This window comes from Heptranchias perlo, chromosome 19 (assembly GCF_035084215.1).
Source record: "Heptranchias perlo isolate sHepPer1 chromosome 19, sHepPer1.hap1, whole genome shotgun sequence".
Classification (NCBI taxonomy): domain Eukaryota; kingdom Metazoa; phylum Chordata; class Chondrichthyes; order Hexanchiformes; family Hexanchidae; genus Heptranchias; species Heptranchias perlo.
The window spans coordinates 6,662,901-6,807,079 of record NC_090343.1 but is presented as its reverse complement, the minus strand read 5'-3'; the positions used below and the strand labels follow the sequence as shown (position 1 = coordinate 6,807,079).

At 44.1% G+C, this 144,179-nt stretch overlaps 1 protein-coding gene and 1 long non-coding RNA gene across 3 annotated transcripts; one reads left to right on the top strand and one right to left on the bottom strand.

Annotated features, from left to right (window-relative positions):
- Nucleotides 1-58,473: 58,473 nt before the first annotated feature.
- On the bottom strand, nucleotides 58,474-77,167 carry LOC137335405 (uncharacterized). 2 transcript variants are annotated; one of them, XR_010966399.1, is made up of 3 exons: nucleotides 76,953-77,167; nucleotides 58,824-59,072; nucleotides 58,474-58,730 (listed from the first exon to the last, which is right to left on the bottom strand). It is a non-coding gene; the product is annotated as an uncharacterized lncRNA (long non-coding RNA). The 2 variants fall into 2 exon arrangements; XR_010966400.1 differs by lacking the exon at nucleotides 76,953-77,167 and adding an exon at nucleotides 76,066-76,375.
- A 540-nt stretch (nucleotides 77,168-77,707) lies between these two features.
- oser1 (oxidative stress responsive serine-rich 1) lies at nucleotides 77,708-119,968 on the top strand. Its single transcript, XM_068000231.1, has 5 exons — nucleotides 77,708-78,079; nucleotides 95,959-96,077; nucleotides 107,979-108,088; nucleotides 112,875-112,994; nucleotides 115,315-119,968. Exons 1-5 carry the CDS (start codon nucleotides 77,968-77,970, stop codon nucleotides 116,036-116,038), a joined length of 1,185 nt encoding a protein of 394 aa, XP_067856332.1. The 5' UTR covers nucleotides 77,708-77,967; the 3' UTR covers nucleotides 116,039-119,968.
- The last annotated feature ends 24,211 nt before the right edge of the window (nucleotides 119,969-144,179 follow it).

Below are 144,179 nucleotides of genomic sequence, written 5' to 3'. Positions count from 1 at the left end.
ATAAAGGAGTATTTCTAGGGCAACAGCCATTCTTCAGTTGTGATCCTCGACAATGAGTATTGGCAGACTATTTGGCCCCAATTTTAATTGCCGCCACCAGGCGGAAACTGGGCGGGGACCAGTTAAAATAACGGGAGTCATTTACCCCCTCCGATTCCGCTTCCTTCCCACCCTGTCCCCATATTAACCTGCTCATTTGAGCAGGCGAGCAGGACATTCGCAGGAAGGAAGCGGGGTCCTGTTTTAAATATGCAGATCGAGTCCGACGATAATCTGCAATTTCAAGCTGAGGCCCGAGCAGGGAGGAGTGGGGGTGGGGGGGGGGTGAGGCTGGAGTTCCAGCAGGTTATTGAAATGAGGCCCTTGCTGTTAAGGTCGTCAAGGCCTCCACGTCCCCGGCCTTGCTGGGTTTTCCCCGTGCTACCGTGACCCCCCCCCACCGCACCGCCTCCCCATTAATATCGGGGCCCTTGGTATCACAGAAGAGCCTATTTTCAACTGATGGTCAGAATCATGCACTTTCCAGCAATCACTGGATAGCAATCAGGAACAGGAACCCTGGCTGATTTTTCTCCTCCCTATCTCAGGCACTTTGAGACTAATTGCAGCTACTCCTAATAACCTGGCTGAGGTCACCTGACTCAGAGTAGACCAGGGATTGAGCCTGACCTGTACCACAATTACAAGTTGTGAAAAATCAAAGATTTTTTTAAAACATGAAACCAAATATGTTACAACTTCATTTTGGTAAATTTTGTTCTCACCAAAGTGAGAATTACCAATGCTGGAAATGAACATTTTCCAACCTCAGCAAGAGGCATTCCTAGATTGTGCGTAGCAGAGATTAGATGTGGAGCTCCCTCTATTCTGTCCCAAATGCACGCCTTGACTCTTAAACTTGGAAGCGTATACCCTACTGCACCAGTGTGACGCTTCCTCTTTCGATACCAATCATTCCATCTGGCCTCTTGGAATGGAATTGACGATCTCAACAACAACAACTTGCATTTAACGTAGTAAAACATCTCAAGGCACTTCACAGGAGCGTAATCTGGTAAAAATTGACACCGAGCCAAAGAAGGAGATATCAGAATGGGTGACTAAAAGCTTGGTCAAAGAGGTAGGTTTTAAGAAGCTTTTTAAAGGAGCAGAGTGAGGTCGAAAGGCGGAGAGGTTTAGGGAGGGAATTTCAGAGCTTAGGGTCTAGGCGGCTGAAGTCACGGCCACCAATGGTGGGGTGAAGGAAGTGGAGGATGCACAAGAGGTCAAAGTTGGAGGAATGCAGAGCATTCTCCTGCTAACATGTGCCAAATTATGACTAGATTTGGACTCACGTTTTCTACTAACTGGATGGAGATTGATGCAAACTCATTTTACACTGTATTCCTACAGCCATCAGAGAAAGGAGACATTCAGGCTGGAATGTTCTGAACCAGTGCTCTTGACACGTACTGGGAGTGCATATTGGGAAATTCGGCATTCCCTCTACATGACTGTCTGACCATTAGCAGTGAGGGCTTGGAGTTTCCCAATACATATGGCTGGAACAGAAAATCCCAATCTAATGACTACAGTCTCAGCTCCAATTCAAACCCAGGTTTCAGAGATGAAAGTGCAGTGTGCTTTCTTGCTATCCTATCCAATCCCTCGTTATCAAATTTTGTTTAATAATCCTCCTGTGAAGCACCTTGGGATGTTGTACCACATTAAAGGTGCTATATAAATGCAAGTTGTTGTTGTTATTGTCAGTGGTGAATATAAACTGAGTTTGGAGTTCAGCTTTTAGTGGCTTTTCCCATACATAGATCGCCAACTTTAGTTTATATTTCCATTCAATAGCTGCAAAGTTCGTCACTTTTGAATCAGTATCTGCACTGTGATCTTGTGAAAGCAACTGAGGCACCCGTGTTTGAGAAATGTCTGTTCAGCCTATTCAGCACTGCCAGCATCCCCTGCAAATTACAGGACTCCTGATCGATACACGAGTGTTGGCAATGTTCCCATTTAAAGGCACACACAGAACAGAAGGTGCTCTCTTAGCCTCTTACAGTTGAAATGTCACATAATGCTGTGGGCTCCCCTCTGGGATCTGAGCACTCTGACCTTGTAGATACACTTTCTGCTGCAAATTAAGGGAGTTAATTCTGCAATTTGCAGAATTTTTTTTTTAACGTCCTTGATTCAATAAATCTAAACAGGTAGAAGATCAGGTTTAAATCTCCTTGTCAGTCGCAAGCCTTAAAAAAAAACTTTCCAAATTGTGGGGCCCCTGTGTGATTCACAAACATTGCCCATGTTCATTATTTTGGGATCTGTCCTATAGTTAAAAGAAATCAGTATTCCATATATTTAGGGAGATTGTTGAGAATATCAGACATGACTGTCTAGTGGCCTCTCACACCACCTCTCTCAGCCACCTCTCTTGCCTCTGAATTGTCTTGGATGATCTGAAATTTCCTCCAGCTGGACATTGGGAAGACCAAAGCCGTCGTCTTTGGTCCCCGCCACGAACTCCGTAACTTGGGCACTGACTCAAACCCCACCCCAGTCACTGTATCATGCTGAACAAGACTGTTCACAACTTCACTGTCCTAATTGACCCCGAGCTGAGCTTCCAACCCCATATCCTCTCCATCACAAAGACTGTCTACTGCTACCTCCGGAACACTGCCCACCACTACTCCTACCTCTGCACATCAGCTGCTGAAACCCTCAACCATGCCTTTATCACCTCTGTTGCTCTCCAGTGCTATCCTAATGCCCTCTTGGACCTCATCCTCCATAAATTTCAGCTCATCCAAACTTCTGCCTGAATCCTATCCCACACCAAGTCCCGCTAACTTTGCTGACCTAAATTGGCTCCCGGTTCTCCCACAGCCTGATTTAAAATTCTCATCCTTATGTTTAAATTCTACCATGGCCTCAACCCTCCCTATTTCTCTAACCTTCTCCAGCATTACAACCCTCTCCAAACTCTCTGTTCCTTTGACTCTGGTCTTTTATGCTTCCCCCTCTCTCTTTGCTCCACCGTTGGCGGCCAGACCTTTGGCTGTTTGGGTCCTGCGCACTGGAATTCCCTCCCAAAACCCCGCCACTTCTCTCTCCTTCGAGACCCTCCTTAAAACCTAGCTCTTTCACCAAGTTTTTGGACGACACTTCCCAAAATCTCCTTCTTTGGCTCTAAGCCCATTTTTCTTTTTCCTTATACCTCTGCAAAGGGCCTTGGGACATCTTTCTATGTTGAAAGTGCTATCTAAATGCAAGTTGTTGTATTATTCTCATGGGAGAACAACTAAAAATGAGCTCCTGCAAATTGCATTGGCTGTAAGTGAGATTTGTTTCAGACAACTAGAAGACTCTCATTAAAAAGGAAGAGGATTTGCTGCAGTATTGTCCTGGCAGTTTCCTAGAGAAGTGCCAGTATCAGCCAATTAAATAAACCCAGTAGAATTACTGGAATAGGAGGTTCATATGGGGCGCCATTACTGAAAGACGCTTTACAAGACTCTGGGAGGCAAGGAATTTGTAAAAGGAAATATCTTGTATTGGTAAATATTTCCTTGAATGGGAAACCTCAAATATTTTCAATGCTGTCCCCTGAATGTGATGTGAAAACAGGTCTATGGCTGTAAGTCAGTTTCCTGAACAGACTGCCTTATAATGTGAAGTTGTGTGGTCATAGTTAATTTGTTCTTTTTCAGAAAGGTATTCAAATTGGCATAGGGTAAATAAGATCAGAGAGATGAATGCGTGGCTCAAAGATTGGTGTGGGAGAAGTGGGTCTCGATTTGTGGGGCACTGGCACCAGGACTGGGGAAAGAGAGAGGTGTTCCGTTAGGACGGACTACACTGAACCATGCTGGGACCAGAGTTCCAGCGAATCGAATAACTAGGGAGGTAGATAGGACTTTAAACTAAATAAGGGGGGGGGGGTAGGGGAGGTTCCCGGTGGAGAGAAATCTAGAATGCTAAAGAGAAAAGACAAAGAAGCAGTGCAAGAAAGTGATTGGAGTAAGGATAACCAGATTGTGTCAGAGAGGGACAGAGCGTACAAACAAAAGAGTGCACTAACAAATAGGGTCTGGGTAAGAAAAAATGATAATAAGACAAATAGGGCCATAGAACAAAAAAATGTTAAGACGTCTAAAAATATTAAAAAGACAAATCTAAAGGCACTGTATCTGCGCAAATAGATGTAAACGGATATGATATAATAGCAATTACAGACATGGCTGCAGGGTGACCAAGGCTGGGCGCTGAATATCCAAGGGTATCCGATATTTAGGAAGAACGGTCAAAAAGGGAAAGGAGGTGGGCTGGCGTTGTTAGTAAAGAAGGAAATCAGAGCAATAGTGAGAGAGAATATTGGCTCAGAAAATCAAAATGTAGAATCAATCTGGGCAGAGTTAAGAAGCACCAAGGGGCAGAAAACACTGGTGGGAGTTGTCTTTAGGCCTCCAAACAGTAGTGGTAATGTAGGGGATGACATCAAACAGGGAATTAGAGGTGCATGTAACAAGGGTAGTACAGTAATCATGGGTGACTTTAATCTACATGTAGACTGGCCAAACCAAATTAGCAATAATACTGTGGAGGATGAATTCCTGGAGTGTGTAAGAGATGGTTTTTAAGCCAGTACATTGAGGAGCCAACCAGGGATCAGGCTATCCTAGATTGGGTATTGTGCAATGAGAAAGGATTTATTAATAATCATGTTGTGCGGGGTCCTTTAGGGAAGAGTGACCATAACATGATAGAATTCTTCATTAAGATGGAAAGCGAAGTAGTCCAATCCGAAACTAGGGTCCTAAATCTAAACAAAGGAAATTACGAAGGTATGAGGAGTGAGTTGGCTATGATAGATTGGGAAGCTTCATTAAAAAGGATGATGGTGGATAGGCAATGGCTAACATTTAAGGAATGAATGCATAAATTGCAACAATTATACATTCCTTTCTGGCGCAAAAACACAAAAGGAAAAGTGGCCCAACCATGGCTAACAAAAGAAATTAAGGATAGTATTAGATCCAAAGAGGAGTCATATAAAGTTGCCAGAAAAAGTAGCAAGCCTGAGGATTGGGAGCAGTTTAGAATTCAGCAAAAAAGGACCAAGAGATTGATTAAGAGGGGAAAATAGAGTATGAGAGTAAACTTGCAAGGAACATAAAAGTCCGCTGTAAAAGCTTCTACAAGTATGTAAAAAGCAAAAGATTAGTGAAGACAAATGTAGGTCCCTTACAGTCAAACGGGAGAATTTATAATGGGGAACATGGAAATGGCAGAGCAATTAAACAAATACCTTGGTTCTGTCTTCACGGAAGAGGACACAAATAACTTCCCTCAAATGCTAGGGAATCAAGGGACTAGTGAGAAGGAGGAATTAAAGGAAATTAGTATTAGTAAAAAAATAGTGCTGGAGAAATTAATGGGACTGAAAGCCGATAAATCCCCAGGGCCTGATAATCTGTATCCCAGAGTACTAACAGAGATAGCCATGGAAATAGTGGATGCATTAGTTGTCATTTTCCAAAATTCTATAGATTATGGAACAGTTCCTGCAGATTGGAGGGTGGCAAATGTAACCCCACTATTTAAAAAAGGAGAGAGAGAGGAAACCGTGAACTACAGACCGGTTAGCCTAACATCAGTAGTAGGGAAAATACTAGAGTCCATTATAAAGGATGTGATAACAGGACACTTAGAAAATATCAACGAGATTAGACAAAGTCAACATGGATTTATGAAAGGGAAATAACCTACTGGAGTTTTTTGAGGATGTAACTGGTAGAATAGATAAGGGATAACCAGTGGATGTGGTTTATTTGGATTTTCAGAAGGTCTTTGATAAAGTCCCACATAAGAGATTAGTGTGCAAAATTAAAGCTCATGGGATTGGGGCTAATATACTGGCATGGATTGACAGACAGGAAACAGAGAGTATGAATAAATGGGTCTTTTTCGGGGTGGCAGGCAGTGACTAGTGGGGTACCGCAGGGATCAGTGCTTGGGCCCCAGCTATTCACAATATATATCAATGATTTGGATGAGGGAACCAAAATTAATATTTCCAAATTTGCTGATGACACAAAATTAGGTGGGATCGTGAGTTGTGAGGAGGATGCAAAGTGGCTTCAAGGCAATTTAGACGAGTTGAGTGAGTGGGCAAATACATGGCAGATGCAGTATAATGTGGATAAATGTGAAGTTATCCACTTCGGAAGGAAAAACAGAAAGGCAGAGTATTATTTAAATGGTGATAGATTGGGGAATGTTGATGTACAAAGGGACCTGGGTGTCCTTGTACACCAGTCACTGAAAGCAAACATGCAGGTGCAGCAAGCAGTTAGGAAGGCAAATGGTATGTTGGCCTTCATTGCAAGAGGATTTGAATACAGGTGCAAGGATGTCTTACTGCAGTTATACAGGGCCTTGGTGAGACCACACCTGGAGTATTGTGTGCAGTTTTGGTCTCCTTACCTAAGAAAGGATATACTTGCCATAGAGGGAGTGCAGCGAAGGTTCACCAGACTGATTCCTGGGATGGAAGAACTGTCGTATGAGGAGGGATTGGGTCGACTCGGCCTGTATTCACTCGAGTTTAGAAGAATCAGAGGGGATCTCATTGAAACATATAAAATTTTGACAGGGCTAGACAGACTGGATGCAGGGAGCATGTTTCCCCTGGCTGGGAGGTCCAGAATGAGGGGTCACAGTCTCAGGACACTGGGTAGGACATTTAGGACTGAGATGAGGAAAAATTTCTTCACTCAGAGGGTGGTGAACCTGTGGAATTCTCTACCACAGAAGGCTGTGGAGGCCAAGTCACTGAATATATTTAAGAAGGAGCAAATGACATGAAGGGGTACGGGGAGAGAGCGGGAATATGGTATTGAGATAGAGGATCAGCCATGATCATATTGAATGGCGAAGCAGGCTCGGAGGGCTGAATGGCCTACTCCTGCTCCTATTTTCTATGTAATCTTGGCAACTTAAAAAAAAACAAGAGTAAAGCCTTTGCTTTTCTGCTCTTATTGGAACTGACCCTATGGCTCCTATATAGGAATTGCTAGTCAAATAAAGAACAAGGTCCATCTAGTTCACACCCTACTGTTACTTTGTCAGCTGTGGTTCAGTTGGTTGCACTCTCTCCTCTAAATCAGAATATCTAGGCTGAAACTCCAGTGCAGTATTGAGGGAGTACTGCACTGTTGGAGGTGCTGTCTTTCAGAATAGATGTTAAACTGAGGCCCCTTCTGCCTTCTCAGATGGATGTAAAAGATCCCATGGTGCTATTTCAAAGAAAAGCAGGGGAGTTTGCTCCAGTGTCCTGGCCAATATTTATCCCTAAAACAGATTATCTGTTTTTTTATCTCATTATTGTTTGTGGGAGCTTGCTGTGTGCAAATTGGCTGCCGTGTTTCTTACATTTCAACAGTGACTACACTTGAAAAGAACTTCATTGGCTGTAAAGTGCTTTGTGATATCCTGAGGTTGTGAAAGACATTATTGAAATGCAAGTTCTTTCTTTCTTTCCTCAATGAAGTACAGTCTCCACATTTATAAGAAGCCCTCGGTCAGGATTGTACTGTTTGGTTGAATGGATTGGACAATTGCTGTAAGCTTTGGGATGTGTCCCCATAAACCAGAATCAATGCCGATGCTTAGGGCCAATGACTTGTACAGTAAGCAATGTTATTAATCACTCAGACCCACCTAACAATCAGCGTTTTCACTGTTGTATACAACTCTTATACTTGAGCAGCAAATCGTACTACACGCAGTAAATATAGAAATTCGTGCAATGTATTACGGATGACGTTGCATGTTCAATCACTTGACCCACCCTTTCAGTACATTTTATGTTCCCTCAGGAGACTAATGGGTAGGATCCAAGTTAGCGTTGCTCGCAACGGGCCTGTGGGAGCAATGTGCTCCTTCCAAAGTCCATCTTCCAGGCTTTATCATGTTCTACCAAATCCATCAAGTTAACATCCTCCAGTGTGCTGATTGGTTCAGGAAGGGAGGGAATCATACAAGGAAGTATAGATAAGGAAAGAACATTTGGCCCATTAAGGTGGTCATGGAAAAGGACAGGGAGGGGCCGGAAATAAAGGTTCTAAATTGGGGGAAGGCCGATTTTAATAGGATAAGGCAGGATCTGGCCAAAATGGACTGGGATCAGCTGCTTGTAGGAAAATCCGCATCGGAGCAATGGGAGTCTTTCAGAAGGGAGATTGAGACCATACAATGGCAACATGTTCCCGTAAAGGTCAAGGGTGGTTCCAAGAACTCCAGGGAACCTTGGATGTCAGGGGATATACGAGAATGGATTAGGAAAAAAAGGAGGGCTTTTGGCAGATACAAAAGGCTAAAGACGGAGGAAGCCCTAGAGGAGTACAAAAAGTGCAGGGGGATACTTAAAAAAGAAATTAGGAGATCAAGGAGGGGCCATGAAATAACACTGGCGAGCAAAATAAAGGAAAATCCTAAGATGTTTTATAAGTATATTAAGGGTAAGAGGATGACTAGGGAAAAAATAGGGCCCATTAGGGACAAAAATGGCAATCTGTGTGTGGAGCCGGCAGATGTAGGAGGGGTTCTAAATGAATTTTTTGCATCTGTTTTCACTATGGAGAAGGACGACGTAGACATAGAAATACGGCAGGGGGACTGTGATATACTCGAACATATTAACATCGAGCGGGAGGAGGTATTGGCGGTTTTAGCAGGCCTAAAAATGGATAAATCCCCAGGCCCGGACGAAATGTATCCCAGGCTACTGTGTGAGGCAAAGGAGGAGATTGCAGGGGCTCTAACACATATATTCAGAACCTCTCTGGCCACAGGGGATGTGCCAGAGGACTGGAGAACTGCTAATGTAGTACCATTATTCAAGAAGGGGAGTAGGGAAAAACCGGGGAACTACAGGCCAGTGAGCCTAACATCAGTGGTAGGAAAATTATTGGAAAAAATTCTGAAGGACAAAATTAGTCTCCACTTGGAGAAGCAAGGATTAATCAGGGATAGTCAACATGGCTTTGTCAAGGGAAGATCATGTCTGACTAATTTGATTGAATTTTTTGAGGGGGTGACTAGGCGTGTGGATGAGGGTAACGCAGTGGATGTGGTATACATGGATTTCAGTAAGGCCTTCGATAAAGTCCCGCACAGGAGACTGGTCAAGAAGGTACGAGCCCATGGAATCCAGGGTGCCTTGGCACTTTGGATACAAAACTGGCTTAGTGGCAGAAGGCAGAGGGTGATGGTCGAAGGTTGTTTTTGTGACTGGAAGCCTGTGGCCAGTGGGGTACCACAGGGATCGGTGCTGGGTCCCTTGCTGTTTGTGGTCTACATTAACGACTTGGATATGAATGTAAAAGGTATGATCAGTAAGTTCGCTGATGATACAAAGATTGGTAGGGTGGTAAATAGCGAGGAGGATAGCCTCAGTCTGCAGGACGATATAGATGGGTTGGTCAGATGGGCGGAACAGTGGCAAATGGAATTTAACCCGGAAAAGTGCGAGGTGATGCACTTTGGAGGGACTAACAAGGCAAGGGAATACACAATGAATGGGAGGACCCTAGGCAAGACAGAGGGTCAGAGGGATCTTGGTGTGCAAGTTCACAGATCCCTGAAGGCGGCGGAACAGGTAGATAAGGTGGTAAAGAAGGCATATGGGATACTTGCCTTTATTAGCCGAGGCATAGAATATAAGAGCAAGGAGGTTATGATGGAGCTGTATAAAACACTGGTTAGGCCACAGCTGGAGTACTGTGTGCAGTTCTGGTCGCCACACTACAGGAAGGATGTGATCGCTTTGGAGAGGGTGCAGAGGAGATTCACCAGGATGTTACCAGGGCTGGAGCGCTTCAGCTATGATGAGAGACTGGGAAGATTGGGTTTGTTTTCCTTGGAGCAGAGGAGGCTGAGGGGGGACATGATTGAGGTGTACAAAATTATGAGGGGCACAGATAGGATGAATACTAAGGAGCTTTTTCCCTTCGTTGAGGGTTCTATAACAAGGGGGCATAGATTCAAGGTAAAAGGCGGGAGGTTTAGAGGGGATTTGAGAAAGAACTTTTTCACCCAGAGGGTGGTTGAAGTCTGGAACTCACTGCCTGAAAGGGTTGTGGAGGCAGGAACCCTCACAACATTCAAGAAGCATTTGGATGAGCACGTGAAATGCCATAGCATACAAGGCTACGGACCAAATGCTGGAATATGGGATTAGATTAGACAGGGCTTGATGGCCGGCGCGGACACGATGGGCCGAAGGGCCTCTATCCGTGCTGTAATACTCTATGACTCTAAATTCTGCTGTCTCCATAAACCACGTACAATCTGTACCATCATGGATTCTGCCCCACTCATTTAATCTCCCGAAGGAAAGTTTAACAAAAAAGGTGCACAATTCCCATCTAAGTCCCCAGCTCCTGGCCACATGTGGAATTTCCATGTGAAGAACAGTATGAAACCATCGTGTACCAATGGACCGTTTAGCTATTTTTATCTATACTTATCCCTAACTTTCAGTCTCATTCCTAGTCAAATATTTCTCCAGCTAATTTTTTTCCGCTGCTTTTGCTGGGGATTGAATTCCACATACCAACTGTCATGGGGGGGGGGGGGGAAGTTATTATCCTAATTGTAGTGTTACTTGCGGCTTGTTAATTTTGTACTTTTGTGCCCTAGCCTACATCCCACATTTCTAATTGAAAGTCCACAGGCAACCACGTGGTGTGGTGGTGTAGTGGCTATGGTACTAGCCTAACAACCTAAAGGTGATGAGTTCAAATCCAACTTTAACATGTTGTGAAACTGAATTCAATAAATCTGGTAACTTATGGACTGATATAGCACACAGGTATAGATATGTTCAGCTCAAACATGCATTGCACAATATGAATTAATGTCTACACAAACATGTGAAAGTAAACATCAGTCATGCATATACCATATGTGAATTTGCATAAGATGCAACCCATGTGTAAGATGACTCCCTACTTTCAAGTAAAAAAGAATCTATGATTCACATGTAAGATACCCTCTGTAAGTCATGCAGCTCCCCAAGGAGCAGAACATTTGATTTTAATGCGGTAAAAAGAAAATAACTGCAAATGCTGGAATTCTGAAATAGAAACAGAAAATCCTGGAAGTACATAACTGGTCAGTCATTATCTGAAAGAGAAAAGACAGGCTACTGTTTGAGGCTGAACCAGACTATTCGCAACTTCAGTGTCCTATTTGACCCAGAGAGGAGCTTCTGACCCCATATCCTCTCCACCACCAAGACTGCCTACTTCCACCTCTGTTACATTGCCCATCTCCGCCACTGCCTCAGCTTATCGGCTGCTGAAACAATCATCCATGCCTTTGTTACTTCTAGACTCAACTATTACAATACTATCCTGGCCAGCCTCCCACTGTGCACCCTCCATAAATTTGAGCTCATCCAAAAACCTGCTGCCTGTATCCTAACTCGTACCAAGTCCCGTTCACCCATTACCCCTGTGCTCACTGACCTACATTGGCTCCCGGTCAAGCAACGCCTCGATTTCAAAATTCTAATCCTTGTTTTCAAATCCCTCCATGGCCTCGCCCCTCCCTATCTCTGTAATCTCGTCCAGCCCTACATCCCTCCAAGATCTCTGAGCTACTTCAATTCTGGCTTCTTGCGCATCCCCGATTTTCATCGCTCCACTATTGGCGGCCGTGCCTTCAGCTACCTCGGCCCTAAGCTCTGGAATTCCCTCCCTAAACCTCTCCACCTCTCTCTTCTCCTTTAAGACACTCCTTAAAATTTACCTCTTTAGCCAAGTTTTTGGTTACCTGCCCTAATATCTCCTTATGTGGCTCGGTGTTAAATTTTGTTTGACTACGCTCGTGTGAAGCGCCTTAGGACGTTTTACTATGTTAAAGGCGCTATGTAAATGCAAATTGTTGTTGTTGTTTCTCTCACCCACCTTCCACTTCACTTTCTCCATTCTTGACCTTTCTTGTGCCTTTTTCACTGAGCTATTTTCACATCCCTGTTGTTCTTTAATGCTTTAACTCTTACAGACGGAAATGATCTTTGCTTATGTCCAGCAGCTGTTCGAGTTAACAAAACTGAACCGATGCAAAGAAAATTCTGATAAAAAAAAAATGAAAAGTTGCTTGTCCAAACGTTCAGCTTTGTGTTAATAAAATTCCAACTTGGAGTACAGTAACGCAAGGCATGGTTTAACTCCAAACACCAGACATCTTTTAGCAACCTCATTAAATAAAATGATAGAGGTTGTTTTACTGTAGCCAAACCAAATTATTTGTGCTTGAGGGCACTGTACATGCCTTCAATGAGGGTACTTATTATGTGGATTAACCATGTTGGTATTTTGGCAGCTGAGAGGCTGGGAATACTTATCCTTGGTAAACTGGCTCCCAGAGAGGGGCACTCAAGGCAAGCACTGTTCCTGGCTTCCTGCAAGGACAGAGGTATGAACGCCTTCTTGCAAATCAGATATAGATATGCCTCAACACACAAGCTCTATTATAATCTCCCCATGAATGTCCAGGTCAGTGTGGCAACGTGTTCCAACCCCCACTGCGGTACAGTGACAGTGGAGAGAAAGGAGCTTTTGGGCCATTCAGGTGTAATTTGCAGACTGCAAGCCTGCCGATGTGTGTTGGAAGTTGTGATCGGGGAATACTGTCTGGAGCCTAAACTCTGCCCAGCAAATTGTGGAAATAAAGGTTTAATTTATGGAGTGTTGAAGCAAACAGTATGGATTTAACTTTTCAACATAGTTAGTTCCATTATTTTCAGTGCATTAACTGCTGCACCGCTTATTCTTTTTCCTATTGCTGCATACGGATGAGGGAGGCCATTTGGCCCATCTAGCTCATCCTTCCATAGAAACCCATGCCCCCTTCCCCGCCTCAGCATTTAACTGCCTCCTGAATGACTCCAGAGCTTTTATCTCTGCTACCCTGCCCAGGCACTGTCTGGGTTTTGATCATTCTGTGTGAAAAAGGGGTTCTTGACTTTATCATTATCGTCGTCAATAATACCATCAGCATCATTACATGGAACTTACAGTACAGAAACATGCCATTCAGCCCAACTGGTCTATGCCAGTATTTATGCTCCACACGAGCCTCCTCCCACCCGACTTCATCTAACCCTATCAGCATATCCTTCTATTCCTTTCTCCCTCATGTGTTTATCTAGCTGCCCCTTAAATGCATCCATGCTATTCGCCTCAACCATTCCTTGTGGTAGCAAGTTCCACATTCTAACCACACTCTGGATAAAGAAGTTTCTCCTGAATTCCCTATTGGATTTATTAGTGACTATCTCATATTTATGGCCCCTAGTTTTGGTCTCCCCCACAAGTGGAAACATCTTCTCAACGTCTACCCTATCAAACCATTTCATAATCTTAAATATCTCTATCAGGAAAAGAGCCCCAGCCTGTTCAATCTTTCCTGTTTCAATTTTTCAATCATCATCGTCACTAATAATAACAACAACTTGTATTTTTATAGCGCCTTTAACTTTTTTAAATGTCCCAAGGCGCTTCACAGATATGTAATCAAACAAGAGTGGACACCAAGCCGAAGGAGGAGATTTTTTTTTATTCGTTCATGGGATGTGGGCGTCACTGGCTAGGCCAGCATTTATTGCCCATCCCTAATTGCCCTTGAGAAGGTGGTGGTGAGCTGCCTTCTTGAACCGCTGCAGTCCGTGTGGTGAAGGTTCTCCCACAGTGCTGTTAGGAAGGGAGTTCCAGGATTTTGACCCAGCGACGATGAAGGAACGGCGATATATTTCCAAGTCGGGATGGTGTGTGACTTGGAGGGGAACGTGCAGGTGGTGTTGTCCCATGTGCCTGCTGCTCTTGTCCTTCTAGGTGGTAGAGGTCGTGGGTTTGGGAGGTGCTGTCGAAGAAGCCTTGGCGAGTTGCTGCAGCCATGGTGCGCTGGTGGTGAAGGGAGTGAATGTTTAGGGTGGTGGATGGGGTGGCAATCAAGCGGGCTGCTTTGTCCTGAATGGTGTCGAGCTTCTTGAGTGTTGTTGGAGCTGCACTCATCCAGGCAAGTGGAGAGTATTCCATCACACTCCTGACTTGTGCCTTGTAGATGGTGGAAAGGCTTTGGGGAGTCAGGAGGGGAGTCACTCGCCGCAGAATACCCAGCCTCTGACCTGCTCTTGTAGCCACAGTATTTATATGGCTGGTCCAGTTAAGTTTCTGGTCAATGGTGAGCCCCAGGATGTTGATGGTGGGGGATTTGGCGATGGTAATGCTGTTTAATGTCAAGGGGAGGTGGTTAGACTCTCTCTTGTTGGATAGTCATTGCCTGGCGCGAATGTTACTTGCCACTTATGAGCCCAAGCCTAGATGTTGTCCAGGTCTTGCTGCATGCGGGCACGGACTGCTTCATTATCTGAGGGGTTGCGAATGGAACTGAACACTGTGCAATCATCAGCGAACATCCCCATTTCTGACCTTATGATGGCGGGAAGGTCATTGATGAAGCAGCTGAAGATGGTTGGGCCAAGAACTCTGCCCTGAGGAACTCCTGCAGCAATGTCCTGGGGCTGAGATGATTGGCCTCCAACAACCACTACCATCTTCCTTTGTGCTAGGTATGACTCCAGCCACTGGAGAGTTTTCCCCCTGATTCCCATGGACTTCAATTTTACTAGGGCTCCTTGGTGCCACACTCGGTCAAATGCTGCCTTGATGTCAAGGGCAGTCACTCTCACCTCACCTTTGGAATTCAGCTCTTTTGTCCGTTTGGACCAAGGCTGTAATGAGGTTTGGAGCCGAGTGGTCCTGGCGGAACCCAAACTGAGCATTGGTGAGCAGGTTATTGGTGAGTAAGTGCCACTTGATAGCACTGTTGAAGACACCTTCCATCACTTTGCTGATGATTGAGAGTAGACTGATGGGGCGGTAATTGGCCGGATTGGATTTGTCCTGCTTTTTGTGGACAGGACATACCTGGGCAATTTTCCACATTTTCGGGTAGATGCCAGTGTTGTAGCTGTACTGGAACAGCTTGGCTAGAGGCGCAGCTAGTTCTGGAGCACAAGTCTTCAGCACTACAGCCGGGATGTTGTCGGGGCCCATAGCCTTTGCTGTATCCAGTGCACTCCAGATTTCAGGAGGGGTGAAGAGATGAGTTTTAAGGGGGGTTTTAAAGGAGGAGAGAGAGGAATTCCAAAGACATCAATCCTGAACTTGCCTTCTCCCAGTTTGTACCATGTGACCTTGTCCTACAGTTCTAATTTAACTTGCAATAATTCTCCAGATTAACCGTTCCTATTCCACTTAGTATCTTGCATACCTCTATGTGGTCCCCTCTCACTTGCCTCCTTTCAAGGCTGAAGAGTCCAAGTTATTGGAACATTCCCTCATGTTTCAGTATTTTGACAGTAGCAGTTCCAAGACTTGCATGTTTCCCTTGTGCTTTGATGATCGGACCTAACCCCAATATTCAGGATGCAGCTGGCCGGAGCACGATACAACTACTGATATGGCAAAGCAGCTCAGCATTGAAATCATTCTGATCCTTTAGTAATGTCAGAGAGCATGATGGGCTGATTTTCTGCCATGTGCAGAAGCTTGTGAGAAAAAGCTGAGACTTCAAAGCAAAATTGGTGTCAAAGCCACACACAACACAATGGCCCAGATGATTTTCGGAAGGAAGTGTGTCAACAAACCCAGCCTATGGTGGAGCGTCTTGATTGACACCACTCGAATAGATTGGACAAACCAATGACTACAGAAGATTTTAATCTATCCCTTTCTTGAACCAGACCTTCTTAAACAGACCAGCTACGAGATACCGCCAAACAGACGAGGCAACAGAACTACGCTGCCTACATGAAAACCAAGAGCAGGAAGCTTGAGAAACTCGGCATCACAACCAGCATCAACCAAGCCTCCCCCGGTACCACGGTTACAACCACAGGGAAGTCTATCGTCAATTTGTCCGACCACACCCTTCAACCAGACGAAATCGAAGTTCTCAGTCGAGGGCTCAATTTCTGCCCCACTACCAAAATGGACCCCATTAGTCTCGCGGCGGACACAGAGGAATTCATCAGGAGAATGAGGCTCCAGGAATTCTTCCACAAACCCCAAGATTTCAGCAGCGAACCCAATGAGACAATCAACGATCCGGAACAGCAGACAGAGGGATCCGCGGTACAGCAACCGAAGAGGAAAGAGTCAAACTGGACTCCTCCGGAGGGTCGCTGCCCTCAGCTTGACATGTATGCTCAATCTGTCAGGAAATGCGTCAATGCCAGATTCATCAGCCGCATTCACAAGACAGTCCAGAATGTCACCCGAGCTCAACGCAACGCCATCAACGCTCTCAAGACCAACCGCAACATCGTCATCAAACCAGCGGACAAAGGAGGAGCCATCGTCATACAGAACACAACGGACTATTGCAAAGAAGCATACCGGCAACTGGACAACCAGGAACACTACAGACGGTTACCCGCAGATCCGACCAAAGAACACACCCACCAGCTCAACAAACTGATCAAGACCTTCGATCCAGACCTTCAAAGCATCCTACGCACTCTCATCCCACGTACTCCCCGCGTGGGAGACTTCTACTGCCTCCCAAAGATACACAAAGCCAACACACCCGGACGTCCTATCGTATCAGGCAACGGAACCCTGTGTGAGAACCTCTCTGGATACATCGAGGGCATCCTGAAACCCATCGTACAGGGAACCCCCAGCTTCTGTCGCGACACTACAGACTTCCTACAAAAACTCAGTACCCACGGACCAGTTGAACCAGGAACACTTCTCCCCACGATGGACGTCTCAGCACTCTACACCAGTATCCCCCACGATGACGGCATCGCTGCGACAGCATCAATACTCAACACCAACAACAGCCAATCTCCAGACGCCATCCTACAACTCATCCGCTTCATCCTGGATCACAATGTCTTCACCTTCGATAACCAGTTCTTTACCCAAACACACGGAACAGCCATGGGGACCAAATTCGCACCCCAATACGCCAACATTTTCATGCACAAGTTCGAGCAGGACTTCTTCACTGCACAGGACCTCCAACCAACGCTATACACCAGATACATCGACGACATTTTCTTTCTATGGACCCACGGCGAAGAATCACTGAAGAGACTACGCGATAACATCAACAAGTTCCATCCCACCATCAAGCTCACCATGGACTACTCCTCAGAATCAGTTTCTTTCTTGGACACACGAATCTCCATCAAAGACGGGCACCTCAGCACCTCACTCTACCGCAAGCCCACAGACAACCTCACGATGCTCCACTTTTCCAGCTTCCACCCCAACCACGTCAAAGAGGCCATCCCCCATGGACAGGCCCTGCGAATACACAGGGTCTGCTCAGACGAGGAGGAACGCGATGGACACCTACAGACGCTGAAAGATGCCCTAGTAAGAACGGGATATGACGCTCGACTCATCGATCGACAGTTCCGACGGGCCACAGCAAAAAATCGCGTAGACCTCCTCAGAAGACTAACACGGGACGCAACCAACAGAGTACCCTTCGTCGTCCAGTACTTCCCCGGAGCGGAGAAACAACGCCATGTTCTCCGCAGCCTTCAACATGTCATCAATGACGACGAACACCTCGCTATGGCCATCCCCACACCTCCACTACTCGCCTTCAAACAGCCACCCAACCTCAAACAGACCATCGTTCGCAGCAAATTACCCAGCTTTCAGGAGAACAGCGTCCACGACACCACACAACCCTGCCACGGTAACCTCTGCAAGACATGCCAGATCATCGACACAGATACCACCATCACACGAGAGGACACCACCCACCAGGTGCATGGTTCATACTCCTGTGACTCGGCCAACGTTGTCTACCTCATACGTTGCAGGAAAGGATGCCCCAGAGCATGGTACATTGGCGAGACCATGCAGACGCTGCGACAACGGATGAACGGACACTGCGCAACAATCGCCAGACAGGAGGGTTCCCTCCCAGTCGGGGAACACTTCAGCAGTCAAGGACATTCAGCCACCGACCTTCGGGTAAGCGTACTCCAAGGCGGCCTTCGAAACACACGACAATGCAAAATCGTCGAGCAGAAATTGATAGCCAAGTTCCGCACCCATGAGGACGGCCTCAACCGGGATCTTGGGTTCATGTCACGCTACATGTAACCCCACCAGCGAACAAAAGTTATCTGTTTTTAATATAACGGGTCATTTGCTGTCTTTCTCTTCCTTCCGGATGTTTCTATGTTTCTGCCTCTCTCGCTCTGTTTTTTTTTGGTTGTTTGTATATTCGGTGGTCCTGTAGGTAACAACTCTCTGTCTGAACACTTTGATTGCCTTGGCAACGGGCAGTTGGAAAGATTATCTGTAATCACCAGGTATTGTTCTGTGATTTATAAATGCAAAAGGTTCAAGGATTTCTTGACATTCACCTGAGGAAGGAGGAAGCCTCCGAAAGCTTGTGATTTTCAAATAAAATTGTTGGATGATAACTTGGTGTTGTAAAATTGTTTACAATTCTTAAACTGAAAGCAGAGATAAGGTATAAAGATGGCATGACACCTAAGCTAAGGTGTGCACCCAGAATCAAGGGATTCTGAAGAAGAGGAGACGTCAGGGGACGTCTAGAAAACACCAACACCGGTAAAGAAGGAACGGAAGACGACGTGTCAGGCCAGCTCCCAAGACTGAGGATCTGATCGACCCGAGGTCTTGAGAATTACTCTCCAGATTAAGGTTGTGTTACTGTCATTCTTTCCGTGTATAACCAGTGTCAGCTTCGTCAATAAAGTTAATCTTGATTTGACAAAGTAACGTATGTTTATCTCTCCATAATCGGTGGTCTCTACAGGTTGAACTTATGACAAGGAATGGATAGAAGTGATCTTTTATCTTACAGCATTCTGTTTACTCTGTTGATTGCTGCAGTGCAATGACCTCTCTCAATCTCCAGCCTAGCCAGTTCAACACCCTTCACTGAATAAGTATGTGCTCCATTATTTTCCCCCCAATGTGTAATTAATGAATCAATCCAGATTTTACTGTCAATTTTACATATTCTCATTGCTCCTAGGTACCTAATAATTTCAATTTAATATATTTGTACAATGCCTTAATCCAGTTCGCCTCTATCCACCCAGAAGATGTCGCTTGAAGTGTCACATGTCCAAAGTGTCACATGTCTGTAGAGCAACAAATTGTGATTGGCTCAAATAACCACATATCTGTTAAGTTACCAATCCAACATCTGACTGACTAAATGAGAATGAACCAAAAGCAGTAAAAGGTACCAATGAGAAACAAATATCGGCAGAAAACTAAATGTTCAAATTGCTCAATTTCTTTTTTCAAAGCTAATATTCAAAAATTAGTAAAAGCTAACCAATCAAATTGCTTGACTTTGATCGCTTTTCCCCGATTTTAATCGCTCCACCATTGGCGGCCGTGCCTTCAGATGCCTGGGCCCTAAGCTCTGAAATTCCCTCCCTAAACCTCTCCACCTCTCTATACCACACTCCTCCTTTAAGACGCTCCTTAAAACCTAACTCTTTGACCAAGCTTTTGGTCACCTTATATCTCCTGTCAACTGTTGTCTGATTACACTCCTGTGAAGTGCCTACATTAAAGGCGCTGTATAAGTGCAAGTTATTATTGTTGACTAATTTCGTCACAAAGTTTTTAGTAACAGTTTTCCTTCTTCACTCAGGCCAGTCCATACAATGAGATGTAACGGGGTGGAATCTCTGTGGGGTTTCTCCCAATCTCTTGCCATATTTTCAGTGAAAGAATGGTGGAAAATCTGCAGGAATGACATAAAACTCCCCACAGAAATTCTAGGCGAACATTTCTAAACTAATAAGCGCGTTAAAAAACACACAATTTTGGAAAACAAAATGACTAAATTTCACTTATAATTTGTCATTTATGTTAAGAATGCCTGAAAGAAGTTCCCACACATAAGCCTGGCCTTCCGCCCGAAGCCTGGGACACATTTTATGCATATGTGAGAGGAGATGCATTATAGGAATTGTAGTTCTCACCCTGCCCTTGTGAAACTACAATATCTATGGGCAATATAGGTGGCATTAAAAGCATCGCCCACACCACAACCCAAGAATAAATAGAAAAAAAATGATGCAAGTTAAAATCCAACTTCTGCACAGTGACAAAGGCAGCACTGTTTGTTCATCAGCAAGCCTCCGTGAACTTTTCAAAGGCTTTGGACATGGTACAAGATCCCGACTAAGTCGAATCTCCAAGGGCTAAAGTTACAAAGCTTCTTTTAATACCTCGTTTTAAAAATAACTAATGTGGACAAAGGTTGCGTATCTAACACCATGAGCCTGTTGATAAAAACAATGCAGAGCATTGTGAGAATCTGAAAGCCCAGATAAAAGAGGCCCTTGTTGAAGGACTTGAAACCAAGTTATGCCAAGTCGCTCATGTTACCTACAATGTCAAACATCAACTACAAGTTGGCTCTTGTGCCCGACTTAAATGCGGTTTTCTTTGCTTTCTTTGTGACTGTTCTCTATCAGGTATTTTGATCTTGCTTTCATATTGACATTAGGCTCCGCCAAACTGCTTATGTTCTGGACTAACAGTTAATCCCACTTAAGTAGCTAACTACAGTACCTGATCAATGAATGCCTCTCTATGGCCAAAAATGTTTGAACCTGGGTTTGTTCAAAGTCTCAGTGGCATGCGATGATTCCATGTTTTCACAGGCGCAGATACAAGTGTCTCAACACTTATAAACACACAATCCTTACACATAGGCACTTACCCATATAATGCCCCATACCTTTCGTGAGACGGGCAATATTACAAGGGTCCGTTATTTTTCCCTGTTCATCCACGCATGGAAATTGCACAGAATAGGATATTGCACAGTTATTGACGTTGTGTGGGTGTTAGGGTGTTGTACTGCGCAGTTGGGAGGTCTTGCATGACCTAGGGGTATCGTATTAATATGACAATCACACAGTTATGGCTGTTTTCTGGTTATGCACCAATAATTTCCGTTTTTAAAAGTCCTCCTTCTACTTCAAAAGTGAACAATTTCCTCGAATTAACTTCATGAATTCCTTTCATAATACTGAAAACTTCAATTAGGCCACTTGAAATCCTCCTTTCCAAAGAAAACAAGCCCAGTTCCCTAAACCTTTGCCCGTTACTTAAGTCTGAGATACTCTGAACCATTTTGGTTTACTGTCCTCTTCAAAATCAATAATATCCCTTCCTATTACTGGGTGACCAGGACCGCATCTTCTATAATAACACAACCTCATTTGATTTTTTACTGTAATGAAGATTGTTGGTTTATCCCCCAATTTTTCTGTTTTATTTGCACTGTGCTGAAACATAATTGCAGTAATTGATTCCTGGAATTCTGCCAACTGAGAATGATTCCCCACTGCCTCAAGGAGAGTAAGTTTCAGTGAATTTATTCCAAGCTCCATTGCTCGGTCAGTGAGCCTCTTAGTCGTTTTTGTGAGAATCAGTGATCTGTGTAATTCTACTGATTTTGGATGAACAAGCATCTGGTGAGCAGACTGATTAGTAGCTTGAAGAATCAAGTGATCTGGGGCCCCTCAAAGGAGTAACACGTGATTCTCCAAGGGGCAGTTTCACAAAATTGCAAATACTATGGGGATCAAACACTTCCTCGCAAGGGGAAAAGTAAAATTGTCCAGGCTTCCTCGATTGGCTACATGTTGTGGTACTAAGCCATGCAGACTTAAAGATCCCTGTTTGGCCTCCTGGTCTATACTGAGTTAGCTGATCTCTGACAGTGAAGCAATTGGGCACTACAATTGATACATTTAAGGGGAAGCTAGATAAGCACATGAGGGAGAAAGGAATAGAAGGATATGTAGATAGGGTTAGATGAAGAGGGGTGTTCCAGTGTTTTTTTTCCCCTTATTGGACCTGGATTTTTCTCTTTTTTTGCCTCTCTCAGGCTGCAAGGGAGGGGGGGGGGGAAAGGGGAGAAATGTCTCGTCAGGATACTCCAGGCATCATGAGTGTTGGGCAGGCTTGACAGACCAGCCGGTCTTTACCTGCCCGTCACTTTCATATGTTCGTAATCAACCAGTATCTTGCCCAAGTAACCATTCATCATGTGTGGGTTCGGACAGTAAGTTTTGACAGGACTGTGGGGGGCATCACAGCCCCATCTGATCCAACCCTCGCCCAATGCGCACACATGGAATTTCAGCGGTTAGCTCAGGAAGGAATCTGGGACCTCCTTCTACGTATGGCTTAACGATGGACCACCGGGCTAACGGAAGGGTTATAGTCCATCCTAAAGGAAAGGCAGCAGAGCAGAGAATTCTTTAGTCCAGGCCCGTCCTGGGCGATGTATGGTGTTTGAAAGCCTGCAGCTGGCCAATAAAAAAAGTAATAAAATTTTATTAGCTCTTGATAGACCTTTAAAATCTAAAATAAATACAGTTTGATAGACCAGGTCTGCTTTCCCAAATATAGCACTCCAACTGAAGTAATCGCTCGCCATTAAAGACAGATACTCCTTTGTATTAAGTGCAGGATCAGTGCCAAAGAGGGGGCACCAAGCTAATTTCTGATTAATATCATGGGTGGTAGCGGAGGGTGCTACTGGGGTAAAGCTCCGGATGGATTACTTACTGACTGTAGAGATGCAGATATAGCAGTGTGAATTCTGACAGCTGCAGGTAGCGATATTGACTTCCACCCACTACCCGCTGCCAGCTCACAGGCTTTATTGTCTTTGGCGATCCACGCTTCATGGTTCTGCTCGAGCCGTAAACCGCGGCAGAGTGCGATGAGAATGTCCTTCTCTGTTCCGCGTGCTTTAAATCAAACGCAGGACACCTCTGTTCAGATAAAACGTTTAGTGTTTGACTTAAAGAGAAAGCCTCTCTCTTTTCTTTTTCGCCGACCTCCTATCTAGAAATAATATCAGAAAATACATTTGAAAAGCCAACCATTCATAAAAGTCACCTTTCATAACACGTAGGTTTGGGGAAGTCCTCAAGTTCATTGACGAGAGAGATTCCATGGTGGTTTCTGCCATGTTGAGAATCGGAAAAAAAATTGCTACGCTGCTTTCTAACAGTGTTTTCATGTCTTTTATAAATGCAAGTTGTTGTCCTGTTTTAGTTATTTGAACACAGTACCCCTTTCTATAACGTTGCAATGCATTGGTCCCAGGTGGTGGCATAGTTAAAAGCCTCCAAATCAATTATTGTATGTATGCTTCATATATTCGTATAGAGTTCCTTTGTTTGCTGTTTTAAGGAAGGCATTAAGGTGCTAATTTAACCAGATTAATGCCTCTTGTCAAAATTGCAGACCCCGGTATTTGATTTGAATGCATTAAGCATATAATCGCATAGCATAATTTATGTTTTGGATGGTTTCTGTGATAGGTAGGACCCTGAGAAAACGTGGCTGCTTTATATGATTTCCCTGTTAATATATTTAATGAAAACAAATCTCATATTATATTGGGGACTGTGTGCCTGAGAATGAACTGGTTTCTGCTTTAGTCATGTTTTTAGTGAAACACGGGGAATCTTCCAGGAAGTTTTGACTCAGTGTTCTGAATCTTGCCATTTGATCGTCTCACTTCACATTAGGAAATAAATATATATAGGTGCATTTATATAGTGCCTTTGATGACCTTAGGACATCCCAAATTGTTTCACAGACAATGAAGTACTTTTGAAGTATAGTCACTGTTGTAATGTAGGAAACACGGCAGCCAAGTAATCCATAGCAAGCTCCCACAAACAGCAATGAGGTATATGACTACATAATCTATTCTTTTTATTAGTGATGTTGGTTGGGGGAATAAATGTTAGCCAGGATACCAGGAGAACTTCCCTGCTCTTTGTAAAATGGTGGGATTTATTACATCCACCTGAGAGGGTGAACAGGACCTCGGTTTAATGTCTCATCCAAAGGAATCAGCACCTTCAATCGTGCAGCTTCTGACCCAGAGGCAAGAGTGCTACCAACTGAGCCAAGCTGACAAGCACTCAAACAGTGTCAAAGTACACTCCTAAACGTTAGAAGGTGAAAGCATGTCAGCAACAGTGACCCACGCACAGACAGGCAAAGATAATGAGCCTAGCCAGTGGGCAAGAGGCACTCGTTCTTGATACACCTGAACTCGAATGTGAGAACAAATAAGTTCCTTCAACCCTTAAAACCGTATTGCTCTCAGCAAAAATACTATCATGTCGAGAAACCCTAATGTATCAATGTACTCCTCTCACAAGCACTGTATAATCAAAATGTAGTCTTCCCAGCGTGGACACGATGGGCCGATTGGCCTCCTTCTGTGCCGTAAATTTTCTATGATTCTAAATTTTCTTCTATGATTCATAAATACATATGTGAATCTAAACACTTGACAACTCAAAAAAAAAATTATACGAACAACGATGGGTAGGAAAAGACCCCCTGGTCCTTCCAACCTGTCCCAGACATAACTGTGATGCCTTGTGCATCACAATATAAAACATTTATTATAAAACACTTTTTGGATTTGGAAGGTGGTCAAAAATGGCTTTTTTGGCCTCAGGTTGAAAAATACAACTGGGGATTATCTTTGCTGAAGTGCATAATTCAGGGGAGGGGGAATGCCTACTCTAAGAATAACACAGCATGCTCAGCTACTTCTGTCCGACTGAAAAGAAGCTTTTGTAGAATGCCTGTGTCGGGAGGTCGGTCCAGTCAAAAGCCTTTTCAGCTACCCGTTAAGTGTGGATTTTTTTTTCTTTTCCATCCCTCCCCCAGCAACACGTGGTGCAGGATCTTTATAAGACGTAACAAACAGGGGAAGCCCGAGCCCTGGCACGTTAACTGTTCACAAGCAGACTCTCCACATTCGGAGTCCTTTGATGTGCAATTTGTTTCCTGCGGTGCCGTTATGTTGCAGGCAACAGTGTGACGTGGGTTCTTCTCTCAGAGCACTGAATTATACTGTCAGCTCCACCTCGTCCTCTGGAGAGGTAAGCAGGAGTGCTGCACCTGCACACTTACATATGCGCACGCAGCCATCTGCTGCCCAGCGATCTTTATCATTGGAAAAAGGCTGATGTGCAGTCTGTTTCTTTGACAATATTTGAAAGTTTAAAAGAAAGAAAGACTTGCATTTATATGGCGCCTTTCACGGCCTCAGGACACTTGGTTTGATGACCCATTTGGAAAATGTGAAATGTTAGGACCTCTTTGTGTGGCCCAAGTTCTAAGGCGGGGTGGGTAGTGAGATGAACAGTTTGCAAGAATGGTTGGGAATAAACAAGTGGAGAGATGGGGACAGGCAGCAGTGTAGTCTGAGGAGGACGAGGAGGGTGAGTACTGGTGAGATTTATACTGATGTGGATGTGTCTTCCCAAAAGTAGCAGTTCCACAATATATATGAAGCTGTTTATGTTCTGAATTCTTCCCATTCACATTCTAGGTTGGATTGTGAGCAACAACAGCTGTACAGGCACAGTTGTCAAAAGTCAGGATTCTGAGTTTAACATTTGTGATCACGGACCTTCTTTGGTTTTGTGTCTAAAGAAAGAAAAGACTTGTATTTATACAGTGCCTTTCACGACATCCCAAAGCGCTTTACAATCAATGAAGTACTTTTGAAGCGTAGTCATTGTAGTAATGTACGAAACGTGACAGCCAATTTGTGCACAAGGTCCCACAAACAGTAATGTAGTAATGACTGGATCATCTGTTTTTACTGATTTGGTTGAGAGATAAGTATTGGCAGAACTCCCCTGCTCTTCTTTGATTTGTGCCATGGGATCTTTTACATCCACAAGATAGGGCAAGTGGAGCCTTGGTTTAACAGCACGGCACTCCCTCACTGGAGTGTCAACCTTGATTTTGTGCTCAAGTCTCTGGAGTGGGGATTGAAACTACAACTGTCTGACTCAGAGGCGAGTGTGCTACCAACTCAGCCATGGCTGACACAAAGTAACATTTGAAAAGTTTTTTAAGCATTCATACTACTGGACAGATGGTCTGAGAAAGCAGGGCAAAGACCAAGGGAAGTCTAGATTAAACTGCATTTATTTCAATGCAAGAAGTCTGATGGGCAAGGCAGATGAACTCAGGGCATGGATGGGTACATGGGACTGGGATGTTATAGCTATTACTGAAACATGGATAAGGGAGGGGCAGGACTGGCAGCTCAATGTTCCAGGGTACAGATACTATAGGAAAGATAGAGCAGGAGGTAAGAGAGGAGGGGGAGTTGCGTTCTTGATTAGGGAAAACATCACGGCAGTAGTGAGAGGGGATATATCCAAGGGTTCGCCCACTGAGTCTATATGGGTAGAACTGAAAAATAAGAAGGGAGAGATCACTTTGATAGGATTATACTACAGACCCCCAAATAGTCAACGGGAAATTGAGGAGCAAATATGTAAGGAGATTACAGACAGCTGCAAGAAAAATAGGGTGGTAATAGTAGGGGACTTTAACTTTCCCAACATTGACTGGGACAGCCATAGCATTAGGGGCTTGGATGGAGAGAAATTTGTTGAGTATATTCAGGAGGAATTTCTCATTCAGTATGTGGATGGCCCGACTAGAGAGGGGGCAAAACTTGACCTCCTCTTGGGAAATAAGGAAGGGCAGGTGACACAAGTGTTGGTGAGGGATCACTTTGGGACCAGTGATCATAATTCCATTAGTTTTAAGATAGCTATGGAGAATGATAGGTCTGGCCCAAAAGTTAAAATTCTAAATTGGGGAAAGGCCAATTTTGATGGTATTAGACAGGAACTTTCAGAAGTTGATTGGGAGAGTCTGTTGGCAGGCAAAGGGACGTCTGGTAAGTGGGAGGCTTTCAAAATGTGTGTTAACCAGGGTTCAGGGTAAGCACATTCCTTATAAAGTGAAGGGCAAGGCTAGTAGAAGTAGGGAACCTTGGATGACTCGGGAGATTGTGGCCCTAGTCAAAAAGAAGAAGGAGGCATGTGACATGCATAGACAGCTGGGATCAAGTGGATCCCTTGAAGAGTATAGAGATTGCCGGAGTAGAGTTAAGAGGGAAATCAGGAGGGCAAAAAGGGGACATGAGATTGCTTTGGCAGATAAGGCAAAGGAGAATCCAAAGAGCTTCTACAAATACATAAAGGGCAAAAGAGTAACTAGGGAGAGAGTAGGGCCTCTTAAGGATCAACAAGGTCATCTATGTGCGGAACCACAAGAGATGGGTGAGATCCTGAATGAATATTTCACATCAGTATTTACGGTTGAGAAAGGCATGGATGTTAAGGGAACTTGGGGAAATAAATAGTGATGTCTTGAGGAGTGTACATATTACAGAGAGGGAGGTGCTGGAAGTCTTAACGCGCATCAAGGTAGATAAATCTCCGGGACCTGATGAAATGTATCCCAGGACGTTATGGGAGGTTAGGGAGGAAATTGCGGGTCCCCTAGCAGAGATATTTGAATCATCGACAGCTACAGGTGAGGTGCCTGAAGATTGGAGGGTAGCAAATGTTGTGCCTTTGTTTAAGAAGGGTGGCAGGGAAAAGCCTGGGAACTACAGACCGGTGAGCCTGACATCTGTAGTGGGTAAGTTGTTAGAGGGTATTCTGAGAGACAGGATCTACAGGCATTTGGAGAGGCAGGGACTGATTAGGAACAGTCAGCATGGTTTTGTGAGAGGAAAATCATGTCTCACAAATTTGATTGAGTTTTTTGAAGGGGTAACCAAGAAGATAGATGAGGGCTGTGCAGTAGACGTGGTCTACATGGACTTCAGCAAAACCTTTGACAAGGTACCGCATGGTAGGTTGTTACATAAGGTTAAATCTCACGGGATCCAAGGTGAGGTAGCCAATTGGATACAAAATTGGATTGACGACAGAAGACAGAGGGTGGTTGTAGAGGGTTGTGTTTCAGACTGGAGGCCTGTGACCAGCGGTGTGCCTCAGGGATCGGTGCTGGGTCCGCTGTTATTTGTTATTTATATTAATGATTTGGATGAGAATTTAGGAGGCATGGTTAGTAAGTTTGCAGATGACACCAAGATTGGTGGCATTGTGGACAGTGAAGAAGGTTATCTAGGATTGCAACGGGATCTTGATAAATTGGGCCAGTGGGCCGATGAATGGCAGATGGAGTTTAATTTAGATAAATGTGAGGTGATGCATTTTGGTAGATCGAATCGGGCCAGGACCTACTCCGTTAATGGTAGGGCATTGGGGAGAGTTATAGAACAAAGAGATCTAGGAGTACAGGTTCATAGCTCCTTGAAAGTGGAGTCACAGGTGGATAGGGTGGTGAAGAAGGCATTCGGCATGCTTGGTTTCATTGGTCAGAACATTGAATGCAGGAGTTGGGATGTCTTGTTGAAGTTGTACAGGGCATTGGTGAGGCCACACTTGGAGTACTGTGTATAGTTCTGGTCACCCTATTATAGAAAGGATATTATTAAACTAGAAAGAGTGCAGAAAAGATTTACTAGGATGCTACCGGGACTTGATGGTTTGACTTATAGGGAGAGGTTGGATAGACTGAGACTTTTTTCCCTGGAGAGTAGGAGGTTTAGGGGTGATCTTATAGAAGTCTATAAAATAATGAGGGGCATAGATAAGGTAGATAGTCAAAATCTTTTCCCAAAGGTAGGGGAGTCTATAACGAGGGGGCATAGATTTAAGGTGAGAGGGGAGAGATACAAAAGGTTCCAGAGGGGCAATTTTTTCACTCAAAGGGTGGTGAGTGTCTGGAACAAGCTGCCAGAGGCAGTAGTAGAGGCGGGTACAATTTTGTCTTTTAAAAAGCATTTGGACAGTTACATGGGTAAGATGGGTATAGAGGGATATGGGCCAAGTGCAGGCAATTGGGACTAGCTTAGTGGTATAAACTGGGCGACATGGACATGTTGGGCCGAAGGGCCTGTTTCCATGTTGTAAACGTCTATGATTCTATGATTCTATGGTTATGAACCCAAAGTGGTGTGAGACTACGGCCAAGATTTGAACTCCCAGCACCGGTGGAAGTTAAAATAGAGCAGGGCACTTAACCACTCCTTTTCCATCACGATCTGACCGACTGCAATTTTAAATTGCTGGTGGCAAGGACGTTCGCCCCTAAGCCGGCGGAGTCCTCTTTAAATATGCATGTCGGGCTCTGGTGTCATCATCGTGGCCCGATCTGCGATTTCAACCTGAGGCCTGAGTGAGGGGACCAGTGAGGGCTGCCCCACCAGGTCAAACCTGCCGGGAGGGTGAATGTGGGCCAGAAGAGACCCAGCAAGGTAAGTTTTTTTTCACATTTCCTTGTGGGCCAAGAGAAGCAGATACCCACTGAGCCATTTGGGGAGGGGGGGGGGGCGGGGGAGAGCTGGAGTGTGTTTTTAGCCAATTAAAACCCATCTTTTAGAATTTTGCTCCTACCTCCAAAATGAGGCAGTTAGATAGTATCTTACAGAAGTGAAACAGAGAAAAGATCAGATGTAAAGTAACATTAACATTTCTACGTGTTTACCTTTAGTAGATCAGGTTCATATTCCAGTATTAAGAATACACTGGATCTTTGAGGAGATCTCTTACCGTAAAATTAGTGTTTGCTTCAGCTTCAATAATAAAATAGCTAAGAATACACAAATTCAGTTAGCCCAGGGTTAAAGGAAAAGGGCTATCTGTATCAAAAAGATTATCAATGATTCTACTTTAAACAGAAACTCTGGTCACTATATCAAAATATTTTATCTAATTGCTAGCCGTTGACCAACATTACACAGACTGAAGGAGACTAAGTAACGCGTTAGTCTTAATCACCAGCACTTCAATAATGTAGGGGAGTGCAGCCCAACAATGAGCTGATAAGATGAAAAAATGTAATCATAACATCCCAACAAGGTACTGATAACACACCAACAATGTACTCACAACATCCCAATAATGCAGTGATAACACACCCAACAATGAGCTGATAACAACACAACAATGTACTGATAACACACCCAACAATGTACTGATAACACCCCAACAATATACTGATAAGACCCAAACAATGTGCTGGTAACATCCCAACAATGTGCTGATAACATCCCAAAAATGTACTAAGACTACAAGAATGTACTGATAACATCTCAACAATGTACGGCTAACACCCTAACAATGTACGGCTAACACCCTAACAATGTACTGATAACACCCCAATAACGTACTGATAACACCTCAACAATGTGCTATAACACCCGACAAAGTGCTGATAACACCCCGACAATGTACTGACAACATCCCAACAATGTACTGAAAACGCCCCAACAATGTACTGATAACACCTCAACAATGTACTGACAACATCCCAACAATGTACTGAAAACGCCCCAACAATGTACTGATAACACCTCAACAATGTGCTGATAACATCCTAACACTGAACCTCTTAACAGTCCATCAATGTGTTGACAACAGCCCAACAATGTACTGATAACAGCCCAACAATGTACTGATAACATCCCAACAATGTACAGATAACACCCCGTCAATATGTTGATAACACCCCATAAATGTATTGACAACACCTCGACAATGTACTCATAACACCATTACATTGAGCTGATAACATCGCAACAATGTACTGATAACATCCCAACATAATGCTGTTAACACCACAACAATGAACTGATAACATGCCTACAATGTTCTGATAACATCCCAACAATATACTGATAACACCACATAAATGTACTGATAACACCCCACCAATGTTCTGATAACATTCCAACTATGTACGGATAACACCCCAACAATATACTGATAACACACCAACAATGTTCTGCTAACATTCTAACTATGTACGGATAACACCCCAACAATGTGATGATAACACCTCAACAATGTTCTGATAACACCCGAACAATATGCTGAAAACACACCGACAATATACTGATAAATACCAACAATGTGCTAATAACACCCCAACAATATGCTGATAACATCCAAACAATATGCTATTAACAACGCAACAATGTACAGATAACACCCCAACAATGTGCTGACAACAACCCAACAATGTGCGGAAAACACCCCAACAATGTGCTGATAACACCTCAAGAATGTTCTGACAAGCCCCCAACAATGTGCTGATAACACCCCAACAATGTGCTGATAACATCTCAAGAATGTAATCATAATCCCGAAAAACATTCTGATAAGACCTCAACAATGTGCTGATAACACACCAACAATGTGCTGAGATCACCCCAACAATGTGCTGATAACATCCCAACAATGTGCTGATAACACCCCAACAATGTGCTGAAAACACCCCAACAAAGTTCTGATAACATCCCAACAATGTGCTGATAACACCCCAACAATGCGCTGATAACATCTCAAGAATGTAATCATAATCCCGAAAAACATTCTGATAAGACCTCAACAATGTGCTGATAACACACCAACAATGTGCTGATAACACACCAACAATGTGCTGAGATCACCCCAACAATGTGCTGATAACAGCCCAACAATTTTCTGATAACATCCCAACAATGTGGTGAAAACACCCCAGCAACGTGCTGATAACCCAACAATACACTGATAACACACCACAATCTGTTGATAACATCACAACAATGTGGTGATAACAAGCCGACAATATTCTGATAACTTCCCAACAATGCGCAGATAACATCCCAATAATAGACTGAAAATATCCCAACAATGTGCTGAAAACACCAAAACAATGTGCTGAAAACACCAAAACAATGTGCTAATAACACCCCAACAATGTGCTGAAAATACCCCAACAATATACTGATATCATCCCAACAATATACTGATAACATCCCAACAATGTGCTGATAACATCCCAACAATGTGCTGATAACACCCCAACAATGTGCTGATAACATTCCAACAATATACTGACAACACAACAATTTACTGGTAAGACCCAACAGTATGCTGATAACACCTCTAGAATGCAGTGATAACATCCCAACAATGTGCTGATAACAGCCCAACAATGTGCTGAAAATGATGAACTGGATTCTTTTACCCTCAGTCTGGTTCAGCAAACACTGAGTCGAATACACCTTTAAAGTTCAACACAACTTTAATAGCAGGACTTAGTCTGCAGCTTCGATTCTGACTCCCGATGGAGTCTTGTCGATTCTGACAGAGTAAGATAAAAACATACAGAAGTTCATACCTTTATGCAGATCAATAGGGGTTGGAACATCGTTAACACAAGGGTCAACACCAATCATAAGCTGAGCATAGGTTGGCCATGCGGGGTTACATGGTTGCCGGCCAATCATAGATAGTCCATGTGCTGATCATGCTGCAATTAGACAGCAGAGGGGATACATCCTTATCTTCTAACTTGGAATGTCTTTTGGCCTTGCTAAGCTCGTTACTGCTATTGATTAGCCCGTTGCATGGAGACACCCAGACCAGACACCTTGAATCATATCAAAGACTCCTACATTGATGAGACAATGCAGGCCTGCTGACTACGCAAACATGTGGCCTAGAAGGGGGGCCCACTGTTCCAACCTCAGCTACCAATTAATTAACCCTTGCCTAACCATATTGCATTCTGCTCCTTTGCCACGTAGGCATTTTCATTAAAGGGGCACTACGTAGGCATTCTCATCACTACGTAGGCATTCTCAAAAACACCCCAACAATGTGCTGGAAACACCCCAACAATGTGCTGGAAACACCCCAACAATATGCTGATAACAACCCAACAAAATGCTGATTACATCCCAACAATGTGGTGAAAACACCCCAACAACATGCTGATAACAACCCAACAAAGTGGTGATAACATTCCAACAATTTACTGATAACACACCAACAATGTACTGATAACATGCCAACAATCTACTGGCAACAAACCAACAATGTGCTGATAACAACCCAACAATCTACCGATAACATCCCAACAATGTGCTGAAAGCACCACAACAATACAGTGATAACACCTGAACAATGTGCTGACAACATCCCAATAACATACTGATTACACCCCATCGGTGTGCTGATAACTTCCCAAAAATATACTGATAAAACCCAAACAATGTGTTGATAACAACCCATCAATACACTGATTAAAAACCAACAATGTTCTGATAACATCCCAACAATATGCTGAAAACAACCCAACAAATTGCTGATAACATCCCAACAATGTGCTGATAATAATCCAACAACCTGCTGATAACACACCAACAATGTGCTGATAACATCCCAACAATGTGCTGATAACATCTCAACAATACACTGATAACACACCAACAATGTGCTGATAACATCACAACAATGTGGTGATAACAAGCCAACAATGTTCTGATAACCTCCCAACAATGCGCAGATAACATCCCAATAATAGACTGAAAATATCACAACAATGTACTGATAAGACCCAACAATGTGCTGAAAACAACCCAACAATATGCTGGTAACACAACAACAATATACTGATAACACCGCAACAATATGCTGACAACACACCAATAATTTACTGGTAAGACCCAACAGTGAGCTGATAACACCTCTAGAATGTACTGATAATATCCCAACAATGTGCTGATAACAGCCCAATAATGTGCTGATAACACCCAACAGTGTTCTGATAACATCCTAACAACGTGCTGAAAACATTCCAACAATGTAATGATAACACCCCAACAATGTACTGATAACATGCCAACAATCTACTGACAATAAACCAACAATGTGCTGATAACAACCCAACAATCTACCGATAACATCCCAACAATGTGCTGAAAGCACCACAACAATACAGTGATAACACCTGAACAATGTGCTGACAACATCCCAATAACATACTGATTACACCCCATCAATGTGCTGATAACTTACCAAAAATAAATTGATAAAACCAAAACAATGTGCTGATAACATCCAAACAATATACTGATAACACCCCAACAATGTGCTGATAACATCCCAGCAATATACTGATAACACCCCAACAATGTGCTGATAACAACCCAACAATATACTGAAACACACCAACAATGAGCTGATAACACCCCAACAATATGCCGGTAACAACCCAACAATACACTGATAAAGCACCTATAAAGTGCTGATAACACCCCAACAATATGCTGTCAACACATCAACAATTTACTGGTAAGACCCAACAGTGTGCTGATAACACCTCTAGAATGTACTAATAACTTCCCAACAATGTACCGATAACATCCCAACAATATACCGATAACATCCCAACAATATACCGATAACATCCCAACAATGTGCTGATAACAACCCAACAATGTGCTGATAACATCCCAACAATGTGCTGATAACATCCCAAGAATGTGCTGATAACATCCCAACAAAGTGCTGATAACATTCCAACAATGTACCGATAACATCCCAACAATATACCGATAACATCCCAAGAATGTGCTGATAACAACCCAACAATGTACCGATAACATCCCAACAATATACCGATAACATCCCAAGAATGTGCTGATAACAACCCAACAATGTGCTGATAACATCCCAACAATGTACCGATAACATCCCAACAATATACCAATAACATCCCAAGAATGTGCTGATAACAACCCAACAAAGTGCTGATAACATTCCAACAATGTGCTGAAAAAACCCCAACAATGTGCTGATAACACCCCATGAATGTACTGGTAACACAACAATGTGCGTAGAACACCCAAACAATGTACTGATAATATCCCAACAACGTGCTGAAAACATCCCAACAATGTTCTGATAACACATTGAAGAAGGAGGCATATGACATGTATAGACAGCTGGGATCAAGTGGATCCCTTGAAGAGTATAGAGATTGCCGGAGTAGAGTTAAGAGAGAAATCAGGAGGGCAAAAAGGGGACATGAGATTGCTTTGGCAGATAAGGCAAAGGAGAATCCAAAGAGCTTCTACAAATACATAAAGGGCAAAAGAGTAACTAGGAAGAGAGTAGGGCCTCTTAAGGATCAACAAGGTCATCTATGTGCGGAACCACAAGAGATGGGTGAGATCCTGAATGAATATTTCACATCGGTATTTACGGTTGAGAAAGGCATGGATGTTAGGGAACTTGGGGAAATAAATAGTGATGTCTTGAGGAGTGTACATATTACAGAGAGGGAGGTGCTGGAAGTCTTAATGCGCATCAAGGTAGATAAATCTCCGGGACCTGATGAAATGTATCCCAGGACTGATAACAACCCAAAAATATACTGATAACACAACAACAATGTGCTGATAACATCACAACAATGTGCTGATAACAACCTAACAATATACTGATAAAACACCTACAATGTGCTGATAACACCCCAACAATATGCTGACAACACACCGACAATTTACTGGTAAGACCCAACAGTGTGCTGATAACACCTCTTGAATGTACTGATAACATCGCAACAATGTGCTGATAACAACCCAACAATGTGCTGATAACACCCAACAACGTTCTGAAAACATCCCAACAATGTGCTGAAAACATCCCAACAATGTGCTGAAAACACCCCAACAATATGCTGATAACAACCCAACAATGCACTGATAACACCCCAACAATATGCTGAAAACATCCCAACAATGTGCTGAAAACACCCCAACAATATGCTGAAAACATCCCAACAATGCACTGATAACACCCCAACAATATGCTGATAACAACCCAACAATGTGCTGCTAAAATCCCAATAACCTACTGATAACACACAAACAAGGTGCTGAGATCATCCCAACAATGTGCTGATAACACCCAACAATTTTCTGTTAACATCGCAACAATGTGGTGAAAACACCCCAACAACCTGCTGATAACACCCAACAATGTGCTGATAAGAACCCAACAATGTGGTGAAAACACCCCAACAACATGCTGATAACAACCCAACAATGCACTGATAACACCCCAACAATGTGCTGATAACACCCAACAATGCACTGATAACACCTGAACAATGTGATGATAACATCCCAACAATGTTCAGATAACATCCCAACAATGTGCTGTTAACACCCCAACAATGGACTGATAACACCCCACGAATGTACTGATAACACAACAATGTGCTTATAACATCCCAACAATGTGCTGATAACATCCCAACAATGTGCTGAAAACACAACAACAATGTGCTGATAACATCCCAACAATACACTGATAACACCTGAATAATGTGCTGATGAGGCCTCGATAATGTGCTGATAACACCACAACAATGTACTGATAACATCCCAACAATGTTCTGAAAGCACCCCAACAATGCACTGATAACATCCCAATAATCTACTGATAGCACACCAATAATGTGCTGATAACATCCCAACAATGTGCCGATAACAACCCAACAATCTCCTGATAACATTGCAACAATGAAGTGATAACAACCCAACAATCTCCTGATAACATCGCAACAATCTCCTGATAACATCGCAACAATGTACTGATAACATCCCAACAATGTACTGATAACATCCCAACAATGCACTGATAACACCCCAACAATGCACTGATAACATCCCAACAATGCACTGATAACACCCCAACAATGTTCTGATAACATCCCAACAATGAACTGATAACACCCCAACAATGCACTGATAACATCCCAACAATTTACTGCTAACTCCCCAACAATATGCTGAAAACACCCCAACAATATGCAGGTAGGAGGTGCCTGTGACCAGCAGTGTGCCTCAGGGATCGGTGCTGGGTCCGCTGTTGTTTGTTATTTATATTAATGATTTGGATGAGAATTTAGGAGGCATGGTTAGTAAGTTTGCAGATGACACCAAGATTGGTGGCACTGTGGACAGTGAAGAAGGTTATCTAGGATTGCAACGGGATCTTGATAAATTGGGCCAGTGGGCCGATGAATGGCAGATGGAGTTTAATTTAGATAAATGTAAGGTGATGCATTTTGGTAGATCGAATCGGGCCAGGACCTACTCCGTTAATGGGGAGAGTTATAGAACAAAGAGATCTAGGAGTACAGGTTCATAGCTCCTTGAAAGTGGAGTCACAGGTGGATAGGGTGGTGAAGAAGGCATTCGGCATGCTTGGTTTCATTGGTCAGAACATTGAATACAGGAGTTGGGATGTCTTGTTGAAGTTGTACAAGACATTAGTAAGGCCACACTTGGAATACTGTGTACAGTTCTGGTCACCCTATTATAGAAAGGATATTATTAAACTAGAAAGAATGCAGAAAAGATTTACTAGGATGCTACCGGGACTTGATGGTTTGACTTATAGGGAGAGGTTAGACAGACTGGGACTTTTTTCCCTGGAGAGTAGGAGGTTAAGGGGTGATCTTATAGAAGTCTATAAAATAATGAGGGGCATAGATAAGGTCGATAGTCAAAATCTTTTCCCAAAGGTAGGGGAGTCTATAACGAGGGGACATAGATTTAAGGTGAGAGAGGAGAGATACAAAAGGGTCCAGAGGGGCAATTTTTTCACTCAAAGGGTGGTGAGTGTCTGGAACGAGCTGCCAGAGGTAGTAGTAGAGGCGGGTACAATTTTGTCTTTTAAAAAGCATTTGGACAGTTACATGGGTAAGATGGGTATAGAGGGATATGGGCCAAGTGCAGGCAATTGGGACTAGCTTATTGGTATAAACTGGGCGACATGGACATGTTGGGCCGAAGGGCCTGATTCCATGTTGTAACTTCTATGATTCTATGATAACATCCCAATAATCTACTGATAGCACACCAATAATGTGCTGATAACATCCCAACAATGTGCCGATAACAACCCAACAATCTCCTGATAACATTGCAACAATGAAGTGATAACAACCCAACAATCTCCTGATAACATCGCAACAATCTCCTGATAACATCGCAACAATGTACTGATAACATCCCAACAATGTACTGATAACATCCCAACAATGCACTGATAACACCCCAACAATGCACTGATAACATCCCAACAATGCACTGATAACACCCCAACAATGTTCTGATAACATCCCAACAATGAACTGATAACACCCCAACAATGCACTGATAACATCCCAACAATTTACTGCTAACTCCCCAACAATATGCTGAAAACACCCCAACAATATGCAGGTAGGAGGTGCCTGTGACCAGCAGTGTGCCTCAGGGATCGGTGCTGGGTCCGCTGTTGTTTGTTATTTATATTAATGATTTGGATGAGAATTTAGGAGGCATGGTTAGTAAGTTTGCAGATGACACCAAGATTGGTGGCACTGTGGACAGTGAAGAAGGTTATCTAGGATTGCAACGGGATCTTGATAAATTGGGCCAGTGGGCCGATGAATGGCAGATGGAGTTTAATTTAGATAAATGTAAGGTGATGCATTTTGGTAGATCGAATCGGGCCAGGACCTACTCCGTTAATGGGGAGAGTTATAGAACAAAGAGATCTAGGAGTACAGGTTCATAGCTCCTTGAAAGTGGAGTCACAGGTGGATAGGGTGGTGAAGAAGGCATTCGGCATGCTTGGTTTCATTGGTCAGAACATTGAATACAGGAGTTGGGATGTCTTGTTGAAGTTGTACAAGACATTAGTAAGGCCACACTTGGAATACTGTGTACAGTTCTGGTCACCCTATTATAGAAAGGATATTATTAAACTAGAAAGAATGCAGAAAAGATTTACTAGGATGCTACCGGGACTTGATGGTTTGACTTATAGGGAGAGGTTAGACAGACTGGGACTTTTTTCCCTGGAGAGTAGGAGGTTAAGGGGTGATCTTATAGAAGTCTATAAAATAATGAGGGGCATAGATAAGGTCGATAGTCAAAATCTTTTCCCAAAGGTAGGGGAGTCTATAACGAGGGGACATAGATTTAAGGTGAGAGAGGAGAGATACAAAAGGGTCCAGAGGGGCAATTTTTTCACTCAAAGGGTGGTGAGTGTCTGGAACGAGCTGCCAGAGGTAGTAGTAGAGGCGGGTACAATTTTGTCTTTTAAAAAGCATTTGGACAGTTACATGGGTAAGATGGGTATAGAGGGATATGGGCCAAGTGCAGGCAATTGGGACTAGCTTATTGGTATAAACTGGGCGACATGGACATGTTGGGCCGAAGGGCCTGATTCCATGTTGTAACTTCTATGATTCTATGATAACATCCCAATAATCTACTGATAGCACACCAATAATGTGCTGATAACATCCCAACAATGTGCCGATAACAACCCAACAATCTCCTGATAACATTGCAACAATGAACTGATAACACACCAACAATGAACTGATAACATCCCAACAATGTGCTGATAACATCGCAACAATGAACTGATAACATCCCAACAATGAACTGATAACATCCCAACAATGTACTGATAACATCCCAACAATGTTCTGATAACACCCCAACAATGTGCTTGTTACATCCCAACAATGTATTGATAACATCCCAACTGTGTTCTGATAACATCCCAACAATGTACTGATAACAACCCAACAATTTACTGCTAACTCCCCAACAATATGCTGATAACACCCCAATGTGTTCATAGGAGTATACAGTACAGAAGGTAGCAATCTCGCCTCTGGATCAGAAGGTTGTGGGCTCATGTCCCAGTCCGAAGACTCGTGCCCATATTCTTGGCTGACACTCCCAGTGCAGTACTGAGGGAGATGCCGCCTTTCGGATGAGACGTTAAACGTCTGCCCTCTCAGTTGGACGTAATTGTAATCTGGCACTATTCAAAGAAGAGCACGGGAATTCTCCCCGTGTCCTGGTCAACATTTATCCCTCAAGGAACATCACTAATAAACACATTATCTGGTCATTATCTCATTGCTATTTGTTGGACCTTCATGTTTGCAAATTGGCTGCCACATTTCCTCAACAGTGATTACACTTCAAAAGTACTTCATTGGCTGTAAAGCGCTTTGGGACATCCTGAGGTTGTGAAAGGTGTTATATAAATGCAAGTCTTGTCACATTTTCACAAGTACCATTCTCCCCTTTAAACTCCTCTAATTGGTTATACGCCTATTCTTTGAGGTTGTAGTCTGCTGGGAAATTAAATTACCAAACTAGTACAAATAATGATTTTGGTAAATTAATCATGAGTTAGGATAGTCGGCGCAAGTGCTAATGCAAATTTCAAAGCCTCACGCTTTATATTGAATTTGCTCAAATCTAATTTAATTAAAGTATATGCAGCCCTCGTCTGTTCTATTACCATTAAATAACTCAAGTAATAACCAGGTTCAAAAGATCAGATCTGTATTATGCCAGACTGTGCTATAAAACTGATTAGCATGGACCTCACACAATGTTCTAGGCACAGTCTCGTTTCTTGATCAAATTTGCGAGGTCAAAAAAAGGTTATAACAGAAATGCTCCCTTGAGGGCTCAGTGTGTAAATGCCCCTAAGAATCATAGGGGCACGTCACTATCACCCCATTTTTCAACATGAATGGGATGATACTCAGATGAAAATATAAAATAGTCCAACCGCTCGCTTGCTGCCCGAGGCTCACCCGATTCAGGTTTGGAGCCGGCCTCGAGTTAGGTGATCATTGTTCTCACCTGTTTCGGGCGGGAGCCTTAGTAAAATATTTACACCGGGTCCTAAGATGCATTTAGGACCCTGACGCAATGGCGGTCTTCCACTGGGTTGAGGAAGGTAGAAGAACTGAACGTCCAGCAGCCAAACCAGAGGTCCTTAAAAGGCCACTGCAGGCTACTCCAAACAACGGCCAAGAGAGGCATGAATGCTTTTCCAGGCCGCAAGAAAATCTTACATTGGATTTTACAGCACCCTACTTCATCTAACCCTATCAGCATATCCTTCTATTCCTTTCTTCCTCATGTACTTATCTATCTTCCCCTTAAATGCATCTATGCTATTCGCCTCAACTACTCCTTGTGCTGGCAAATTCCACATTTTAACCACTCTCTGGGTAAAGAAGTTTCTCCTGAATTCTTTATTGGTTTTATTAGTGACTGTCTTATATTTACGACCCCTAGTTCTGGTCTCCCCCACAAGTGGAAACATCTTTTTTCCATCTACCCTATCAAACCCCCTCATAATTTTGAAGACTTCTATTTAGTTGCCTGTTCGCTCTTTCCCGATAGTTATAACCTTTCAGTTCTGGTGTCATCTTTGTGAATCTTTTTTGCAGCGTCTCCAGTGCCTTTTTATAATTTGGAGACAAGAACTGTGCACAGTACTCCAAGTGTGGTCTGACCAAGGTTCTATACAAGTTTAATATAACTTCTCTGCTTTTCAATTCTATTCCCCATGGTACCAAAATCACCCCTGTAGAATCAATGAAGTTTACATCAAAGAGCTTTACCTTTCTGAAATATTTATCCACTTCCTTTTTAAAAGCTATTATAAATTCTGCTTCCACCTCTGTTTCTGGTCGAGCATTACATGTTCTAACATCCCTCTGCATAAAAAAAACAAATTCTCTTAAGTTCTCCCTTAGTCCTTTTGATGATAATCTGAAATTTTTTGCCCTCTAGCTACCAATCGCTAACTGATGAAATGTTACTTTTCCCCCTTTTAAATTTAATAAAATCCCTTGCGGTGTCATTGAAAAAAAGGCTGGCATCTGCAAAAGTGACCATGAAGCTGACAGATTGTCAATAAAAACCCAACTGGTTCACAAATGCCATTTAGGGAAGGAAACCAGTCCTTACCCGGTCTGGCCTATATGTGCCTCCAGCCCGACACCAACGTGGTTGACTCTTAACTGCGCTCTGAAATGGCCTAGCAAGCCACACAGTTGTAAGAAAACTATGCTGCAGCGGTTCAAGAAGACCACCTACCATTACCTTCTCAGGGCAATGAGGGATGGGCAATAAATGCCAGTCTTGCCAGTGATGCCCACTCTCTGAGAATGAGTTTTAAAAAAAGCAGGGGTCACTGGATAATCACCAGGAACCTTGGATTCCCCCTCACTCCTCTCCCTAGCCTGAGGTCCTCTTCTGTTCAATTCCGAGTGAAGAAATGGTTTTGTTGAATTTCAAGAAGGCGGCCCACTTCCACCTTCTCAGGACAACCAGGCATAGGCAATAAATGTCGGTCTTGCCGGCAACACCCACATAGAATCATAGAAAGGTTACAACACGGAAGGAGGCCATTTGGCCCATCGAATCCGTGCCGGCTCTATGCAAGAGCAATCCAGCTAGTCCCACTCCCCCACCCTATCCCCGTAGCCCTTCAATTTTTTTCTTTTCAAGTATTTAGCCAGTTCCCTTTTGAAAACCACGATTGAATCTGCCTCCACCACCCCCTCAGGCAGTGCATTCCAGATCCTAACCACTCGCTATGTAAAAAAGTTTTTCCTTATGTCACATTTGGCTCTTTTCCATCCCGAGAATGAATTTTTAAAAACTAAGCCACATAGAGCAGGAAGATCCCAGGTTCCATTCCTGGTCTCTGTTTACTTTGCTGATTTCAGCTGGAGCAGTAGTACATAGGAACAGAAGAATTAATGGACGAAGAAAGACCAAGGTCCATCTCGTTTGCCTTCCACCATCCTGGTAGTCGCATGATACAACGATAATGGAGTTGTTGACGAATCATAGCAATCAATCTCTATCAGTCTGCAACCGACTCAGTAGGGCATTACAAATTGCCTCAGTGCCACATACTAGGAAGAGGATAAAATCAGCCAGGGGCCCGTCTGATCACTGCATATTGACTTCCTGCTGGGAAATGCATCTGTATGGACATTGGGTTAGTGCAGGATCAGACTTGGCTGTGATGCCTGCAACTGATCAAATAGCCTTCTACCACTGATTATTCAGCCTGTACCTGTTATTCCTCCCCTCCCTCTTTGGTCAGTCCCTATGAAAGGGGGTTTCTCCAGCCTGATTGATTGCAAGGGCATTTGGCAGTATTGGAATATTTTGCAAAATCCATTTTTGCCTTTTCGACAAAGGTGTAACGTCTGCTGGGAGACTGCAGGTATGGCGAGCGGGGAGCGCACACATCTGGTGATACTGAGTGACAGCCTTTGAGCAGAAGCAGACAGAGAAATATTTCATTTGTGGATTTTTTTTTGGAGCAACAAGTGTGAAGATGTGTTTTGGAAGCCCCTTTCGTCAAGGCTGGTAGCAGCTTGCACCTGCTGTTGTGTTTGATGCCTGTCTCAGGGCACATTAAAGCCGCATTGATATTGAAAGGAAGATTGTGATGTCTTCAGTCATCATACACAACGCAGCAGACTCATGTAAAAGGTTCCAGAGACACAAGGATTAATGATGATGATAGAAAGGCGCTTGCTGGATGGATTCACTCTACTCCACATCATGCACTAGCTTGTCAGTCTAACATACTGGACTGTTGGGCAATATCATGGAATAATACAGTACAGGAGGCCGTTTGGCCCATCGGCTCTTTGTAAGAGCTATCCTATTAGTCCCACTCCCTTGCTCTTTCTCCGTAGCCATGCAGATTTTTCCCCTTCACGTATTTATCCAATTCCCTTTTGAAAGTTATTATCGAATCTGCTTCCACCGCCCTGTCAGGCAGTGCACTCCAGATCACAACAACTTGCTACGGTAAAATAAATATGGACACACCCTGCTCATGTTAGGGATCAGGTCCATTTGCACTGGATCGCTAAAAAAATTTAACAAAATGCTGCAGGTGCCGGAAACACTCAACAGGTCAGGCAACGTCTGTGGGGAGAGGAAGGTAGGGATAACGTTTCAGGTCGATGATCTTTCCAGATGAACGGCTTATAAGGAGGAACAGAGCCAGGGAAAAGGTTGGGGGACGGGGGGAGGGGAGGGGGGGGGGGGAGGAGAAAAAGAAAAGGGAATGTGATTCGGTGGAGGACAGGAGGTGATTAAATGATTGAAGTGATAATGGCGTGGCAAAAGGAGGCAATAAAAATTTTAACTCCCCCCACCCAAGACACCAAAGAGACTTCAAACATAAGAGATGATGACCACACTTCTAGTTTCAATCTCAGAAACTCTCTGATCGATAGGAACGTAGGAACAGGAGTTGGCTATTCAGCCCCTCGAGCCTGTTCCACCTTTCAATTAGATTGTAGCTGATCTGTACCTTAATTCCATCTACCCGCCTTGGTTCTGTAACCCTTAATACCCTCGCCGAACAAAAATCTGTCAATCTCAGTTTTGACATTTTCAATTGACCCCCAGCCTCTACAGCTTTTTGGGGGAGAGAGTTCTAGATTTCCACTCCCCTTTGTGTGACGAAGTGCTTCCTGACATCACCCCTGAATGGCGTAGCTCTAATTTTAAGGTTATGCCCCCTTGTTCTGGACTCCCCCCACCAGAGGAAATAGTTTTTCTCTATCAAATCCTTTAATCATCTTAAACACCTCAATTAAATCACCCCTTAATCTTCTATACTCAAGGGAATACAAGCCTAGCCTACGCAACCTGTCCTCATAATTTAACCCTTTTAGCCCCGGTATCACAAGATCCACAAGAAATCTGGGCTGAGGGAAAACTTGCAGCAGAATCAAGTTTACAGATGTAAGGGCCGATTTTCCTCTGCTTTGCCCAAGGGCAATACTTATTTGCTAGGATGCAAAACAGGGGAAAAGAGGACGGAGACCCACGATACCAGACTTCTGCCCCCTTTGCATGGCGCGGAGATTTCTTCGGGATCACCTGGGTGTTGGGGGCAGAGCACTTTCACCTACAGCAGGTGCAAGCATTGAGATCGAGCGGTAATGAGGTAACAGCACCTGCCACCTCATTTCCCTCCACCTACTTGGCGCGAGCACCCATTAGAAGGGGTGTCTAGAAGACAATGGTCTTAAGCCTTGTGCTTATTTCCGCTCAGACTGGAGGAATTGGGGGTAGGGGGGAGGTGCAGGCAGTAAGGACATGGAGGACCCCAAAAGGTAAACGCCCCCTTTTTTTTCTATGCAGGAGCGGCTAAGGGATTTCGGGGCCTTAGGCCTTGTGGCTGGTGATTTTTGGACCCTGTGGTCAGCGGCCATTACCGCTCCCAGGTTTGCAGATGTGGCTGGGTTCATATTTTACATGGATTAGGGCCCGTTTCTATGATTGGCTTCTCTCCAAGGCATATTAGAAGATGCTGAAGATTCTGCATGACCCAGTAGTTGAGTTTCTCTGTCGCGGAGGCAGCTTGGAAACCACCGCATGCCGTCTACTTTCATTTTCTTTCTCGTTTGTTGTGATTTCACTGCTGATATTAGGGCTCCGGCAGCTCAATTCATTGTAACTTAACTATTATCACTAGGGCTGCCAACGCTACCAGATCACTGATGTCAACAAAGCCTAAGGGATTAAAGTGACTGTGACTGATTTTAACATCTAACCGCAATGAAAGAAATTATTTATTTCTTTGAATGAGGTAAGAGTTTAAAGAAACATATGAATTGAAAGTCCTATAAGATGAAAAAAAGAGCACTGCAAGGAAAGAGGCCACTGCAGGCGATGGGTGTTCCTTCTGTTGTTTGTTGAAATGGTCTCATTGGTTGCAAGAAAGAATGGAATCTTTCTAAGGATTTCGGTGATGCAGCATTTTTGTCGAACTCTGCCAAAATAAATGATCAGGTAACAGGAACATTTTAATCTTGGCTGCTTTGAATGTTTTGCTTCTTTCATCAGCTTAATCATTACCAAATTAGACTGGAATTACTATGCGCTAAGATTATTTCCTGTCGAGCAGTCATTTCAAACAAATGGTGTTGATGGATGTATTATATAACATTCCAGCTGACAGCTTTGTTTTTCTCGTCCCATGTTATGCCTTCCCTCTGTAGTTAGATAGAAGGGTTTAGGAAGAGAATTCAAGAGGGTCAGCTGTGGTGCCTGAAGTGGAAGGAGGCCGGAGTCAGAAGAAGAGGATTACAAGCTGGGGTGTAACGCTGGAGGAGGCTGCTACTTCCCCAGTGACTCTGTCTATTGATAGTTGCAGTAGCATTCATGATATGGTGCAATGCCCCTTCACCTGTGGCTCCTAGTAGACTTGCTTCTTCAGGTGCCTCTGGACCTCCCTTCTAAGCCCATCAAGCTGTGGAATGTTGACTGGGAGTCAGCACTTTCCCCTCTTCTTTTCTTACTCTCAGGCAAAAGATGACAAGTGGAGACTTTTACAGAGGCCGAGCTGACCAAACATCCAAATGAAAGGATCCTATTAAAACCAAACTTCTTAATAAAAGTACAATCTGGAATGCACTACCTGAAAATGTGGTGGAAGCAGATTCAATAGTAACTTTCAAAAGGGAATTGGATAAATACTTGAAGGGGGAAAAAAATTGCAGGGCTATGGGGAAAGAGCAGGGGAGTGGGATGAATTGGATAGCTCTTTCAAAGAGGTGGCACAGGCACGATGGGCTGAATGGCCTCCTTCTGTGCTGTATGATTCTATTAGTTTTGATTTTTTTTTTACTGTGGAGTATTGGGAAGTGCCCAACTCTTTTAATATATAAAACTCAGCCACACCCTTTCAAAAGAAGAGAAAAAAACAAGTTTATGCGGATGATACCGTTAATGTTGCTTTCCTGAAATATTTTCCAAATGGGCGCAGAATTTTGTCAACGCATATTTCACCAAAGAAAACACACAGATGGGCTGAGGAGATGGAAAGAGTTCCAAAACAGGAAAGAGATTAGGTTTGGAGGGGAAGAGGGACTGAACAATTGGCAATGTAAAATGTTATGATATTCAATCTTTTTAAAAGTTCTGAATCAGCGTTTAGCATGGTTTCAATATATTTATATTAGCCGGGTTCGTAGAACACAGCCATGGTTTGAACTCCGAAAGGAATTTGAAAAATAACTTGGTTCTTTCTGGCAGATGGCTTGGAAAAGCTGGCTACAGGCTTAGCCACTACTTAACTCTCTCTGATCCCTGGAAACGATTTCTTCACCTTTAAGGAGATGTGACTTTGGAGTGGCAGCAGATCAATGGTCAGAGGCCATTTCCCTCTCCGGCAAAATACGACAAAGGGAGACTTTCACAGAGGCCAGGCTGTCCAAAAATCCAAGTAAAAGTACCTACCATGATTCAATGATAAAAGGACCCTCTTAAAACAAAACTTCTTAATAAAGCTACAATCTGGAATGCACTGCCTGAAAGGGTGGTGGAAGCAGATTCCATAGTAACTTTCAAAAGGGAATTGGATAAATACTTGAAGGGGAAATCATTTTCAGGACTATGGGGAAAGAGCTGGGGTGAGCGGGACTATTTAGATAGCTCTTAGATAGCCTGCCCAGATGGCCATGGTGCAGTAGGATTTGCCATTTCCTTTGGTGAGTAGAATGGTCTCTAGCACTGGAGCCCCAGTGTTGGTCAGTGTTTTCATCAGAGCTGAGGAGAGAAACTGGGGGATATTAATGCAGTGGGCTGGGTTTCCCTCCAGGGCACTTTTGTGTATAGTATAACATTATTGCACTTATATACAGATACCGAGATAAACCATCTACTAAACCGACCTTTAACACTCCAATGTGATGGAACATTTATCATAAAATGAGCTGACGTTACGGGTGGATTCACGGCCTGGAACTTCCTCCATGAGCGCAACCTGGAAGTTAGACCCAAAAATGCGTCCATTTCAAGTTACGCTCAAATTTTCTGCGAATCTCATTAGAATCTGCCTGAATGTAACATGGGAGTAAATCAGCGTAAACAATCGGGGCCCAAGGAAAGTGCCAAACCCACACTAGTATATTCCTTCCTTAAGTATTAGAATTAAAGTTTCAACTCATTCAACCATCGTTCATGCACAGCAGGCACTGCATGTTTAGGAACCTGCAATTGGGGAATCTTATCAATCTTTAAATTGGCCTATACAGATATCATAAAAATTCATTCAAAGGAACAGAAAATACAGAGCAGGTCTCAGTGTGGATAAATTGAAAACAATTTCAATAAAACACCAGGAAAATGACTGTTTCCTGCTGCGCCTGAAAATATGGTGGTAATTTGAAGAGAGCCTCTGAGCAAGTGCAATTGGAGGAAATACGCGTATATGAGGCTCTGTAACTTGTGGGCGCGGCCAGTATGGTGGAGAGATTGATGGCTGATCGTAAAAGGAGATTTGGGCTTATTGTACTTACTCGCTTACATAAGAACATAGGAACAGGAGGAGGCCATTCAAACCCTGGAGCCTGTTCCGCCATTCAGTTAGATCATGGCTGATCTGTATCTTAACTCCATCTATCCGCCTTGGTAACCTTTAACACCCTTACCTAACAAAAATCTATCAATCTCAGTTTTGAAATTTTCAATTGACCCCCAGCCTCAACAGCTTTTTGGGGGAGAGAATTCCAGATTTCCACTCCCCTTTGTGTGAAGAAGTGCTTCCTGACATCACCCCAGAAAGGCCTAGTTTTAAGGTTATGCCCCCTTGTTCAGGACTCCCCCACCAGAGGAAATAGTTTCTCTCTATCTACCCTTTCAAATCCTTTAATCATCTTAAACACCTTAATTAGATCACCCCTTAATCTTCTTTCCTCAAAGGAATATGAGCCTAGTCTATGCAACATAAGAACATAAGAAATAGGAGCAGGAGTAGGCCAATCGGCCCCTCGAGCCTGCTCCGCCATTCAATAAGATCATGGCTGATCTGATCCTAACCTCAAATCTAAATTCATGTCCAATTTCCTGCCCGCTCCCCGTAACCCCTAATTCCCTTTACTTCTAGGAAACTGTCTATTTCTGTTTTAAATTTATTTAATGATGTAGCTTCCACAGCTTCCTGGGGCAGCAAATTCCACAGACCTACTACCCTCTGAGTGAAGAAGTTTCTCCTCATCTCAGTTTTGAAAGAGCAGCCCCTTATTCTAAGATTATGCCCCCTCGTTCTAGTTTCACCCATCCTTGGGAACATCCTTACCGCATCCACCCGATCAAGCCCCTTCACAATCTTATATGTTTCAATAAGATCGCCTCTCATTCTTCTGAACTTCAATGAGTAGAGTCCCAATCTACTCAACCTCTCCTCATATGTCCACCCCCTCATCCCCGGGATTAACCGAGTGAACCTTCTTTGTACTGCCTCGAGAGCAAGTATGTCTTTTCTTAAGTATGGAGACCAAAACTGCATGCAGTATTCCAGGTGCGGTCTCACAAATACCTTATATAACTACAGCAATACCTCCCTGTTTTTATATTCTATCCCCCTAGCAATAAAAGCCAACATTCCGTTGGCCTTCTTGATCACCTGCTGCACCTGCAAACTAACTTTTTGATTTTCTTGCACTAAGACCCCCAGATCCCTTTGTACTGCAGTACTTTCCAGTTTCTCGCCATTAAGATAATAACTTGCTCTCTGATTTTTCCTGCCAAAGTGCACAACCTCACATTTTCCAATATTGTATTGCATCTGCCAAATCTCCGCCCACTCACCCAGCCTGTCTATATCCCCTTGTAGGTTTTTTATGTCCTCCTCACTCTCTACTTTCCCTCCCATCTTTGTATTATCTGCAAACTTTGATATGTTACACTCGGTCCCCTCCTCCAAATCGTTAATATAGATTGTAAGGAGTTGGGGACCCAGCACCGACCTCTGCGGAACACCACTGGCTACAGGTTGCCAGTCCGAGAATGTACCATTTATCCCAACTCTCTGTTAGATAACCAATCCTCCACCCATGCCAGAATATTACCCCCAATCCAGTGATTCTTTATCTTGAGCAATAATCTTTTATGTGGCACCTTGTCGAATGCCTTCTGGAAGTCCAAATACACTACGTCCACTGGTTCCCCTTTATCCACCCTGTACGTTATATCCTCAAAGAACTCAAGCAAATTTGTCAGACATGGCTTCCCCTTCGTAAAGCCATGCTGACTTTGTCCTATTAAATTATGTTTATCCAAATGTTCCGCTACTGTCTCCTTAATAATAGACTCCAAAATTTTACCCACCACAGATGTTAGGCTAACTGGTCTATAATTTCCAGCCTTCTGCCTACTACCCTTTTTAAATAAGGGTGTTACATTAGCAGTTTTCCAATCTGCCGGGACCTTTGCCGAGTCCAGAGAATTTTGGAAAATTATTACCAAAGCATCCACAATCCCTACTGCCACTTCCCTCAAGACCCTAGGATGTAAGCCATCAGGTCCAGGGGATTTATCCGCCTTGAGTCCCATTAATTTACTGAGTACCAATTCCTTAGTGATTTTAATCGTATTTAGCTCCTCCCCCCCTAGAGCCCCCTGTTTGTCCAGTGTTGGGATATTCTTAGTGTCCTCTACCGTAAAGACTGAAACAAAATATTTGTTCAGCATTTTTGCCATCTCCATGTTTCCCACCATTAATTTCCCGGTCTCATCCTCTAAAGGACCTACGTTTGCCTTAGCCACCCTTTTTCTTTTTATATAACTGTAGAAACTCTTGCTATCTGTTTTTATATTTTTTGCTAATTTATTTTCATAATCTATCTTCCCTTTCTTAATCAATCCTTTTGTTACTTTTTGCTGTCTTTTGAAGATTTCCCAATCTACCTTATATGTCCTTGTTTTTAGTCGGATACTATCCTTAATTTCTTTACTTAGCCATGGATGGCTGTCATTTCTTTTACACCCATTTTTCCTCAGTGGAATATATATTTTTTGAAAGTTGTAAAATAACTCCTTAAATGAACACCACTGTTCATGTACCGTCTTACCCTTTAAACTATTTTCCCAGTCCACTTTAATCAATTCCGCTCTCATACCATCATAGTCTCCTTTATTCAAGCTCAGTACGCTTGTTTGAGAACCAACCTTCTCACCCTCTACTTGGATATGGAATGTAACCATGTTATGGTCACTCATTCCAAGGGGATCCTTAACTAGGACATTATTAATTAATCCTGGCTCATTACACAGGACCAGGTCCAAGGTTGCTTGCCCCCTTGTTGGTTCAGTTACATACTGCTCAAGAAATCCATCCCTAATACTCAATAAACTCTTCCTCAAGGCTACCCTGCCCAATTTGATTTGTCCAGTTAATATGATAGTTAAAATCCCCCATAATTATAGCTGTTCCCTTATTACATGCCCCGACTATTTCCTGATTAATACTTCTTCCAGCAGAGTTGCAACTATTAGGAGGCCTATATACTACGCCCACGAGTGTTTTTTGCCCCTTATTATTCCTTATCTCTACCCAAACTGTTTCATTATCCTGATCCTTTGTCCCAATATCTTTTCTCTGTATTACAGTGATTCCTTCCCTTATTAATATAGCCACCCCACCTCCCCTTCCTTCCTGCCTGTCCTTCCTGATTGTTAAATACCCTGGCATATTTAATTCCCAGTCGTTGTCACCCTGCAGCCATGTTTCTGTAATGGCCACAAGATCATACCCATACGTCGTTATTTGTGCCGTTAACTCGTCCATTTTGTTACGAATGCTACGTGCATTCAGATAAAGAACTTTCAAATATGTTTTGTGACACTTAGTTCCTGCTTTTTCCTTTTTTAACACTTTACCTTTTACTCCATACCTTCTGTCCCTTCCGGATACGCTTTCCTCTGTCTCCCTGCTCAGGTTCCCAACCCCCTGCCACAGCTTTGATGCTGGGTTAATCGCCTTACGCCTTCTAGTTTTTAAAGTACACTTTCTTTCCGCTGCTCTATGCTTTTCCCTTTCACTTGTTCTTGAACAACTGTTTGTACTATTTGTATTGTAGATTTCCCCTGGGTCTTCCCCTCTCTTGCTGCTCTCAACTTTATTCCCTTCTGACTCCCCGCTCAGGTACCCATCCCCCTGCCACTCTAGTTTAAACCTTCCCCAACAGCACTAGCAAACACCCCCGCGAGGACATTTGTCCCGGTCCTGCTCGGGTGTAACCCGTCACGCTTGTACAGGTCCCACCTTCCCCAGAACCGGTCCCAATGTCCCAGGAATCTAAATCCCTCCCTCCTACACCATTCCTGCAGCCACGCATTCATCCTGTCGATTCTCCTGTTCCTATACTCACTAGCACGTGGCACCGGTAGTAATCCTGAGATCACTACCTTTGAAGTCTTGCTTTTTAATTTATCTCCTAACTCCTTAAATTCACCTTGCAGGACCTCATCCCTTTTTTTTACCTATGTTGTTGGTACCAATATGGACCACGACTACTGGCTGTTCACCCTCCCCCTCCAGAATGCCCTGTAGCCGCTCCGTGACATCCTTGACCCTAGCACCAGGGAGGCAACATACCATCCTGGAGTCACGTTTGCGGCCGCAGAAACGCCTATCTGTTCCCCTTACAATTGAATCCCCTATCACTATAGCCCTGCCACTCTTCTTCCTCCCCTCCTGTGCAGCAGAGCCACCCGTGGTGCCCCGAACCTGGCTCTTGCTGCTTTCCCCTGATAAGCCATCTCCCCCAACAGTATCCAAAGCAGAATATCTGTTTGAGAGGGAGATGGCCCCAGGGGACTCCTGCTCTACCTGCCTAGTCCTTTTACAACCTATCCTCATAATTTAAACCTTTTAACCCTAATTTTACATCCAGAATTCCTCAATTTTTTAGGCTGCGTATTTGATTTGCGCCCAGATTGTGCGTGTCTTTGGGTGCAAGTACGCAGGAAATTCCAGGCCTACTTATGCAAAATCCACAGGAAAATCAGGATCTTTGCTATTAGATTTATCAAACGCATGTGATATTAGCGTAGGTGCATTTGTACGAAATTCGTCTGTCCGCTATTTAGCAGAGCTGGGAGAGAAACTGGGCAGTAAAACATGGGGGGGGGGGCACAGGGGGGCTGGATTTCTCTCCAGGGCTACTGGGAAAAGGTCAGGGCAAGATTGGGTCACAGAAAGCCTCTATTTAACATTTAAATAAAATTCTTTGGGGTGCTGCTCCCACCACCGAGATATTAGAGTGGGTGCCTCACTGGGGCTGAGGAGGTAGGCAAAAGTCTCGCCCTGACCTTCCTCCGGCAGCAATACTGAAGGTGTTGACAATAGCTGTGGTTTCACAGGGGCCACAAGCCTCTGCTAGGAGAATGGACAAAGAAGTTTCATAAAGATGCATTACTTGTCCTACAGTAATCCTCGTCCCTCCCTATCTCTGTAACCTCCACCAGCCCTACAACACTCTTTGCTGTTATAAATTGGATAGCCCGGTGGTGAAGGATAGAATACTAGAGCCTGGTCTTCAGTTGCTTCCAAGCCTTTATTCACAGAGCTCCACATTACTCACTCCACACCCTGGATAAGCGCTCGTATAAATGGATACAAGAGAGCCCCAATTGATACGCACCACCTGAATACAATTAACACAAATTGATATAAATCACATGGATACAATTAACATCTGCGCTCCTCCAATTCTGGCCTCTTGCGTAGCCCTAATTTTCATCACTCCTCCATTGGTGGCCGTGCCTTCAGCTGCCTAGACCCTATGCTCTGGAATTCCCTCCCTAAACCTCTCCGCCTCTCTACCTCTCTCTTCTCCTTTGAAACTACCTCTTTGATTAAGCTTTTGGTCACCTGTCCTAATATTTCCTTACGTGGCTCGGTGTCAAATTTTGTTTGATAATCGCTCCTGTGACGTGCCTTGGGACGTTTTACTGTGTTAAAGGCGCTGTATGAATGCAAGTTGATGTTGTTCCCATCCGCAGAGATGGATGGAAAAATTGAAAGGTGAGGTCCCTGGGCATCTCCCAGCGGCAGGCTGAAGAGTAGATTTGATGGAAGCCTCGGAAAAGGCTGCTCATCTCCACCACCCTTGGCCTCAGAAGTCTTAAAGAGCAGTCGGAATGTAAGATGGAACTGTGAAATGAAATAACTACTTTGTTAGTCCCCCTTCAGTTTGCAGTAACAAGGTTGGACTGTGCGGAGATTTTTACTGGAATTCTCCCAGGGTTGCTATATTTAGGTGCCAGACACTAGCTTAATTTACTTGTGTAGCATTTATAGAAGTAATGAGGGTTTACCAGCTGGGTGACACTCTGGGGAGGTAGCGAAAATGAAACCTGCAGTTCAAGTTATATTTTCTCGTACAAACAATTGTAAGTTTTTTTTAAACTGAAAGCAAACTTCTGATCACTTTCTAATCACTTTTGTTCTGTTAATTTTTGCTCTGAGTTAAATTCCTTGTCCTATTCGTTAAGGGTGCACAAAAAGTCCGAGAGGGGTTAACTTTTTGTTTGAAACGGCAATGGGGGTGAAATCGGATCCTGTTGCACCAATTACGGTGCAGAATGGGTGCAAAAAGCACCAATTTTGCGAGGATATGTCTCGAGCCTGAAGTACATCAGACACCATATTGGCTCAGGTGATATATAGGCGTCCCAGGGAGCCATGGTAGGCCCTCTGCATATGCTAATAAGATCCTCCCCCTCTACCCAGGACCTACCTGAGGGCCACTGTTGGCGTCACAACCGGCCTAAATTGGTGTTCTCAAAACCGGCAGACTGCTTCGGGACATCCGATTGGCATCCGCAGATCATCCGAATTATGTTGATGAAGCCCAAGGCCCAATTTCAAACGGGCTTCAGACCTCTGGCACGCACTCTAAGTGCACCCACCATTTCCCACCCAAAAAACAATTTCTCCCCCATTTAGCCGTTGAAAAAATTATATGAAACATATGACAACGAAGCCCAGGAGAAGATCAGCTGGTCCATCCAACCTGTCCTATACTGTCATGGTGTAACTTCTAGTCACCATGATCCCCATCACATCTCACCTCACCCCCCCACCCCCATCCCACCCACCAGCCACACAATCTCCTGGGAGAGGGGGGAAAAAACAGAGAAAAAAATCTTTGGCCAAATTAGGAAAAAAAAAACTCGGGGAAAATTCTTTCCCACCCCTGAAGGTGATCAGACAAGTTCCAGGAGACCGTTGCGACTGTGAGACCCATCCCCTCAGTACCCACCTACCTTCTATATGGTTGGTCACATTCAGGAATTTGTTCATCTCCCTCTTGAATGCATGCAATGAATCTGCACTTACTACCAGTGCCGGCAACTTGATCCTTAATGTATAAAAATATTAATTTTTAAAAAAAAATCTGGGGGTTAAATTGGTTAACCCTCGAAAACGGGCGCGGGCGTCGCATTGCGTGATTAACGCATGCCCGGTCGACATTCGTGCTGCCAGAGAATATACCTCCTGTATGCAAAAAAAAACAGGCCTTGACATGAGGATTCCACGACATTCACACTTGCCACCAGCAGGGGGAGCCCGAATCTCTTAAAGGCAGGCTGTATCTCTTAAAGGCAACCTGTTTCCCTCATTTGCAAAAAATAAGATATGGGTCTGCAAGGAGTCTGAACGGAGATGCAGGTCCCATCCCTACGTTTACAAACTGTTGAGTTATGTTAAAACATTGAATAAAGGTTGCACACTACTAAATCCCACATCCTCAATCTGCATGCCACTCCTCACCTATCTCCTGGTCCGAGTTGGTATCAGGCCTGCGAGAGTACGTGCACCAAGGTTCTCTGCTGATGCACAAGAAGTGGACAGGAGGGGCAGCTTATATGCTCAGGTGAAGGCAGGGGAGTGGGGGGGACAAGAGGCCCTCCAGACATATACTCAAAAGGCAGTGGGAGGCAGTAGAGAACGCAGTCAATGCCAGGCGCATAGCACCACAAACATGGGTGCAGTGCAGGAAGAAGTTCAATGATTTGACACGAGTGGTCAAGGTGAGTGAGGTCAATTGTCAAGTGGCATCTCCTACCAACTGCACCACTAGCTGCATCCACTGCTCCAGGCACTACACCCTGCTATCACCCATCTACCAACAATCTCTTTCAATCAGTACTCAACTCTTCCCATCAGCTGCTTCCTCTCACCCTCACACATTACCACTGTTGCCCACCCACAACTCACAGGCCACACATACTGGCAGCTGTTCAACCATGACAGGCACATCATCTAGACACACTTCTCACTTTCTTGCAGGAGACGGTGGTGAATATCAGGAGGCAGCAAGTGGCAGTGGCATTTAGCCTGGAACCTGTTCCGCCATTCAATGAGATCATGGTTGGTCCATGACCTAACTCCATATAACCGCCTTAGCCCCATATCCCTTAATACCCTTGGTTCACAGAGATCTGTCAATCTCAGATTTAAAATTCACAATTGAGCTAGCATCAACTGCTGTTTGCTGAAGACTGTTCCAAACTTCTCCCACCGTTTGCATGTAGAAGCATTTCCTAACTTCACTCCTGCACATCCTGGCTCTAAATGTTAGGCTATGTCCCCTCATCCTAGTATTCAAGTATAGGAGACCCCCAAAAACAGGTACAAATACATCAGCAGCCAGAAGCAATAATCCAGCAACTAACCTGTAAATCCTGTATGGTCCCTTTAAATAGCACTGATGGGGAGTCCTCCAGACACTCTAAGACATGTTTAGATAGTCGCGGTTAAGATGTTGAGTGCAGCGTTAAGTGCCAAATGGGGTGTATCACTTTAAATCAGCGTTGCACACTAATCGAACGCATATTCTCCCTACTTTATATGATGGCGGTGTTCGTTATTTGCGCATGTGCTAAACCTTTTACCAAGATGGTGTCCGGCGCACGTAATACTAGAAGCATGCGTGCGCAGCCAAGACGCCAACTTGGATATCCGGGAGGTCGCATAGAGCCGAAACAACGGGTTCTACACGGCCCAATTTATTGCCCCAAATTTCTTAGCACAACAGAGTCTGGACATTTTTTGCCTCTAACATTCAGCATTAAAGAAAATAATTATTCATATCTCATCAAAGATAGCTATTCTTTCATTTTAAGTCATGTACAGGGCAACCCAATATTGCATAGGAAGCCAAAAACAGGCGTTAGGCCCCTTATTTTAGTATGCAAAGGGCCTAACACCTGTTTCAGGCATGAGTCCTGGAAGACCATCCTTTTAGCTACACCAATATGGCGGGCGGCGCTCTTCCGGCTCGTACTGTGCCAGCGTTTCCTGCCCCCCATATTGGAGGCTTAGGAGGTTGTTTAGAGCCCGAAAAATGGGCGCTGTGCGGTCGAATTTCTAGGGCAATGTCATCAAATCTCATTGGTTAAAACTGCACTGTGCATGACTAGTAATGCACATGTTAATGCAGATGAAAGCCATCTCTATCCATTTATTCTAAATAAGTTAATGACTGTAAAAATACCAAAGGAATGTCATACATTAGCACAACCGTTACGAATATTGTTCAGCACAAATTCTACCCAAATTCAAGTGTTCTGCCTATAGCAAAAGTGAGATTTTGATTTGGGAATCAATTTTTGAGTGTTTAACATTTCTTTTGTTTTAGCTTTTAGAATCTGTTCTTTACTCCAATACATACTGCCAGGGAATTGGAAATGAATACAGCCCCATTCACTCCTGACCACACACTTTATACCCAAAGGTCCCTATGAGTGGCACTGAAACTCCCTTACAACTAAATTTGACTGCTTGACGGGGACCTGCATAAAACGTAGGGCATGGAGCCAACAGTAAGGAGAGCCATGGGGAAACATTGTTGTTACTGACTGACCGGTGTAGGGCAACGTCAGTACAATGGGGTCAAATGTTCTCCATCTTCTTCTACAATGTTGTTTTGTACTTGGCCTCAAAACCTGCATGGCCAAGAAGCAAATGAAGGGATATGATCATCTCAAGTCCTGGTTAACACCGAGCTAAAGGAAAAGCCCCTGAACATAGGTCACCGGGCAGCCTTTGAACATCGAGGTACAAGCCAGACAAGAATCCAAACAAGACATCGGTGCGATGGCAACTGAGTCAATGTAAAAACAAACTCTGGGGGTGAAAACTGTTGAAGCCATGTAGTAAAAGAAAAGATTGTAAGAAAGTATGGAATGAAAAAAGACCATTTACTCTAACATTTCCTCCACAGATAATGTACAATTTGCCCTGTCATGGACTCTACCCTACACACACAAGGGAGCCAGACAAACAGCTCCAAGAACCCTAATGGTCAAGAGTTTTATCTGGTGAGTAGCTGAGCCACGCAGACTAGGAAGATCCCATGTACACTCCCTGATTGGTTCTGAGTTCATAGAATCATAGAATCTTACAGCACAGAAGACGGCCATTTGGCCCAACATGCCTGTGCGTGCTCTTTGAAAGAGCTATCCATTTAGTCCCACTCCCCCCTGCTCTTTCCCCATAGCTCTACAAATTTCTCTTTTTCAAGTATATATCCAATTCCCTTTTGAAAGTTACTATTAAATCTGCTTCCACCACCCTTTCTGATGGCGCATTCCAGATCATAACAACTTGCTGCGTAAAATAATTTCTTCTCATCTCATGAACAGTTAGTTAATTTCAGCTAGGGTGGCAGATGGGGAACAACTGTCCTCAGTGTCCCTAGGTCAGGGAGGGGAATGTTGGCCAGAGTTCCAAATTCTGATTACTATCAAGTGACCCCTGCTGGAAGTACACATAGAATAATACAGCACAGAAGGAGGCCATTCAGCCCATCGTGCCTGTGCCGGATGTTTCGCTGTCATGTGAGGACAGGATTGGGCTTAGCTCTGAAGCCCCCCTCCCACCACCACTTTTAATCCAGTGGCTCTAAAATTGGCCTTAGGACCTTGGATTTCTGAAACAACAGTGGCCATCAGAAGCTTTATTATCCCCATTCCAATTATCCACTATTTTGATTATCCACCAGCAATTTGGATAAAATCTTGTGCAAAACTACGTTAAGTTTCTCTTGTTAATTGTACTGTACTTGTCTGCATTTCCACGCTTAGCATGTTGCTGAGTAAGTTGAGGGCTCTTCATTATCCACCAGGGGAATTCCTTCCGTTATCAGATACCAGAAGGTACATTGTAGCTCTGGGAGCCTTAATTTCTACTCAAACGAAAAGAAACTTTATTAAATGCTTTCTGAAAGTCCAACTAAATAAGATAATCTGACTAACTCTTCATCCAATCATTTATTTACCTCCTCAAAAGGACTTCAGATTTGCGAGGCACCAACTACCCTGAATTGAGTTAGTTGGCTTCAACTGTGGCGTGCTGCTGCAACTGGCCTGGGCTGGAGGAGAGAGTTAGCCTGAGGTTCCTGATTGTCATCCGGTGGTTCGATGCTGGAAAGGAGAGAGCATGGTCGTTGCCTGAGAACAGGATCAAAACCGGTCCAACGGTTGAGGATGAAGAACGGCCACTGAAGATAGACTACAACTATGGAACCCTACAATGAAGGGAGAAAATTGGAGGATAAAATAAAACCATATTGAGTACGCGTCTGTATTTTTCAGATAAATGTTGTTAAAAAAAAGACTTGCATTTATACAGCACCTTTCACATTCTTGGGATATCTCAAAGCACTTTACAGCCAATGAAGTACTTTTTGAAGTGTAGTCACTGCTGTAATGTAGGAAACACAGCAGCCAATTTGCACACAGCAAGGTCCCACAAACAGCAACGTGATAAATCACCAGATGATCGTGTTTTTTAGTGGTGTTGGTTGAGGGATAAATATTGGTCAGGACACCAGGTAGAACTCTGCTGGTTTTCTTCAAACAGTTCTGTGGGATATTTTACATCCACCAGAGATGGCAGACGGGACCTCAGTTTAAGATCTCATCTGAAAAATGGAACCTCTGACAGCACAGTGCTCCCTCAGTGTCAGCTTAGATTAGGAGGCTCAAATCTCTGGAGTGGGACTTGAACCCACAACCTTCTGGCTCAGAGGTGAGAGTGCGACCCACTGAGCCACGGCTGACACCTTTGTTAGGATCTCGTTGATGCTGTTGAATATTTTATTCGCTATATTGCACTAGGCTAATTGGTGGAAAGCTGTTAACTTCTTAGTAGAACTGGCAGAACTCTTAGCTCTGCACGCAAAGACTTTGTCAGAGGCTCCGTGTCCTTTAATATATTAAGGAAACCACACTAAAAATGTAATTTCAGTCACTAAGCTTGTGGTTTACCACATGACCATTAGGTTTCTGAGGAAGTGAGCCACAGCCTTGTCCATTGAGACTCCAACCTGGCTTCTGATAGATGACAAGGAACTCTGTACTTCACCACTGGCAAAACATCAGAAACTCAGTGTTAAGGGTTGATCAATCAAGGTGTCAGCCTTGAGCACTCTTGCCGCTGAGTCAGAAGGCTTAAGTCCCACTCCGGAGAACTGAGCACAAAATCCAGGCTGATGCTCCAGTGCAGTACTGAGAGAGTGCTGCAATGTCAGAGGTGCCGTTTTTCGGATGAGACTTTAAACTGGGGCCCTGTTTGCCCTCTCAGGTGGATGTCAAAGATCCCATGGTGCTATTTTATGCTACCTTCAATTAGTGGGGTTTTATGCTGGAACAGAGCTCAGTTTGTGACTTGGACTTTGCCAAGAATCACTATGGCACGACGTTTCCATTTTAGAAAAATCTTTATACGGAAATCTGACAGAAGCTACCTGTACAATAGATTACTGATATCGCCCATGACTTGGAACGGGTTCAGCTGGTCAGAGTAGATCTTCTGCTTCAGGACCACACTCATTCCTTAGAGAATTCTCTCAATTGGATATTGTAAACCTAACTGTATTGGAATTCTGAACTGGGAAGGGAAATCAATCACCTGCATTTTAGAGAAAGAAAAAAAGGCTGAAAAAAAGCTAAAGGCAATTTTGCCATACAAAGCTTACAATGCAGGAGGTATATTTGCATTACATAGAATTACATAGAATCTACAGCACAGAAACAGGCCATTCAGCCCAACTGCTCTATGCTGGCGTTTATGGTCCACATGAGTCTCCTTCCACCCCTCTTCATCTCACCCTATCAGCATAACCTTCTATTCCTTTCTCCCGTATATGCCTATCTAGCTTCCCCTTAAATGCATCTATGCTATTCGCCTCAACTACTCCTTGTGGTAGCGAGTTCCACATACTCACTACTCTCTGGGTAAAGAAGTTTCTCCTGAATTCCTATTGGATTTATTAGTGACCATCTTATATTTATGGTCCCTAGTTTGCATCTTCCCCACAAGTGGAAACATTTTCTCTACATCTACTCTATTAAACCCTTTCATAATCTTAAAGACCTCTATCATGTCACCTCTCAGCCTTCTATTTTCTAGGGAAAAGAGCCCCAGCCTGTTCAACCTTTCCTGATAAGTATATCCTCTCAGTCCTTGTGAATCTTTTTTGCACCTTCATCAGTGCCTCTATATCCTTTTTATAATATGGAGACCAGAGCTGTGTGCAGTACTCCAAGTGTGGTTATATATAAGGATTATATATTTACAAATGGTCCCCAATGTTTGGCTGGGTTGATGGCACTCTTGCCTCTAAATCAGAAGGTCATAGGTTCAACCTGACTTTAAGACTTAAGCATATAATCTGGACTGAAACTGCAGTGCAGCACCAGGTGAGGGCCACCCTCTGGATGGGACATTAAGCTAAGGCCTTCTTTCCCTGTTCCAGTGGTTGAGACGTATGTTAGAGACCGCATGGTACAATTTGAAGAAGAGCATGGAGTTCTCTGCCAGCATTCCTTCTTTAACCAACACTAATGAACAACAGATTAACTGGTCATTCATCTCTTTCCTGTTTGTGAGATCTTGCTGTGTGCAAAATGGCTGCTGAATTTACCTCCATAACAACAGTCACTATTCCAAAAATACTTGGGAAGCGCTATGAAACGTTTCTGAGGTGTGATAAGGCACTGTATATAGTCAGAGGATGAAAAATTTTGCTCTACGTCCAAGTATTATAATACTTGTGGGGTCCACTGCTCTTGAAACAATAAGGAAAATGATATTTCTAGACCAGTCATACCACATGATTCAGTGATATCACCAGGACATCTAATCCAGCTTTCCAGTGGATGAATAAATAAGTATTCTAAATTCAGTTTTTCTTTCTTTAGAAAACGCACTGGTGTTATAAAGTCAAAACTGAATGGATATCTGTGTTACATGAGTCCGACTAGAACTCACTTGTATAAATAAAGCCACATAACAGAGGCGTCCATTCAGTGTTATCTATTTACCTCGGAGTCTGGTTCAGTGCGAAGGTGGTGCTGTGTTAACAGACTGAAAGCTCACTTGTGGAAAGAGTTCATTATTGTGCTTTAAGCGATCTCGATCCCCTCTATTAAACTTTAAAACAAATCCCAGGTTCCAACGCAACCTTTGGTTTGGTACCAGGACATTTTTTTATGTGAACTGGGCAGGCCCTGTCATCACTCACTCAACTTGATTTAAAAGTGTTCCCTATTTTGATGTCTCTTAAAAATAAACACAGCTCCATTGCCAATATTTTCCTTTGCAAGCTTGTTTGTAAGTGCATTTGCAGGAATGGGTTTGGACCGCCTCGACCCTGTTTCTGGGCCTCGACCCAGATCCCGGGCCTCGACCCAGATCCCGGGCCTCGACCATGTTCCCGGGCTTCGACCCAGATCCCGGGCCTCGACCATGTTCCTGGGCCTTGACCATGTTCCTGGGCCTCGACCCAGATCCCGGGCCTCGACCCAGATCCCAGGCCTCGACCATGTTCCCGGGCTTCGACCCAGATCCCGGGCCTCGACCCAGATCCCGGGCCTCGACCATGTTCCTGGGCCTCGACCCAGATCCCGGGCCTCGACCTCAACCCAGATCCTGGGCTTCGATCCTGTTCCTAGGCCTCGACCCAATTATGGGCTTCAACCCAGTTCCTTGGTCTCAACTATGGTTGCCAATCCTCCAAGGTTGTTCTGGAGTCTTCAGGAATTAAAGATTCAGCGAGCAACACAGGAGAAAAATCACAGGGGAATTAAAAAAATTTGTGTGTCTTGTTCATTTTCTTTGAACACATTTGTTTATAAAGATATTGGAGATGGGGATGAGGCGTTTGGAGGTGGGAGGTCATGTGAAGAAACCTCCAGGAATACCAGAGTTGGCAACCCTAGCCTCAACCTGTTCCTGGGTCCACAATGCTAATTGGCATTAAAATTGGCGACCTCACTTAGAAAAGACACAGGTGGCTCATGCAGGCAATGGAAAAAAAATGGCAGTAGACTTCTTTTCTGAGACATATTGTTGGGGTAGAGGGAGCTTGATGCTGAATTGGGTGCCTGAGATGGAAAGCGTTCTGGTCCCCAACACAAGCGTTCCTCGCTTAATGAGCAAAAATTTGTAAAGAAAGAGAAAAATAATACAGAGTACGTCACTCCTGACATCCGACTCCCAACGCAAGTTCACTTGTATCATTCGATGTACACGGTAACAAAGTTGTGAATGTAAATATTTTCAATTTGCTGAGAGCCACCATTGATGGAGGAAGTCACAGGGATACCATGCTGCTTGCTGCGGTTGGAGTGATATATCAGTACAAGTGGGAGAATTTCGAAATGTCCCCTTAACACCAGTAAATGCTGAATCAGTGATTGGAAAATTAAATCAGTCCGCAAGATGGAATTTGTAAGCTGCTGTTGAATATGAAATTATTTAAACTCCCAAATAAATCTGATCATTTTTCCTTTGCCACTGAAAAGAAAAAAAGACTTGCATTTATATAGCGCCTTTCACAACCTTAGGATGTCAAAAGCACTTTACAGCCAATGAAGTACTTTTTGAAGTGTAGTCACTGCGGTAATGTAGGGAAACACAGCAACCAATCTGCACAAAGCAAGGCCCCACAAATAGCAATGAAATAACTGACCAGATAATCTGTTTTAGATTTTGATTGAGGGATAAATGCTGTGCCAGGACACCAGGGAGAATTCCCCTGCTCTTCATTGAATAGTACCATTAGGATCTTTTACATCCACCTGAGAGGGCAGATAGGGCCTCAGTTCAATATCTTGTCTCATCTGATAGTGCAGCACTCCCTTAGTACTACACTAGAGCATCAGCCTAGATTTTAATACTCAAGTTGCTGGAGTGAGACTTGAACCCGCAACCTTCTGACTTAAAGGCAAGAGCCATGGCCAACACTGGATTATTAGGGGCCCTCATAATATAATTACAACAATATGCTCTGGCTAAACCACACAGCGTACTAGAGACGACAACAGAGCAGATTCCACAAGAATCACTAGGGATTGAACAGGAGAGGACCTCAGCACCCACAGGTTAGGGAGAGTGGGGGGAAAAAGGCCAGGGTTCCTGATATTTATCCAGTGAACCACCTCTCTTTTTTCATTCATTCTCAGGACCTGGGCATCGGTGGCAAGGCTGGTATTTATTGCCCATCCCTAGTTGCCCTAAGAAGGTGGTGATGGGCCTGCTCCATGAACCGCTCGTAGCGGTTTTCATACAACTGAGTGGCCTGCTAGGCCACTTCGGAGGGCAGTTAAGAGTCAGACCGGGTAAGGACGACAGGTTTCCTTCCCTAAAGGACATTAGTGAACCAGTTGGGTTTTTTAACGACAACCTGACAGCTTCATGGTCACTTTTACTGATGCCATCTTTTTTAAATTTCCAAATTTATTTTAAAAAACTGAATTCAAATTCTCAAACTGCCCTGACAGGAGTTGAACTTACATCCTCTGGATTATTAGTCCAGGCCTGACTGTGGTGCTAGTCCAGTAACATAAGCATTACGCTACTGTACCCATAACTGCAAAAAAAAGTAGACATATGTAGACACCCGCTGAGGTCATGATCGGGATCAGCTGTAACGCTGCGATTGACTAGCTTATCAACACTCACTATTTAAGCTCCCGTATGGTGAGTGGCCACCGGGTCAAAGTACCAGAGAAGGTTCTGGTCCCCATGTGGAAATGGACTCTGGCATGAGTTAGCACCTTCAGGAGAGAAGGAGAAAATTGGGAGTGCCTACTGTGCACTCTTTAGAAAGGAAAACAAACATTTAACCATAAGAAAATCGAATTGTCTGCAATTTCAGCAAGCAGCTAGACGTCATTATCTAATGGCAATAGCTTTTCACAGCAATCGATGACTGGCATTAGTGGCGAAAACAGCAGCCTTAAAAGCTGTTTTTATTGCACGGATGAAATTATTTAAAGAGATGAATCAATGATGGGACTCAATATTGGAGCAGTGTATCAAATAGACTACAATGAGCCCAGAGTTTTACTTTTAAAAAAAGCTTGGTGAGACTGCCCTCCCCTGGTTCCACTCTTACCTATCTGATCAAAGCCAGAGCATGTCTAGCAATGGTTTCTCTTCCTACTCCCACACAGTCACCTCGGGAGTCCCAAGGAAGATCCAACATTGGTCCCCTTCTCTTCCTCGATTACATACTGCTGCTTGGGAGTTCTCTCCCTAAACCACTCCACCTCTCTCTCTCCTCCTTTAAGACCCTTGTTAAAATCCATCTCTTTGACCAGGCTTTTGGGCATCCCCCCTAATATAATCTCCTTTTTTGGTTTGGCACCTGTTTTCTTTTTTTTCACCTCTATGAAGTGCCTAGGGACATTTTTCTACATTAAAGGTGCTATATAGAGTAAATAAGGAGAAACTGTTTCCAGTGGCAGAAGGGTCGGTAACCAGAGGACACAGGTTTAAGGTGATTGGCAAAAGAGCCAGAGGCGACATGAGGAAACATTTTTTTCACAGCAAGTTGTTATGATCTGGAATGCACCGCCTGAAAGGGTGGTGGAAGCAGATCCAATGGTAATTTTCAAAAAGGAATTGGATAAATACTTGAAGGGAAAGGATTTACAGGGCTATGGGGACAGAGCAGGGGAATGGGACTAATTGGACGGCTCTTTTAAAGAGCCAGCACAGGCACGATGGGCTGAACGGCCTCCTCCTGTGCTGTACCATACCATGATGTATAAATGCAAGTTGTTGTCCATGCATGAGTGTGGGCTGGATTAGCATTTCCAATGTTGAAAATGGGTGTATCGATTGGGAAGTGTTGGCTGGGAGGGCCGTATATTCACAAGCTTACAAGACTGACTGAGGATAAGGTAGCCCATTGGGCCTGCTTTAGCTCACCTCCAAAACCAGCATACAGCCGCCCCATCAAAGCATCCAACTGTTTCTTAAATGATCGTGTTCCCCATGTCCATGCCACAGGTTGATTACTCTTCACATGAGGAAGAACTTCCTGATATTAGTCCTAAATGCAGTGAATCCTAAAATTGTCTTTCACCAGTTGTCTTTCATTTGATTGATTCCTGGGATGAGAGGGTTGTCCCATGAAGAGAGGTTGAGTAGAATGGGCCTATACTCTCTGGAGTTTAGAAGAATGAGAGGTGATCTGATTGAAACATATAAGTTTCTGAGGGGGGCTTGACAGGGTAGATGCTGAGAGTTTGTTTCCCCTGGCTGGAGAGTCTAGAACTAGGGGGCATAGTCTCAGGATAAGGGGTCAGCCATTTAAGACTGAGATGTGAAGGGATTTGCAAAATTTCACATGATCCCCCCCCACCGAAGATTTATTGGAGTTATTAAAAAAATAACCCTGGTGTGACTGTGTTCTAAACAAGCCAGGGCCTCTCAAAATGGCTGCAGTCAGACACATGGCCAAAGGCCTGCAGCATTTGAAACTGGACACCTTTCCACAAGGGCAGACAGGGATGTTTTTTTTGAACAATGCAGGGAGACAAGCAGTTGCATTCACGCCCTGAGGCAAGCCATCAGAAGTAATCCCACCTAAGGTGAACCATCGAGGAACATTCAGGAACAATGGAAAGCAGTTATGGAACTCATCAGTACAGATACCGGCCATTATGTAAATAGACCAGAGATTGGGGTCCTTTGTCTTACGTTTTCGTGCTCAAATCGAACAATGGAGCAAGCTGATGAGGCACGAAAAAAAACCTGATACCGGGAGGATATAACTGGGGCTTCCCAGAATCTCTCTCTCTCTTCTCTTCGCCTCTTGGCCCGGTGTCCTGTCTGCCTGCTAGCAACTAAGAAGGAAGGCCATCGAGTAAACCTCGCAACCACATGTCGACAGCAGCAGCAGGGCACAGGGGCCAGGCCTTTTCATCTGTTTCACCGGTGAGCATTAATTTTCTGGCCGCCACAAGACAACCTAGCTAGGTGTAAGGGTGGGAGTTAAAGGGGTATTACTAAAATTGTGATTTTAGAATTTTCCCTCGATGTGTCCGTTTCTTCCACCCCATTAAGTGTAAGACTGTATTGCATCCATAGCGATTTCTTTTATCTTCTGTATAATACTGTTTACCGTGTAGTTTTAGTTTTCTTATTAATAAACATTGGTTTTCGTTGTACCAATCCACTGGTCTGTTCGTCTGTCCTTGTTACCGCCCGATAAGTCTTCAGCTCAGAATCAGGAAGGGGAAAGCGATTCGCAACCGCACAGTGGGCAGGGCAGCTCAGGAAAAACATAACTGGCTGACCTATAATAAGCCCGAGAAACAGTAAAAACCCCTTACAGATGCGAGGAATTTCTTCACTCAGATGGTTACAAATCTTTGGAATTCTCTACCCCAGAGGGCTGTGGATGCTGAGTCATTGTGTATATTCAAAGGATATGGGGATCGGGCGGGAAAGTGGAGTTGAGGTTGAAGATCAGCCATGATCATATTGAAAGACAGAGCAGGCTCGAGGGGCCGTATGGCCTACTCCTGCTTCTATTTCTTATGTTGAGCTTTTGCCCCTTTGTTTAATTTGAATTTGATATTAGATTTTATTCTGATTAAAATCAACACACACTTGAAGCACTTCACTGTTGCTGGGTCAAATTCCTTGGAGCTCCCTACCTAACAGCACTGTGGGAGCACCTTCACCACATAGACTGCCGCGGTTCAAGGAGAAGGCCCACCACCACCTTCTCAAGGGGCAACAAGAGATGGTCAATAAACATGGCTTCACCAAAATTAGCCAGATCCTGAGAACAAATATAAAACATGAAAAGTGTTACATCTCAATTATAATTCTTCATAAACTTTTGATTATTAAAAGCGTTCTTGGGTGGCTCTGTGGGTTAGCACTCCAGCCTTTCAGCTCTGGGACCTGGGTTTGGATCCAGCCCGAACTGATGTGATGAATGCCTGCTCTCTGCTGAATTAGGGACAGTTTTGTACTGTAGGTCCCTGCACCACTAGCAACTGGAAAACTCATTTCATGCAGGATGGTACAGAGTCAACAAAGAGTGGAAAAAAGGAAATTCTTGTCCGCTCAGTCTGAACTGTACGTGAATTCTGCTTCCAGAGATGGATGATTTGAGCAAATTAGATAGATTTTTTTCAGATAATAACATTTTGGGATACAGTATACGAGTAATTTGAGACATGACATGTGGTGAGTGTAACTTGCTTGGGAGGAACTGGTGACTTTGGACCTATGGTTCCCAAAGCTCTCCACCACTGGGGGTTTTCCTCACCTCATGTCTGGGTCTGTTATAGGCTAATTGATAGAGATCGATTGCTACGATTAGTCAACAACTCCATTATCATTGTGTCAGGCCACTACCAGGATGGTTAGAAGGTGACCTAGATGCATCTTGGTCTTTTTTCATCAAGCAATTCCTACATCTCTATGAGTGGTGATCCCTATCATCACCCAGTCCTCTGATTCTGTCACTTTAAGTGAAATGGATTGTAAAAGGTGGAACTTACATTTATATCGCGCCTTTCATGTCTTCAGAACGCCCCAAATGCTTTACAGCCAATGCATTATTTTTGAAGTGTCGTCACTGTTGTAATGTAGGCAAACGCAGCACCCAAGTTGTGCACAGCAAGGTCCCACAAACACCAAATGAGATAACTGACCAGTTAGTCTGTTTTGGTGGTGCTGGTAGTGGGATCATTGTTAGCCAGGACACCGGGAGAGCTGCTCTGCTCTTCAAATGGTTTCAAGGGATCAATTATGCCCACCTGAACGGGCCTTGTCTGAAAGTTGGCACCTCCAACAATGCAGCAGTTCCTCAGTACTGCACTCAAGTGTGCACACGCCCTGGAGCGGAGCTTGGCCCCACGCCCTTCTGACTGAGTGCTACCACGGAGCCAAGCTGCTCCCCCTGCATCTAGCAGAAGAAATAGATCCTTGGAAAAATAGGTCACAAGAAAGCAAATCAACAGAGAAAGGGAAAGAAAGAAAGGAAGAAAGAGAGAAAGGAAGAAAGAGAGGGAAGAAAGAGAGGAGGGAAGAAAGAGAGGAGGGAAGAAAGAGAGGAGGGAAGAAAGAGAGAAAGGAAGAAAGAGAGGAAGGAAGAAAGAGAGGAAGGAAGAAAGAGAGGAAGGAAGAAAGAGAGGAAGGAAGAAAGAGAGGAAGGAAGAAGACTTGCATTTACAAAGCGCCTTCCGCGACCTCAGGACGTCCCAAAGTGCTTTACAGCCAATGAAATACTTTTGAAGTGTAGTCACTGTTGTAATATAGGCAAACGCGGCACCCAAGTTGTGCACAGCAAGCTCCCACAAGCAGCAATGTGATAAATGGCCAGATTTTTTTTAATTCATTCATGGGATGTGGGCGTCTCTGGCGAGGCCGGCATTTATTGCCCATCCCTAATTGCCCTTGAGAAGGTGGTGGTGAGCCGCCGCCTTGAACCGCTGCAGTCCATGTGGTGAAGGTTCTCCCACAGTGCTGTTAGGGAGTTCCAGGATTTTGACCCAGTGACAATGAAGGAACGGCGATATATTTCCAAGTCGGGATGGTATGTGACTTGGAGGGGAACGTGCAGGTGGTGTTGTTCCCATGTGCCTGCTGTTCTTGTCCTTCCAGGTGGTAGAGGTCGCGGGTTTGGGAGGTGCTGTCGAAGAAGCCTTGGCGAGTTGCTGCAGTGCATCCAGTGGATGGTACACATTGCAGCCACTGTACGCTGGTGGTGAAGGGAGTGAATGTTTAGGGTGGTGGATGAGGTGCCAATCAAGCGGGCTGCTTTGTCCTGCATGTTGTCGAGCTTCTTGAGTGTTGTTGGAGCTGCACTCATCCAGGCAAGTGGAGAGTATTCCATCACACTCCTGACTTGTGCCTTGTAGATGGTGGAAAGGCTTTGGGGAGTCAGGAGGCGAGTCACTCGCCGCAGAATACCCAGCCTCTGTTTAAGTGATGTTGGTTGAGGGATAAATGTTGGTCAGGACAACGGGGAGAACCCCCCTGCTCTTCTTCACGCTGAAATTGTACAGGGCTCCAGTCAGGTCGGAGTGCTGTGTTCAGTGTGATCACCAGGCCATATGTGAATCATCCAATTCCAGGAGGTAGTGCAGAAGAAGGCCAACAGCCTGATCCCCAGTTCAGAGGACTGAGTTATATGGATAGTTAAGACAAACTTGGACTCTTCCACCTTGAATGAGCAAAGACATGACAGAGCTGTGTAAAATACTAAGCAGAATAGAAAAAGTAAATACAAAGCAACATTTTTTTAAAAATTCATTCTCAGGATGTGGATGTCGCTGGCAAGGCCTGGAGAAGGTGGTAGTGGTGGGCCTTCTTCTTGAATCACTGGTAGTGATTTGATACAACTGAGTGGTTTTCTAGGCCACTTCAGAGGGTAGTTAAGAACCAACCACGTTAGTGTGGGACTGGAGTCACATATGTGCCCAGACCGGGTGAGGACGGCAGATTTCCTTCCCCAAAGGAGGTTAGTATGGGTTTTTATGACAATCCGACAGCTACCCTACCCCCTTAAATTGTGACTGCAGGACAAGGGGACATAGGTACAAATAATAAAAAGCAAGTTCAGAGCTAATGTCAGGAAGAACTTCACACAGAGTGGAATGGCCTTCAATGGAGGTAATGCAGGCAAAAACTCTAGAATCGTTTACGAGTTTGATACTGTGATGGGGGGAACTGTAGGTTTCTACAGAAGGATGAGCTGGATGGGCTGAATGGCCTCCCCCATCAGTGCTAATGTTTTACAAAGGCTGTCAGTGATGCACATATAATTAATGGGCGACCGACTGCTGTAGTAGATTGGCACCCAGTGGAGAAACTCCTGCACAGCTGATTGCAATAGATGGGGATATCAGCACAGGCTGTGGTGCTAGGCCACCCTCTACTGGCTGAATGTAATATATTCTCTCTTTTGGATATCACCATAACGACAGTAAACAAAGCTGAGAAGAAATTTTCTACGCATATTGGCCCAGAATTTGCTGTCAAAATAACGGTGAGGCTAACGGCACTCGCCGTTATTTATGTGCAAATCGCACAGCAACGTCAGGTGAGGGGCAGATGCACAATTAAACGCAAAAACCCAGAAGCTGCTGTCCGAGTTACACCGCTCCACCTTTAACTTCGCGAAAGCAGCATCTCGCTGTCTGACTTACCATTGAAATGCATTGAACGGCGTGAGGTCACTGTATTTGTGCAGTAGATATAAACTAAACATCGCCACAAAAAGATAGGACTTGTCCATTACAGTCCAAGTACCCTATTTAACGGCGTGATAAATGTTAATTACTGCCAGGCAACCTCCTTGGCACTGAAAATTAATTATTACAAGTGTGGAGACTCATTCCTTCAGCTTTTAATTGTTGTTGGAGACTTTTTTTATAAAATTTAAATTACATTTTTTAAAACTTTTTTTTTCTCTCTCTCTTAATCCAATCCTTCTTTCCCTCTCTTTATTTCTCTTTCTGAACCTGATTTGACATTGAATTCACTATTCTAACTTAAACTTCCTGGTTCAGACTCTGCACTGTTCATTTTATACAATCCTTCAATCTGATCGGCTAAGGAGATACCCAGTTGCTTGCCCTGTTCGCTCAGGTCCCAGATGCCCTGTAGGGGGCGCCTCGCCGTCTCCATCTCCCACTTCCAGCAACTTACAGCACAAAATATCATGGAGATTAAACGGGCAAGGGCAAATCTAACTACTGGCGGGGGCTGTTTGATGCTCGGCTACAGCAAATTCTGGCCCATGATAATTACCAATGAGTTTGTAGATGCCCTACTTTATAATGTTCAGTACTAACCGTAGTTATGTGGCATCACTTATAGACAAAGTTTAAACTGTCTCTCTCACACCCCTCCACAAGGTCTCTCTTCCTCTCTAGCTCTCCCTTGCCCCTCTACAAGGTCACTTTCTCTCTCCCTATTTTTACAGGGTTTGTATCTCCCCCTCGCTTGCAACAGAGCCTCACCGCACAACTGGGACCCTCTATTCCACCCCCTACCACAACAGTCATCTATTTACATCTCTCCCCATAACAGGGTTTTTGTAAAAAAATTTAAAAATGTATCTCTTTCTGTAACTGTCTCTCTGTTTGTCTCCCTTTCTCTGTATGCCTCTCTCAGTTTCTCTCATCGTCATTTTATTACTTCAGTACCTTTGTTTCACTTCGTCTTTCTATGAGACTTGCCTTCATTGTCTTCTCTTTCTTCTGTCTCCTCTTCTCCGTAGGACTCTCACACATGTTGCTTTACTCCCTCCCTCTCTCTCCAACTCCACTGTCCCTCCCTCTCTCTCCAACTCCACTGAGCAAGACTTTTGTCTCTTTTTCTCTCTGTCTCCGCCTCTCAAACAGGATCTCTCCCTCTCTCACTAGATTCTTCCTTCCAACAGGATCTCGCTCTCTTCTTCTTCCCTTCTGCAATTAGCATCTGTCTCTCTTTCTTTTCCCCCAACACGGCCTCTCTCTCTCTCTCTCCCTAAACAAGAAAAATCCCTAAAATTCCTGCACATTCCTTCCTGGCAATTACTTTCCAAAGCTTCATTAAAATGTTATAGACTGAAGCAAAAGTTAAAAGCTTATAAGGACTTTTGTTCCCCGGCCTGTATCTCACTCCCAGGTATCCATTCCTCTATATAGCTGATTTTATGACGCACTGTCTCACAAAATCTCAGAGGACGGGCGCGCGAATCACTAAAATGGATGTGGAACTCCAGGCGCCTAATCCATGGCACTGCCAGTATTCAGAATTTTATTTTTTGTAGTCCGTGCTGCAGTCCAGCACGATTCCCATTATACTTCTCAGGATCACGCAAATGCATGGTAATCGGCCCCACTACGAATCCCACAGTTTGGGAGAGGCCTATTTTGATGGACCAATAAGGGTGACACTGGGTTGCACAAGGGTCACCAAACAAGAATCAACACAACAAGTGCCCCCTTTTAGGGCACCACTAACATAGGAAAGAAACTAAAGGAAGCTCAACATAAGCAAAAAAGAAGTCCCAACAAAAGCAAATGGATCCTTCCCAACTAAATCAGAATGCTGTTATCAGTGACTATAAGGCACTCCGTACCCTGCGGTGCCCACCGGACGCAAGGGGCATCAAGCATACCAGTGAACACCACATGCTCCCTCCCAAGGGACAGTTTGGGGGAGGCCTTCTCTCCCAAAGTGCTGCTCATCCACATAAAATGGGCACGCCAGTGTTTCAGTGACCCGCTCTTTAGAAACGAGCATCTTAAAGTTGTGTTGGACTTTTCAGAGTTGATTCGAACTCTGTGGGTTTTTATTTTTTGGCTTATAACCTAGTTTTATCTACATTTTCTTTGGTTCCTTACTTTGGTTATTGCTATTATTTTTTCCTGTATTCCAAGACTTTTCCTAGAACCGTAGAATCTTACAGCCATTCAACCCATTGTGCCTGTGCCAGCTCTTTGAAAGAGCTATCCAATTAGTCCCACTTCCCCTGTTCTTTCCCCACAGCCCTGCAAATGTTTCCTTTTCAAGTATTTATCCAATTCTCTTTTGAAAGTTACTATTGATTCTGCTTCCACCGCCCTTTCAGGCAGCGCATTCCAGATCGTAACAACTGGCTGCGTAAAAATATTTCTCCTCATCTCCCCCCCCCACCCCACTCCATTCTTTTGTATGCAACTCCTTTTTCTACAGTAGCTTTACTACCGGCTGCTTTGAAACTAAAGTGACCAGGATTGGAATTCCTTTGGGGTGGTTCTGATGATGCTCTTGGATTTGAAAGAGGAAAAGCAGTTCCTGAAGAGGCACAAAAGACAGGTGTGACCAGACCTTAGGCATTGTACATGCAACTGTTGTAACCCTGGGACTGGCATTACGGACCCAGGCACACCTACCCGGGCATGTCAGAGGAGTCCTGACTTCACAGGAAATAGGAACGGGGGTAGGCTATTCAGCCCATCGGGCCTGTTCCGCCATTCAATGAGATCATGGCTGACTCCGTCCACCCGCCTTGGCTCCATATTCCTTAATACCCTTGGCTAGCAAAAATCTATCGATCTCAGATTTAAATTTATTAATTTAGCATCTACTGCTTTTTGTGGGAGAGAGTTCCACACTTCTACGCCCTTTGGGTGAAGAAGTGTTTCCTAACTTCTCCCCTGAATGGCCTGGCTCTGATTTTAAGGTTATGTCCCCTTGTCCTAGACTCCCCCACCAGCAGAAAAAGTTTCTCTCTATCTACCCTATCAATTCCTTTCAAAATCCTAAAAATCTCAATCAGATCACCCCTTAACCTTCTATATTCCAGGGAATAAAAGCCTACTTTATGTAATCTCTCCTTGGAGTCCTGGTGACATTCTGGTGAATTTGCGCTGCACTCCTTCCAAGGCCAATATATCCTTGCTAAGGTGCGGTGCCTCCATTTTAGTGTCTCTATATCACATGGGAGGCAGTCACAGAGCTATGCCACCTCCTGAAGGGTGGACATGGGACAGCTTCTACCCCAGGCTCGACACTTCCTCATGGTGTGAAGGTCACTACTGCATTAAACTTTTACGCCACCAAATCTTTCCAAGCCATCACCGGCTATCTATGCCAAATCAATCAGTCTGCTGTTCACAGATGTACAGATCAAGTGACGGCACCCTTGTTTAAACTTGAGCTGATCCAAAACTCTGCTGTCCGTATCCTAACTCGCACCAAGTCCCGTTCACCCGTCATCCCTGTGCTCGCTGACCTACAGTGGCTCCTGGTCCACCATCGCCTCCATTTTAAAATTCTCATCCTCATGTTCAAACCTCTCCATGGACTGGCTGCTCCTTACCTCTGTAACCTTCTTCAGCCCTCTTATATAAGATACCTTAAATAAATGCAAGTTCTTTACACGCTATAATATGCTCAAACAAAGGTTCTGTTGCTTAGATCCTTCAGGGACAGGGGAGAGATTCTGCAAATCCAAGCAAAGGTCTCCAAAATCATCACTCTGTTACACGTTGCACAATTTCTCAATACAAAGAGGAGTTACCATGCAACAGGAGGGTGTCAGAGGAGGACATTGAAACAGATTAAAATGGATTAGAAAGACTGTCAACCAGGATGACTGGTATAGCAGCCACTCATTGAATAATCCTTTACATTCATTGCGTAATGTGGGCACTGTACAATCAGCTGTACCCAATTTGTCTAGAGCAAGTAAAGGAGAACATGTGCTCCTATGACATTGGTAAGGGATGCCTTCTAACACGATAAGAGGGCAATATGTGTGGCAAGCTGTTGTGCAAAGTCTGCCTGCATATGAGTGAGTGGGCGAGGGGGTGGGTGAGCGAGCAAGTGAGTGGGTGGATGGGTTAGTGATCAAGTGAACAAGCAAGTGAGCCAGCGAGCGGTTGGGTAGGTGGGCGAGAGAGTCGGACAATAAGTGTAATAAAAGGATGTTAGTACCAAACCATCAATCTCAACCTCCCCAACTTCTTCTAGGACCTCCATGCTGAGGTTTGGGAGAGCATATTCAGTGAGGTGTGTAATGTCACACATTGTTTTGAGAAGGTTATGAGCAGTTTTGTCCTTTCGGCACCAGAAAAATCATATAGATGTTGGACTTTGGAAGAGTAGAGGTGTAACTACCTCTGTGCCCACCCTACATGTCTTCTTGTGTGAGTCCATTAGAATGCAGACTGCCTGGGGTTTCTTTTGGCATTGCTGGTTGGGGCACACTGGTACAAAACTGACGTGAGTCGTTACAAGATATTTCAGTGCCACCCACAACGTACCCTACGGCAACCCAGACATGGTAGTAGGTGTGAAAAAGCTGAAAGATTGTCTCCATGTATTCCATAGTATCAGCTGTGACTCAGTTGGTAGCACTCTCCCCTCTGGGTTATGAATGGTTGTGAGTTCAAGTCCCACTCCTGAGGATTATAAGCCCATAGCACTATCTGAAAACAGAACAGAGGAGTTCTCCCTAGTGTCCTGGTCAATATTCATCCCTTCAACCAACATCATCAAAAAAATATCTGGTCATTGCTGTTTGTGGAAGCTTGCTGTGTTTCCTATATTACAACTATGACTGCACTTCATTGGCTGTAGGGCACTTTGGAATATTATGAAGGTGCTATATAAATGCAAGTCTTTCTTTATTTGCTGATTGTGCACCAATTTAAGAGTGAAATGTTTGTGACATGCATGCTACACTGCAAGGCTCATATTTACCAAAATCAGGCTATTCTTACCTGGCACTCCTTTTTTTCCTCCCTTAATGGCCCAGGTTTTTTCCTGGTTTTTTTGGTCTCCTCTGAGAGATTACATGGCTACAGGGGGTTCAGGAAGTGTCTAGTCAGGATGCTCCAGGCATCATGAATCTGGGGCACGCTTGATGGACCAGCTGGTCATTTCCTGACCATCATTTTCGTATGTTTCCCAATGCCAGAAATTCCAAACTTTGATTGAGTGATCGCTTTGCTGAACACCTCCATTCCGTCTGCAAGAGTGACCCTGAGCTAGCGGTCGCTTGCCACTTTAATTCACCGTCCCACTCCCACTCTAACCTTTCTGTCCTTAGCCTCCTACACTGTTCCAATGAAGCTCAATGCAAGCTCGAGGAACAGCACCTCATCTTTCTATTCGGAACTTTACAGTCCTCAGGTGTTAACAGTGACCTCTTTACCTCTCTCTCCTCCTTTAAGACACTCCTTAAAACCTACCTCTTTGACCAAACTTTTGACCTGTCCTAGTATCTCCATACGTGGCTCATCCAAAAAAAACTCTGCTGCCCATATCCTAACTTACACCAAGTCCCGTTCACCCATCACCCCTGTGCTCGCTGATCTACACTGGTCCCCCGATCCCCCAATTTAAAATTTCTAGCCTCATGTTCAAATCCCTCCATGCTCTCGCCCCTCCTTATCCCTGTAATAAGATATTTTACATAAATGCAAGTTCTTTACAACCATCCAAGAACTCTTTTTTCCTTTTTTCTCATCTTCAAGGCAAAATTGGACAAGAACTTGAAAGAAAAATCACATTACGCCATGCAACTGTCAGGACAGGAAGAATGTGAAACGGGAAGGCCCCAGCCTGGAGCTTTCGATGTTTTGCTTTTACACACGGGACAACTTACATCACAGAACGACGCAGCACAGGAGGAGTCCATTCGGCCCATCGTGCCTCTGCCGGCTCTTTGAAAGAGCTATCCAATTAGTCCCACTCCCCCTGTTCTTTCCCCGTAAACATGCAAATTGTTTCCCCCTTCAAGTATTTATCCAATTCCCTTTTGATAGTTACTACTGAATCTGCTGACAACCCCTTTCGGGCAGCGCATTCCAAATCATAAGAACTCCCTGCACCAAATAATTGTTTTCCCTCCCCTCCTCTCCTCTCCCCTCCCCTCCAGTTCTTTTGCCAATTAATCTTACGTCTGCGTCCTCTGCCTACCAACCCTCCCGCCACTGGAAACAATTTCTCCTTATTGACTCTATCAAAACCCTTCACCCTCTTGAGTAACCAAGGACCGCTCCATTTTCCTTTATTGTTGTTGTTGTTCTTTCCTCCTCCCCCTCATTAATATTCAACGGCTGGCTCGCGTGCGACTGGCACTTTCCCGCCTTCCCCCCGCCCCGCGCGCCGCCGCCGCCGGCAAAAGCGCCTCCTCCAGGCGAGAGACCAAAAAAAAAACAACACCGATTCAGCTGACGTCAACAGCCGCTGCTGTGGACGTCACGCGTTTTTTGCGCACAGCGGAGGAGATGCAGAGTCACTGTGAGAGTGCGTGTGCGTGCGCGCGCGCGCGTACGCGTACGTAGGTACGTTGAGCGTTTGAATGTAAACAAGAGGCGTCGGGTTATCCCGCAAAAAAAAAACTCCCCCCCCCCCCACACCCCCCCCCCCCCGAGAATTAACATCTACCGGCGCCGGGCTGCGATCCCGCCAAATACTCGGTGTTAGCTCGCCGTGTCCCGCACGTCTAAACTGCCCCTCCTCCTCCTCACCCTCAAGCCGTGGCGGGAAGGGGCCTTGTGTGTGAGAGAGAGAGAGAGAGAGAGGGGAACCCGCCGCCTGCCTCGCGTCTCGCTCCTTCCCGCCTGGCCCCGGGTTCCAGGCCCCAGCTTCGGCTATCCTCCACCCGCCCTTGTTTTATGATCGCGATCCCGCGGCCTACCTCTCAGGATCCCGCTGCCGAGCCTACTCTACGCCGGTCCCCAGCAGCAGCAGGAGCAGCAGGAGCAGCAAAGTCCGAGGAGACGGAAGGTAAAAAGCCTCTCGAGTGGCCAGTTTGTGTTTTTATACATGTTTTTTTTTTAAAAAAAAGAAAGTAAAGAAAAATTTTTGTGAAATTGATGCGAAGTGATATCACCAACTCTCCCCTACCAGAATGTGAAGTTAGGTCCTGACTCATCGTTATGGATCTACTTGGGTTTTATGGGCTGCTTTAGAGCAGATGATATTTGTTCAGAAATAGTGTCTTAAAAAGGCCTCCATAGGCTGCAATGTCTAGTGTCATTTACAAGACTTTACTGTAATTTTGCCTTAGTTTGGTTATACAAACAGCTTTTTGATATTCATGCCAATTACAATAAGTATTCATTGGGTTCTGTAGTGTTTTTCTTCTCTCCTTTTATGGAACATGGTTCCTTAGACCCCCCCCCCCCCCCATAAAAAGTGTTGACAGGCTTCACTCACTCACCTGACGAAGGAGCAAAGCTCCGAAAGCTTGTGATTTTCAAATAAAACTGTTGGGCTATAACCTGGTGTTGTAAGATTCCTTACATTTATCCACCCCAGTCCATCACCGGCATCTCCACATCATGGCTGTTTGACTGTAAGGGCATCGCACCTGATCTGGACCCAGTGTCCACCCATGTGTTTACCAGCTGTTCGACCGCGGGGGGCAACATCACTTCTGAGCTGGATCCCATGTCCGACCATGTATTCTCCCGCAGAAGTCACCAGATAGCAATCAGGAATGGGGACACTAATGTTTTTTTTTTGTAGTTACCTCTTCCCTATCCCGTGGATGACACAGCCAGTTGAGAGGGGGGGCTTGATCGTTATGGTGGATGCGGTGAGGATGTTCCCAAGGATGGGTGAAACTAGAACTAGGGGGCATAATCTTAGAATAAGGGGTTGCTCTTTCAAAACTGAGATGAGGAGAAACTTCTTCACTCAGAGGGTAGTAGGTCTGTGGAATTTGCTGCCCCAGGAAGCTGTGGAAGCTACATCATTAAATAAATTTAAAACAGAAATAGACAGTTTCCTAGAAGTAAAGGGAATTAGGGGCTACGGGGAGCGGGCAGGAAATTGGACATGAATTTAGATTTGAGGTTAGGATCAGATCAGCCATGATCTTGTTGAATGGCGGAGCAGGCTCGAGGGGCCGACTGGCCTACTCCTGCTCCTATTTCTTGTGTTCTTAAATGCCCCACTGGTTAATTTATCACAGAGTAGAGAGGGGGGGGGGCGGACCTTTCAGGCATGTATAGTTCAAAACCACATCTTAAGGTGCATTTACCTACTGAGTTGTTAAAGGGGGACTGTAGTTCAATTTGGTTAATATTTAACACTGATAACCATACATGTGTATTATTGATTTACATATTGAGAATTCCCATCCTGGACTAGCAATTAATTTATGATGTGTTTTACTGGTTTGGCTCAGTGGTAGCATTCTGGCCTCTAGTCAGAAGGTTAAAGCCCCACTCCAGAGACTTGAGCACATACTCTAGGCCGACACTCCCATTGCTGTACTGATGGAGTGCAGCACTGTCGGAGGTGCTGTCTTTCGGATGAGACGTTAAACCGAGGCCCCATCTGCCCTCTCAGGTGGATGTAAAAGATCCCAATGCACTATTTCGAAGAAATGCAGGGGAATTCTCCTGGTATCTTTTCCAACGTTCATCCCTCACCCAACACCACCAAAACCAGATAATCTGGCTATTATCATATTGTTGTATGTGGGACCTTGCTGTGCACAAATTGGCTGCTGCATTTCCTACATTATAACAGTGACTATACTTCAAAAGTACATAATTAGTTGTAAAGTGCTTCGGGACGTCATGTAGTCGTGAAAAGCTCTATTTAAATGCACGTCTTCTTTCTTTCCTGACCTGCTGTGTTAAATTTGGGATTTCCAGTGAATCTAAAGTTTGCTGGGTGCTGATTTGCCATTTCAGCAGTGACACACATGCTGCCACCACACATCCTGTTTTTTGGGGGAAATTCTAATTGCTGTTTAATCAAACAGTTTTGACATCATCTATAGAAGTATGTCCACCACTAATGGACTGGTGTTATAATTAGTCCCCATCATTTGCTTCTCTTTGGTCTCACATATTTTTGTGCGCTTGACTTATAGGGGATACATGCTGGCTATTTTAAGTAGCTAAGTACCAGTGGGTATGGAGTGAATTTACTTCCTTATATTACGGTGTTGCAATTACATTGGATATATTGTTGGATAATGAAATGTGGCAAATGCATCAATTGATAATGGGCTGCTCTTTTGTATTTTCCAATCAACATCAACTACATTGCCGTTTCATGTATATACTAACTTAACAACAACAACAACTACTTGGATTTATATAGCGCCTTTAACGTAGTAAAACATCCCCAGGCGCTTCACAGGAGCATTATTAATCAAAATTTGACACCCAGCCACGTAAGGAGATATTAGGACAAGTGACCAAAAGCTTAGTCAAAGAGGATGGTTTTAAGCAGTGTCTTAAAGAAGGAGAGGCGGAGAGGTTTAGAGAGGGAATTGCAGGGCTTAGGGCCTAGGCACCTCAAGGCACGGCCACCGATGGTGGGGTGATTTAAAATCAGGGATGTGCAAAAGGCCAGAATTGGAGGAGCGCAGAGATCTCGGAGGGTTTTAGGGCTGGAGGGGGTTACAGAGATAGCGAAGGGCGAGGCCATGGATGGATTTGAACACAAGGATGAGAATTTTAAAATCGAAGTATGGCCGGACTTGGAGACATTGTAGGTCAGCGAGCACAGGGGTGATGGGTGAATAGGACTTGGTGCAAGTTAGGATACGGGCAGCAGAGTTTTGGATGAGCTCACATTCTGTACTTACACGATTTTTAAAAAATAAAGTTTGGCTTCAGGTGATGCTTTGCTGTAATCTACTACAGTGAAACCTGTGAATTATGGACACCTAGGGGACTGGCATCAGCTGACCGTTTTTTGCAGGTGTCCATATTTTAAGAAGGTCTGTGGTGCCACCAATAACTGCCTCCCCACATGTTATGTAATGCCAATCAACCACTGATTCACCAATGCATCTGCATCAACCCAGTTTTCCTTCTAATCCAATCAGTGGGACCCAGTTTGCCAGGTTCGCGTGCTATTTATTTAACAACAGCTCCAAAGGAAACATAGAATCATAGAAGTTTACAACATGGAAACAGGCCCTTCGGCCCAACATGTCCACGTCGCCCAGTTTATACCACTAAGCTAGTCCCAATTGCCTGCACTTGGCCCATATCCCTCTATACCCATCTTACCCAAATGCTTTTTAAAAGACAAAATTGTACCCGCCTCTACTACTGCCTCTGGCAGCTCGTTCCAGACACTCACCACCCTTTGAGTGAAAAAATTGCTCCTCTGGACCCTTTTGTATCTCTCCCCTCTCACCTTAAATCTATGCCCCCTCGTTATAGACTCCCCTACCTTTGGGAAAAGATTTTGACTATCTACCTTATCTATGCCCCTCATTATTTTATAGACTTCTACAAGATCACCCCTAAACCTCCTACTCTCCAGGGAAAGAAGTCTCAGTCTATCCAACCTCTCCCTATAAGTCAAACCATCAAGTCCCGGTAGCATCCTAGTAAATCTTTTCTGCACTCTTTCTAGTTTAATAATATCCTTTCTATAATAGGGTGACCAGAACTGTACACAGTATTCCAAGTGTGGCCTTACTAATGTCTTGTACAACTTCAACAAGACATCCCAACTCCTGTATTCAATGTTCTGACCAATGAAACCAAGCATGCCGAATGCCTTCTTCACCACCCTATCCACCTGTGACTCCACTTTCAAGGAGCTATGAACCTGTACTCCCAGATCTCTTTGTTCTATAACTCTCCCCAACGCCCTACCATTAACGGAGTAGGTCCTGGCCCGATTCGATCTACCAAAATGCATCACCTCACATTTATCTAAATTAAACTCCATCTGCCATTCATCGGCCCACTGGCCCAATTTATCAAGATCCCATTGCAATCCTAGATAACCTTCTTCACTGTCCACAATGCCACCAATCTTGGTGTCATCTGCAAACTTACTAACCATGCCTCCTAAATTCTCATCCAAATCATTAATATAAATAACAAATAACAGCGGACCCAGCACCGATCCCTGAGGCACACCGCTGGTCACAGGCCTCCAGTTTGAAAAACAACCCTCTACAACCACCCTCTGTCTTCTGTCGTCAATCCAATTTTGTATCCAATTGGTTACCTCACCTTGGATCCCGTGAGATTTAACCTTACGTAACAACCTACCATGCGGTACCTTGTCAAAGGCTTTGCTAAAGTCCATGTAGACCACGTCTACTGCACAGCCCTCATCTATCTTCTTGGTTACCCCTTCAAAAAACTCAATCAAATTCGTGAGACATGATTTTCCTCTCACAAAACCATGCTGACTGTTCCTAATCAGTCCCTGCCTCTCCAAATGCCTGTAGATCCTGTCTCTCAGAATACCCTCTAACAACTTACCCACTACAGATGTCAGGCTCACCGGTCTGTAGTTCCCAGGCTTTTCCCTGCCACCCTTCTTAAACAAAGGCACAACATTTGCTACCCTCCAATCTTCAGGCACCTCACCTGTAGCTGTCGATGATTCAAATATCTCTGCTAGGGGACCCGCAATTTCCTCCCTAACCTCCCATAACGTCCTGGGATACATTTCATCAGGTCCCGGAGATTTATCTACCTTGATGCGCGTTAACCACATGTTTTACAGTCCCAGCTCGTTTGTTTCCTACATTTAGCTAACAAACTTCGAGAATGGGTTTGCGTGACAGGCACTAAACTGGAAATGTGAAGGTTGCCAAACAGTACAGTGTGCCGGGGGGAAGGGGGCAACTTTATAAAGTCACAGAGCAAGGCGACTTCATCCTAGATCTCCACTCAGGTGGGTTTCCCGATCTCGGCTCCATTGCTGAAACAATGCTCCAAACAGAAGCCCAGTGCTCCCCTCCTCCAAAGGATGCCAGTGAAGATCGGAGAGACAGCTGCACTTCTGGCATCGGTCTTGGGGCTGAGAGCAGTTCACACACCTATCCCCTCTTTGCTGCTGATTATAAAAGCTTGTTTACTTGTTCAGAAAGTGATCAAAAGGCTGTTGGGATATTGCATTTTGTCACAAGTAGTTTCAAATATAAAAGCAGTGAAGTGTAGCTGTAGTCACACAGATTGCTGGTCAGACTTCATTTGGAGTACTATGTTCAGTTTTGAGCTCATCACCTCAGGAAAGATACCCTGGCCTGTGTTTTAATGTGTGAAATACACTAAGCAAATAGGGCTTGGTACCTTGAAGGTGTTCGTAATTTGCGAGCGTCCGTAGTTTGAGTGCCCCTTGTATCTTTTATAATGTAAAATATTTAGGACTGTCATGAAGTGCCTGTATTTTATGGTTGTCCATCGTTTTTGAGTGTTGGTAGGTCCTGGTTTCATTGTACATGTATGTGTATACTGCAGATCATGGAAAAAAATTAACAGAGCTGTGTGGGCCTGCATAATTCACGAGAAGCACAGGCAGCTATAGTTTAGCTGCCATAATCCACCCTTTTCTGATCTATATTCTGGCCTTCTTTGTACATCCATGTTCAGTAAGAGATCTACAATTGAAAGCCTGCTTTTTAAATCATTCCAATGCAGTGTTTTTTATGTCTGTTTGTTCTTGTTTTGGTGAAAGTGGGGGCTTGCATGTTAGTTTGATTTGACCCATTTGGAAAATATGAAATGTTAGGACCTATTTGTTTGTGTGGCCAAAGTTCTTAGGGGTAGGGGGGGAGGGGAGGGAGAGGAGGTAGTGAGATGAACAGTTTGCAAGAATGGCTGAGAATAAAGAAGTGGAGAGATGGGGACAGGCAGCATTGTAATCTGTGAGGAGGACGAGGATGAGTCCTGGTGAGATTTATACTGATGTGTCTTCCCAAAAGTAGTAGTTCCACAACATATATGAAGCTGTTTATGTTCTGAATTCTTCCTATTCACATTCTAGGTTGGATTGTGAGCAACAACAACTGTACAGGCACAGTTGTCAAAAGTCAGGATTCTGAGTTTAACACTTCTGATCACGGACCTTCTTTGATTTTGTGTCTAAAGAAAGAAAGACTTGCATTTATATGGCATCTTTCACGACCTCAGGACTTCCTAAAGTGCTTTACAGCCAATGAAGTACTTTTTGAAGTGTAGCCACTGTTGTAATGTAGGAAATGCAGCAGCCAATTTGCACGTAGCAAGGTCCCACAAACAGCAATGTGATAATGACCAGATAATCTGTTTTTAGTGGTGTTTGGTTGAGGGATAAATATTGGCTGGGGAGAACTCCCCTGTTCTTGGAAATAGTAGCATGGGATGTTATATGCCCACCTGGGAGGGCAGGCGTGGCCTCGATTTAATGTCTTATCCAAAAGACGGCTCCTCTGACAGTGCAGCACTCCCTCAGTACTGCACTGAAGTGTCAGCCTAGATTGTGTTCAAGACTCTGGTGTGGGACTTGAACCCACAACCTCCTGACTCGAGGCGAGGGTGCTACCACTGTGCCATGGCTGACAAAACGTAAAATGTACTGTGGTACTGTTGTGGTTATGGTAATGGGCCACCAATCTAGAAGTTGTGAGCTTAAATTCCACCATGGAAAGCTGTGAAATTAATTTCAATAAATCTGGTAATTTGTGCTTCAGCACCAAGAAGAAAATAAAAGCTGCTAGATTGGGTGGTGAAGAAAAAGTGTCAATAGCAACTTATTATTTCTATCGTTATCGTATAGGAAAATATCTCGGGTTGCTTAACAATGATGGGAGAAAAGAAAGAACTTGTATTTATATAGCACCTTTCACATTCTCTGGATGTCCCAATGTGCTACTTCTGAGATTATAATGTAGGCAAACGGGACAGCCAATTTGTGCACAGAAAAGTTCCACAAACAGCAATGAGATGAAAGACTTAATAAATCTGCTTTATTGGTGTTAATTGAGGGGTAAATGTTGGCGAGGACACTTGGCGAACTCCCCTGGTATTCTTTGAATAGTGCCATAGGATCTTTTACGTCCCCCTTGACAAGGCAGACAAAACCTCGGTTTAATGTCTCATCTGAAAAATGACACTTCTGGTGCACTCCCTCAGTACAGCACTGAAGTGTCAACCTAGATTATGTGCTCATGTTTCTGGGATGTGGAGATGCCGGTGATGGACTGGGGTTGACAATTGTAAACAATTTTACAACACCAAGTTATAGTCCAGCAATTTTATTTTAAATTCACAAGCTTTCGGAGGTTACCTCCTTTCTGGAGGGAGGGAGGTTCAGAGAACAATGACTTAGTATTTGAAGCATTGACAACATAAGGTACTCTGTACCTTCTCTCGTCTTTTTCCCTAACACTTATTAGACTCCTTTCCATGAGACCAACCCCTCTGTTAGTTTGACCCTTTCCTCACCGCTCAGCTACCTCTACTTAGCCCAGTGCCCACTGGCATAGCCAACTTGTTTTCCACAGACTTTTTCTGTGCCCTCCTCCTCATTCTTTCTCCTTCAGCTGCAACTATCACACCTTATCTGTAAACTATACTTTTTCCCCAAGGTCTCCAAATGTGTATCTCTGTGCCAATCTATCCCATCTCTCCCTTTTCATAATCCTGCCTGGGTTCTGTTCTGGCCATAACACCAACTGATCAAAGTCACCAACTTGGGTTTAGATAGCACATTTAACGTAGAAAAGACTTCCCAAGGCACTTCAGAGGTGTAAGGAAATAGTTGATGCCAAGGTAAAGGAGAGATTTGGAGGGGTCATTGAAAGATTGGTCAGAGCTGTGTTCAGATGTGGGTTTCAAAGAGAATCTTAAAGGAGGAAAGGGAGATGGGGGAGAGTTTAGAGGGAGTATTTGAGTGTGGGGCCGAGGTGACTGAAGGCATGGCCAATAACGGTGATCAAAGGTTGGGGTTAGAGGTTAGAGTCAAGGGAATGGAGAGTTCGGGGAGATGGGGTTGTAGGGCTGGAGGAAGCTAGAGATCAGGAGGGGCAAGGCCGTGAAGGGATTTAAACATGAGAATGAGAATTTTAAATTTGAGGAGTTTGGAGAACAGGACCCAGTGTAGATCAGTGAGGACAGTGGTGATGAGTGAGCCGGACATAGTACAAGATAGGATATGGGCAGATGAGTTGAAATTAAGAGGGTGGATGATAGCAGGCTGACCATGAGAGCATTGGACTAATTTAAGTCTGGAGATGACAGAAACGTGGATAAAGGTTTCAGCAGCAGATGGGCTGAAGTAAGGGCATGGTCGGGTGATGTTATGGGGGTGGAAGTAGGTAGTCTTTTTGATGGAAATGGTATAGATTGATATACAAGGGGCCACATCAAAGGCTACTACACAAAATAAGAGCTCATGGTGTAGGGGATAACATATTTAGCATGGATAAAGGATTGGTTAGCTAACAGGAATCAGAGAGTAGGCATAAATGGGTCATTTTCAGGTTGGCAAGATGTAACGAGTGGAGTGCCACAGGGATCTGTGCTGGGGCCTCAACTATTTACAATCTATATCAATGACATGGATGAAGGGACCGAATGTATAGTTGCAAAATTTGCTGATGACACAAAGGTAGGTAGGAAAGTAAGTTGTGAAGAGGACATAAGGAGTCTACAAAGGGATATAGATAGGTTAAGTTTGTGGGCAAAAATTTGGCAGATGGAGTATAATGTGGGAAAATGTGAACTTGTGCACTTTGGCAGGAGGAATAGAAAAGCAGTATATTATTTAAATTGAGGGAGATTGCAGAACTCTGAGGTACAGAGGGATCTGGGTGTCCTAGTACATGAATCACAAAAAGTTAGTGTGCAGGTACAGCAAGTGATTGGGAAGGCAAATGGAATGTTGTCATTTATTGCAAGGGGAATGCAATATAAATGTAGAGATGTTTTGCTACAGTTGTACAGGGCATTGGTGAGACCACATCTCGAATACTGTGTGCATTTTTGGTCTCCTTGTTTAAGAAAGGGCATAATTGCTTTGGAGGCGGTTCAGAGAAGGTTCACTCGACTGATTCCTGGGATGAGGGGTTATCTTATGAGGAAAGATTGGACCTGTATGCACTGGAGAATGAGAGGTGATCTTATTGAAACATATAAGATCCTGGGCGGACTAGCAGAGGTAGATGCTGAGAGGATCTCTCCCCTTGTGGGAGAGACTAGAACTAGGGGCCACAGTTTAAAAAATAAGGGGTCTCCCATTTAAGATGAAGATGAGGAGAAATTTTTTCTCTCAGGCGGGTCGTGAGTCTGTGGAACTCCCTTCCCCAGAGAGCGGTGGAGGCAGGGTCATTGAATATTTTTAAGGCTGAGTTAGATAGATTCCTGATTAACAAGGGAGTCAAAGGTTATAGTAGGTAGACGGGAAAGTAGGGTTGAGGTCGCAATTAGATCATCCATGATCTTATCAAATGACAGAGCAGGCTTGAGGGGCTGAATGGCCTACTCCTGCTCTTAATTTGTATGTTCGAAATAGATGTTTCTTGAATTAGAGAAGATTGGACCTGTATGCACTGGAGAATGAGAGGTGATCGTTATTGGGATACAAAATAATGATACTAGGAAGAGATTTTTTAGAAAAACAACAACAGACACTGAAACTTTACATTGACATAAATAAAGCTAATGAATCGACAACAAAAAGCTAAAAGGAATAAGTATCCAGGAAGATTTGCAGGTGATCATGTATCTTTGGGAGGCAGTAGAGACTTCTACTGCCTCCCAAAGATACACAAAGCCAACACACCCGGACGTCCTATCGTATCAGGCAACGGAACCCTGTGTGAGAACCTCTCTGGATACATCGAGGGCATCCTGAAACCCATCGTACAGGGAACCCCCAGCTTCTGTCGCGACACTACAGACTTCCTACAAAAACTCAGTACCCACGGACCAGTTGAACCAGGAACACTTCTCACCACGATGGACGTCTCGGCACTATACACCAGTATCCCCCACGATGACGGCATCGCTGCGACAGCATCAATACTCAACACCAACAACAGCCAATCTCCGGAAGCCATCCTACAACTCATCCGCTTCATCCTGGATCACAATGTCTTCACCTTCGATAACCAGTTCTTTACCCAAACACACGGAACAGCCATGGGGACCAAATTCGCACCCCAATACGCCAACATTTTCATGCACAAGTTCGAGCAGGACTTCTTCACTGCACAAGACCTCCAACCAACACTATACACCAGATACATCGACGACATTTTCTTTCTATGGACCCACGGCAAGGAATCACTAAAGAGACTACACGATAACATCAACAAGTTCCATCCCACCATCAAGCTCACCATGGACTACTCCTCAGAATCAGTTTCTTTCTTGGACACACGAATCTCCATCAAAGACGCGCACCTCAGCACCTCACTCTACCGCAAGCCCACGGACAACCTCACGATGCTCCACTTTTCCAGCTTCCACCCTAACCACGTCAAAGAGGCCATCCCCTATGGACAGGCCCTGCGAATACACAGGGTCTGCTCAGACGAGGAGGAACGCGATGGACACCTACAGACGCTGAAAGACGCCCTAGTAAGAACGGGATATGACGCTCGACTCATCGATCGACAGTTCCGACGGGCCACAGCAAAAAATCGCGTAGACCTCCTCAGGAGACTAACACGGGACGCAACCAACAGAGTACCCTTTGTCGTCCAGTACTTCCCCGGAGCGGAGAAACTACGCCATGTTCTCCGCAGCCTTCAACATGTCATCAATGAGGACAAACACCTCGCTATGGCCATCCCCACACCTCCACTACTCGCCTTTAAACAGCCACCCAACCTCAAACAGACCATCGTTCGCAGCAAATTACCTAGCTTTCAAGAGAACAGCGTCCACGACACCACACAACCCTGCCACGGTAACCTCTGCAAGACATGCCAGATCATCGACACAGATACCACCATCACACGAGAGGACACCACCCACCAGGTGCATGGTTCATACTCCTGTGACTCGGCCAACATTGTCTACCTCATACGTTGCAGGAAAGGATGCCCCAGAGCATGGTACATTGGCGAGACCATGCAGACGCTGCGACAACGGATGAACGGACACCGCGCAACAATCGCCAAACAGGAGGGTTCCCTCCCAGTCGGGGAACACTTCAGCAGTCATGGACATTCATCCACCGACCTTCGGGTAAGCGTACTCCAAGGCGGCCTTCGAGACACACGACAACGCAAAATCGTCGAGCAGAAATTGATAGCCAAGTTCCGCACCCATGAGGACGGCCTCAACCGGGATCTTGGGTTCATGTCACGCTACACGTTACCCCACCAGCGAACAAATGTTATCTGTTTTTAATATAACGGGTCAGTTGCTGTCTTTTCTATGTTTCTACCTCTCTATCTTTTTTTTTTGTTTGTTGTTTTTTTTTGTGATTTGTATATTCTGTGAGACCTGGCAGGTAACACCTGTCTGTCTGCACACTGATTGCCTTGGCAACGGGCAGTTGAGAAAACTGTCTGTAATCACCAAGCATTGTTCTGTGAATTATAAATGCGATTTCATCTCGAGGATTTCATTTTCACATCGTTCACCTGACGAAGGAGGTAGCCTCCGAAAGCTTGTGAATTTAAAATAAAATTGCTGGACTATAACTTGGTGTTGTAAAATTGTTTACAATTGAATTAGAGAAGCATTGGAAGTAGTGTGCCCCAGATGTTTGTGCTGTGCCCACTTTTGTTCGGGGTGTATATAGGTGATTTGGATGTGGACACAATGAACACAACCTTGAAATTTGCCGATCACACAAAAGTAGGGGTGTTGTAAATAGCGATGAGGACTATAAAGACTTCAGGGAGATTATGGGCAGGTTAACAGAATGGGCAGACAGGTGGTAGATGCAAGTTAATGTGAATATGTGTGTGGTAATACATTTTGGGAGGAAAAAGAAGGCATGGCAGTATACAGTCAAAGGTACGGATGAACCAAGGGACCGTTGGTGGAAACCGTTTAGAAGACTGTTCAAGAAATTGAGCCTCCAGGTGATAATGGTATGGATTAGGGTTTTGGTATTGGTGGGTGCGGAAGTGGGTAATGTTTCAGAGGTGGAGGAAAATTTGCCTCGGCAACTGCGATGTAGGGAAGGAAGAAGAGCTCCTTATCGTCATGTCTAAATTTGTCAGGTACTTTAGAAAATTACTGACTCTATGGAGTGCAGTGACTTGTGTAGATGATCATGGCAGCTGTTCTGCTCCAGCAAAGTGAAGAGTAGTTAATTTGTTTTATTTTATGGCATTGGTTGAGGGATAAATGTTGGCCATTATGCTGGAAGAATTCCCTGCTCTTTGAATAGCACCACGGGGTCTTTAAACATCTACCAGAACCTGCAGTAAGGGCCTTGGTTTAGGTTTCATCCAAATGACGCTTTTGTAATGGTATAAAAAAATGACAGATAGAATTCAGCACTGGATGTAAAGTTACTGTGTTGTTTCTGAAATAAAACAGAGAGGGGGGTTGGAGAGAGAGAGAGAAACTCTATTATTAAAAATTATTCTTGATCTTTTAGCTTGGTGTTTTAAATCAATTCTCTTTCAGTGCTAACATTAGATATTTTGTGAGCAATTAACAGATGATGGGCTAGGATAGATTAAACAGAAAACCTTGACATGTTGAATACACATTCAACAAGCCAGCGAGTGCACATTGTTCTGCTAAGCATGCTAGAAAAGTTTCAAAAAGAAATGCAATAAAATCTTAAAATCTGGCTCGTAATTTTAGCTGGCTTATGATGTCAAAACAGTGTGATGTTGGCAGTCCTACTGTAATGGGAAGGGTAATGTTAGTTATTGAGTCCCTAATGTGCACTGATAATGCTGCTATTTCCCTTTTACTAGGCACTGTGACCTTTGAGTGCTAATGGATTTCAAATAAACAAGTGAGCTGCAAAGTGAGCTGCAATTTAGACAGAGCAAGAGAAAACTATTCACTCTATCTGGCTCCCCCCATGTTCGGGGCCTGCACGATCCTTTTATACTTCCATTTATCTTGGTGCCTAGGCTCTATATGAGGAATCTGTGCACTTTTATAAATGCATGAACTGTGTTGCGTGGTGATCTGTTCAGTCATTCAGTTTCCTTGAGAAATTAATAAGTCCATGGCGGTACAAATTGTGGTCTGTCAGAAGGAGTAGGTTTGATGAACGGAAAGGCCATTTTGCAGTTTGTACTCTGCTTTATTCTTTTGATAAAGTTACTGCAAATCAAATTTTCAAATTCATGCCAAGTCTACCATTTCACGTAAATGGATTTCAAGGTAACATTTTCTCTGTAAAATACTCATACCCAATCTTTTCATGAATAGAATGTAATTTCACGACAGTAGCAATGAAGTAGGCAGTGGGGTTTCTTGATAAGTTGTAATTAGCTCATAGTTTCTTTCCTTCGCTTATATGCGTAGTTGTCTTTTCTGTTTAAAAAAAAACTTTTTACCCAGATCAACTTAATATTTATTGATGGCTACAACTGCAGCCAATGTCTTGCTTGAGGGGTTTTTAGGAATGCTGCAACATATTGCACTGTGGAGTGATAGGACGTGTTTCTCCACCTGCACTCTGTGTAGGTGCCAAGTGCAAGCTAGGCAGTTTCCAGAAGGAAACTTTAAAAACTATTGAAGAAATCATTCTATTTTGAATGTCCCTTTCAGACTGGAGGGAAGTATACAGTGGTGTTCCCCAGTGGTCAGTATTAGGACCACTGCTCTTTTTGATATGTATCAATGACCTGGATTTGGGTATAGAGGGTATAATTTCAAAGTTTGCAGATGACACAAATGTAGTAAACAATGTGGAGGATAGTAACAGACTTCAGAAGGACATAGACAGACAGACAGACAGACTGGTGAAATGGGCAGACACATGGCAGATGAAATTTAACGCAGAGAAGTGTGAAGTGATACATTTTGGTAGGAAGAATGAGGAGAGGCAATGTAAACTAAATGGTACAATTTTAAAGGGGGTGCAGGAACAGAGAGACCTGGGGGTGCACGTCCACAAATCTTTGAAGGTGGCAGGACAAGTTGGGAGAAGGCTGTTTTTAAAAAAGCATATGGGATCCTGGGCTTTGTTAATAGAGGCATTGAGTACAAAAGCAAGGAAGTTATGCTAAACCTTTATAAAACACTGGTTAGGCCTCAGCTAGAGTATTGTGTTCATTTCTGGGTACCACAATTTAGGAAGGATGGCAAGGCCTTAGAGAGGGTGCAGAAGAGATTTACTAGAATGGTACCAGGGATGAGGGACTTCACTTATATGGAGAGACTGAAGAAACTGGGGTTGTTCTCCTTAGAACAGAGAAGGTTATGGGGAGATTTGATAGAGGTGTTCAAGATAATGAACAGTTTTGATAGAATAAATAAGGTGAAACTGTTCGCAGTGGCAGAACGGTCAGTAACCAGAGGACACAGATTTAAGGTGATCGGCAAAATAGCCAGAGGCGACATGAGGAAATATTTTTTTACACGAGTTGATCAACGAATGATCTGAAAGGGTGGTGGAAACAGATTCAATAATAACTTTCAAAAGGGAATTGGATAAGTCCTTGAAGGGAAAAAATGTACTATGGGTAAAAAGGGGAATGGGGCTAATTGGATAGCTCTTCCAAAGAGCCGGCACAGGCATGATGGACCAAATGGCCTTCTCCTGTGCTGTACCTAATAAGATGCCTGCTATTTGGATTGCTTTGCCTACTACAGTAATTGCATTTATTTGCTACCCTTTACTAAAGAACAGGAACAGAGTACAGAACCCCAGATCCTCATCCCACAGCTAGGCAAGTGATAAATGGAGACCAAGGAATGGCCCTGGGCCATGTTATAAATATCATTGATGTAGATCGTGATAGTCCAAACTGGCTTGCTAGGAAATGTTCTGTTTGGATCAGGGTTTCTGTAGACCCTGGATCAGAATTACTAGCTTGCAAATCTTTGTACCACAAGCCATGTTGACACTTCAGTATGGAGGTACTAGTTGAGGGAGTGCTGCGTTGTTGGAGATACTATCTTTCAGATGAGACATCAAACTGAGGTTTTTTAATCCCTCCACCATTGGTGGGCGTGCCTTCAGCTGCCTAGGCCCTAAGCTCTGGAATTCCCTCCCTAAACCTCTCCGCCTCTCTGTCTGTCTCTCCTCCTTTAAGACGCTCCTTAAAGCCATCCTCTTTGACCCTGTCCTAATATCTTCTTATGTGGCTCGGTGTCAAATTTTGTTTGATAACTCTCCCGTGAAGCACCTTGGGATGTTTTACTAAGTTAAAGGTGCTATGTAAATGCAAGTTGTTGTTGTCATCCTGCATTAATAGACATTAACATAACACTATTTGAAGAGTAGGAAGTTGTCCTGGCAAATTTTCCTCCCTTAATCAATTCCACTAAAAAAACAGAGAACTGGTCATTCACTTCTTTGCTATTTGTGGGAGGTTGCTGACATAGATTAACTACTGTATTTGCTTTGCTTACCAAACGCACTGCACTTCAAAAGTGATTGATTGTGTGGAGAGCTTTAACACTTTGCAGTATCCTATCAAGGGAATGTTTTTTTTTACTCCAAGCAGGGTGGTCTTATTGTGAGGCTTCTAACATGAATTGGGAATTCTGCTCCTACTGTAAGTTTGACATCGAGCAGATCTGCTGTCTGCTGAAATGACTTCCGGCTGACCCTTGTAGATGATGCAGTTGCTATGGTGATCAGTCCATCTTAAACCTGTTAAATCAAAATACCAATAAAGGAACTTGCTGTACGTGAAGCATGCAATTGCTTAAATATTTCCTGATGGAGATGATGCATAAAGCATGTGTTGCATTCAGTGTTCTGTTGATCCAACTTTTTTTCACACCTTCGTTTCTTCCCCTCTTCATTAGACTTCCTTGCTGGGGTATGGTTCCTTGGGCACAGCAACCCTCTAAGAACTCACCCAACTGGCTGTATTTAATACGTGAGCCCAGACTCCAGGCAGGGGTCTTCGGCAGGCTATTTGAAGTGATGTGCGTCATCACTGAAACGGACTTTGCCTTTCTTTCTTCTCCCACTGCCTTGTTTGCGGAATCACATTTTCAAATAACAGTCATTGTATAGCAAATGTGAGCAGGCATCCTAGCTTTACCACCCCCCCACTCTTTTTCTCCCCCCGCCCCAGCCAATCCCGTGTGTAGCCTGAGATCAACACAGCCTAGAAATTCAGTGTGGGCTTCTGGTCGTTATATGGTGTAGTACTAAAGTTAGTGGTGCTTTTACACACCAGGGAAACTGATCCAGTTTTTAATGTGTCCCCATTGTTTCTAAATGCATTAATCTTGGTCTAGTGGAGCAATGTTTTGTGCACAGCATGTTATCCTTCTGCCTGGTTGATCATGCTCAATTCTAAAATCGTAACAGCATACTTGCATTTACATAGCGCCTTTAACATAGTAAAACGTCCCAAGACGCTGCACAGGAGTGTACCATTTCCACATGTGCAATCGTTACACCTGGAAGCACCCACAAAGTGCCAGCAGCATAAACTGAATACCTCCAATTGAATCCACCAGTCCGCAAAGATCTCGGTATCAATGTGATATTTGGCGGCTGTACACAGAAAGGAAGGACTGCTGCTCTTTGTGTCAACCAATTTTTCTCTCTACTGTGCTATAAGTTGTAAATGTGCAGTGTGACAGTGACTGCGTTTTGTAAGCCTGTATGCTGAGGTAGAGGAGACAACCTTCTGTATTTAATTAAAAACTTTATTAACTTTATTAAGTATTCTGTAGATATATTTCCAATTACTTCATTGAATTTTGGAATGACACAATTCCTGTTATGCTCTTGTGTTGTTCTGCACTGTTCTGTAGAGCGGTTTCTCACTCACGTTGGATTGTAATTGTACCTGTCCAAACAGATGAATTTTCAGTATTACATTTTGTTTTGAACTTTTAGTGTAAATCAATTTTCCTAAAATTAAAACAGAAAATGCTGGAAATGGAGAAAGACGGATTGAAGTTTTGAGTGAAGCTCCTTCAACAGAACAGGGGTTTTGATGATGGGTCACGATCCAAAACAGGAATCTCTCTTTTCCCTTTTCAGATTAACAGCGACCTTGTTGTTTTTATATCAGGTCCCAGCAGTCATAGTTTTTATTTTTAATTGGTTTTACTACAGGATTTTGGGAGGGGGAGCACAAGATGTAATTACTAATCATCTGAATGATCAAATACAACAATTAAATTAAAGTCCACTATTTATCTGAAGAAAAATTACTTTTTTCAGATGCACGTGCATTTTCATGTACTTTTCGGTGTTGAATTGTGTCTGATCAGATTACGTCAGTTTTTCTATTATGGCAGCCTTGAAGTGCAGTGTCCAATTGCACAACATGTGGGAATTTAATGCAGTGTGTTTTTCTTGGTTGCATACAAACAGTACGTTTGATCACACACAAAGGTGCAACTTATTTTAAACGCTACACTTTTACAGTGTTCAGACCTGTTATCATACCTATTAAATTCTGTGGGTAATTACTGCATTGCTGCATAACTTTAGAGTGGAGTAAGGTAGGTCCTCAATTTAGTTCCTTTTATAATGGACCTCGATTACATTAGCATGCAATGTTTGGTGTGGTACATTAATTTGACTTGTAGAGCCAACCTGTAGAAATGTGATAAACCAAGCTGCAGGTCTTACGCATATTTTTATATCTAAATATTGCAATGTAAAGTAGAATTTTTACTGAAATGGCAATTATAAAATGGGAGGTATATCTTATTTGCTGGATTTTGTGATTTTAGAATTTCCTGGTCCTGTGCTGAAAATGTGATTTTTTAAAAAAAAAATGTCAAGTTGTTCACAAACTTCTCTTTTTTTTCACATGCAAGGAAAACTGGTCTGTGTTTCACCAGGCTGCATAGAAAATGAAAGTAAGAGAAAGATTAAGATCAGCGACTTCGAGAAACTAAATGAGGGAAATTCCAGTTGCTTGTACGACTGCTTAAAGGTAGGCCTTAAATCGGGGAAGGAAAAGAGAAAAATGGGCATGTAATTGGAAGATAATGATGTCATTGTGGTATTTCAAAAAAATCCCTAATCTGTTTTAAGCAAAAATTACTGGAACAGGGAAGAAATGTAAGATTCCACCTTTTGAAAGGAATAAGAATTCCGTTTTGACACTTCATTTGAGATCTAGTCAGCAAAAACCTAGACTTCTTTTGTTGTGGAGTATGTTGATTTCTTAATTTCTCTGGTGTTTCTGCTACAGCACCTATTCTGCATGTAGTTCCTGACAACTGCACTGTATACACCACATGGGTCCCGGCTTGTAATTTTGATGCCGACTGAAAGTCATATAAGGAACAGTCACACACCCGTGTTGTACGAATGTACCACACCACAAACTGTAAAATCCAGTTATGTAGTGATTAAAAAGAGTATGAAACTTGTTTTAAAGAAACTAAACGCAGAATCCGTCTTGTTTCTGCATGTGGTTTTGGAGCAGTTAGATCATCCAGCTGGCTGTTGGGGGTGTGACCATTGCAGAAATCTGCTCCTGCGGGCTGGGATATGGTTTAGCTGCCCGTTATTTTGCTGGCAACCAGTTCTAGTGTTGTGTGAGGACTCTGTTTGCTTGGGGATCATTGGGGGTACATTTCACCTTTACAGCTTGGGTGGCAAACTGGCAGAGTGTATCACCCGCTTATTATAGAATGCTTCTGATCTTTGTTTCCATTGAAATGAAAATCGAATGGGTTCCATAACAGGCGGGAGATCCACTCTACTAGTTTACTGCCCAAATCAATGGAAATAAGTCACGCGGGTTCAACAACAACAACAACGTGTATTTATATAGCACCTTTAATGTAGTAAAACGTCCCAAGACGCTTTATAGGAGTGTTATCAAATAAATTTTGACACAAGCCACGTAAGGACATATTAGGACAGTCAAAGAGGTAGGTTTTAAGGAGCGATTTAAAGGAGGGAAGAGAGGTGGAGTGATTTAGGGAGGGAATACCAGCACTTGGGGCCTAGGCAGCTGAATTTTAAAATCAAGGCGCTCCTGAGCACGGGGTGGTGGGTGACAGGATACGGGCAGTGGAATTTTGGATGAGGTCAAGTTTATGGAGGGTGGAAGATGGGAGTCCAGCCAGGAGAGCATTGGAATAGTCAAGTCTAGAGGTAACAAAGGCATGGATGAGGGTTTCAGCAGCAGATGAGCTGAGGCAAGGGCGGAGACGGGTGATGGTACAGAGGTGGAAGTAGGCGACCTTGGTGATGGAGCGGATATGTGGTCGGAAGCTCACCTCCGGGTCATATAGGACGCCAAGGTTGCGAATGGTCTGGTTCAGCCTCAGACAGTGGCCAGGGAGAGGGATGGAGTCAGTGGCTATGCAACGGTGTTTGTGGCACGGGCCAAAGACAATGGCTTCAGTCTTCCCAATATTTAGTTGAGGAGGAAATTTTTGCTCATCCAGTACTGGATGTCGGACAAGCAGTGTGACAAATGAGAGACAGTGGTGGTGAGGTAAAGCTGGGTGTCGTCAGTGTACATGTGAAACCTGATGTTGTGTTTTAAGATGATGTCGCCAAGAGGCAGCATGTAGATGAGAAATAGAAGGTGCCCAAGGATAGAGAAGCCATTGCTGGTAATTTTCTGACTATGACTAGATAGATGAGAATGGAACCAGGCAAGCACAGTTCCACCCAGTTGGATGACGGAGGAGAGGCGTTGGAGGAGGGTGGTGTGGTCAACCCTGTCAAAGGCTGCAGACCGGTCGAGAAGGCTGAGGAGAGATACTTTACCACGGTCAGTCACATGGGATATCATTTGTGACTTTGGTAACGGCCGTTTCAGTGGTGTGGCGGGGCGGAAACCTAATATACCAGGCAGACAATCCACTCCGCCTGTTTACTGCCCAAATCAATGGAAATAAGTCACACGGGTTCCTGTGGGAACTGTAATTAGTGTTTGTTTTCTGACTTTATATTTAAATCTAATGAAAAGTACTCTGTGTTGAAATGATTATGTTTTGTAGCAATTTATATGGTTTATCTTCAAACTGAAATTTGAAACTTCTCTTGAAGGGGGTGATATAGTAGCAGTGGGAAGTCCTGGAGTAGTTCATAAACAAGGATTGGAAGTGACCACTGTTTCAATTTGGGCTTTTCTCCAAATCTTTTGATTTCTGTTCTTGACCTAGATGGGAGTTCCCATGAACAGACCAAATCTCCTATGGACTGAAATGTGTGACCGTATACATCTCCTGTGCAGGCTGTCTTACCCAGATACAATAATTAACCTCTCATCATGTTATATTATTCATTGGAGAATATGTGCAATGCCCTTAGCACGTTTTCCCATCCCTTCCAAAAAGCGGAAGATCGTATAGAACAATAAATACAGGCTGAAAATTAGTCAGCTTTTTTTATGTTAAATAATATAAACATGCCAAAAGATACAGCAAAATGCTGAAACGACACAATTGATCAACAAGGGGTTAAATATGTCCTTTTTTGAAATGTGTGTTTAGAGTCTGATCAGCAACGAGGCCTTTATTGTGAGAGTTGGGTTCGTCTCTTGGTAAACCTTCAAGATGAGATGTTGTATGTGGACCATGTGAATACTACAGAGTTCAGCTGCCTTTGACTAAAGCTTAGCAGCGAGAGCTGTGATTTATGCCGTGCTTTCATGTTATAGTCATTTCTTTGAGTAAACAAACCAATGGGAGTTTGACATATTTTACATCTTGAGGTGCTAAATGTCTAGAAAGTGCTGCTTCCTTTGTATATTTCTCTTGCATGGGGCCTTGATGCTTATAATAGATTCCTGTAACGGCTCAGTGTTCAGAGAGAATAGAGTAGTTGCCTTCGCTTTCTGTCAAACTGTACGTGTGTGCCACCTGCTGGCCTGCCTCCTAGCCTTCAAAATTTTTATCAGCTGTGCATGTTTTCCCTGTGTATTGAGAATGTGAATGGCATTTGTAACAGCTTTTAGTTTAGTTCCATCCATATATTTGGGGGAAAATTGTGAGATCAGGACAGAAATTTCCCCATTGTCACAGCTGCAACTTTTTAAATTACTGTTCTATAGAATCTGAATTAATTTACTCATTTTTATAGATCTGCTCTGCCATTTCATATTATAAATGATGCTGCTTTAAAGAAAACTTTGTTGGAATCACAGGAATACTAGGGCCAATTGTAGTGTCCCATTACTACTAATTGGCACGTATGATTCAGCATCATGCAGTGCTGTACATTTATCTGCTGTACTCTCTGGGTTGTGGGATGGTCATATTTTAATATACTAGTTGAACTCCCTTGACTACTTTCTGCAAAAACTTCCACAAAACTCTTTTTCAGCCGTATCTTTTGACACCCCTGCCCTAAGTCTTCTAGGTTCCCTCTTTCCCATCTGCTCATTGTGCACTCTTCCACCCCCTCTTTGTAAAGCACTTTGAGATGCCTTTCTGTAAGTGGAGGGGGAGCACTATGTTGTGCATAAGTTGCAGCCTTTTGCAGGTTTTCATCGCTTACACTGGTGATTAAATTGCATCGCCCAAGTATTGCAGGTGATTTTGGGAGGAGTGTGAATGAGGAATCTGACTGACAGTATTTCCACTGAAAACTTTCCGGTTGAATCAGTTAGGTTAGGCATTTGATCACCCTTTTCTAAAACTGCAGTCATGTGACCCGGTAGGAAGTTAACAAAGTACCAAAACGGTACACATTTTATCAAACTTTGATTTTTGCTGAGAAGTTCTAAAGTTGTCATGTGCATCTCAACCAAAGTATGTGGAAAGTGCATAATGCAAATCTACACAATGTAATTTATCTCCTAGTGAGCTGGCATTTATGCAATTTTGGTCTCCTTACCTAAGAAAGGATATACTTGCCATAGAGGGAGTGCAGCAAAGGTTCACCAGACTGATTCCTGGGATGGCAGGACTGTCGTATGAGGAAAGATTGGGTCAACTCGGCCTGTATTCACTCAAATTTAGAAGAATGAGAGGGGATCTCATTGAAACATATAAAATGCTGACAGGGCTAGATAGACTGGATGCTGGGAGGATGTTTCCCCTGGCTGGGGAGGTCCAGAACGAGGGGTCACAGTGTCAGGATATGGGGTAGGACATTTAGGACTGAGGTGAGGAGAAATTTCTTCACTCAGAGGGTGGTGAACCTGTGGAATTCTCTACCACAGAAGGCTATGGAGGCCAAGTCACTGAATATATTTAAGAAGGAGCTAGATAGATTTCTAGACACAAAAGGCATCAAGGGGTATGGGGAAAGAGCGGGAATATGGTATTGAGGTAGAGGATCAGCCATGATCATATTGCATGGCAGAGCAGGCTCAAAGGGCCGAATGGCCTACTCCTATGTTTCGATTTGTCTCTGCTTTAAAGGAGACCTAAATTGTATCTATGGTTCTTACTGGATTTTTTTTTTAAAGTTTGAATTTTCTGTCCATTCAGTGGCATGAGTGCTGGTTACTCTATTGCAAGATTGACAGTATAAATACCTTTTGAAGATTCTTATTGAGTTTTTTAAAAATGAAATTTTAAAGGAACAGGTTCCAACAATGTGGTGGAAATGCAGCAGTCAGTTACCAGCTCTCACTAGGACCTCCCTATCAACAGATGCCAAGGCCACAGTGCCCCAAGTGTCCTGTGAGACCAGTGCAGGCTTTAACTTGCGATCTTTCCAGAATGAGTTTACCTGGTGTCCTAACTGAAGAGTGCCTGCCTGACAAAGGTACCTCTGACTCTGCTGCCAGGTCTCACCCCAGTGACATGCTTCTGACCTATAAACTAACTGGTGCAATTTTAAAGGGGGTGCAGGAACAGAGAGACCTGGGAGTTTACATACACAAGTCTTTGGTGGCAGGACAAGTTGATCAGGTTGTTTTTTAAATAAAGCATATGGGATCCTTGGCTTTATAAATAGAGGCATAGAGTACAAAATCAAAGAAGTTATTGGTAAACCTTTATAAAACACTGGAGTATTATGTCCAATTTATGTCACTACGTTTTAGCAAGGATGTCCAGGCTTTCGAGGGTGCAGAGGAGATTTACTAGAATGGTACCAGGGATGATGGACTTCAATTACATGGAGAGACTAGAGAAGCTGAGATTGTTCTCAGAGCAGAGAAGGTTAAGGGGAGATTTAATAGAGGTGTTCAAAATTATGGCAAGTATTGATAGAGAAAATAGAGATGGTTATGCTGATGGGGTTGGATGTAGACGGGTGGGAGGAGGCTTGTGTTGAGCATAAACACTGGCATGGACCTGTTGGGCCGAATGGCCTGTTCCTGTGCTGTGCATTCTATGTAATTCTTTGTAAAAAATAGGGAGAAACTGATTCCACTGGCAGGAGGGTCGGTAACCAGAGGACACAGATTTACAGTAGTTGGCAAAAGAACCAGAGGGGAGATGAGAATTTTTTTACGCAGCGAGTTGTTATGATCTGGAATGCACTGCTTGAAAGGGTGGTGGAAGCAGATTCAATAGTATCCTAAAACAGATGATCTGGTCAGTTATTTCATTGCTGTTTGTGGGATCTTGCTGTGCGCAAATTGGTTTCCTACATTACAACAGTGACTACACTTCAAAAGCACGTCATCGGTTGTAAAGCGCTTTGGGACGTCCTGTGGTCATAGAAGGCGCAATATAAATGCAAGTTTGTCTTTTCACGTGAGACAATAATTTGTGTACACTTCCTCCAGTGCCGCATACTTCATTCACTGCTGATGGTGTGGCCCTCTATACTTTGAGGAGACCTTACGAAGGTTGAGTGCCTGCTTTTCTGAAGGTCTCTGCCCGTCTGCAAGTGTGATCCGACCTCCCTGTGGCTCATCACTTTAACTGCTCTACCCATTCCCACTCTGATGTCTGTCTTTGGTTTCCTACACTGCTTCAACCGAATTCAACACAAGCTTCGGGAATATTGTCTCACCTTTCTCTTGGGCGTGCTATACCTCTCAGGACAGAAGATTGACTTTAGTAACTTAAGACCTCACTTATATCCCCATTTTTTTGGAGATGTAGAATGGGTCTGTCAGCACCCAAGGAGAGGAGATGGGTCGATGCTGTGGGTGTGGCCTCTGTCAGGATGGGGCTCTGGGCCTGGCCATTGGCCTATTTTGGCTCTCTTTATGGTACGACTGGACTTTGCTGAGACCCATGCCTATCCTGTACTTTTCGCCATCTTAGCTTGCATGTTCTCTTGTATTTCTAATATTTCTTCATTGCCTCACTGAAATGATCTTTTATATCATTTAGCAGATTCCTGCTTCTCTCTCTCTCGAGCAGTCTGAGGGGCATTCAACCCATTAACTTCCTTTCAGTGGCAGGAATATCTGCCTCTTTTCCTCTTTTTTTAAACGTGATTTCCCCCCCCCTCTTTCCCCCCCCCCCCCCAACAAATGAAGAGGCTTGGTCATCTTTCAGTCTTTAGTTCTGAAGAAGGACGTACACTCAAACCGTTAATCTGTCTTTTAACAGATGCTGACTGGCCGGTGGGGTATTTGCTGCACTGTCTTCTTTTGGGCAGCTCACATACTGTATTTTAAAAGTTCGGGTCCCTGGGAGTGAGTCAATATACGCAGGGCATCCCAAACAGAACAGTTTGAAAGCTGGTGTTGCAATAGCCAGTTGATGGATCTGTGGAGCAATGGAGAATTGCAATACAGTGCTAATTTTCTGCACAGTGCTACCCAGTGGCTACAACTGAATATTGTATAAAGTGGATAAACCGAGTTCTATCCATTGAGGCCCTGACATCTGTTATGTTTCTATCCTATGTATGATGAAACAAATACAAGTAACCTAAACTGTTATAGGTTAGAAAAACATTAACAAAAAGCAAAAAAAAAACAACTGCAGATGCTAGAAATCTGAAACAAAAACAGAAAATGCTGAAAACACTCAGCGGGCCAGGCAGCATCCGGGGGGAGAACAGAGGGGTTCGTGACAGGAATGGACCCTTGGTCAGAACTCAAAATAGTGAGAGATTTACCAAATGTAATGCTGGCTTATTAAGTTAGACATTACAAATAGGTCAAAAAGCTTTTGGAAACAGCTCACAGTATTGTTATGCCAAAATAGTTTAAAATGATCTCCGATGAGTGGTTATTAGGAGCTGAACACTCCCTGGCAGACCAGTAGAATTCTAAGTCTGTGCCAAATCATCAATGATTCTGTGTTGCTGAGGATTTTTTTTTAATATTGGCTCACTAGTTCGACGAAGAAAGGAATGGTGAAAGATACTGAAGTTGGTATTCTGTTATTCACTGCCTCAGGACGTCCTAAAACGCTTTACAACCAATGAAGTACTTTTAAAGTGTAGTTATTGTTGTAATGCAGGAATTGCGGCAGCCAATTTGCGCACAGCAAGCTCCCACAAACCGCAGTGAGATAATGACCAGATAATCTGTTTCTAGTGATGTTGGTTGAGGGATAAATATTGGCTAGGACACCGGGGAGAGCTCCCCTGCTCTTCTTCAAAATATTGCCGTGGAATCTTTTACGCCCACCTGTGAGGGCAGACGAGGCTTCGGTTTAACATCTCATCTGAAAGACGGCACCTCTGACAATGCAGCACTCCCTCAGTACTATACTGGAGTGTCAGCCTGGATTTTGTGCTCAAGCCTCTGGAGTGGAACTTGAACCCACAGCCTTCTGACTCAGAGGCGAGAGTGCTACCAACTGAGCCACCACTGACACCTAAGAGTTGAGTGTCCTGTTAGGTCTTTACTAATTACGAATTTAGGTGCTAGTTGGGTGCTGATGAGCAGAGCTACGTGCATGTGTGTAAGCCATATTGTGACATCAAGCAGACACTGGCGTCTGACCACTACCTGTAATATAACACTGCCAGTGGTGCTGAGCTTTCTCAGATTAGGACTGGCTGTTTTTCTCATTCCCTGAATCTGTTTCTATAAACGTTCAGTTAGTGTAGATCGTGCCCAAGTTAGGTTGCCTGCTGTTCTTGAACGATTGATGGTAGCTGTTTTTGCCCGACTGGTTTTTCAAAGGCTCTTCTTTAGGAATGAGCTCGCCAGTCCTGTAGCTATTACTCTGGTCAGTGCAGTAAAAATGAGTAACTTTGTTCGTGTATACAACATTTTTCCATTGTCAATTGTTTAGGCTTTGAGGGGAAAATATTTACTTGGAAATAAATACTGTTTGTTTCAATGACTGCGTCATTTCCTCTTTTCATCTCCTTAAATCACCTGAGATATAGTAAAGTTTTCTTTCTAACCTTTCTATAGCTGTCATGTGAATATAGCAACGCCCCTCTGCCCTGGCTGTGTGGCCCTTAATGTCACACTATCTGAAAGGGTAATGGTTCAGTCTTGAGACGGCAAAACATCAGTCATGTGAGCCTTGTACTGTGGCTTGCATTTTTTGTAATCTGCCCTCTTAGAACATAAGATGGTTATAGATGAAGAAGGCCATTCCACCTACTTAATTTTGTCTAAAGAGCTTACCACTGCCCCCCCTCCCCCCATCAGTTTCAGCTGTTTCTTAAACAATTCCAGGATTTTCACCTCCAGTGCCCTATCTGGAAGTCAACTCCCAAGTGATCTTGTGAAGAACTTCCTTGACATGGTCCTACAATGACCTCTGTTGACTTTGAACCCATGGTCCTCGACATACCTTCTCACAGTTCAGTTTGAATTTTACCTTGATTTTTGTATAACTCCAGCCTCTCCATGTTCTATAACAAGTTGTCACCGCCCACCTCTGCCCTGCCAACAGCACTAAGACCACCCTAGTTAACGTCCTGGTCGCAGTCCTCTGTAATTGCAGCTATGGTGGATTATCCCTCCTTGATGTTTGACTTGTGGCCAACCACACTTTCCTCACGTACCACACCACCTCCCATGGTCTAGTTCTATGGCATCTCCTTTGCCTGGTTCTATTCCTAATTGTCCCAATATAGCCAGAACATAATTTTTTTTTATTCGTTCATGGGATGTGGGCGTCGCTGGCCAGGCCAGCATTTATTGCCCATCCCTAATTGCCGTTGAGAAGGTGGTGGTGAGCCGCCGCCTTGAACCGCTGCAGTCCGTGCGGTGAAGGTGCTCCCACAGTGCTGTTAGGAAGGGAGTTCCAGGATTTTGACCCAGCGACGATGAAGGAACGGCGATATATTTCCAAGTCGGTGTGTGACTTGGAGGGGAATGTGCAGGTAGTGTTGTTCCCATGTGCCTGCTGCTCTTGTCCTTCCAGGTGGTAGAGGTCGCGGGTTTGGGAGGTGTTGTTGAAGAAGCCTTGGCAGTTTCTGCAGTGCATCCTGTGGATGGTACACACTGCAGCCACAGTGCGCCGGTGATGAAGGGAGTGAATGTTTAGGGTGGTGGATGGGGTGCCAATCAAGCGGGCTGCTTTGTCCTGGATGGTGTCAAGATTCTTGAGTGTTGTAGGAGCTGCACTCATCCAGGCAAGTGGAGAGTATTCCATCACACTCCTGACTTGTGCCTTGTAGATGATGGAAAGGCTTTGGGGAGTCAGGAAGTGAGTCACTTGCCGCAGAATACCCAGCCTCTGACCTGCTCTTGTAGCCACAGTATTCATATGGCTGGTCCAGTTAAGTTTCTAGTCAATGGTGACCCCCAGGATGTTGATGCTGGGGGATTCGGCGATGGTAATGCCGTTGAATGTCAAGGGGAGGTGGTTAGACTCTCTCTTGTTGGAGATGGTCATTGCCTGGCACTTGTCTGGCGCGAATGTTACTTGCCACTTATCAGCCCAAGCCTGGATGTTGTCCAGGTCTTGCTGTATGCGGGCACGGACTGCTTCATTATCTGAGGGGTTGCGAATGGAATTGAACGCTTTGGAATCATCAGCGAACATCCCCATTTCTGACTTTATGTTGAAGGGAAGGTCATTGATGAAGCAGCTGAAGATGGCTGGACCTAGGACACTGCCCTGAGGAATTCCTGCAGCAGTATCCTGGGGCTGAGATGATTGGCCTCCAACAACCACTACCATCTTCCTTTGTGCTAGGTATGACTCCAGCCCCTGATTCCCATTGACTTCAATTTTACTAGGGCTCCTTGATGCCACACTCTGTTAAATGCTGCCTTGATGTCAAAGGCAATCACTCTCACCTCACCATCTGCAATGGTCTCTCTTCCTGTGCCTGTATAGTCACTCCTGGTGTGCCTTAAGGTTCCACCCTAGGCCCCCTCCTATCTATCTCATCTGTATGTTGTCTCTCAGTAACATTATCCATAAGCATGGCGGTCAGGGGTCAGTTTACATATACACGTCAGTGATACCCAGCCTTGCCCTGTTGTCCTGTCCAACTGGCTGTCACCATCCTGGAAGAAACAGAACGTTTTGCTGCTCAACATTTGCAAGGCTGAAGCCACCCTGTTCAGCTCCCGCCAGAAATTTCACGCCTCAGCCCGCATCTCATCCACCTTCCTAGCTGTTACCTGAGACTGTACCTGAAGGTGCACAACCTCGGTGTCCTGTTTGACCCTGAGCTGAGCTTCAAACTCCACATTCAAGGCAAAAAAACACTGCCTTCAATTAAAATCACTCTACACATTTTCTCTTCCCATTAAGAATGTCTCCATTTTTCTTCCTGTCTAGCTGTGCTACGTGTGTATTGAGGCAGCATGGCTTACTGCCTGAATTTCATTCATTGGCCTTCTGCTATGCTGTATGATTCATTCAGCCCATTTTGCCTGTGCTGGCTCTTTGAAAGCTATCCAGTTAGCCCCACTCCCCTCCTCTTTCCCCAAAGCCCTGCAATTTTTTTGTTTTCAAGTATAAATCCAATTGTGGCCACACATAGTTATTTGGAGTTGGTGGGTGGAGTTGAAGGTATTTCAAATGCCCTGGAGTTATCCTTTCATATGATTGCGATTGGTGCAAACATCTACTACCCTTTGACACCGACCAGGTACTGTGTGTACTGCTGTACATTTTGTTGGCCACACGATGGTGCCAAAGCTTCAAGACCATGTAAGGTTCTTCATTTCAAAATTACTCAACATCAATTTGTATTTACATAGCACCTTCAACATAGAAAAACAGGATGATCAGACAAAAATTGACACTGAGCCAAAGAGGGAGATATTAGGAAGGGCGATTAAAAGCTTGGTTAAAAGGTAGTTTCAAAAAGGGTCTTATCGGGAGGGAAATCCAGAGTTTAGGCCTAGACAGCTGAAGGCACGGCCACCAATGGTGGGGCCAAAGGAGCGGTGCGGGGGGCGGTGGGGGAAGAGGAGAACATGAGACCAGAGTTGGAGGAACGCAGCGCTCTCGGAAGGTTGAAGGGCTGGAGGAGGTTACAGAGATAGGGAGGGGTGAGGTCATAAAGGGATTTGAACAGGAGAATGAAAATTTTAAATTGGAGGCATTGGGGAACTGGGAGTCAATGTAGGTCAGCGAAGATAGGGCCAATAGGTGCGGGGGACTTTACTCTCAAAGCTTTGTGCGCCTAGTTAGCTAATCACTTTTTTTAAAAATCCAAAAAGGGTTTAATTCAATATAAATGTTCTTTTTGATGTACTGGGAAGGACCTGAGCAGCTGAAAGTGGCACACAGCACAACATTTGATTGGCAATCATACAGATCAAATCAGTAATTAATAAATCTTAAATCCCAGGAAAAATGTGAGGATCAGTTTCTGCATCCCTGCTGTCCATGTGTTTGGCGGGGAAGAGCATTCTTTTGCCAATTTTGACTTTGCCAAGTTTGGCTAACTTAGATTCAAAACTTTGAAATTAAATTCATTGGGTGGAGGATTAATATATTGGCAGCTGTAATCTGTGTAACTTTTTTCCCCAGCGATTTTTGGAAGTCTTTTGAAAATGCAAAACATATTTTTCGAACATATTTCGAATTGGTCCAAATTGAAATTGTGTTTATATTCTCTATCACAGATAGCATCTACCCAAGCTGTTTGTCCCAACATGGAATCAGAGGGGAAAGGTGGTGAGGATGAGGAGAGCCTGCAGATGGCATTCAAAAAACTTAAAGTGGACTCTGAGCGGTAAGCCTGGACACCAGTTAGTAATGGTATCTGTGTTGCACGAGTATCACCCATTCATCTTATTACCTGACCTTGCTGTGTTACTGTCAGCCCTTCAAGGGGAACCCTGGTGGTGCCAGGAGGGGACTAAATGCAGCCTGTAGCACTACAGATATGCTGGAGGGGAGTTGGCCATTAAATTGTCCCTCAATGTTTGCCATATTGGGGGCCAGCAAGTTGCTGGAAAAGAGGCTGAGACCTGATGCAGCCGTGGGATATAGGAAAAAGTTTAATGACCTCATCAGAGCAGCCATGGTAAGCTGCCAGCTCTCTCTGACTCTTCCTTGCAGTCCATATGTATGTAGTACTCCTTCGTTCATTACCCTCACAATGGGAGAGGTGAAGGAGGGATCTCACAGGAGAGTGGAGGTTCGACAGGTTCCTGAGCCTGTAGACTCTGATCTTTGGGGTCATTCTCCAAATAGAAGGAGACTGGATGACCAACACTTGCGTGGAGGATCTGAAAGAGCAGGGATCCTTGCAGAGTAGAATCTGAGAAGGATTTGACACAATGCAATGCTGCCTGAAGCGAGTGGTGGCACCACAAACTGCTTCATCTGTAATCACTGACTGAGAAGCCTCCAGATCAGTCATTGCATCCAAAGTGGATGCTTTAATCACTACCCTTTAGGCTTTGGGCGACCGTTTGGAGAGAACGATGGAAACTTGCTTCTGAGAGCTTTGGGGTGCCATCTGTCAAGGTCTGCAGGGTGTAACTCCCACTGATCAGAGGGCACTCTGACCCAGCACAAGTGGCATGGCTGGCACCAGCTTTAATTATCGTCCTGGCAGCTCGTGACTTTTCCAGCTAGCCCCAACAGATGTTTGCCGGGTCCAGGACAAGGCTGCCTCAAGCACCCGCAGTGGCTATGCAGCCTGCTGAAGAGTTTCCTGGGGTTCAAGCCCTGAGACGAGGACCACCTCAGTCCCAAGCCACAGCACAGCCAAGCACCACTCTCGTTACCTAATCTTATTGACAACTTTACTTGTGGAGGATGCCTTTATGATCTTCCTTTGTCTTGGTGCGAACTTCAAAACAACAAGAGAAGTATTACTGTGGCCAGTAGCAATGATTTATTCCTCTCTTGACAGACAGCTAACAAGTTGGGGATAGTAAAGCATTTTAGGAAAATCGGAACGGGATGAGTAGACCATTTAGCCCCTCGAGCCTTTCAATGAAATCATGGCTGATCTGTGACTGAACTCCATATACCTGCCTTAGCCCTATATCCCTTAATACCTTTGGTCAACAAAAATCTAATGACAACTAACGGGAGGAGGAGGCTCTGCAAACATCCCCATTCTCAATGATGGCGGAGTCCAGCACGTGAGTGCAAAAGACAAGGCTGAAGTGTTTGCAACCATCTTCAGCCAGAAGTGCCGAGTGGATGATCCATCTCGGCCTCCTCCCGATATCCCCACCATCACGGAAGCCAGTCTTCGGCCAATTCGATTCACTCCACGTGATATCAAGAAACGGCTGAGTGCACTGGATACAGCAAAGGCTATGGGCCCCGACAACATCCCAGCTGTAGTGCTGAAGACTTGTGCTCCAGAACTAGCTGCGCCTCTAGCCAAGCTGTTCCAGTACAGCTACAACACTGGCATCTACCCGACAATGTGGAAAATTGCCCAGGTATGTCCTGTCCACAAAAAGCAGGACAAATCCAATCCGGCCAATTACCGCCCCATCAGTCTACTCTCAATCATCAGCAAAGTGATGGAAGGTGTCATCGACAGTGCTATCAAGCGGCACTTACTCACCAATAACCTGCTCACCGATGCTCAGTTTGGGTTCCGCCAGGACCACTCGGCTCCAGACCTCATTACAGCCTTGGTCCAAACATGGACAAAAGAGCTGAATTCCAGAGGTGAGGTGAGGTGAGAGTGACTGCCCTTGACATCAAGGCAGCATTTGACCGAGTGTGGCACCAAGGAGCCCTAGTAAAATTGAAGTCCATGGGAATCAGGGGGAAAACTCTCCAGTGGCTGGAGTCATACCTAGCACAAATGAAGATGGTAGTGGTTGTTGGAGGCCAATCATCTCAGCCCCAGGGCATTGCTGCAGGAGTTCCTCAGGGCAGTGTCCTAGGCCCAACCATCTTCAGCTGCTTCATCAATGACCTTCCCTCCATCATAAGGTCAGAAATGGGGATGTTCGCTGATGACTGCACAGTGTTCAGTTCCATTCGCAACCCCTCAGATAATGAAGCAGTCCGAGCCGGCATGCAGCAAGACCTGGACAACATCCAGGCTTGGGCTCATAAGTGGCAAGTAACATTCGCGCCAGATAAGTGCCAGGCAATGACCATCTCCAACAAGAGAAAGTCTAACCACCTCCCCTTGACATTCAACGGCATTACCATCGCCGAATCCCCCACCATCAACATCCTGGGGGTCACCATTGACCAGAAACTGAACTGGACCAGCCATATAAATACTGTGGCTACGAGAGCAGGTCAGAGACTGGGTGTTCTGCGGCGAGTGACTCACCTCCTGACTCCCCAAAGCCTTTCCACCAACTACAAGGCACAAGTCAGGAGTGTGATGGAATACTCTCCACTTGCCTGGATGAGTGGAGCTCCAACAACACTCAAGAAGCTCGACACCATCCAAGATAAAGCAGCCCGCTTGATTGGCACCCCATCCATCACCCTAAACATTCACTCCCTTCACCACCGGCGCACTGTGGCTGCAGTGTGTACCATCCACAGGATGCACTGCAGCAACTCGCCAAGGCTTCTTCGACAGCACCTCCCAAACCCGCGACCTCTACCACCTAGAAGGACAAGAGCAGCAGGCACATGGGAACAACACCACCTGCACGTTCCCCTCCAAGTCACACACCATCCCGACTTGGAAATATATCGCCGTTCCTTCATCGTCGCTGGGTCAAAATCCTGGAACTCCCTTCCTAACAGCACTGTGGGAGAACAGTCACCACACGGACTGCAGCGGTTCAAGAAGGCGGCTCACCACCACCTTCTCGAGGGCAATTAGGGATGGGCAATAAATGCTGGCCTCGCCAGCGACGCCCACATCCCGTGAACGAATAAAAAAAAAATTTTTTTTTTAAATCTAACAATCTCAGATTTAAAATTAACAATTGAGCTAGCATCAACTACTGTTTGCGGAAGAGCGTTCCAAACTTCTCCCACCCTTTGCTTGTAGATGTGTTTCCTAACTTCACTCCTAAAAGTCCTGGCTCTAATTTTTAGACTATGTCCCCTAGTCCTAGACTTCCTAACCAGCAGAAATAGTTTCTCTCTATCTACCCTATCAGTTCCCCTCAATATCTTGAAAACTTCAATCAAATCACCCCTTTAATCTTCTAAATTCCAGGGAATACAACCCTAGTAGTTTGTGTAATCTTGCTTCGTAATTTAATCCCTGGAGTCCAGGTATCATTCTAGTAAATCTACGCTGCACTCCCTCCAACACCAATGTATCCTTCCTAAGATGCAGTGCCCAGAATTGTCATCTGACATTGTTTAAAACTTCTCAATCACAGCTATTTGATACAAGCCAGGTGTTACTTTACTACAACAACAACTTGCATTTATATCGCGCCTTTAACATAGTAAAACCACCCAAGGTGTTTCACGGGAGCGATTATACAGCAAAATTTGACACCGAGCCACGTTACAACAGGTGAACTAAAGCTTGGTCAAAGAGGTAGGTTTTAAGGAGCGTCTAAAAGGAGGAGAGAGAGGTAGAATGACGGAGAGGTTTAGGGCGGGAATTCCAGAGCTTAGGGCCTAGGCAGCTGAAGGCACGGCCGCCAATAGTGGAGCGATTAAAATCGGGGATGTGCAAGAGGCCAGAATTGGAGGAGCGCAGAGATCTTGGAGGGTTGTAGGGCTGGAGGAGGTTACGGAGACAGGGAGGGGCGAGGCCATGGAGGGATTTGAACACAAGGATGAGAATTTTAAAATTGAGGCATTCCCGGACCAGGAGCCAGTGTAGGTCAGCGAACACAGGGGTGCTGGGTGTACAGGACTTGGTGCGAGTTAGGATAGGGGGCAGTAGAGTTTTGGATGAGCTCAAGTTTATGGAGGGTGGAAGATGGGAGGCCGGCCAGGAGAGCATTGGAATAGTCAAGTCGAGAGGTAACAACGGCATGAATGAGGGTTTCTGCAGCAGATGAGCTGAGGCAGGGGTGGAGAGGCGCGATGTTACGGAGGTGACAGTAGGCGGTCTTGGTGATGGAGCGGATATGGGGTCGGAAGCTCATCTCCAGGTCAAATACCAGTTGTTTATGCTGAAACAGGATTGTAATTTAGTTATTGCAATCTAGTGAAATTGGCTGTGTTTGCTGTTGCTTTTTAATTTTACTTTTACTTCATTTCAAGTTCTAGCCTGAAATATTAGGGTACATTTTATGAGAAGGCCTCGTACTTTGTGTTGGAATGGTGGTGCTCCCGGCACCTCTCGCAGTTTACCTTGTAGGGTCTGTCGCCGTGTTGTCTCTCTACTACAGCAACAACAATAACTACTTGCATTTATATAGTGCCTTTAAAACAGTCAAACGTCCCAAGGCATCGCGTATGTGCAGAGGTAACTTGTATGGTTTCCAGTATATATCTCATCAGTAAAAAGGGTTCATTGTTCACTATCCCAGATTAGTCTGAGTTTGTAGGGAACAGGGCTTGACTTTGGAAACTGCCTGGTGTTGGGGCACGAGAGAAAAAGTATTTGGAGCGAGCTAGAATCATAACATTGCCTTCGTGTGTGCTTCTGTTCACAGTGCTGCACCTGCAGCAGTCCGCATAAATACAGAAACAACAACTTCAAGGACATCCATGCGAGGCAGCCCCGACGGAGCTAAACCCAGGACAGCCTGTTCTTCCAAAGAAAGCTGGCACGGGTAAGCAACATTAATTTAAGTAAATTTGGATAGAGTGCATCCACAATTCTGCCTGAGGTTTCTGAAATCCCGTTCACTAACCCAGTTCTAATCTGTAATTTTATAATGTTTCAAGTATTTGCCAGTTCAGCTGAAGTTTTCATTAATGACTGAAGGGTTGCCAGAGTTCAGCACCTCTCTTGGGTTTTGGGGAGGAAACTACAGAACCAATAGTTGTATTAAAACTGTGTAGCTTCTATAGTTTAAATTAGAGCCCTGTCGTTTAGTATTCAAACTGAATCCCAGCTTTGGCAGCATCCCAGCGTTGGGCAGACCATGCAGAGATGCACAGAGCAGCAAATCTTCTGAAGGCCGCATGTGAAGGGGGTGGGGCAAACCATAAGCAGCTCCCAGGCCATAAGGGGCATCCCTGCGGCCTTGCTATATCTTGCTAGCTTCAAAAGCTGCCTAGAAACGTCCCTCTTTTGACTCTGCTCTCAACGACCTCCCCCACTGTGAAGCACCCTAGGATATTACACTACATTAAAGACAGTTTTGCTTTAAGTCCAAAGTCCTTTCTTTTTGTTGTATGTTTTCATTGAATCCTCTGCATTAATGACTAACAAATAATCAACAAAATGAATATTTGCACTGAGTTTTAAACTCTCTGCTTGTTCCTGCTTTCTTGTTTTGTGGATATGGTGATTGCTGACCTGAGTGAGAATATATGGATGTCCTCAACATTCAGCTCTCTTCTACCATGTGAGGAGAACAATTTCACAGAATGTACAGCACAGGAACAGGCCATTCGGCCCAACTGGTCTATGCCGGTGTTTGTGCTCCACATAAGCCTCCTTCCTCCCTACTTCATCTCACCCTATCAGCATATCCTTCTATTCCTTTCTCCCTCATGTGTTTATCTGGCTTCCCCTTAAATGCATCTATGCTAGTCACTTCAACTACTCCTTGTGGTAGCAAGTTCCACATTCCCTGGGTAAAGAAGTTTCTCCTGAATTCCCTATTGGATTTACTAGTGACTATCTTATATTTATGGCCCCTTGTGCTGGTCGCCCCCGCAGAACGTAGATTTGAGTGACCCTCTCCACTGTGTGGTGAGCTGCCCCCGTCCGTGATGAATCCCAGCTTCTATGGGAGTGTTCCATATATACCACAAGGGTGCAGGAATCTTCGCTAGTCATGATGCAAACTACTAGCCAGAACAAACTTTTTTTTTAAACCTGGTTTGGATTTTTAATGGGGGCTAGGAAGGACTTGCATTATATAACTATCATGCACAGAATACCATTTTGCATCCCATTTGAGAGGAACCTGCCACCTTTTTGCTCTTTTGGCTTCTGTGTTGAAAATTCCTGTAAATAGAATTCAAAACTTTAAAAAAAACAAGTGGGTGGACTTCCTTGCAGATCATTATTACTTTGGAGCTGGTTTAAACATTTATCCCTCAACCAACGCCACCAAAACAGATTATCTAGTCATTTGTTGCATTGCTGTTTGTGGGAGGATACAAATTGGCTGCCATGTTTCCTACATTACAACAGGTGACTACACTTCTAAAGTACTTCATTGGCTGTGAAGCACTTTGGGACGTCCTGAGGACATGAAACACACTATTGAATGCAAGTCCATCCATCTGCTCCTCCTACCTTCCTTCCCTCCCTTCAATAAAAAATAAATGAATAACCACGCAGCTGCCCCTTGGCGCTGGCGGTTTGCCCTTCTATCATACGTTCTCAACCAACCAAATGTGGAACTGGGAAACTTCCCACGCAGTGATGTCGAGTCGAGCTGCTGAGCAGGTGCCTGCCCACAGGGACAGGAAATCAGAAGCTGAGCCACCTCCAAAAGTGTAAACCAACCTCTTGGGGACAATGCAGAGCAGCAATGACTAGGAGTGCTGCTGGTGAATGTCAGCTTGGCTCAGTGGGTAGAACGTTTGTCCTGTAGGCAGGAGGTTGTGGGTTCAAGCCCCCCCCCTGAACTTGAGTGCATAATGTAGGCTGACACTCCAGTGGATTGTCAGAGACGTACATCATCCTTCAGATGTAACAACTCACTGATGTCCCGCCTGCCTGTTAAAAGTGGCAGCGGAGTGATAGTATCAAATGAGCACAAAGGTTATCTTTATCGAAAGCTGTCGTGTGCGGATTTTCCACTACACCGTTGCATTTTCATGAGTCTTAACTTAATTCGGGCAGACTTTTTTTAGATTTTAGGACTTTGGCGTTTTCACCCACTAACCCAAGTCATTACGCCAACTGTTCTGAAATGGTAATTTTTTTTTCTTTTTCTCTGTGTCCTCTTACCCGGAAAAAAAACCTAGCTCTACCAGAAAGCCACCACGGGGCGCCATCAGAACGCAACGCAGAAGACGTTCCAAATCGCCAATTCTTCATCCTCCTAAATTTACGTATTGCAGTTCTGCAGCTCCTGCAGCCAGCTGCCAGGTGAAACACAGCAGCCAAACGGAGGCTTACCAGGGCCTTGCCATGCAGCCCCCGAAAGAGTGCTGCAAAGCCGGACAGTCTGAAGCCGTGTTCGGTGCTAAGGTTCCCACCGTCTTCTCCCTGGAGTCTTCGGAAGAGTCTGCTGGCGGAAGCAGCGCCGAGTCTCGCAGCAACTCCCCGCCCGAGTCTCCAAAGGCAGCGGCAGCCGCTGCGGCCCTGGAGCCGAGCCAGGCCCCCAAGCCCACCTCCGACTTCCAGTCTCTGTCAAAACTTCACCAGGCCGACCCGTGCCGCTGCTCGCGAAAGGAGAAGGAGTGCCGCTGCAAGCGGTGGCAAGACGTCGAAGTGTACTCCTTCACCGGTCTCCGCACCGTCATATCCGAATGCGAGAGGGACGCGGCCGAGGCCAGTGGGAACACGCCGCCTCGCCGAAGAACTCAGACCGGCTCCGGGGGGGCCTCCGGTTCCCCGCGTTCCTGCTCCGAGGAGGCCCGGACATTTGTCGAAGATATCACGATCGAAGACCTTTCGGGATATATGGAATATTACCTGTACATCCCAAAGAAAATGTCACACATGGCGGAGATGATGTACACTTAAAAAAAGAGGATCTGACCCTCAATGGCCGATTTATTTTCGAACTAATGCGACTGGTATGAAAACAAAAGTTAGAAGGAATACTGACTTAAAGGAATTATGCAAGACCGTTCTGATTTTTCAAGTAATTTCTTCCCCCGCCCCACCCACCTCTCCTTTGGCCCTTGATGTAGTTTGGAGCCTTCGTGTAAGTCACGAGTAAAAACATGAAGCTGTTGGACTAATGTGGGTGTTTTTTTTTTGTTTTAGGACACGGGCTTAAAATGTCTGAAGTAACTGTTTACATAATAAAGTCAGCAATCAAATTGATCAGCCAAATTTCTTGCATTTACAAAAGACATCTAGAGCAGAGAGAGACAAAAAAGAAACAGGGTCCCTGACAGCTTGCAGCTGGTGACTTGTGTGCGTATTCAGCTTGCATTTTCCTCCAACACAAAATAGTCTTAACGGTCTGGAATTTTAATGCTGCATTGCCACATAATTTAAGCCTAGTGATACCATGGGGAACTTGTGCCTGTGTGACAGCCATTCCTGATGACACGTTTTCTTGTAAGTATTGAATCCAGTGGCACCCTTCCCTCCTCCGTGAGTTTTGAATGGGGGGGGGGGAGGAGCAGTGTTGGTATCTTCTAATTTATTTACAAAAGTTGGGTCTCTGTTCCTTAATAGATTCGATCCTAAAGCTTCCCGAGACACAACACCAGACTTTGTTTCTGAGTTGCTGAAAAAAAAACAAATCAAAGTATTCCTGCCACCCGTGCCACTTTTGCTTTGCTTCCTTTGACTTTTTTAGGTGTGCAAAGCAAGAAAAATTGCAGTTTCAACACAACTTACAAATATGCTTGACCAGAGGCTGCCCAAAATGGCTGAAACTGCATCAGAACCAATGTCCTTTCTTTGTATTTTTTTTTGGAGAAGGGGGAGGGTTGCGCCATATTGAACCACGGTAGGAAAAGAAAAGTGTTTGCCTGGCCCCCTAGCATGTAAAATCAACTGGTCCTCTTAAAGGAGGACTTTTAATCTGATCTGTTCTGTGGTGTGGTTGGTTAAGCTGCTGTAATGGCTTAAAAAAAATGTTAGTGTCTAGTATGCTATGATTACATTTTTCAACTTTTTTTTTAAGAAAGTGTGCAATGGCAGTTCTAAAGAAAGCCCCAGGTTTCTTCTGCAAAAGCTAAGCTATTGGACACTAATAAAATGCCCCATCTGCAGTATGTAAATTGGAGCTGATTCTTCTACTGCTGAGATTCCTAGAGTGTGTCTGCTTTATTATAAAGCAAGTTTTAGCCGAGCAGAACTCTTTCTTTTTAAAAACTTTATTAGTTGCAAGTATGTAACTCACCTTGCCACTGCAGAGCTCACCAATCAGAACACAAAATAACTTAGAACTGTCAGATGGCAATGGGTTAAGATGCTGCCTGTTACTGTCTGAGACTTGGCTTTAAATCCAGCCCAGCCTGGGGGGAGCTCTCTCTGCTGCCAGTAGGGGTACAATGTGAAATTAGGTTAACCAGCTTTTAACCACTCCTGCCAAAAGTTTAACGTGGTGCCCCAGCAGTACTAGAAAAATGGATCTTGTCAAAAGATGGAAAGTATCACACTCAATTCAGTCGGAAACCCTTCTGAGATGAGTCGAGGCATAACATTGGGGGCAGTGGAAAAGGATTCCCTTCTTTTTGGTTCCACCCCCCCCCCCCCCCCCCCCTACCAAGTGTATCTGACTGGAGAGGCTCTTGCTGAGCTGCATGGCACCTCCCCAGCACAAACATTGCTTAACTATAGAACAGTGATTTACCTACAATACAAATCGAGAACTGAATGAAAGGGTGATAATCTAGCAAAGAGGTGTTAGATGACCATGATCTGCATTAATGAGATTGCAGCATTACTTTGTACTCCAATATATTATAATTTATGAGGACGCTGATCCATTTTGAGGTGGACCTGTGCTAGTGAGAGCTGTTTGTGATGTCTGAGAATGTTCATAAAAGTGTATTGATGCCTTGACAACAATTGGGTATTGATTTGGGGGTTGTTTACCAGGTAGCGCATATTCGATAGATACTGTAACTTGCAATTACCCAAAGCTACCTCCGACCTAATCTAATCTGTACCCTCCAATTTTTGAAGAGATTGATTTTTTGAAGTTTTCTACTCTAGCTGGGTAAGTCATTGAGTAGCTGAGTGATACAGACTGAGAAGTTCCCTGGTTCGATTCCTGGTCTGCTGAGTTAGATAATCTCAGCTGGGCAGCAGTGAAGGTGCTGTGGTTGACTCTGGCACTCCTGGATATTTTGTGTGTGTGAGTGAAGGGGGGTTCAGTTGCAGTTGGCTACACTCCTGGATTATGAGGTGGGAGGGGGGCCCATGGGGAATTCATTAGTTTGCCAAAGCTTAAATTTTAAGTGTAATGCTAAAAGCTGATCTATTTTGGGAAAAGTAGTTTAAAATTCCTATCCAATCAGTCTATTCCTCAGCAATGTGACTCAGAGTCAGTTGAATTTAATTCTTTGTCAGGTTTTCTATTATAGCTCTCACTTCGAGAGAATAAAGTGCACTGATGTGATCTATTGAGTATTAAAGCCCCCCTCTGTGGTAGTACTCAAGTTAATCTTACGAACAGTTCTGTAGCAGTATGAGTGCTCAGTGGATCTGTATACAGTTCACTGTCATTTTGTTTGCACTAAAAAAATTGAATTCAACTGTGGGAAAGGGCAGAAGACTTTGTGCCTCCAAAGTTCCAAGCCATCTTCACATTTTTGGAATAAAGTTCACACTCTCATTGGTCTCTGTTTACCTTTTTAATTGGCAGCAGTGGCTCGACCCAGATCCAGGGCTTCTGTCTGACCAGGGCCCCCCGAGGTTCTAGTTGCACTGCTGGCCGTGGTTTGACCACTGTCCAGGTGAAGCACTTTCTACAGTAGAGGAAAATTGTGGGGTAACGCAGCTTCAATTTTTAATTCACACTCGGGACGTGGGTGCCACTGGCAAGGCCGGCATTTATTGCCCATCCCTAAGTTGCCCCGAGAAGGTGGGTGGTGGTGGGGCGGTTTGATGTAACTGATTGGCTTGCTAGGCGACTTCAGAGGGCAGTTCAGAGTCGAACACAAGTGTAGTCACTCCGGAGTTCAGAATTGAAAACCGGCTTGTCGCTAATAATATTTGTAACTTTATACAAGTTCACCTTTAGTGGTTACTGTACCCACACATGCTCAGCTCTACCCTGTTCCTTCTGGAAGCTGCTGGTTATTAAAATTAAAACTTCAGCATGATAAACACTACTATGTTAACAAATGTGCCAAAATTACTATAGGGGTGCAAACTAAATTCAGGAAATAACATTTTGACTAGTTGTGGGGGGGGGGGGGGGGGGCGGGGAATTAGGCTTTAAACACAATTTAATTGAAAAGTGTTTCCATCCCTGATCAGTCATTTTTAAAAAAAAATTCAAAATGCCCTCTACCATTTTTGAAACTCTATTGCAACTAAAGTTTTACCTGTAGCAATTTAATGATATGAGTTAGCTAAGCCTTCGATCCACTAAAATTTGAGAGCTGCTGCCCTCTTGCTATGTGTTTCAAAAATTTGCATTGCAGTAAATGGATTTTTGTGTTGCTATGCGATGCCAGTCATTTCCATCCCTTGGTGATGCTGTTTGCATTGTGCACGACTTGTATATTTATATACTGATCGAGGTGGGGCCTCGAGACTAAATGCGTAGATTTCCGGAAATTGCATTTGACCAAGAGTGCAGTAAAACTTCGCCAAGTTCCCACAAAAAAAACTGCAACGATTCTCATGACAAAGCTGTTATGAATCGATATGAAAAATGTTCACTATATTGCAGTATAGATTGATACAGCGTGACATCTTCTGAACTGTACAAAATGTGTAATGTTTCCTGAATTATAAAACTTGCTGCTTATTGTTAAATGTTTGATTTTTGTGAGTTTTATTTTATTGATTTCCTCCCCCCCACCCCCACCCCCCCCCCCCCAACTCCAGCATACAAGCCTGTACATTGATTTACAGATTCCAGTGATCATGGCTCTCATTGACAAAAACATCATAGGACCATTAGAGGGAGTATAGAGATCCTTGGTTCATAGATGGGCTGTTAACCTGCAAAGTCATTCCCCTGTTAATTACCTTTTGGGGGGAGCTAGGCCCTAGTTATTAGTTATCCATTTGCTTGCCTTTTGTTGGTAGCACTCTTGCCTCTAGGGGGTTGTGGGTCCTAGCCCCACACCAAGAATTGAGCACATAACTGAAGCGGACATCCAGTGACGCACTGAAGGAGTGTCGTGTTGTTATAATGGGAAGTTGTCGATATTCTGGAAGATGCAAATTGAAATGGGTGGAAGAATCTTCATTCCATCCGATTTTTGCAACTTAAAAAAGAACACACCAACTGGGACACTGAGGCAGGCGATGATGAAACTCTCCGTAGCCAACACTCGAAAGCAGTGATATCTGCATGTATGTATTGTACCTTTCTAAACTCTATTTTCACAGTGGGAACTCTGAAAATGACAGTTTTAATCCAGCATCACATTTGGATTGCTGCATTGTCTAGATTCTTAGTTTTGAATAGTTAAACGGAGGGTGTGACAAATCTATAAGGATTGTCGAAACCCTCTTTTGAATTTTGCAGGTTCTGCCGATACAGTATTCCTGTTTAGTGAGTATTTTGAGACCTTTGTGCATCAAAAATTTGGACATTCTTTCTTTCCAATAAAGCCACCTGTAAATATACACTGGGGTCGTTGTGTCTTTGTATCGGTGAGCACATCACTCAGAGAAACTTATTGTATGGGATTGGGTTTCTACCTCTTATATCAAATCCGGAGTTAAATTGATGGGGTTTTTTTAAAAAGTGCTATTTAATAATTATTATTTTATTTCTACGAATTATGCAGAAGTGGCTTCACTCAACTGTAGTTAGCATAATGCTTTCATGCTCAGAAATGATTCCTCTTTACATAATTTTCTCTCCAGACTCCCTCGTTGGGCGCGGCGCCACAGTTGGGACTGCGTTCCCTTCTGGTACCTCGCCCCATTGGGAATTCTTCATCTGTGAGCCTTGCCAGTAGGCTCACAAACTGGTGGGTGTGCATTCAAGCCTGATCCTATTCTCAGCTGCTGTCTCCACCCCACGCACTGACTTTCTGTAGGAGTTGCTCTAGGAGCAGGAGTCATGGCTGTTTTTTTTTCCCCCCTTTCCCTAACCTGCCACCACTGGCCAATTGTAGCAACAGGAGTTGGCCACTCAGCCCCTCGAGCCTGTTCCGCCAGTCAATTAGACCATGGCTGATCTGTATCTTAACTCCATCTACCCGCCTTGGTTCTGTAACCCTTGATACCCTCGCCTAACAAAAATCTATTGATCTCAGTTTTTGAAATTTTCAATTGACCCCCAGCCTCTACAGCATTTGGGGGAGAGAGTTCCAGATTTCCACTCCCCTTTGTGTGAAGAAGTGCTTCCTGACATCACCCTGAATGGCCTAGCTCTAATTTTAAGGTTATGCCCCCTTTTTCTGGACTCCCCCACCAGAAGAAATAGTTTTTCTCTATCTACCCTATCAACTCCTTTTAATCATCATAAACACTTCAATTAGATCACCCCTTAATCTTCTAAATTCAAGGGAATACAAGCTAAGTCAATGCAATCTGGCCTCATAATTTAACCTTTTTAGCCCTGGTATCATTCTGGTGCCCTTGTAAATTAATTTAATTTAATTTCAATGCTGGTCAGTGATTTCAGGCACTTTTGTTGGGGAGTGGAGGCTCAAAACAATTGTGAATTAACTTTAAATTGTAGTTGTATTGGTTAGCATTGTCAGGTAATCAATTTTATAAATAGATTTTTTTTTTATATAGTTGTTTTTCAGCCTTCCTGGTTGTGTTTTTTGTTTAAACAAACCAGACCTGAACTGACCTATTCAGCAGAATATCCTCCCTATGAATGGGGCAGAGGGTTATAGGCAACATAGAATTTTACAGAAACAAACCATTCAGCCCATCGGGTCTGTGCTGGCTCTTTGTAAGAGCAATCCAGTTAGTCCCATTTCCTCCGCTCTTTCCCCGTAGCCCTGCAAATTTTTCCCTTCAAGTATTTATCCAATTCCTTTTTGAAAGCCATAATTGAATCTGATTCCACCACCCTTTCAGGCAGCGTATTCCAGATCATAACCACTCGCTGAAAAAAAATTTTTTCCTCATGTTGCCTTTGGGTTTATCCACTTTAAACCTATATCCTCTGGTTCTCAACCCTTTTGCCAAGGGGAACAGTTTCTCTTTATTTACTTTATCTAAACCCTTCATGATTTTGAACACATCTATCAAATCTCCTCTTAACCTTCCCTGCTCTAAGAAGAACAACCCCAGCTTCTCCAGTCTATCCACGTAACTGAAGTCCCTCATCCCTGGAACCATTCTAGTAAATCTTTTCTGCCCCCTCTCTAAGGCCTTCATATCCTTCCTAAAGTGCGGTGCCCAGAATTGGACACAATACTCCAGCTGTGGCTGAACCAGTGTTTTATAAAGGTTCATCATAACTTCCTTGCTTTTGTACTCTGTCTCTATTTATTTATAAACCCAGGATCCCGTATGCTTTTTTAACCATTTTCTCAACCTGTCCTGACACCTTCAAATATTTGTGCACACATACCCCCAGGTCTCTCTCTTCCTGCGCCCCCTTTAGAATTATAGAACTGTTGCCGTATCTATTTGCAGCATAACATTTAATACAGTCTAGTTGGGAATGTGGTTTTGTGCAGCATTAGCTTATTAATCTAGTAACCTTATTGGGAGAATTCCTGCAGTGAGCACCACCAATCTATAATGCTCATTGTTTGCCTCACTAATAAAGCGTCCCTTGTGTTAAAGCAGGATATGTTGGATAAAATAGGCCTTTGAGTTATGACAAATGAAAAATGCTTTTGATAAAAGTATAACCACAGAAATGTAAGGCACATCAAGACAAGTTCTTCTACCCCCCCCCCAAACTGGGTCCCTCCTTTCCATTATTGCCAAGGATATGGGACACTGGGTCACTTGGTACGCAGTCTTATGTGGTTACAACTTACTTCTGTTTTTCTATCATCCTTTCATGGTATCTTTTTCATATGAATAACTCTTACCTATGTTCCTTAGTTATGTGGGAACACTCTGAAGCTCTTTGAAAACTGCGTTCTTTATACATTTTTGTGTTCAATACCACATCAAACTTAAGGCAGTCAGTATCGGATTGCATGCTTTTCACCACTTTCTCATTTCTTGCAGACACACCTCCATCCTTTTGGCATCTTATGGCGCCCCCCCCCCCCCCCCCTAGATTTGGTAAACAGTTAGGTTCATTGCAGAATTCCCTTTTGATCAGCACTTCCCCACCTTCCTCCACCTCCCCCCAACACACACACACACACTGTGCCAATTGTTTTCTTCAAGGTGTCAACCTTGGCTCAGTTGGTAGCACTCGTCTCTGATTCAGAGACTTGAGCACAAAATCCAGGCGGACACTCCCAGTGCAGTACTGAGGGAATGCTGCACTGTTGGAGGTGCCGGTTTTTTTGGATGAGACGTTAAACCGAGGCTTCGTCTGCCAGCTCAGGTGCACGTAAAAGATCCCATGGCACTATTCAGAAGAGGAGCAGGGGAGTTCTTCCCAGTGTCCTGGCCAATATTTATCCCTCAACCAACATTTTTTTTTAAAAAACAGATTATCTGGTTATTATCTCATTGCTGTTTGTGGGATCTTGTGTTCAAATTGGCTGCTGCGTTTCCTACGTTACAACAATGACTACACTTCAAAAGTACTTCATTGGCTGTTAAGTGCTTTGGGACATCCTGAGGTGTGTCTTTCTTTTCAACTTTAAAACAAATGCAAGTGAAAAGAATTGTATGGAAATATTTTTAAAAGATGACTCGAGTGTTTGGACTTTAATGCTTGGGTTTGGAACCTGTGAATGAAACCAGTGCATTACACTCGACTCGGCCTCTCCTGATGCCACTGATTGAACAAGAGTGGTGCAACAATTCACTTAACTTGTATCACCATGCGATTAAGCAATGGGATTGCCATTGAGGACACCTCCATCCTTCTGAGAAACCACTGCACTTGCTCCAAATGTGGAAACGACGGGAATTGCAATCCGTGTCTGTGCTTGTCAGTCAAGTGTATTTTATTTGTTTGTGGTTTTGGGGATTAGATTTTTAAAAAACACTCACTAGAATATTGAACAAAACCCTTGCTGCTGATGAGTCAACTTGGGCCTGGTCCAGAACTCTTGAAAGACTGTACAACAAGCCCGAATTAGCTGGTTTTGTTTCTTGTTTTGGACCTGCGATTAGTGCCAATTGTTGGAATTGTAATCAAGCTTGACATCCAAATCTACTAAAGGGAAAATGCTAGAATCTATTATAAAGGATGTGATAACAGGACACTAAGAAAACATAATAGGATTTGGCAGAGTCAACATGGATTTTTGAAAGGGAAATCATGTTTGACCAACCTATTGGAGTTCTTTGAGGATGTAACTAGTAGAATAGATAAGGGGGAACCAGTGGATGTGGTGTATTTGGATTTTCAGAAGGCTTTCGATAAGTTCCCACACAGGAGGTTGGTGAACATATTTAGAGCAGATGGAATTGGGGGTAATATACTGGCATGGATTGAGAATTGGTTAACAGACAGAAAACAAAGAGTAGGAATAAACGGGTCTTTTTCAGTTGGCATACTGTGACTAGTGGGGTACTGCAGGGATCAGTGCTTGGGCCCCAGCTATTCACAATATATATCAATGATTTGGATGAGGGGACCAAATGTAAAATTTCAAGTTTGCTGAGGACACAAAACTAGGTGGAAATATAAGTTGTGAGGAGGATGCAAAGAGGCTTCAAGAGGATATAGATAGGCTAAGTGAGTGGGCAAGAACATGGCAGATGGAATATAATGTGGAAAAATGTGAAGTTATCCACTTTGGTAAGAAAAACAAAAATGCAGAATATGTTTTAAATGGTAAGAGAAAGGATATGCTTGCCATAGAGGGAGTGCAACGATGGTTCACCAGACTGATTCCTGGGATGGCGGGATTGTCGTATGAAGAGAGATTGAGTAGACCAAGCCTGTATTTGAAGAATGAGAGGTGATCTCTTGAAACGTACAAAATTCTTACAGGGCCCGGCAGGGTAGATGCAGGGAGGATGTTACCCCTGGCTGGGGAGTCTAGAACCAGGGGTCACAGTCTCAGAATAAGGGGTAGGCCATTTAGGACTGAGATGAGGAGAAATTTCTTTACTCAGAGGGTGGTGAATCTTTGGAATTCTCTACCCCAGAGGACTGTGGAGGCTCAGTCATTGAGTACATTCAAAACAGAGGTCGATAGATTTCTAGATATTAAAGGCATCAAGGGATATGGGGATAGTGCAGGAAAATGGCGTTGAGGTAGAAGATCAGCCATGATCTTGTTGAATGGCGGAGCAGGCTCGAGGAGCCAGATGGCCTACTCCTGCTCCTATTTCTTATGTTCTTATGTAATTTTGAGGTGTTTTGTTTGATGTGTCTGAATATATACATTCAATTTCATAATAACATGAGAAATAGGAGCAGGAGTAGGCCATCCGGCCCCTCGACCCTGCTCCGCCATTCAATAAGATCATGGCTGATCTTCCACCTCAGCTCCACTTTCACGCCGGATCCCTGTATCCCTTGATTCCCTTAGAGTCCAAAAATCTATCTATCTTAGTCTTGAATATACTCAACGACTCAGTATCCACAGCCCCCTGGGCTAGAGAATTCCAAAGATTCACAACCCCCTGGGTGAAGAAATTCCTCCTCATCTCAGTCTTAAATGGCCGACCCCTTATCCTGAGACTATTCCCCCTAGTTCTAGATTCTCCAGCCAGGGGACACAACCTCTCTTCAACGTGGCGTTTGAGATGTTCAAGACCTTTGCAACTGTGTATAAAAATGATTGTGTGTGGGTGTCGGTGTGAGATATACATTATATTTCTTTGACAAGGAGATCCAAATCACACGAACAATGAGGTGCAGCTCCGTCTTAAACCATATATAGAAAAAGGGCAGAGGCAGAGAAACTTGAAGACGCAGACAGCGTGTGGCAACTCCTTCAGTATTCCCTTTCTTCTACAGTCTTTTAAAACCCAAATTTGGTATATCTATCAACTTCCTGATTTACCTCCTCTTCCTCGCCTACAATTTTCAATCAACACTAAAGGCCTCGGCCTTCACCTAGGTTTCTCGGTGTTGATATTTTTTTTGTTTTAAAAAAGCAGCAAATCATAATGCCCTCTGTTGGGGATCCATGCTCCCCACCCTCACTAACAATCTCTTGAGCTCTTTCTCCCCAATCCCATCTCTGTTGCTGGACAGAGTAGAAATTGAACAGAGGACGCTTTCCCTGCAGGGAGGGTAAGTTGAAGGAAGAATGGCAAGAACTTTTTTTTTTTAATTTGTTCTCTCTGGTAAGGATGCATTTATCGCCCATCCCTGGTTGCCCCTTGAGATGGTGCTGATGGGACTTCTCTTTGAACCGCTGCAGTCTGTGTGGTGAAGGTGCTCCCTCAATGGTGGGGGGTGGGGGTGGGCTCCAGGATTTTGACTCGGTAGCAAATGAAGGAACGGCCGATGTACACCCAAGTCAGGACTGTGTGTGACTCGGAGTGGAGCTGGGAGGTAGTGGTGATATTTCCATGACTCTGCTGCTTTTGTCCTTCTCGATAGTCCAGGTTGCGGGTGAGGGAGATGTTGTCGAAGTAACCTTGGCGAGTTGCTGCAGTGCATCCTGCAGACAGTATGCCCGTGGTGGATGAGGCGGGCATTGAGTGCAGTGAAGGGGCACCAAGCAGACAAACTGCTCTACCCTGGATGATGTCGAGCTTCTTGAATGTTATCGCGGCTTCGCTTATCCGGGCAAGTGGTGAGTATTCAGATTCATGTGGGCAGCCTTTTGACGGGCGACGGGGACTTGGCACTGAGAAGTGAAGGAAGCACCTTTCGTCATCACTTAAAAAAAAATGTGCAGTTGTAGATTGAAATACTTTGGCTCCTGGGAGTCCTGTAGCATTTATTTTAATTTTGCAATAATAAACTTTTCTTGTAGTTGTCACACCATCATGTGCCATAATAATAGTGTTTTTTGCAAAATATCAATGACTGAAAAGAATCAGAATAATTTTTCCATCAGTCAGCATATTGGCCTCCAGATTTGCCGGCTACAGCAGGAGGTACATTAACAAAGTCTGGAGTGGAGAAAATGCCATTTGACCCATCCTGCTTCCAACAGAGTGGGTACGATAACGAAGCTTAATCTTTCCGGAGGAACATGGTTAACCTCAGCTAGAAATTTCAAGAAGAGAAACTTGTCCCTGATTCTAGAAGGCGATAAATTAATATCCTACAGATTTCACTCTAATACTAAAAAAAAAGAGCGCAGGATAAACTTTTTTACCCAGGGGGTTGAGGCTGTGGAATGTACTATTTGAAGCAGAGACCATGTCAGTATTTAAGAATAGGTTTAGATGTGATTGAAGGAAAGGGGAATAAAGGGATTTGGGAACAGGGCAGCCACGTGGGATTAGGACTACTGCTCAGGTGGAGAATAAACACCAACACGGACTGGTTGGGCCAAACAGCCTGATTCCGAGTTGTAATTTCTATGTAAAGACGGCTTTGCAACTAATGTCTGCTACCTGATTGTGATCACAGTTACCACATTAACGCTATCAATACAGACACATCAGTGCAATATATTGGGTGAGCATCCATGTGTCATCATGCTCATCAGCCAATAATTCCAAATAAACACCAAAGAATTTTGTACTTGCAATTTCCACAAATGTCAGGAAGGTTTTCAAATTAGATTTCCACCGTTTCTATGCAACACAATGAGAGCATTGGCCGAACTGACATGCATCACAATTATTATTTGCATTGGAATGACAATGTAAATATTATCTAAATGTATGTTAATGTTGAATGTGAACTTTGTTATACATCCAGTCCTGTATTACCTGGTTTATGGAAATATCTTTACACGATTCACACACATTCCAGTTGGTAAAAGCACTGTCCAGTGTAGCACTTAGTATACAGGTCGTACCCTAGTGGTTATGTTACTGGACTAGTTATCAAGAGGCCTGGACTAATAATCTCTGAGTACACGAGTTCAAATCTCACTCAGGGCAGTTGGAGAATTTGAATTCATTTTTTTTAAAAAGCTGGTATCAGTAAAAATGACCATGAAACTGTTAGTTTGTCATAAAATCCCAACTGGTTCATTTAATGCCCTTTAGGGAAGGAAACCTGCCGTCCTTACCTGGTCTGGCCTATTTGTGACTCCAGTCCCACACCAACGTGATTGACTATTAACTGCCCTCTGAAGTAGCCTAGCATGCCGCTTGGTTATTTCAAACTGCTACCAGCGGTTCAAGAAGAAGGCCCACCACCACCTTCTCAAGGGCAACTAGGAATGGGCAAGAAATGCCGGCCTTGCCAGCGATGCCCATGTCCTGACAATTTTTTTAAATATAAACCATGGGTACGAACATCCAAGGGGCCCCGTGGGTGTGGGTAAACCCAATATGGTGATGCATTTGCACGCAAAGATATGAGAATGAAAGACAGGAAAAGACCAGCTGGTCCATCGAGCTGTCCATAATATCATGGTGTGACTCCTACGCAGTATCAACCCCAAGGATTCGATAGGGAAGATGGAGAAACTATTTCCGTCTGGTGGGGGGAGTCCAGAACAAGGGGGCATAACCTTAAAATTAGAACTAGGCCGTTCAGGGGTGATGCCAGGAAGCACTTCTTCACACAAAGAGTAGTGGAAATCTGGAACTCTCTCCCCCAAAAAGCTGTTGAGGCTGGGGGTCAATTGAAAATTTCAAAACTGAGATGGATAGATTTTTGTTAGGCGAGGGTATTAAGGGTTACGGAACCAAGGCAGGTAAATGGAGTTAAGATACAGATCAGCCATGATCTAATTGAATGGCAGAACAGATTCGAGGGGCTGAATGGCCTCCTCCTGTTCCTATGTTCCCATCCACATCCCACCCACCAGCCATGCACTTTCCTGGGAGAGACCTAGAGTACAGTAATAAAGCAGCTATCTGCTTTTTGAGAAGCTTTATTGTTATAATATAGTGTGTGCTTCAATATTACACAACTGAAAATGCACCAGTTCAGCAGGGCTGGTAGACAATTGTTTCCTTACCTGCTAGCAGTCAAAGGATTAATTTTATTTTGTTCAGGGCCCCGATGGTGAAACAGATTAATGTATTATTCTGATTTTAATTGCCTGGAATTTAGGTTCTCAGAATCCTGTGGTTTCTCTTCCTCTCCCCTCTCTCTTAGTAATTTGTTTGAGACTGCAATTACTTTTTTCAAGAAATTTCTCATTGTTCATTGTCGTTTCCCTCTGCAGTTTCACTTCCAACCTCTGCCCTGGGTTGTAATCCAAGCCACGGTGGGCTGAGTCAGAGTCAGGCGCTTATATCTGTCATAATTTGTATGTGTTAACCAAGAGAACTTGAAAAAAGTTGAGCCGACAGCTTCCAAAAAGTTACCGCAGGCTCCCGAAAGGCTGACACCTCAACAATAAGTAGGAAGAAGCTGACTGTATGGCTCCTCCATAGGAAATGCTAGACGAGAAAAGACCAAGAAAAAGAAAGAACTTGCAACTTTCACAACTCCAGGATGTCCCAAAGAGCTTTACAACCAATGAAGTACTTTTGAATTGTAGTCACTTGCGCGCAGCAAGGTCCCACAAACAGCAATGCGATAATGACCAGATAATCTGTTTTAGTGGTGTTGGTTGAGGTCGAATAAATATTGGCCAGGACACTGGGGACAACTTCCCTGCTTTTCTCTGAAGTAGTGCCACGAGAGCGTTTACGTCCACCTGAGAGGGGCAGACGAGGCCTCGGTTTAACGTCTCATCCAAAAGACGGCACCTCCGACAATGCAGCACTCCCTCAGCGCTGCGCTGGAGTGTCAGCCCGGATTATGTGCTCAAGTCTCTGGAGCGAGGCTTGAACCGAAGTTGCAGTCAACCTAAGTCATCTCGTTGCTGTTTGTGGGACCTTGCTGTGCGCAAATTGGCTGCCGCATTTCCTACATTACAACAGTGTCTACACTTCAATAGTAATTCACTAGCTGTAAAGCCCTATGGGACGTCCTGAGGGTGTGAAAGGTGCTATACAGATGTATGTTTTTTTTATTGAGAATTATGACAACATGCATCACATCCATGGTCAGAACAGATCTGATTTCAGAGCTGTAATTTTTGGTAAGAAAGCAATGGGAGCTTCCAAGATTTTGTCCGCCCAAATTTGGGAGGAAATCGTATTTTACCCGATCACCACCTGAACAAAGTCTGGGAGTTTCATCAATGAAAGTTGGTCAAAAAACAATTTTAATGGTCTCGATTCATGTGTGTGTTTGGATAGTGAATGTTGATAGGTGGGTTTCGCAATCAAAATTGATCCTGTCCCCCCCCCCCCCCCAAGCTCAGCGGTACTGAGGCCAATTGTAGGGCCCCTATTGTTGCCAAAACTGACTCGAACTGGCTCACTACAGACCTACATGGGGTAGTGCATTTAGCAACTGAGCCACTAGGTCAACCACAAAAGAAGATGAAAAGGGCTTGCATTTATAAAGTGCCTTTTATATCCTAAAGACAACCCAAAGCACTGCACAGCCAATTCATTACTTCTGAAGTGCAGTCTTTTATTGTTTTGTAGGCAAACACAGCAAACAGTTTGTTTACAGCAAGGTCCCACAAAAAGCAAAGAGATGAATGACCAGATAATTGTTTTCTTTTTTGGTGCTGTTGGTTAAGGAATGAATGTCAGTCAGGACATTTTCAGAATATTTTCATTTCATTCATCTGTGAGCCTGGACAGTGAGTGCCAGCACTATATAGGAGTGACAGCACTACTGCACCAAGCCCAACCCTGTCCACGCACACGTACATGCACACAGACACACATGCACAAAGGCATACAGACACATGCACACGCACACATACACACATACAGACACGAACACACACTGAGACCGCACCTGGAATACTGCATACAGTTTTGGTGTCCATACTTAAGAAAAGACATACTTGCTCTCGAGGCAGTACAAAGAAGGTTCACTCGGTTAATCCCGGGGATGAGGGGGTGGACATATGAGGAGAGGTTGAGTAGATTGGGACTCTACTCATTGGAGTTCAGAAGAATGAGAAGCGATCTTATTGAAACATATAAGATTGTGAAGGGGCTTGATCGGGTGGATGCGGTAAGGATGTTCCCAAGGATGGGTGAAACTAGAACTCGGGGGCATAATCTTAGAATAAGGGGCTGCTCTTTCAAAACTGAGATGAGGAGAAACTTCTTCACTCAGAGGGTAGTAGGTCTGTGGAATTTGCTGCCCCAGGAAGCTGTGGAAGCTACATCATTAAATAAATTTAAAACAGAAATAGACAGTTTCCTAGAAGTAAAGGGAATTAGGGGTTACGGGGAGCGGGCAGGAAATTGGACATGAATTTAGATTTGAGGTTAGGATCAGCCATGATCTTATTGAATGGCGGAGCAGGCTCAAGGGGCCGATTGGCCTACTCCTGCTCCTATTTCTTATGTTCTTAACTCACAGGCCACACACACTGGCACATCACTCAGGCACACGTCCCGCTTTCTTGCAGGGGAAGGTGGCGCATATCAAGAGGCAGCAAGTGGCAATGGCATTTGGCCCCTCGAGCCTGTTCCGCCATTCAGTGAGATCATGGTGGACCTGTGACCTAACTCCATATACCCGCCTTAGCCCCATATGCCTTAATACCCTTAGTTAAGAAATCTATCAATCTCAGATTTAGCATTCACAAGTGAGCTAGCATCAACTGCAGTCTGCAGAAGAGCGTTCCAAACGTCTCCCACCCTTTGTGTGTCGAAGCGTTTCCTAACTTCATTCCTGCACGTCCTGGCTCTAAATTTTAGGCTATGTCCCCGCGTCCTAGTATTGCAGTCTAGGAGACCTCCAAAAACCGTCACAAATGTCTCGCCAGCCAGAAGCAATAATCCAGCCACTAACCTGTAAATCCTGCATGGTGTCTTTAAATAGCGCTGGTGGGGGCTCCTCCAGGCACTCTAAGACACGTTCAGATGGTCGGGGTTAAGACTGAGCGTTGAGTTGAGCGTTAAGTCCCAAAATGGTGTCTATCACTTTAAATCAGCGTTGCACACTGATTGAAGCCATTCTCTCCCTACTTCACATGATTCCAGCGTTCGTTATCTGCGCCTGCGCTAACTCCTATACCAAGATGGCGTCTGGCGCACGTCATGCAGGAAACGCGCGTGCGCATCCAAGACGCCACCTTGGATGTCGGAGAGGCCGCATAGCGCCGAAACAACGGGCGCTACAAGGCCCAAATTAGCGCCCTAGGGATCAAACGGGAGATCTTCCTGGTGTCTGTGGCTCAGCGACTTAACTGGATAAACTTGCTAAGTGACAAGGGAAGCCAGGCTTTTGGTCACTTGGGTAAGAAAAGGAACATTGAAATATAACTCCCGTCAGTGACTTTTCATGAAATGAGTATCGAATAGTGGCTGAGTGTCAGTGTTTGAGTTTGTCACAGAGCATTGTATCTGAAGCCACAGTTACTGATTAAAGGATCACATTTAGCAATCAGATCTACTACTATGCAAACCCGTTGTACAGTGCACATTACCAAAGACTGACACAGGTACAAGTATGCAGCAGATTTGCAGAGCTGCATCAATCTTGGTGAAGTTGCTCTGTAATATTGAAATGCCCTGTTCGCTTTTGCAACAACAACAACAATAACTTGCATTTGAATTCACAGCATCATTGAACGAGGCAGCACAGAAGGAGGCCATTCGGTCCACCGTGCCTGTGCCGGCTCCTTGAAAGAGCTATCCAATTAGGTCCACTCCCTGCTCTTTGCCCTGCACTTTTTGTTTTCCTTTTCAAGTATTTATCTAATTCCCTTTTGAAAGTTACGATTGAATCTGCTTCCACCACCATTTCAGGCAGTGCAATCCGCTGTTTACATTCGCTGTGTAAAAAAAATGTTTCCTCATCTCCCCCCTGGTTCTTTTGTGAATTGCCTTAAATCTGTGTCCTCTGGTTACCGACCCTTCTGCCACTGGAAACAGTTTCTCCTTATTCACTCTATCAAAACCCTTCATGATCTTGAACACCTCTGTTAAATCTCCACTTAACCTTCTCTGCTCTAAGGAGAACATCCCCAGCTTCTACAGTCTGTCCATGTAACTGAAGTCCCTCATCCCTGGTACCATTCTAGTAAATCTCCTCTCCACCCTCTCCAAGCCCTTGACATCCTTCCTAAAGTGCGGTGCCCAGAATTGGACACAATACTCCTGCTGGGGCCTAATTGCTCCTTTAATGTAGAAAAACACCTCAAGGCACTTCAGAGGCGTAAGGAAAATGGATGCTGAGACAAAGAAGGAGAGATTGGAAGGGGTGACCAAAAGCTTGGTCAAAGAGGTGGGTTCTAAGGAAGGTCTTAAAGGAGGGACTTGGTGTGAAAAAGGGGATATGGGTTGAAGAGTTGTGGATGAGCTGAAGTTTATGGACACCGGCCAGGAGAGCATCGGAACAATCGAGTCTGGAGGTGACAAAGGCATAGATGAGGGTTTCAGCTGAGGTAGGGCGAGAGGCGGGCGACATTACAGGGGTGGAAGTAGGGGGTCTTTATGTTGGAGAGAATATGTGGTCCAAAGCTCTGCTCGGAGTTCTTCAGGTCACTAAGACTGCAAACATTCTGATTCAGCCTGAGACAATGGCCGGGGAGGGGGATGGAGTCTGGGGAGAGGGTTACGATGGCTTTGATCTTCCCAGAGTTTAGCTGGAGGAAGCTACAGCTCATCCAAGATCAGATGTCGTATAATGAGTCTGACAGGACAGAGGCAGTGGAGATGTTGACAGACCTGGTGAGGAATTGAGCTGGGTGTCATCGGTGGACATGTGGAAGCTGATACCATGGCTTTGGATGATGTATCGAAGGAGCACGGTGTAGATGAGGAAGAGGATGGGGGCCAAGGATGGATCCTTGAGGGGACTCCTGAGATAACAGTGCAGGGATAGGAAGAGAAGCCATTGCTGGAGATGTTCTGGCTATGTTTGGATTGCTAAGGAGGCCTTGTAATGATGATTACCATTTGGACTCATGACACATGGACTTTACAATAGGATTAAAACACATTAACCACATACAGATTAACATAAGACTGGATACAACTGAAGGTGTGGGAATTAAGCTACACCTGTATCTCTATTCTATTATATTAGGCCAGTTCTATAACTGCTATGGCCATTACGATGGTAGAACAATATCTGCTCCCAAGCTACGGAAACATCGTGATGCATCCAGTGTCCTGCTCCTTAGCAGTCCTGTTTTAATTGAGACGTCCCTTTATACAGAGGAAAGCAACAGCGGCACACGAGCAAATTCAGCGATCCTGTCCCAAGGCCATCCTAAATCCTACTCAGTCAACACACTCTGGGTCAAGAGTACACCCTTTGTGCATAGTGCACCTCCTGGAGCTGAGTTTAAGACGTACACTGGCCGACAAGGGGGAGAGTTGTTACCTTCCATCCAATGCATACAGTAAACACATCCTCAGCAAAGTACTGGCCCCTCGAGCCTGCTCCACCATTCAGTAAGATCATGGCTGATCTTCGACCTCAACTCTACTTTCCCACCCTATCCCCATATCCCTTGATTCCCTTAGTGTCCAAATATCTGTCGATCTCAGTTTTGAATATACTCAACGACTGAGCATCCACAGCCCTCTGGGGTAGAGAATTCCAAAGATTCACAACCCTCTGAGTGAAGACATTTTTCCTCATCTCGGTCCTAAATGGCCAACCCCTTATCTTAAGACTATGACCCCTAGTTCTAGACTCTCCAGCCAGGGGAAACAACCTCCCAGCATCTACCCTGTTAAGCCTTCTATGAATTTTATACGTTTCAATGAGATCACCTCTCATTCTTCTAAACTCCACAGAATATAGGCCCATTCTACTTCTCATAGGACAACCCTCTAATCCCAGGAATCAATCTTGTGAACCTTCATTGCACCCCCTCCACGGCAAGTATATCCTTCCTTAGGTAAGGAGACCAAAACTGTACACAGTACTCCAGATGTGGTCTCACCAGAGCCGTATATAATTGCAGCAAGACTTCCTTACTCTTATACTCCAACCCCTTGCAATAAAGGCCAACATACCATTTGCCTTCCTAATTGCTTGCTGTACCTGCATGTTAACTTTCTGTGATTCGTGTACAAGGACACTCAAATCCCTCTGAATACCAATATTTCTTAGTCTCTCACCTTTTAAAAAATATTCTGCTTTTTTATTCTTCCTACCAAAGTGGATAATTTCACATTTCCCTACATTATATTCCATCTGCCACCTTCTCGCCCACTCACTTAACTTGTCTATATCCCTTTGCAGCCTCTTTGTGTCCTCCTCACAGCTTACTTTCCCATCTAGCTTTGTATCGTCAGCAAACTTGGATACATTACACTTGGTCCCTCATCTAAGTCATTAATATAGATTGTAAACAGCTGAGGCCCAAGCACTGATCCTTGTGGCACTCCACTAGTTACAATCTGCCAACCCGAAAATGACCCGTTTACTCCTACTCTCTGTTTTCTGTCTGTTAACCAATCCTCAATCCATGCTAATATATTACCCCCAGTCCCATGAGCCCTAATTTTGTGTAACAACCTCTTGTGTGGCACCTTATCGAATGCCTTTTGAAAATCCAAATATGTTACATCAATTGGTTCTCCCTTATCTACCCTGCTAGTTACACCCTCAAAAAATTCTAATAGATTTATCAAACACGATTTCCCTTTCATAAACCATGTTGACTCTGCCCAATCATACTATGATTTTCTAAGTGTCCTGTTACTACATCCTTGATAATAGATTCTAGCATTTTCCCTACTGCTGATGTCAGGCTAACTGGCCTGTAGTTCCCTGTTTTCTCTCTCCCTCCATTCTTGAATATCGGGGTTACATTTGCTACCTTCCAATCCACGGGGAACATTCAAGAATCTAGGGAATTCTGGAAGATTAAAACCAATGCATCCACTATCTCTGCAGCCACCTCTTTTAAAACCCTAGGATGTAGGCCATCAGGTCCAGGGGATTTGTTGACTTTTAGTCCCATTAATTTCTCCAGTATTTTTTCTTTACTAATCTTAAATACTTTAAGTTCCTCACTCTCATTAGACCCTTGGTTCCCCATTATTTCCGATAGGTTTTTTGTGTCTTCTACTGTGAAGACAGATACAAAATATTTGTTTACTGTCTCTGCCATTTCATTATTTCCCATTATAATTTCTCCTGTCTCATCCTCAAAGGGATCGACATTTACTTTCGCTAATCTCTTCCTTTTTACATATTTGTAGAAGCTCTTGCAATCTGTTTTTTAATATTTCTTTCTAGTTTACTCTCATATTCAATTTTCTCCCTCTTTATCAATTTCTTGGTCATCCTTTGCTGGTTTCTAAAACCCTCCCAATCCTCAGGCTTACTACTACTGATGAATAAAACTATTTCGCAAATTTTACTTCCCTTCTCATTTAAAACTCTGTCATTCATAAAATTATTGCTGATGTCATAAGGTTTTCTGCTGACCAATGCAGAACAATTGCTGATTATGTACTTTTTCGTTGGGTCACAAGGAGTGTTGCTGACGGAGCTCTTGCTCACTCGTGCGTGCGTCTCTGTTCCTGTTCTGCCCACAACTGCTTAAAAGAATTTAATTTTTTATTTTGTTGTCTGTGTTGATTTATGGCAGTGTCACTCACTAACTTTTCACTGTGGACAACAACCCTAAGGCCCCGTCCTGCTTCACGCTTCCATCATGCTTCAACCTAGGACATGAACCTTTGCTCAGAATTCTCTGCAAGCTGAGCTCCAAGTTGAGTCTTGAAAACAAAGAAACTATGCAGGACCAAGCCTTCTAAATAGGGCCCTTTTCACCATCGGTGTGGATGCAGGGGTAGCATTACCACCTGATTCCAGTCTTTGGCCTTCAATTCCAGCTTGGAGAGTCTATAATATTCACCTGCAGAGAAAATACTGATAAAATCCAATCTTCTTCATGCTGTTCTCTTTGTTTAAACGTAACGTGTCCTAACCATCTCCCAAACCACCACCACCACCCAAAAAAAAACTTTATCCAAGTTTGCATTCATAGTGCTAACGTAGGGGGTGACGAGAGATCAGAGACATCAACCATTACCAGGTATTGCTTACACCCCTACCTGAGAATCAGGCACACACTTCATGGGAAATCCTCATTCCCCAACAGTGCCAGTGGTTGCCTGGTACTTTTGTCTCCATCATCTTTGACAAAGAGCTGACAAAACAAAAGAATTAATTACTCCAGAAGGTAAAATTATCCTACAATATACCAGTTCAGCCATTTTGTTTTTAAAGGGGCAGGCCACCATTACAGACCAACATTAACAACAACTTGCACTCATATAGCGCATTTAATTTAGATTAAAAACATCCCAAGGTGCTTCATGGAGGCTTAATCAGATAATGAAGAGATATTTGAAGGGGTGACCAAAAGCTTGGTCAAAGCGATGGGTTTTAAGGAGGGCCTTAAAGGAGGAGAGGGAGGTGGAATGGCGGAGGGGCTTATGGAGGGAATTCCAGAGTGCGTGGGCTAGGCGGCTGAAAGCACGGCTGCCAATTGTGGGGTGAAGGGAGGAGGTGGATGCACAAAAGGTCAGAGTCAGAGGAAAAAAGAGTTTGGGGTGGGTGTAGGGCTGGAGGAGGTTACAGAGGCGGTGGGGAGCAAGGCCATGGAGGATGAGAATTTAAAATTTGAGGTATTGGGAGACCAGGAGTCAATGTAGGTCAGTGAGGACGGGTGGTCGGTGGGCGAGACTTGGTGCTGGATAGGATATGAGTGGCAGATCCCTTCATGTTTTCAGTTCAAATCAGGCCTCTTTCCCATGATACTATGGAAACTGCAAAGCTGCCTTGATGTCTGCTCCCACCGGACTTTCATAACCCTTGACATGCCTTGAAATAACCTTTAAAAAATAGTCAATTCAATCTTACGTTCTCAGTTCCAATATAGAAACAGCACTACAGACTTGCAAGGGTTAATGCCGACAGCTTCATAAAATACACTGGAAAATCTGCAAATACAGCTCAACAAGCTAACACCCAATGTTTCCAGGAATAAATCCTGCAGGTGTTTTGATTCCTTATTCAACTAAAGACACCTGATTCCGATCTACATGTCAGCCTGAACATGCAGTCGTCATCTCCAGAAAAACAGAACCTCAATCCAAGCAAAACGGGCATTCAAGCGTAGAGTTCCTTTGGCAACGTGTCTGGGCATTTATCAGAAGTTACCTTGACTAGTACTCCTGATTTAAGTCTGTACATTCTGTAAGGAACCTATGACTTTAGACAAATGATTCCTCGCAGTTCAGCCTCGAGTCTGTTGTTGAACATAAGTTTATTACACAGACACCAATAGTATAATAACTATTACGGTTATATAGTAAGAACTCAAGCAACCTGGTTTCCCCGCGAACGCAAACTGACCAGGCTTGGCCTCCGTAGGCTGTGGACTTCTGACCACCCCGAGAACTGTTCTAACTCTAAGTGGCCTGAGCCCTCCCTTTATACCCTTTGGCTGTCTCATTCTACTCATTTCTTGGGCAATAATTTAGTCACCAAGATGTGGCCATTTCTTGCCTCAACACGTTCTGACCCTGTAATTACCTCATCCAACTGTCCTGTGTATCGGCAGTAATGGTGGACGTGCTCAGTCAACAAGACTGTGTCAACCCCATTCTTATCTTAGTACATCAGTTATTGTTCTCCTGAACTTAGTTAGCTCAGTTCCCATTCTTACGTAAGCCCAGGCGATGCAGCGTCTGTTCAATACTTGACTGCATGTGACTTGAACCCAACACATTCACACTCTTTTGCACGCTAAATGATCATCATTTCATTGGTGACCATTTTCACACTCGCCCTAATCTTTCTTGTCCTTCCCTATTTTATCAATGCTGCCATGGTCAGTGTTCCCCTGAACTTCCCCCTCTAGTTCCTGCTAAGTTCCTGCTAAGTTCCAAACTTTCCGTTCCTCCCACAGCTCTGGCTCAGTGGGCAGCCCTCTTATACTTTGAGGTTAGATGGTCATGGGCTCAAGTCCCACTCCGGAGACTTAAGCACATAATTTTGGCTGACACTCCCGGGGCAGTACTGAGGGTACTGAGACACTGCACTCTCCGAATGGTCAGCTGACCCCCCCCCACCCCCCCCCCCCCACTCAAAAATAGCTCTCAGGATGACAAAGTCCTTTCAAACTGCAGCAACTGGTGACCCCTGAATCTGACAGCGCTGAACTCTTGTCTGTTTTCTTTGGCTCTGCGGTTTGTCAAACGCAGGCACTGTGTAAGCTAATTTCTCCATTTCCTGAAAAGCACATTCCAAATATTTGCTTTGGTTAAAGTTTTCCGTCCCGAGCCCCTTCAGGTGCTTACAGGGAATGGGAAATGTGCAATACACATATTTACAAACTCATGGCACAGTCTTTGATGGATCCAGCGGTTCTTTGACCCTTCTACCAACAAAATAGTTGTAAAACTTTTTCTGAGTTACCCTTGTTGCCCTCTGTGATTAGCCTCTCTATTGCTCTCTTATTGCCTGTAATATCGCCCATCTCCGTCTCTGCCTCAGCTCATCTGCAGCTGAAATCTTCATCCTTGCTTTTGTTACCTCCAGACTTGACTATTCCAATGCTCTCCTGACTGGCCTCCCATCTTCCACCCTCCATAAACTTAAGCTTATCCAAAATTCTGCTGCCCGTATCCTAACTCGCATCAAGTCCCGTTCACCCATTGCTCCTGTGCTCGCTGACCTACATTGGCTCTCGGTCCGGCAATGCCTCGATTTTAAAATTCTCATCCTTATTTTCGAATCACTCCATGGCCTCGCCCCTCCCTATCTCTGTAACCTCCTCCAGCCCTCCGAGATCTCTGCGTTCCTCCAACTCTGGCCTCTTGTGCATCCCCGACTTCCTTCACCCCATCATTGGCGGCCGTGCCTTCAGCTGCCTGGGCCCTAAGCTCTGGAATTCCCTCCCTAAACCTCTCCGCCTCTCTCTCCTCCTTTAAGACGCTTCTTAAAACCAACCTCTTTGACCAAGCTTTTGGACACCTGTCCTAGTGTCTCTTTCTTTGACTCAGTGTCAGTGTTTTGCTGATTACACTCCTATGAAGCATCCTGGGACGTTTTACCCCGTTGACGGTGCTATATAAATGCAAGTTGTTGTTCTTATTGTAACTTTTTCTTTCGCTATCCTTTTGTTTCCTTTTGTATGAATTCCAATCGTCCCTTTTATTATTTTCTTGTGTCTTTTAAAGAATTTCATCTTATTTTCAGTTTTCTTCAAACATCTTCATTAAACTAGTAGATTGGGTCATCCAGCCCTTTGGAGCAGTGGGTCAGATCTGTGGATCAACTAATGAGTGGGCCTTTGTTGAATATTGAAACTGCATCCACTCTCAAATAAATGGGAGGATACTGAGAGGTGTAGAGGAACAAAGGGACCTTGGAGTGCACGTCCACAGATCCCTGAAGGTAGCAGGACAGGTAGATAAGGCGGTTAAAAAGGCATACGGGATACTTTCCTTTATTAGCCGAAACATAGAACATAAGAGCAGGGAGGTTATGCTAGAACTGTATAAAACATTGGTTAGGCCACAGCTTGAGTACTGCGGACAGCTCTGGTCACCACATTACAGGAAAGATGTGATTGCACTAGAGAGGGTACAGAGGAGATTTACGAGGATGTTGCCAGGACTGGAGAATTTTAGCTATGAGAAAAGATTGGATAGGCTGGGGTTGTTTCCTTTGGAACAAAGGAGGCAGAGGGGAGATTTAATTGAGGTGTATAAAATTATGACGAGACTAGATAGAGTGGATAGGAAGGACCTATTTCCCTTAGCAGAGGGGTCAGGGGGCACAGATTTAAAATAATTGGTAGAAGGATTAGAGGGGAGCTGAGGGGAAATTTTTTCACCCAGAGGGTGGTGGGGGTCTGGAACTCACTGCCTGAAAGGGTGGTAGAGGCAGAAACCCTCAACTCATTTAAAAAGTACTTGGATGAGCATTTGAAGTGCCATATAAGAGCAAGGAGGCTATGATGGAGCTGTATAAAACACTGGTTAGGCCACAGCTGGAGTACTGTGTGCAGTTCTGGTCGCCACACTACAGGAAGGATGTGATCGCTTTGGAGAGGGTGCAGAGGAGATTCACCAGGATGTTACCAGGGCTGGAGCACTTCAGCTATAAAGAGAGACTGGGAAGATTGGGTTTGTTTTCCTTGGAGCAGAGGAGGCTGAGGGGCGACATGATTGAGGTGTACAAAATTATGAGGGGCACAGATAGGATGGATACTAAGGAGCTTTTTCCCTTCGTTGAGGGTTCTATAACAAGGGGACATAGATTCAAGGTAAAAGCCGGGAGGTTTAGAGGGGATTTGAGAAAGAACTTTTTCACCCAGAGGGTGGTTGGAGTCTGGAACTCACTGCCTGAAAGGGTTGTGGAGGCAGGAACCCTCACAACATTCAAGAAGCATTTGGATGAGCACTTGAAATGCCATAGCATACAAGGCTACGGACCAAATGCTGGAATATGGGATTAGAGTAGACAGGGCTTGATGGCCGGCGCGGACACGATGGGCCGAAGGGCCTCTATCCGTGCTGTATAACTCTATGACTCTATGACTCTATAACCTACAGGGCTATGGACCAAGTGCTGGAAAGTGGGATTAAGCTGGATGGCTCTTTTTCGGCCTGCATGGACACAATGGGACGAATGGCCTCCTTTTGTGCCATAACTTTCTATGATTCCATGACTCTCGTCCAGTCCTCAGAAACTTCTTCAGTATTAATGGACCTCTGAAAATCTCAACCAATTCAACACTAATTTCCTCCTTTAATTCTTTGAGGAATCTGGGATGGCACAGAGGGAGTGTGTAACTGTATTGGTCAGTGATGTACTGAGTGTGTAACTGTATTGATCAGTGAGGTACTGAGTGTGTAACTGTATTGATCAGTGAGGTACTGAGTGTGTAATTGTATTGGTCAGTGAGGTGCTGAGTGTGTAACTGTATTGGTCAGTGAGGTACTGAGTGTGTAACTGTATTGGTCAGTGAGGTACTGAGTGTATAACTGTATTGATCAGTGAGGTACTGAGTGTGTAACTGTATTGGTCAGTGAGGTACTGAGTGTGTAACTGTATTGATCAGTGAGGTACTGAGTGTGTAACTGTATTGGTCAGTGAGGTACTGAGTGTGTAACTGTATTGGTCAGTGAGGTACTGAGTGTATAACTGTATTGATCAGTGAGGTACTGAGTGTGTAACTGTATTGGTCAGTGAGGTACTGAGTGTGTAACTGTATTGATCAGTGAGGTACTGAGTGTATAACTGTATTGATCAGTGAGGTACTGAGTGTGTAATTGTATTGGTCAGTGAGGTGCTGAGTGTGTAACTGTATTGGTCAGTGAGGTACTGAGTGTGTAATTGTATTGATCAGTGAGGTACTGAGTGTGTAACTGTATTGGTCAGTGAGGTGCTGAGTGTGTAATTGTATTGATCAGTGAGGTACTGAGTGTGTAATTGTATTGATCAGTGAGGTACTGAGTGTGTAATTGTATTGATCAGTGAGGTACTGAGTGTGTAATTGTATTGATCAGTGAGATACTGAGTGTGTAATTGTATTGATCAGTGAGATACTGAGTGTGTAATTGTATTGATCAGTGAGATACTGAGTGTGTAACTGTATTGGTCAGTGATGTGCTGAGTATGTAACTGTATTGGTCAGTGAGGTACTGAGTGTGCAATTGTATTGATCAGTGAGATACTGAGCGTGTAATTGTATTGATCAGTGAGATACTGAGTGTGTAATTGTATTGATCAGTGAGATACTGAGTGTGTAATTGTATTGATCATGAGATACTGAGCGTGTAATTGTATTGATCAGTGAGATACTGAGTGTGTAATTGTATTGATCAGTGAGATACTGAGTGTGTAAATGTATTGATCTGTCAAATGCTGGATGGATAACTACTGATCAGTGAGATACTGAATTGTACAGACAAGGAAGGTTGTCTGTTTGATCCCCAGTCTGTGCTGTGTTGGCTGATCTTAAGCAGGTATCAGTGGCAGACCTAGAGTTGAATTTGCCCTGGAATGGAGCTCCACCTTGGAATTGTGATCCAGTGACTCCTGCTGGACTATATTGAGTGGTGGGTGAGATCAGGGCTGAGCTCGGCTGTGATTCCTCTCCCTCCCCTCACGATCCAATTATCCTGCTAGCGATCAGCGTCTCGGCTCCTACATTAAGATCACCACTTGCATGTAGTACTAAATGGAGCTGTACCTCAACAAGAGATAGGAAGCGAGAACATTGTAGGGGAGAAATAGCAAAATACATGTGATCAAAGAGACAGAAATTAAGTGTTTTTATCTAAAGTAAATCATGGCTTGTATCCAAAGCAACCAGCTGTGCCTATTGAAAGTGTTCTTCTGGCAATATCTGTTATAAATGAGAAGAGCTATAACCTCCTTCATCTAATTTGCAAAAAAAAATTGGAAAAGTAATTACTAATGAGAGTAATTTGTTTTGATAAACTGCAAACGACCTGCAATTATCTTCAGAAATGATCTTGAGTCATAACAACAAACATTGGCGCCAGGACTTCAAAACCTAGTAGGATAGACTCTGATCTACAAACTGATACTCCAGTGATCCCACAGGTTTCTACAAGGTGACGACTGTGGGGTGAAAATACCCGAAACAACAGCTACACCCCTACACACACACACACACACATATAAACACACACACACATATACACACACACTCACAGACTGAGAATACAGACACATACATACATAAATACACATGGATACACACACACATACACACACACACAGACTGAGAATACAGACACATACGTACATAAATACACATGGATACACACACACACACAGACTGAGAATACAGACATATACATAAATACACATGGA

What these genes read in the sequence shown, in the direction of transcription:
- oser1 (XM_068000231.1), top strand. Translation starts at nt 77,968, where the DNA reads ATGATCGCGATCCCGCGGCCTACCTCTCAGGATCCCGCTGCCGAGCCT. An exon ending in CTTAAAGTGGACTCTGAGCG is followed by an intron (nt 108,089 to 112,874) that starts GTAAGCCTGGAC and finishes TTCTGTTCACAG; the next exon opens with TGCTGCACCTGCAGCAGTCC. An exon ending in TCCAAAGAAAGCTGGCACGG is followed by an intron (nt 112,995 to 115,314) that starts GTAAGCAACATT and finishes AAAAAAACCTAG; the next exon opens with CTCTACCAGAAAGCCACCAC.